Source organism: Watersipora subatra, chromosome 10 (assembly GCF_963576615.1).
Source record: "Watersipora subatra chromosome 10, tzWatSuba1.1, whole genome shotgun sequence".
NCBI lineage: Eukaryota > Metazoa > Bryozoa > Gymnolaemata > Cheilostomatida > Watersiporidae > Watersipora > Watersipora subatra.
This window is the reverse complement of record NC_088717.1, coordinates 1167017-1311195: the sequence shown is the minus strand read 5'-3', so window position 1 is coordinate 1311195 and position 144179 is coordinate 1167017. Positions and strand designations below refer to the sequence as shown.

The 144179-nt window shown below is 37.2% G+C and overlaps 5 protein-coding genes and 1 long non-coding RNA gene across 6 annotated transcripts; 2 read left to right on the top strand and 4 right to left on the bottom strand.

Moving 5' to 3' along the window:
- Positions 1-35360: 35360 nt before the first annotated feature.
- Positions 35361-52263, bottom strand: LOC137405838 (NF-X1-type zinc finger protein NFXL1-like). The gene is given in 17 exon segments (XM_068092256.1): positions 35361-35785; positions 36223-36420; positions 36584-36689; positions 36866-36996; positions 38439-38569; positions 41107-41212; positions 42015-42331; positions 43422-43611; positions 44020-44259; positions 44430-44530; positions 45924-46259; positions 46262-46293; positions 46458-46594; positions 47775-47884; positions 48231-48386; positions 48485-48592; positions 52214-52263. Coding segments are annotated over 16 exon segments (2598 nt in total). The 5' UTR covers positions 48579-48592; positions 52214-52263; the 3' UTR covers positions 35361-35572.
- A 12064-nt stretch (positions 52264-64327) lies between these two features.
- On the bottom strand, positions 64328-65475 carry LOC137406172 (uncharacterized). Its single transcript, XM_068092706.1, has 3 exons — positions 65344-65475; positions 64809-65028; positions 64328-64548 (listed from the first exon to the last, which is right to left on the bottom strand). Exons 1-3 carry the CDS (start codon positions 65431-65433, stop codon positions 64328-64330), a joined length of 531 nt encoding a protein of 176 aa, XP_067948807.1. The 5' UTR covers positions 65434-65475.
- Positions 65476-84913: 19438 nt separating this feature from the next.
- Positions 84914-89836, top strand: LOC137405572 (omega-amidase NIT2-like). Its single transcript, XM_068091867.1, has 6 exons — positions 84914-84976; positions 85208-85393; positions 85503-85680; positions 86105-86281; positions 87596-87764; positions 89322-89836. Exons 2-6 carry the CDS (start codon positions 85216-85218, stop codon positions 89475-89477), a joined length of 858 nt encoding a protein of 285 aa, XP_067947968.1. The 5' UTR covers positions 84914-84976; positions 85208-85215; the 3' UTR covers positions 89478-89836.
- A 68-nt stretch (positions 89837-89904) lies between these two features.
- Positions 89905-100142, bottom strand: LOC137405574 (large ribosomal subunit protein uL22m-like). Its single transcript, XM_068091868.1, has 8 exons — positions 100007-100142; positions 92963-93038; positions 92480-92609; positions 92032-92097; positions 91491-91568; positions 90819-90888; positions 90428-90503; positions 89905-90151 (listed from the first exon to the last, which is right to left on the bottom strand). Exons 1-8 carry the CDS (start codon positions 100056-100058, stop codon positions 90010-90012), a joined length of 690 nt encoding a protein of 229 aa, XP_067947969.1. The 5' UTR covers positions 100059-100142; the 3' UTR covers positions 89905-90009.
- Positions 100143-102808: 2666 nt separating this feature from the next.
- On the top strand, positions 102809-135082 carry LOC137406646 (probable phosphorylase b kinase regulatory subunit alpha). Its single transcript, XM_068093250.1, has 26 exons — positions 102809-102926; positions 103124-103282; positions 104494-104710; positions 106504-106586; positions 106978-107058; positions 108278-108418; positions 109025-109129; positions 111330-111506; positions 112493-112588; positions 112948-113134; positions 113287-113430; positions 114596-114702; positions 115639-115783; positions 116241-116396; positions 118606-118785; positions 121214-121379; positions 121544-121700; positions 122977-123162; positions 128410-128539; positions 129040-129138; positions 130898-130980; positions 132149-132316; positions 132482-132535; positions 132894-133112; positions 133219-133282; positions 134835-135082. Exons 1-26 carry the CDS (start codon positions 102849-102851, stop codon positions 134969-134971), a joined length of 3519 nt encoding a protein of 1172 aa, XP_067949351.1. The 5' UTR covers positions 102809-102848; the 3' UTR covers positions 134972-135082.
- A 258-nt stretch (positions 135083-135340) lies between these two features.
- On the bottom strand, positions 135341-136320 carry LOC137406565 (uncharacterized). Its single transcript, XR_010979904.1, has 2 exons — positions 136153-136320; positions 135341-135758 (listed from the first exon to the last, which is right to left on the bottom strand). It is a non-coding gene; the product is annotated as an uncharacterized lncRNA (long non-coding RNA).
- Between the last annotated feature and the right edge of the window lie 7859 nt (positions 136321-144179).

Below are 144179 nucleotides of genomic sequence, written 5' to 3'. Positions count from 1 at the left end.
ACCCCCAAGTGTTCATAGCTAGTCATCTAACATTTGCAGCCCCAATTTGCACCAGGGAATACAGGCCTGAGTGCGTAGGCTGCACGCATGCTTGCAAGTTGAAATGGAAAAAACGGCTGCTACCTCATATGCTTTTCAGTGTCTGAAATCAGAAAATGACAACTGTAACTTGATTGTTTTATCATCCAAGCGGCTCAGCACTGCTGAGTCATATGCTCAGCAATATATTAACTATTATATTGAGCCACCAAGAAGTTTATCCAGACTCTATTTGCAAAGATCTTCTAAGGTACTGGGTGCATCATCATTTTCTACCACCACCAACACCTCTCAAGATGATATCACTATCAGCTGCCATGAAAAATGTTACAGCCATTTCACTCACACACAAAAACATTACAATCAGCTCAAAGAAGAACTGAGGGGAGTCGAGTAATATTATCTCAAACAACAATCTGACACAGTTTAGTTTTGTTTAGTAAGTTTTGCTACACTAGAAGAGGATCAGGTGGTTGTTGTTCTAGTTAAGGCTTATGAATATATGAGATGCAATTTTTTTACGCAGAGTACACAAAAATTTAGTGTGTATGTGTAAAATGATAAGTTCCTAAAAATAAATAAAACAACTGTAACTTTCAAACTTCATATCATGAGAGAAAGGTTTTGTGCAGGAAAACTAAATTAAAAATAAATGAAACAACTGTAAAGCTTTTCAAACCACTGTAAATTTAAAATTTCATAACTTTCAGCGACGTGTAAAGTTGTTTAAAACCCAAAATAGTTTTTCCCATTAAAATAAGATTATGTAAATTCATTTTTAATTTAGTCGTCCTGCACAAAACCTTTGTGCACAAAACCTTTGTGCAGGACCTCTTCATGATATGAATTTTAAAAGTGACAGTTGTTTGAAAAAGTTTAAAAACTTCTACAGTTGTTTTTATTTTCTATCTTAATTTATTTCAATTACACAAAACAGAGTGGCAAATGTTGTTATTTGTTAAATAAAAATAAATTTTCTGTCCAAAGACTTTTTTATTGTAACCATTTAATTGTATTAATTTTTCATTGTAATCATAGCTAAACAGAGTATATATTTTGCCATTCCTTGCTAATGATTTCACATTTGCATTTAAACACATTTACAGTTTTATCTTTCATCCTAATTTATTTCAACAAAACACTTCTTTCATTATATGAAATTTAAAAATTGTAGCTCTTTGAAAAATCTTGAAAACTTTTACAGTTGTTTTGTTTTTCTTCTTCATTTATTTGGACTGCATAAAAATGTTTTCTCATAATATGAAGTTTACAAGTTGAAATGGTAAATGTTGTATACGATACGGTATGTTAAATAAAAATAAATTTTCTGTCCAAAAACTTTTTTTATTACCAGAGCAATGCCGGGTAGTACAGCTTGATAACTAAATCCTATAATCAAGTTACCAATATGTATGTATTGTTATTTATCAAATCTCAATAAAAAACCACCATTATTTGTTGAAGTTGTCTCCCTTGTGTCTGTAGAAACTACATTTAATAGCATAATGCATCTATTCACTTGTGTAATAGTTCAGTGACTAGGTATGAAATACATTGATATAATCACCTTGTATATAAAACAAAGTTAAATAGTTGTTTAAAAGCCTTTAGGCCACCTTAGACTGCCACGCACACAATACATGTGTAAAACTGTAAATGGCAAATGTCGCCGCCAATAAATTTGACGCTGGTTGAGTATTGGCAAGGTTGGCCATTCCGACAAAATGAATTTCTGAAGACACACATTACAGCTATCTTTTGGAACAGTCAAACCCTGATTTGCTTTTGATTTTCTAAAATAAAAAAAATTCAAAAATTCAGCATCACAGGCACTGGACTATATGTACATTGTACATATGTACAGGTGTACATATGTACAGGTGTACATATGCACAGGTGTACATATGTACAGGTGTACATATGTACATTACGTACACCTGTACATATGTACATTGTACATATGTACAATGTACATATGGTCATTCTGGGCGCAAATTAACAATAATAAATGATGAGTAAAACCGCAACTCTTCAAGTCTACCTTTAGCCACTGAAGAGCAAAACGCAATAATACTACATGGTAGCAGTGGGGTTGTTTGGTGATTCCCATATCCAGTGATCTCAGGTAAACCAGAGACAATATGAAGAAGATTTGTAAAGTGGGCGATACTCTTAAAATCCTACATGTATACTGTATCCGAGATAGTAATGTTATACATGATTAATATTTATTCAACTCTACGTCACAGACTGAGGTACAGTCATTTGAGGCATTTTATCATGAGTTGCATCAGAAGGTCAAGAAATGCCAATGTGGTTATGTAGAATCAGACTTCATTCGCGACAGGGTTGTTCTAGGCATTTACGAAGATTGTACTAGGAAAAAGTTGATAGCCTTCGGGAATAATCTTACACTGGAAGAAACCATAAAAATCTGCAGATCACCAAAATTGGATGAAAGATATCAGCTCACAAGCACTCATTTCTGACATGTCGACTAAACTAGTCGAAGCCGTCTCCTGGGCATCCCGACAACAAAAACTAGCCCATGTAGGTAAATCAAGTGGTGACAAGTCAGGCAAATGTGGCTACTGTGGAGGAATGACACATCCAAGGTCTCAATGCCTAGCCCAGTTAGATAGGTGCAAAGAATGCAACAAAGTTGGCCACTTGAGATAGGCTTGCAGATCAGCAATCTATTCCAAGCGAGTCAATTTGGCTGAAACAACGTCTGATGGCCCTGCAGATGAAACTCTGTTTTGCAAAGACCTCAAAGTTGATAGTACCCACAACCATCCAGGATGGTCAGCAACTATAAAAGTTGATAAGACACTAGTGAAATTCAAGCTTGATTCTGGCGCAGATGCTTCAGTTATGAAAATCACAGAGCTCATGGTTCAGATGGTCAATTTAGATCAGACCCGGTCTCGCCTTTGTGGTCTTGGAAATCACATCATTAACTGCTTAGGAACTTTTACAGCGTGCCTCAGATATGACACGAAATCTATCAACAAGACTGTGATAGCTAACTAGAACACCAATTTACTGAGTAGGGAGGCCTGCAAAAACCTTGGACTGTTAATGTGCAATGTTTACCAGGTTGAGACAGACATAGAGACAATATACAGCAATACCCTACAGTCTTTAACAGTCTGGGGTTTGCCAAGGACTACTTATAAAATAAAGTTCTTATAAAATAAGTCTCAAGAAAGATACCCGATATATGTGTATTTACACCGCCTGCTCTGTACAACTTCCTCTGATACCAAAGGTTAAAGATAAACTCCAGGAGATGGTAAAGATAGGTTATATCCCCGGTAAGCAAAGCCACTGAATGATGCAGTGGAATGGTGTCGATACCAAAACCAGATGGGTCTGTGAGTATATGTGTGGATCTGTCCCACCTAAATAAATCAGTTAGGTGAGAGATTTATCCAACTGCTTGTGTTGATGACAGTCAAGCTAAACTTGGACAGCGTGAGATTTTTTCTCGTCTTGTTGCCAATTCTGGGTATCATCAAATCAACCTCACAAAACACTTTCTTACACCATCTGGTAGGTATGCATTCAACAGACTGCCATTTGGAATTTCAGCCACATCAGAGGTTTTTCAGTGATTTATGAATGAACTAGCAAGTGATAAGGAGTAATAATTCACATGAATGATATTCTGATCCATGCTGCTACTGGGGAGATCCACGACGACCGTCTCAAGAGGGTTCTTGATCGTATTGCTCATTCAGGCATGACTCTCAATAGAAATAAAGTGTTTATTCAGGCAAACATCGGTCAAATCTTTTGGGCATACCATAGATATTGATGGCATACACCCTGACACTGAGAAGACCGAGGCCATTTTGAAATTCCTGAACCTCAGAACTAATCAGACATCAGACGCCTAAATGGTATGTTGAATCAGCTAATAAAGTTAATCTCCAACCTAGTGGAGCTCATTGTACCGATTTGTCAGTTACTTCGAGAGAACTGAGAGTTGGTCTGGGGCACGGCCCAGCAGGACGCATTCACAAGATTGAAAGTAATACTGGATTCTGACAAATTTTTTGTTAAATAACGTGCAGGTACATACCTCGATACAACACTGTAGAATGAGAGCGTCCATGAGGTCCTGTGGAGCTTATATGCCAATAGTCCCAGAAAGCTGATAAAGCCATGAATAAGCCGTAATAGCTTGAACCCTGTTCAGATAGCATCATTGACCTTGACTCCCAGTAGCGTTTCACCATCACCATAGATACTGCTACGCTACATAAAATCTCAAAACGCGATTACACACCATTCCCCCTCTCCTGAGAAAAGCCTCAGAAGATCTTAATTTCATATATATATACATTTATTTCCAATATCAAATCCAAATCAATCAAGTTACTAACATCTAAAAATGAAACTACAAAGGCCATCTATTTATACTTTACATGTTCACTTTGAATCCTTGAAGTCCATCAAATTTCCCTCTTTTCTAAAACCTCCATCACCTCCTTTGCTTCTCAACAACTCTTTCTCTGCAGCTAAGTCAATTGTCTCGGACTCCTCTTGACCAGTGCAGGCATCTGTCGTACTGACAGGCTTGCTGCTCTTAGACAAATCTGAGATCTCAAGAGACTCCTCCAGGAAGTTTTTAGCAGCGCTTCCAGTTTTCACCCTGGCTTTCTTCGCACTCAATGTCTCTTTCCTGAAATTGCCCTCTAGGCTTGGATTGCAAGAGTCGGGTCCAGCAGCCTTTTCTGCTCCAGCACGGGCGCCGGCGGCAACGCTGTCCACCGCGGGCTTAGCCTTTACAGATCTGACGAGCAAAAGGGCTCTCACTTTGGCCATTTTGGCTAAGATGCCTTGGAGGGTGACAGAGCTCTAGTACTCCTTACTCAACTCCACTTCCTTCTTCTCCAACTCTCCCATCTGCTCTTCAAATCTGCGCTGTAACCTCTCTCTCTCCTTAATCTATTATCTCTCTTTTTTTCAAATTTACTCTCATCCAAAAGATTGTCACCGTCTACTTCGTCGAAAAACCTACTAACATTACTCAATATAGACAGTTTTTGGACTTTTCCACTGCGCTGTAACCTCTCTCTCTCTCCTTAATCTATTACCTTTTTTTTTTCTTTTCAAATTTACTCTCATCCAAAAGATTGTCACCGTCTACTTCGTCCAAAAACCCACTAACATTACTCAATATAGACAGTTTTTGGACTTTTCCACTGCCCTTAACTACACTGGCATAACTAGCACTAGACCGAGATATGGATCCACTAGATTTATGCTCACCTACTTCTCCAGCCTTTCTTTTACTAGGTTTATAAAATTTATTGCCTCCATTAGGGCACTCTAAGTAATGGTGTCCAAAGTTCTTACATCACCTACATTAAATCTTCTGGTTGCAATTCCTAGCCCAGTGACCAATTTTGTTACATTTGTTACAAAAGTTTCCTGGACACTCTACAGCTATGTGGTTTCTTTTGGCATTACATACCATGCACCATTTATCTCTTTCATTGCCTCAAACCATCCTCTTATCTTTTCCGGCATCTTTGCTGTTCTCTTTACCACTGGCCTCTCTTCGCATCTCGCTCAGCCCTTTCTTAGGCTCTCCAGCTTTCTGTTTAGCCTTCGACTTCACCACAGTCCATCATCTTTTTCGTTCATGTTCATTGTTTTGGTTTGTCTATAACAGTACTAGCATTTTAATAATATACCATTTCTGGCACCACCTTCTTCTTACTCCATCTCCCAGACCTGGTGACAACTACAGTCTCTTCTACAGGCTCTAAATTTCTAGTTTCAGTAATATTGCCAGCATCATCATTAATACCTAAACTTAAGTTTGTTTCTAACTCAATACCGTCAACATCCTCCCCAGCATCATCTTTGTTACCCTTACTATCATCTGCAAAACCATTTCTAACTGCATCTTCAGGTAACGATAAGTAAAATTTTTCAAGACTGTTATTATCACAATCCTGTTTTAGAACAAATAAATGTTTTCTATTTCTCTTAACTTCACTATTTCCTATTCTAACCCAGTAACTGCAAGTGTTATGTTTTCTTATCACTATACCCTTTTTCCCAGGATCTCCTGGTGTCTTTACCCAAACTAGATTAGCAGGTCAGAGTTTTGGTAACTCGCTAAATCGGTATTTCTTGTCTCGCCTTTCCTTAATCTTAGATTTCCGAAGTAAATCATTCTTTTCAAATTCTTCATAATCTATATCGCTGTCATATGGTACACCTAAACTAAACCTAATTGGTCTACCAAACATGAGCTCACCAAGTGAGTATCTAGAGGACAATGGAGTTGTCCTATAAGCTAACAAAGCTTAAGATTTATCTGCACATTTTGTCCAAAGCCTCTTTACAGTTCTCACAGAAATTTTTGCTAACCCATTAGATTGGGGATATCTAGAGCTACTGGTAACTACTTGGAAGCCATACAACTCACCAAAATTTCTGAATTCATTACTGTCAAAACATGGTCCATTATCAGAACGAACCATTCTGAGTATACCAAAATTCGAAAATGTTCTTTTCATAGATGAAACAATTGCCTTAAATGTCTGAGAAGTGATTGGAATAGCCTCAATCCACCTTGATTAATAGTCCACAATTAACAAATACAATTTATGTTCAAATACAAATATTTCAGATCCAACTACTTCCCAAGGAACAGAGGATAATTCACTGACACACATTGGTTCGTGTTTAATGTCCCTCTGCATGATACAAACATTGCAGTTATCCACAGTCTCTAATATCATGACTAAGACCAGGCCACCAAAAGTGTCGCTGGGCTTTTCTCTGACACTCATTAACACCTTGATGACCTTCATGACATTTTTCTAAATAAGAATGCCGCAAAGATTCAGGTATGTAAATGCGGGATTCATAAAGCAACAAACCATTGAAAATGCTTAACCTATCTCTACTTCCATAAAATTTATTTATCTCTCCATTTAAGTTTGTACTTGACTCTGGCCATCCTTTTTCCACATATTCAACCACAGTTTTACTCACTTCATCATCGGCCATAGCTTGCAATATCTTCTCCTCATCACTATTTATGTATTTGGATGAAGATACTACAGCGTCTGCATACCTTTCTACTTCTGCGCAATTATCACAATCAACTGTGCAAACTTTAGGCTTATTTGGTCTGCTTAAATAATCTGCTAAAAAACATCCCTTTACCTGGAGTATGAAATATGACATAGTTGTGTCTCATAAGTCTCAACCTAAACTTCTGTATCCTAATCGGCAAATTAGCTATGTCCTTTTAACCCAAAATTGAAACCAATGGTTTACGGTCCATTTCAATTTCAAATTGTTTACCTACAAGGTAATAATTGAATTTCTTGCGCACCCAGGTTATTGCCAAAGCCTTTTTCTCAATGTTAGCGTACCTACCTTTAGCATCTCTCATAGTCCTAGAAGCATATTCTACAGGTTGCCAAAGATTGTCACAATTTAACTGCATCAAAACTGTACCAATAGTATTCTTACTAGCATCAGGGGAAACTCTATGCTTCCTAGTAATATCAAAAGCACACAGTATAGGCTCTTTAGTCAATAATTTCTTAATTTTCTCAAAGCCTTCTTGTTGTTTCACACCCCAATACCATTCACACCCGTTACGACACTTATCGGAGTGTAATACTCTGAAATAAGATTACTGAGTTTACTCAGATAATTAACCATTCTAGTGAACCTCCTCGCTTCTACTTTATTGCTGGGAGGTAAGATGTCTAAAATTGCTCGTATTTTGTTTGGGTCAGGTCTAACGCCAACACTGGATACTATATGACCCAGAAATTTTATTTCAGTTAAACCAAATTCACATTTCTCCTTTTTCAAAGTCATCCCAGCCCTTTTTATTCTTTCTAAAACTTTCCTTAGGCGTAACCAATGTTCACTGACCATTTCACCATATACTAATACATCATCCATTAAACATACCAACCCCTTAAATTCTTGAAAAACTTTTCATGGTCTTTTGAAAACACTCATGCGCTGAGGAAATTCTAAATGGCATCTTATTGAAACAAAATCTACCTCAAAGGGTAACAAAAGCTGTCAACAATCTGCTCTCAGAGTTTAAATCTACTTGCCAAAATCCAGAATTAGCATCCAACTTTAAAAATACGCTACCCTCAGAGAAATTACTTAGCATCTCAGAATTCTAGGTAAAGAATATATCTCCTTTTTTATGCTTTTGTTCAAATTTGTCAAGTCTACACACATCCTAATCTTACCACCAGGTTTTGGCGCAATAGTAAGTCCTGAACACCATTCAGTAGGTTGGTCAGCTGGTTCAATAATACCACTAGCTAACATGGGGTCTAATTATCTTTTAGCTTGATCTTTATGACCAGCCACAATTGGTCTGGGTGTAAATAAACACTTAGGTACCATATTATCCTTCAGGTTGATTTTAAAAGTACCAGGAAGCATGCCAAACTCTTAAAAACGTCAGGAAACTCCCTTGTAGGGTCAAAATCATCTTTGTACATGCTATTAACAACTGCAGACAAGTGTAGCTGAAGTAACTCATGCAATCCTAAAAGATTTTTTCTAGAACCTGTTAAAAAATACACAGTAGTGTCAACAGACCTAAAAGTACTTCTGATTTCAACTGTACAAACTCCAGCTACAAATAGAAAAGATCCATCTGCACTACATAAACTGTGTTCAGGTTTACTCAAATTCAGACCATTTATTTTACTAGCCTCTTTTGTTACAGTAGAGACTTCTGCTCCTGTATCAAATGTAAACTCAATATTTTCCCATTTACTTTTAAAACTTTTTTAATGTCACTACCATATAGTCAATCACTATTGCTTTTAGTAAACCTCACTCAATCACTATGTTTCCATGATGCGCAGTACATCAGAGTTGCGCTCTCTCCAAATAATGGAAACTGCGTCTTCACACTGAAATCACTGCGCACTGATCAGTGCAAAGCCAGTGCAAATTCGCAGCAAGGAAATAGCAATTGCGTAGTGGCTGCGCATAGCTCTCATGCTGTGGAGACAGACAGCTTTCGAGCGCCATAAACTAGTACAAAAGTTATCCTGCTTATTTTGTTTTTGCTATTCTTCCGATATTTTTTCACCTAAATTTAATTATGGTCTGCTCCTATGAGGATGATGAAGTGTTACTTTCCTGGACTTTGTTATCGATACCAACACTTTTCGAAAAATAGGTGGCAAGTCCTAAAGTAACATTTAAATAATCTATTACTTGGATGAATAGTTATTAAAAATATATTATTTGTAAAAATTGTGTTAAGGTTCGTAAAACATTGTGAATGTGTATTGTAAATAAAAGTATAATGATGACAAAAACATAAAAAGACCGTTTCTGACATTCGGTATCCATGATCGATTCCATGTATTCATCCAGTGATTCGATTTATACAATTTTTCTTCTCTGGCTAATTTGCCGAAAACCACTGCGCAGCATGTAAACGTACAATCCCCTTGACTTCGGAAGGGGCTGCATCGAAGTACTGCATATCATGGAAACATAGTGTATGTGGACTCTTTCTAAAACTCCTACTTTGTCTTCTAGACTTGTACCTATCTTCTGGTGGGCTTCTGCTACTACTACTACCACTGCTATATTTCCCACTACCACGTCTAGACTCATATTTCTCACTTAACTTGTTGTGAGGACAATCCTTAGAAATATGACCTGTCCTTGAACAAACATAACACCTAGCACTTGAGCAATCCCTAACATGATGTCCTTCCTGATTACAAGCAAAGCAAATAATACTTCTAGCAGGGGAATTATATCATCTAGGTGATGACCTTTTATAACTTTGCCTACCTCTCTACCCAGGTGAAAAGGTGTCAGACCTATCACTACCTGAACTATCTCTTCTAGACAGTCTAAAACTAGAATGCTTACCACAAGATTTCTCGCTCTTCCTAGAAACTCGGCACACAGACGCTACAGAACTACTGCCACTAGATTCACTGTCTACTTTTATACTGTCAACTTCTACCTTGATATCTCTCTTAGCATCGCTGGTAATAGATTCTGATTCCCTAGTTAAATATCTAGCTTTCAATCTATTAGATAATTGCTCCCAAGTTAAGTCAGTCTCCTGCATTAACTCTTTTCTGGCACTAGAATCACGTAAACCATTCACTGCTAAAGCTACACAAAAGCGCTGCCTCAAATCATCATTACCATCACCAAAATCCATATCTCTTCTCAACTTTTCCACTCTCACCAAGTACTCTCTCTCCTTTCTTCTCCAAAAGCCTGTGAAACCTTAACAAATCTCATTGTTCTCATACAAACACTCTCCTCTCTCTCTCATAATGACCTCTCAAAAGATTTAAAGCAGTCTGATAAGCATCAGCTGCCTGGCTCGCAATATCAAACCCTAAGCTTCTCAGTAACTCCATTCTATTGCTTCTAACGACACTCAATAAAGCTAACAACTTAGTCCTTCTCGCAAAGAGCTGGACTCCACCTTCATTATTACCCATACGCATTGAAGTAAGCTCACACCCAACCTCAAACTCACTAAGCTAAGACTTGAAAGAACTAGAAACGTTTTTACTATCTAGTCTCAACTTAGGAAAAGCACTAACATCTAGCTGTCTAGCAGCCATATTTGCACACAACTATTACAACAACCACTTTCAACACACCTAACAATTAACAACTCAAGGAACCACTATAGCACTGCTACAAATAATGCTACTCCACTACCAATACAACGTGGCAACACAAATCTATAAATAACAATCACCTACCTGAACAACGCTACGACACACAATAGCGTTATTAATTAATACTACCAACCCTCAATGATATAAAAGAACAACACAGTATAATAACACCCCTCAATTAATTAATCTAACAACACAGTATTCTGCCTACGACGTCAAGTTAAATAACGTGCAGGTACATACCTTGATATAACACTGTAGAATGAGAGCGTCCATGAGGTCCTGTAGAGCTTATATGTCAATAGTCCCGGAAAGCTAATAAAGCCGTGAATAAGCCGTAATAGCTTTAACTCCGTTCCAATAGCATTATTGACCTTGACTCCCAGTTGCATCTTACCATTGCCATAGATACTGTTACGCTACATAAGATCTCAAAGTCCGATTACAAACCAATTCTCGCTCAATGCAATCCAAAACTTCAGACAGTGCAGGCCACAGATGCGAGTAACAGCGGCTTAGGAGCTGCCTTGTTTCAGATTCAAACTAATGGTACACATTGACCATTCAGCTTTGTTTCAAGATTCTTAACAGAGGTTGAAGGGAGATATGCAGTCATCGAGAAAAATGCACTGACAGTAGCGTGGGGCTGTTAAAGATTCAATCAGTACTTACACAAGCTAATGTTCACTGTAGGGGTAGACCACAAGCCTCTAGTCATGCTGCTCAATTCAAAGAATTTTGCTGATATGCTGGCCCAAGTTCTTCGATTCTTTGGTTCTTCGTCTGATGAAGTACTCTCGCACAATTACTTATGTTCCAGAGTCAAAACACATGTAGCAGACTATCTAACAAAAACCGATGGAGCGCCGACTACTGTTAGCGAGATGCAATTCATTGATGAAAGTGAATACATAAATAAGGTGTTTATACCAAAGCAGTAATCTGTGAATCACATACCTGACGCTCAGAATGATGACCCAATTCTGCGAACGATCATAGAATTCTGTCAATGCGGCTGGCCAGCCTACAAAAGTGAACATTCATCACTTACACTTTATTTTGATCATCACATCCATTTGACTGTGGGTAAGGAAGTGTTGCTTTATGATGAGAGACTTGTGATACCTGGGGGTCTTCAGCTGGAAATGCTCAACCTTGTACGCAAGGGTCATCAGGGCATAGCGAGATGTAGAGCGAGAGCAAGGAGAGATATATGGTGGCCAGGGATGAGTAGTGAGATAAAAGCGGTAGTTCATCAATGCTACATCTGCCAACAAGTTCGCCCTACTCCAAAAGAGACACTAGCACCCAGTTCCTTCCCCGATCGCCCATAGCAGAGACACGGGATGGATCTGTTTAAATTAGACGGGAAGGTCTACCTTCTGATTGTAGACTACTACTGTCAATGGATTGAGGTTCATGAAACCACTAAGAACCAGACTTCAGCTAACACAGTAGCCATTTTAGACACAGTCTTTGCGACACATGGGTTCCCAGACTATATAGCATCAGACAATATTTGCAGTTTGCATCACAAGGTTTTGAGCGATATGCAAGAGACAATTTTACACTTATTACCTCATCACCCAGCTACCCACGACTAACGGGGAGGCATAACATGCAGTTGGCACCATGAAACACTTCATGGTTAAGACAGGGGATCTCTCCACAGCTCTGCTGAACTATTGATCAACCCCTTTAGAGAATGGGCCCTCTCCCTCACAGCTTCTGATGAGCCGACGTCTTAAAACTCGTATACTTATTCTTCCGTATCTCCTTATGTCTGCTTTTGCCAATCAACAAGAGATTTGCAGTCGTGAGAAAGACAAGCGCAAGTATGCAGAGAAACATTACAATAAACGCCATCGTGATAGAGACCTTCCGAAACTAAAACCAGGTCAACAAGTATACATTCGAGATCAGAAGACCACAGGAGTAGTCTTGTGACAGGCAGCTCCTCATTCCTAAACTATAACCAATGGAGCAGACAACACAATACACCAAAACAGATCAGCCCTTATTCCAATGACAGCTCCTCAGATGCTCAAATGATCACACCAGCTAAACTACAGTGTAGACCAGTGGATATACCGGAAAAGGGGCAAGACATTTAATCTCCAAACATTAAAGGTTGACTTGCAACAAAACTCACATTACAGTTATTTGGTATCATAAGATTCACCATGTCTTACTCTGTGGTGTTGTAAGTGCAAAATATATGGGAATGTGATTACAAGCTTTCAAAAGCTAAAAAACGAACAGTTAATTGCAGCCACATGAGAATGCCATAGTTTGGATTCTCTTTCCAAAACGGCTCAAATGGTACGCAGTTGTTACAAGATGGTTTCTGTTTACACTTTCATGCAACATCATTTGTCGAAATATTTTCACAAATATACTTCACGCATTCAATAAAACCATGTCTATTGTTCTTACGCGTCTGTTTTATCGTCATTGTAATGCTGTCACTTTTAGCACTGATATCTTATAACTTACCGTAAAAATTCGCTTAATTTTTTAGCCTTAGCTTGAAGGAGTACATATCAATGTCTGATAATCATGACGAGCCTGTTGATCACTTGTGATAATCGAAAAAGTGCTGCAGAGATTATTTGCGAAGTATTGGGTCACATGATCAGATTACGACATGACGATTGAATAATGCCGAAACAAAACTGTAAAGTAGCGAGCATCTATATTTGATACGGGGTCGTCGGTAAAACCCGAAGTGTTTGTCATAAACTAGTGCTACGATAAGTTTTACATTGAGCTTTTTATTGGCCTTTCAATTCACGTGAGAACATCGCGTGACAAGACGATAACCAAACTGTAACGACTACTTCAGAGAAATAAACAGATTCCAATCTACGGCGGCTTTTCGTTTTTAAGCTTTTAAGAGCTTGTAATCACATTTCTACGCATTTGGCACCTACAACACAACAGAGTAAGACATGGTGAATCTTTTGATACCAAATAACTGTACATACATAATAACTGTAATTTGACTTTTGTTGCAAGTCAACCTTTAACAGTAGACCGCGACGTGATCGCAAGTCACCACCATATCTTGGAAAAAACTACCAAACATCCCTCGGATAATCATGGCATATATGTCCTATGATGTACTTTTTGGACAGACAAGCAGATCAACTTTTTGTACTGATACAAATCCTACTGATAATCATTTTCATTCTATATTGTATTTCTGGTTTTTGCCTTACACAGCTTAAGTTGCATTTGTTATGCGTTTCAAATCCCAAAAGGGAGATGTAGTAGAACTAGGCTGGCTTTACTCTAAGTGTTGTCTTTCCTTGCTTATGTTGTGTTACATGGTTTTTGTCCTTGACATCGGTGGTCATTCTGGGCGCAAGTTAACAATAATAAATGACGAGTAAAACCGCAGCTCTTCGAGTCTACCTTTAGCCACTGAAGAGCCAAACGCATTAATACTCCACATGTATATAAAAACGTTTACATGTAGACCTGCTATGGTAGATGAACGACTATTTTTGGGCCAAAGGTTACGTTTTGTGAGCAAAACTCTTACGCGTTGAATTTGTGCTAAGTGGGACGCGCAAGGTTTTGCTCTTCTAAAAAATTGTTTAGACGCTAGTTGTCATATACGTACACTAGCTGCATTACCCGCCTACAGTAACAGATTCACGGGCAGCATAAGGTTTATTGAGAGTTGGCTTTCTTACTGTAAAACAACTCCAAATATGCAGTTACATCTCCCTCTCTCCATCTCTCCTTCTCTCCCTCTTTCCCCTCTCTCCGTCCTTCCCCTCTCTCTCTCTCTCTCCCTCTCTCTCTTTCTCCCCTCTCTCTCTTTCTCCCCTCTCTCTCTCTCCCCTCTCCCTCTCTCCCCTCTCTCTCCCTCCCTCTCCCCCCCCTCTCCCTCCCTCTCCCTCCCTCTTCCTTTCTCTCTCCTCCTCTCTCTCTCTCTTTCTCTCCCCCCCCCCCTCCTCCTCGCTCTCCCTCTCTCTCCCTCTCTCTCCCCCTTCTCTCCCTCCCTCTCTCTCTCTCCCTCTCTCCCCTCTCTCTCTCCCTCTCCCCCCCCCTCTCCCTCTCTCTCCCTTTCTCTCTCTCTCTCTCTCTACCCCCTCTCCTCCTCGCTCTCTCCCTCTCTCTCCCCTTCTCTCCCTCCCTCTCTCTCTCCCCCCTCTCCCTCTCTCTCCCCTTCTCTCCCTCCCTCTCTCTCTCTCTCCCCTTTCCCCCTCCCTCTCTCTCCCTCTCCCCCTCTCCCTCTCTCCCCCCTCTCCCTCTCTCTCCCTTTCTCTCTCCCCCCTCTCCTCCTCGCTCTCTCCCTCTCTCTCCCCTTCTCTCCCTCCCTCTCTCTCTCCCCCCTCTCCCTCTCTCCCCCCTCTCCCTCTCTCTCCCTTTCTCCCCCCTCTCCCTCTCTCTCTCTTTCTCTCCCTTAGTTCAACGCAACACTTGCGGATAGACAACATTTTCGGTTTTTCTGTCGGGCGTATGAAGAAACAGTTTTCGGCGTGTGCCTACTTTTGAGCAGGCGACGTATAGCTGGTCATGGCTGATGCAGGGTGACAGTAAGTCGATAGCAGCTGCTCTCTTTCTTTTCACAATAGCGTATGGCAACCCTCGAAGTACTCGTGAAAGTTCTGTAATAGTAAGTTACAGTAGGCCTACTCGTAGCTGGAAAAAAAATTAGTAACTCGGCTGCTGAAGGAAATGAACATGACCCACTATCATGAACAGCGGCAAATCCAACGTTATTAAGTAGTGGAGATGTGGCAATTCATATACAATACAACATCGTATAAGAAACACTTACCTTTTTGATGTGGAAATTTAGTAGGTGAGAAATGCGTTTTTCCATTGGCTCCAAGAAACAAACGTTTACGTGACCTTCTCGGTACACGTTGGCAGTAAATATTAATTGCGTGTAAATAACTACTCGTTAATTTATTTTATTTAATAAATAGTACATTTGTATAGCTGTATAGACACCTTTGTATAGGTCGCAGAACTCAGGAAGGCGCTTTTTAACACGGCAGAAAATTTGATGTTTAAAAAGCGTGCTAACCGGGGATTTCGGTTAATGCGCCCGAGCGGTGAAAGAAAAACAACAGAATGGCCACACCTTTATATAAGCCGCTTGGCTCAAATCGTCAGAGAAAAGTAGCGGCTAATAGTCCATATTACGAAATTACGATATTTAGTATTCATATTAGTTCGGTTGGCTTCGTTCGACCGAATGGAAAAAGAAAGACTGCTCTATAATTTATTTACCGTTACTACACATATTAATTCAGTTCGCGTACGACCGAAATTCGTACGACGATAAAAGGAAAGACCGCTCTATAAGGCGGACACTCAATCAAACAGACAGACAACGATTGCCGTTTATATAGTAGATAGCGAACAGCGTTTTTCTAGTGGTTGCAAGAAACAACCTTCACATGACCTTCCCGGCACACGTTGGCAGTAAATATTAATTAGATGTAATTTACTACTCATTAATTTATTTAAAGAGTAGTAAATTTTATTTAATTCACTACTAATATTTACTACTAATTTAATTTTACTACTTACTCATATTAATTAAGTTTGCTTCGTACGATCGAAACGAAAAAAAGACCGCCATATAATTTATTTATACTGCTCATATGTGGGAGTTATCGGTGACTCAATATATCGAGAAGACAACTCATACTATTATCATATCAGTATTTATCGTCCATCCCTACGATGAATAGCAGGTTACGTATTATAATAGAGGCGTGTACTAACCGGAGATTCTCGTTAATGCGCCCTAGCGATGAAAAAAACAGAATAGACACGCCCTTATATAAAAGTAGCGGCTAATAGTCCGAAAAGTACGGTACTCTATAAAGCGGACAGATAGACAGACAACGATTGCCTTTTATATAGTAGATTGTACGTGTATTCCTAATTGGTTAATTCGGCCGATTGCAAATTTTCTTCTAGTAGTTTATTGCCTCCACCCTTTGTCCTACTTTTAACACCTGCACGATTTGCTGCATACTTCAACTTGTCACGTTGACACGTTGAGCTTGTATACTAACGTGTCTTTGATCGCAATACACCTTTTAAATACAGTGAAACTCGGATAACTCAAACTTCAAGGGACCGAGCAAAAGTGTTCGAATTATCAGAGTGTTCAAGCTATCAGAGCACTGTCACAAGTCCATGTATTTACTTATTTATTAGTAGATACATATACAAACTATAATATAAATCAAAAGCACAAATGGCTTGTTTCAAATTAAATGCTTCTAATGTAAAGTTTAAAACGTTTTTATCAAAAAGTATAGAGATTTTTCTATCACTTGAGATTGGTTTGTTGTTTGAGGTGATGTTATTGCCAGGACGTTTTTCAGATTGACATTGGCAAAACTTGATCGTTGCTGAAATGCTCAAAGAAAAGACATTTTTTTCTTTTGAGCGTTTTACCCACGATCAATTTTGCCGATCTTTCTTGAAGTTTATGGAAAGATTACCTTACTTTACCTGGGATTCGTTAAGAGCAACACTCCGAGGCAGTTCAATTAAAAGTTCTACGAGGTTTTACGGTACATTGTATATCACTCACGCTTTTTGAATGGATACTTATTGAATGTACACACGTATTTTGTGTTTAGGTCAAACGATGAATAGTTTTTTTAGCTAAGACAACGTGTACGTTTGACTACAACAATTCTTAAGACGTTTTAAACATTCAACATGCCGACGTTAATTCAACACGGAATCAACGTCGGAAAACTATTCGTCACGCACTCAAGGATTTTCGCCACGCAAATACAAAACAAAAACAACATGCTGTTTTTGTTTTGTATGTGCGTGGCAAAAATCCTTGCACTCGTGACCCGGCTAGCCCGTTCTATTCATCGTATAGCAGTAAAAATCAAATTTCACCAAACCTTTAGAACAGTCGTTGACAAAAATATTTTGCCGATGGAGGTAATAACGACGCTTATGAATTACGAAAAGTTGAGGTTTACCTCTATGGCTTGGAATAAAGTGATTTTCTAAAGCGATAGCAACCGTTTCGGTAGCCATTGAGCAAAAAACAGTTCGTTATAACAGTGTTGAATTCGAGTTATATAGAGCCATTTATCATTGCGTGGGAACGGACCAAGCAAATCCAGTCGAGTTAACCATGTGTTCGCTATATCCGAGGGCGAGTTATCCATGTTTCACTGTATGTGGTTGCGTCAAATTTGAGTTAATTTGTAAAGAAAGTATTTTTTGTCTATCAGTTGATATGTTGTTTGTTGTGTTAGGCAATCTCATTGACAAGATATTTGAAAATTAAAATCAAAAAAATTTGAGTGCGGTAAAAACACTCAGGCCAAACAATGATATAGACATAAAAATGAGATGTAGACATATTTTAGATGATGTGTCACATGTCATTGTGATATAAACATAAACAGTATTAATTGGCATCTCTAGCCTGAGATTTACAATTAGTTTATAGATATATTTTTCCTTACGAAAGCTAGCATGAATTTATATTCTATTCTATACATATTATATTGAATTATTTGTGCGTATGAATTTATACTTTATTTAATATTTAAACTTTCAGACCGAATAGATAAACATCTATTTAATAAATAAATGCTATAAGGTATACAATTCACCACATTACAGTGATTTATAAAACAGCAGCAGACATGATATGATGAGCTGTCATTTGCAGGATTTTATATCTAGTGCATTTTCTAAAGAATTAGGAATACCAATTTTGATAAGACTAACACAGAACTGGAGTCCCTGAATGTGGGCGGAGATCATGTCAGGCGGTCTATACAAGCATGAGCTGGTCACACCGCCATCAAAGCTACCAGTTAGTCACAAGAGTCAGAGGTCATCACCTCAGGTCGGAGGTGAATGTGAAGAGTAGAACTCTTCCACAGACTACAACTCACCGGCAGAGGTGAAAGTCTCCACCAGAACTACAAGTCACACAGATTACGACTCACCAGCAGAGATAAAGGTCACCACCAGATCTACAAGTCGGCACCAGAGCGTCAAGTTACTCAACCAGTATGGCAAGATTATTTACCAACAGAGTAATCGATTGCACTAATCAGCATGGAGACAATATCAATACCGGTGAGTTTATTTTCTCTAGAGAAGAATTTAATAATAGCTAGAGTAATAGACTTATACCTGTAGTTAAACAGAGTAATTGCTCATCAGTACATAGATATTCACACACCATCTCTATGTCTATGAAAGTTGAACAGTTCATTTGAAACCGCCATAGTAACTTCCGTACTTAGTAGTAGGGTAAGTTGTCTACTCACCATAGAGGAGAGTAGAGCAAGTTGTCTACTTACTGTAGGGAAGAGTAGGGCAAGTTGTCTACTTACTGTAGGGAAGAGTAGGGTAAGCTGTCTACTTACTGTAGGGGAGAGTAAGGCAAGTTGTCTAGCTACTGTAGGAGAGAGTAAGGCAAGCCGTCTACTTACTGTAGGAGAGAGTAGGGCAAGTTGTTGTCTTCTTATTGTAGGGGAGAGTCGAGCAATCCAAACCACGTTTTGAATTTCATTGAGTTTTAGGAAGTCGAATTATACTATTTGCACCAAATTTGAACACAAACTGCCCAAACCTGTGCTCAATTCATATTATGCTAATTGGTGAGAACTGGTAGTTAGTATATGGTATATATAACGCTTTTATATGACCCTGCTATGACCCTGCTATGACCCTGCTATGACCCAGGGTCATATAACACTGTTATGTGACCCTGCTCTCAATTTAAACTAATGTACTTGTTTTTGCTGTAGAGAACCCTGATAAGTTAGACAATCAAGAACATCCTACAGAAGACGATTAACCAGCACAAACTAGCCATTCAGTAAAAGCTCTCCACATCTTAACTTCATAACCTTCATGAATTTATCTCCATATAATAATCTAACAGTGAATAATGGAATTCGTCGTTGAATTTTTATCTTCAAAATAAACAATCTCTCTATGCAATCAGTAGACTAGTGTATTTTATGGTTTTGTTTTAACTTACTGATTTATTCTAATGTTTAATTGTTTTTAACTCAGCAGTTATATAATATATAACACTCTTAGAGCATAACATCTCATTATGTTTACTGATGACAAAAACTATTTTGAAGAAGCTAGTGCATTTGTGTATCTATTTTTATTATAATTGTATTTAAATATTTAAACGGTTTCCTCTATAAAGTTACATAATAAAGGCTGCTGCTGTTTTTACAGATTACAAAGTGTTGAGTTATTTTCACTCTGACCCATCATTAAATAATAAATACCATCATTAATTATACATCTCTTCCTGTTACTTATTATTTATTACCTTTGCTGCATTCATACAATGGTAAGAGGATAAACTAGTTGTGTCTCAGGCTAGAGATGACAGTTAATACTGTTTATATCACAATACATAGAACTTTTCTAAAATGTGTCTATGTACTTACACTTAGAAATGTTGACAATGATAACATGACTCAACAGGTATTGAATACATGCATGTCTTTACGCATAGCAGCTTATATGTAGTTTTAAGAGTGCGAATAGGATATCCTTGGAAAATCTATGAGATATCCTATATGTATAGAAATATAACACGCAGCTATTCCTATCAATCAGCTGTCAGTGTCAAATGACTTCATCTAAATTGCCTTGGCTAGATTTTTTAAGGATATCCAGTAGATTTGCCAAGAATATCCTATTACTTTCTTAAAACTATATACAGTGGTGATACAAAATATGAAATCGCCTCAAATCTTTGTTTCGTAGCAATGAGTTGTGAGTTGTATTTGTTTTTTCTATAATCAATAATTTACATACAGTGATTATACCAAATTATGTATCATTTGAATTGTCACAGTGTTGGCTTTTTGAAAAAACTAGTTAATAACCACATCTTACTTTTTATAAAATATTATTAGAGGTTTACTGAGGGCTGTTAAAAATTTTTCGAACAGTTGTCATTTCTATCAAATAGTGTTTGAACAATATGAATTAAATACCATTTTTTATGTTTGGTAGTGCAGTTATTGTGAACAAAACTAAAGACAGATTTTTAGTGGCCTTGAAAAAAGCTGTTTTGGTCCATAAGATGATCAATACTTGGTTGACCGACATTTATTGTCAATCACTGCTCGGCAACGCCTGTTTGTTTGGAATCGGACGTTTTTGTTTCCGGTTTTTGTCGCGAGACTTTTTAAAGCTATATGACTCTGACAGTACAGAGCTGTATAACTTCACAGAGTTTTGCTGCTAACGGATGCGCATATCGAAGCTCGCACGGCTCCAAGCAAACAAGCCGCGCCCACTATTGTTTTATATAAGTTATAATGGAGATGCCGCAACACTAACCAACAAAAATTACTCCCATTGGCAGTCCCTTTGAAATTGATTATTGTATTATACACCATTTGAAAAAGGACAAAATTCTCTACAAGAAACGACCAATGATTTTTTTGTAATAAAGTAAAGTAAATGCAAAATAGTGAGATGTTGAGAGCGAGGTAAGAATATTCCATTAGAGATCAGTATGTCGATCGGGTTTGTTTGGAATCAAGCGTTTTTGTTTCCGGCTTTTGGTCACGGGACTCTGTGAAACTATACGCCTCTGGGTATAGTTCAATGGCAATTCTGGCTTTATGATTGGTCAGACACAAAAATAAACAAGACCATGTGAAAGAGCATGGTTGAATGCATTATAGACCACTGTTTATTAAAACAGTGACGGTGAGTCATATAATAGCGTGAAGCACGCTTAGCGGGCTATTGTGAACAATGCGATTACCGCACGATTGTACATTCTGACGGCCGGGGTCACAGATTGCGTATTCTGTTCCTCAAATTCTCAATTGTGCGGAGGTCTGGTGACTCAGCAGGCATACCTGCCAACTCTCACGCATTGGGCGTGAGACTCACGCAATCACCCCAAAGAAAAAATGAAAATGCGTGAGATTTTTGCCCCAATTTCCACAATTTTATATATACTATCTTTGATACATCAATTGCCCCAAAACCAAATCTCACGCATTGCCCCACACCTGGGTTGGCAGGCCTGTCAGCAGGCCAGGTCAGAGTGCTAACGTTATTGTCAGCAAACCACTTCCTGACTCTTCTGGCTGTGTGGCATTGAGCATTATCTTGCTGGAACATGCATTCTCTATCAAACAAACTTCTAGCAGATAGTATTATCACACTTTGTAGTACTCCACATCATTTCTCTGCATTCATCATACCATCAACAAAATGTAATCTACCAGGACCAGCAGCAGAGAAATTAACCCACACTATTACTCAGGTGGGATGCTGTATCGTAGGCAGAATATATTCTGATTTAAACTCTTCATTAACTTCTTACATAGCTGTTGCCAGAATGGTTTTGTGCTCTCATCATTGAATACTACTGCTCTCCATTCTTTGGGTGACCAACCAACATGATCTTGTGCCCATTGTAGACGAGCCTTTTTTGCCGAGATGATAGCAGAGGTTTTTCTACGAGCTTTACAGCCTCTTAAGCCATTATCTCTCAATGATTTGTGAATGGTTGATGGTGCTAACGATGTACCTGTTGACTATTTCATCTTTCTGGCCAGTTGAGGACTGGCTAGATGTTTATCAGCCAAGGAAATTCTTACTAGGCATCTGGTCACTCGATCTATTGCTTACTTTTTCCTTCCTATACCAGTCATATTTTCAACTTAACCAGTTTCCTTTCATCTGCTGATCGTTGTAATTACACCTTTCTTGGAGCAACCAAGCTCTCTTACAGTTTCCCTCTGCTGATGAAGGTGAATTATTACAGCACACTTTTCTTTTGTGAGATGTTGAGGCATAATGGTGAAGTTCCTAGAATGATTTTTACCCAGAGCAGAAAGGTTTTTTAATATTACATGGGTTACATTATGTAATGCACAATGTCTCACTCAATGCAAGTATTGTCGTAAATGTTTGTTATATTTAATTGATTAAAATTTTTAGGAATTTTACACATCATTCATTAGACAACTAGCTATGAGATAGAGTAACTAGTTATAGGACACCCTGACTAGTTGCACCTTCAACTGCTTTAGAAATGGAATTGTTTATGAATGCAAAAAAAAAATTAGATAATGTGACAGCTGATAAAATTTCCTTTCTAATGATATATAATTTTCTATTTCCAGACCAAACCCAGCGAATATGAGAGCCGTTATAGCGCATTATCCAATAAAACACTAAGGCGGTTCCATAATTTGTATCACCACTGTATAATCTGTGCATCAGTGGTTTGTGCAGAACTGATTAGTGAAATAAACTCACAAGGTGTTCAACTAAACACTACCTAAACATCTCCTTAGAGAGTACAAAATATAGCATGAGGTCCTGTGGCATGGTGGGCAGGCATGTTACTTGAGATATTCTTAGTTAAAGATATTACACTAAATAGCAATATGAAGGGGCTAAACTCAAACATGGGTAAACTTGTTAATCAGCCTGTCACCTGCTGTCATTAAGTCTCAGATAACATGACTGCAAGCTTAGTTAATATGAGGGAAACTGTTAGGAATATTATAATTTATTAAGAAATACTTATGGGAAAAAGAGATGCGACTTGCTGTTATTTTGCAGCTAGTAACAAGCCTATTGCAAGACTACAGAATATTCTAGAAGTTGCTTTGACCTTATGGATGGCACTGGTTATAGTTATATTTTTCAGGCATAAAAACACCAAACTTTGTTTTTCTGAGTAGTTTATATTCCAAGTAGGTCACAAGCAGCCTGTACATATCACCACCAGTTGTATCCATAGTGTAGCATATGTTGAAAGTCTTCATATCTATACTGTACGTAGCCTGTGTTTCCAAAGTATATAGCAGTGCTGGTATGAGCCACCCCCTTCCGAGTACAAACAGTGAAAAAATGTAGCTTTTTGTTTGACTGAAGTTAATAGACCCAGTTCAATTACTTGTCAGTCCATAATTAATGACTTTAATGATGACCTACTTTGGCTTGGCAGAATTCTTTAAAGACATCCAACTATGATATTCCAGATGTACAAGATGTTTATATCTTGATACATACAAATATTGGCAATGATGACACTCAATAAATGGTGAATGCAGCATGTGCTTATGTATTGCATGTACAGTACATGATATACATAAGCACATGCTGCATTCACCATTTATTGAGTGTCATCGTTGCCAATATTTGTATGTATCAAGATATAAACATCGTTTAAGCCGGAGATATCATAATTGGATGTCTTTAAAGAATTCTGCCAAGCCAAAGTAGGTCATCATCAAAGTCGTTATTTATGAACTGACAGGTGATTGAGCAACTGGGTCAATCAACTTCAGTCAAATAAAAAGCTACATTTTTTCACTGCTTGTACTCTGAAGGTGGGGGCTCATACCAGCACTGCTATATACTTTGGAAACACGGGCTACGTACAGTATAGATATGAACACTTTAGAAGTTTATAACATGAGAAAATTGAGAGAAGATATTTAAAAAAAAGTCGACGAAGCATACCAACAACCAGGGGCGGATCTAGGAAAAAATGTGTGTGGTGCAAAATTTGTGTGATGTATCTAGGGTGAGGGGGTGCTTGGGGCCACCCTCTCGCCTGGCCCTGCGCTAGCAGAACTTTTTGGAATTTAGGCATCTTAGAATGAAGGAGAGGTGTGTTTGAGCCCAAAAAGTGTAATCATTTGTTTGTAGCAAACAACAAGTTTAGAGGTAAAAATTGACATTAGATATGATTTATTAAATTGGTATTTTATAATGTTTATTATGCTGTGTATATCAGGATTACATGTAAATAGAAAATTAACAAACATTTGTGCAATAAATTCAATCACAAAACTTCAACAGCCATTTGGTTTGGCTTTGCAGAAATAAGCAATCATTTCTGCAAACTATCATGAAAAATGTTTTTCAGTATTAGCTACACAACGATGATCTTATAAAACAGACATAATAGGGCATACTTTTTGGAATTGATTTGTTGTTGAAAGAAATGATCCAAAGTTCATTTTTAGCCTTTCTTTTGAGACATTTTGCTTTTAAAATTGCTTGTAGTACTTCTTTTGAAAAGGTTGTGGCTCAACTGGGGATGTTTATTGGGACCATCATTTGCTTATAAGCTAAACAAATTCAGGTCAAATTTATTAAAACTTGATCATTATTACAAGCCCTACTAGGCTGTTTTTGTTTATTTCCTCCCAAAGCAAGTTCTCAGTGAAATGAAATGTAATTCACTCAATTCTTGATGGATTTTAAATTTTTTTTATTGTTTTGCCATATTTAGGGTGGTGCACTTGCACTATATGCACCACAATAGATCCGCCCCTGAACAATGGTCTGTATCAATAAGCCAACATGCCTAAACACATGCATGTATTCAATACGCCTTAAATATAATATTTTTTATATTACTAAGTATCGAGATATAGACATATTTTAGATGATGTGTGTGTGTGTGTGTGTGTGTGTGTGTGTGTGTGTGTGTGTGTGTGTGTGTGTGTGTGTGTGTGTGTGTGTGTGTGTGTGTGTGTGTGTGTGTGTGTGTGTGTGTGTGTGTGTGTGTGTGTGTGTGTGTGTGTGTGTGTGTGTGTGTGTGTGTGTGTGTGTGTGTGTGTGTGTTTTATTTCACCTTTAAAGATTACACAATTGAATTAATACTCGAGACAAAATATAATTAACCAATGCGTGAAAAAAATAACAATAAGTAAGAAATGATGATGGGGCCCATTGCGAAATGGCAAAGCCAGTGGTACGCGAGCCCGAGTCAGCAGCACAAAAACCAGACCGTAACACTCACTCTCCAGACTGGAGATGGTGCCTCAATTCCACCTTATATTTACCGAGACATTTTATTGATCTTATTGAATTAGGTAGTCGATTCCACAGCGCAGGTGTTGCAAAGTTTGAGGATCGTTGACCGGCTAAAGTTAGATGATTAGGTACGGGAAGAGAAAGTAATTGATGACGAGTATTATAAAATGGTAGTGCTGGATCACATTTTGAGTAAAATAATAATGTGTCACATGTCATTGTGATATAAACATAAACAGTATTAATTGTCATCTCTAGCCTGAGATATACAATTAGTTTATAAATGTGAAGATATCCTAGGTCAGGGGTGTCCAAACTTTTTGCAAAGGGGGCCAGATTTGCTGTGTTAATAATTTAGGAGACCAACCTTGGCGGATGTTCTCTATATATAACAGCAATGAATTTAAGTAAATTTCACTGAACCATTCTGTGTTTCACTAAAAGTCCTGCCAAACCAATGTAGGTCATATATATTTTGCTTTATATATTATTGATATAAATATTGATACAATAATATTTATAATGATATAAAATATATAGTGATATGACCTTTAACCTCAGGTAAAGATACACGCTAATAGTCATGTCATGGATACATCAGTCATGGATACAACTGGTGCTGATAAGTACAGGCGGCTTGTGACCTACTTAGAATATAAACTACTCAGAAAGACAAAGTTCAGTGTTTTCATGTATAGAGAATATAGCTATAACCAGTGCCATCCATAAGGCCAAAGCAACTTCTAGAATATTCTATAGTCTTGCAATAAGCTTACAACTACATGAGGCAGCTGGCTGCAACATGACACCTAATCGCAGCTCTTTTTCCCATAAGCATTTCTTGATAAATTATAATATCCCTAACAGTTTCCCTCATATTAACTAAGCTTGCAGTGATGTTATCTGAGACTTAAAAACAGCAGATGACAGGCTGATTAACAAGTTTACCCATGTTTGAGTTTAGCCCCTTCGTATTGCTATTTAGTGTAAGATCTTTAACTAAGAATATTTCAAGTAACATGCCTGCCCACCATGCCACAGGACCTCATGCTATATTTTGTACTCTCTAAGGATATGTTTAGGTAGTGTTTAGTTCAACACTTGCTAGGTTGATTGCTTGCCCTTCAGTACACTGGTTGCATTGTCCTCCTCTCTTCACCATTATATGCCAGTGATGATAGCCGTCCTGCTTTATGTCTTTGCATGGTGCCTTGTTGGTACGCTTACGTGAAACTGCTACACCTGGCTCATCATCTGCAGCACCTTCAGTAGCTTTGATGAGGCTGTTGGTGACAATTGACTGAAAATGACATGTGCCCATAACCTCTTTTGTTAGTATTGCCAGTAATTGGCAATCACGGCAGTAGAGTAGCCAAGCATTGACGATAGCAATTGTTACAAAATTCCAGAAGATGTACGTGTAGCACCTCCGTGATCTCATGAGAAATCTATGTCTTCCCAAAAGAAATCAAGCTAATCCACACCTCCTACTGTATATTATTATTTTAATTTTTGATGATTGCTGGCATTGGTACAGGCGCAAGTTCTTTCTTTTTTGTCCCAGTGTATTGCTTCAGTAAGTGGCTCGATTCTAGTCATGGTAGCAAGCATAAAAACAGCCCGGTTGTCGAAAAGCGTATTGTCACTATATTGTTGGCATAGATATTTGAGGCTCATTCGTGGTTTAGTTAAACAAAATGAACTTCAAAAATAAACTAGTTTGTGGCCATTTACTATTACTAGTAAAGCATTATTATTAAAATTCTAAAAAATTCTTGTTCACAACTCGATGACAATGAAATTCCACTGAGACCCATTGTGCTATTTATAACACACAAATACACTGAGTTGAATAATTGTGTTGTTCAAGTAATTGCCACCGATCTGTTGGTAATAATACAAAAATTCAATGTTCTATTTGTGTAATTCCATAATTGTTTAAATTCTTCTAATCTTTGTAACCTTCCAAAATTTGGCACATATCAAGCTATTTCACACCAAGCATGCTATACAGCAGGGATGTCAAACTCAATTGTACAAGGGGCCAAAATTTAAAGCACAATCTAGGTCGCGGCTTGAACAGGATAAACATTTATTGAACATACTAAAACTAAATGTTTTTGGAACATATATATGGATAAAACAGACAGAAATATCATTCTGAAACAAACTCCCAGTTAAATTGACTCGAGAAGAATGCAGCAAGGCAGCTGAAGTATTGCATTATGGGATCTATAGTTCTGTGCAGTATTATGTCATCAGCGCTTCATATTGATGGGCCAAGAATAACAATAATGTAAAATGCCAAGAGTTGATACTCTGAAAGAAACACCCACCTGGTTAGATCCAGACTTGGATATTGTACCCCCATCACCTTGTTGGTCAATTTGAAATACGCCCCTAAACACTGGGAGTTCCCAAGGGGCGCCCAGGCTCCATGCCTCGCTAAACATCCAATATGAATCATAAGCTATAAAAATAATTTCCTGCTGGTGAATTTAGCTTGTTTTTAACCTCAAAATCCCTATTGAACAGTGTGAAGAAAGCTATGAGAAACATGGGCCCTTTCACTGGCTTGGCTGTGGAACCCTCCCCCCTAAAGTAGCAAATTCACTGACAGTGCCCCATAGCCTGAAAACCACCCTAAAACGTGATTTTGGGTCGAGCCTAATGGGCCTTTTGGGGGAGTATCAACACTGGAGTGAAATGATCTTGAGGGCCAGACATGTTTACAAGGTGGACTAAATGTGAGTGAACCAGAGGGAACCAGTTTGAAGCCATGCCGGAATCAGGAAACCACAATTAAATAACAATCAACCAGTTTTCGGCTTTTGCGGTAAAGAAAAACGATTAGGCTTTGAAAGAAAACAAAAAATTTGCAGGTGCATATGAAAGCCATTTATGATTTCAACACGTTTGATTTGATAAATTTAATGCAAGAGGCGTGCAGGGCTAATTAGTCAGCGGATGACAGGCTGAATAGCAACTTCTGGAATATTCTATAGCCTTGCAATAGGCTTGCTACTACATGAGGCAGCTGGCTACAACATGACACCTAATCGCTTCTCTTTGTCTTATAAGTATTTCTTAATAAACTATAATATCCTTAACCATATCCTTTCCCTCATATTAACCAAGCTTGCAGTCATGTTATATGAGACTTAATAACATCAGATGACTGGCTGATTAAACACATGTTTGAGTTTAGCCCCTTCATATTGCTATTTAGTGTAAGATCTTTAACTAAGAATGTCTCAAGTAACATGCCTGCCCACCATGTCACAGGACCTCATGCTATATCTTGTAATCACTAAGAAGATGTTTAAATAATGTCTAATTCAGCTCTTTAGGACAGATTTTAGTTGGGCACCGCATCTATTCTGTAAATGAACTTGCAAAAAAATTTATTAAATTTCATCTGAAAGCATCGTTATTAATTGGTTCTATCATTTACGGTTGTTTTTGATGTTTGAGATGATCAAACTGCCAAGCTGTATCATAGACATCCATCCTATGCAAACACAAAATGAATAACATTAGTACAAGACTTATAAGTGCCAAGAGCCCTTGCTTTAATTCTTGCCTGATTCTACTAATATTCAATATTTCACCAGCGTTAGGTATTTCAAGAGTATTTAGTATTTAGCCAGATATTAAATACTCTACCAGAGATTGGATATTCCACCTCGACTTATATATTTTACCAGTGTTCGATATTTCGCCAGTCTGTGGTATTTCACCAGTGTTCGGTGTTTCATCAGTGTTTGATATTTCAGCAGTGTGCAGTATTTCACCAATGTTCAATATTTCCCCATTCTATATTGAATACTCCACCAGAAATTGGATATTCCATCTGACATATTTTGCCTGGGTTGGATATTGCACCAGAGGAAAAAACAAATAACAGATATGTCATTTGCAAGCAAACTGATGTAATTCGACTGAAAATGATTTTTACTAGAAATGGATTGGGCCTCTGATACGTCCATCCCAAACCAACTTTTGCGGATTTTGCAGAATACGGATTATACAGAATATAAATTCTATACTACATTTACAAATACTGTATTTTGATTCTGCTACATAAATCATATTCAAAACCATATACTTCTAAAACTAATACATTTCCATATTTTCAATAGCTGGTCCAATACCTTGCAACTATGGTACATCTCTCCTACAATATTTCCTGTCCATCTCCCCTTTATAGTAGCTGGCCAATAACTTGCAACTATGGTACATCTCTCCTACAATGTTTCCTGTCAATCTCCCCTTTATAGTAGCTGGCCCAATACCTTGCAACTATGGTACATCTCTCCTACAATATTTCCTGTCCATCTCCCCTTTATAGTAGCTGGTCCTATACCTTGCAACTATGGTACATCTCTCCTACAATGTTTCCTGTCCATCTCCCCTTTATAATAACTGGCCCAATACTATGCAACTATGGTACATCTCTCCTACAATGTTTCCTGTTCATCTCTCCTTTATAATAGCTGGTTCAATACCTTGCAACTATGGTACATCTCTCCTACAATGTTTCCTGTCCATCTCCCCTTTATAATAGCTGGTCCAATACTATGCAACTATGGTACATCTCTCCTACAATATTTCCTGTCCATCTCACCTTCATAATAGCTGGTCCAATACTATGCAACTATGGTACATCTCTCCTACAATGTTTCCTGTCAATCTCCCCTTTATAATAGCTGGTCCAATACCTTGCAACTATGGTACATCTCTCCTGCAATGTTTCCTGTCCATCTCCCCTTTATAATAGCTGGCCAATAACTTGCAACTATGGTACATCTCTCCTACAATATTTCCTGTCCATCTCCCCTTTATAGTAGCTGGCCAATAACTTGCAACTATGGTACATCTCTCGTACAATGTTTCCTGTCCATCTCCCCTTTATAGTAGCTGGCCAATAACTTGCAACTATGGTACATCTCTCCTACAATATTTCCTGTCCATCTCCCCTTTATAGTAGCTGGCCAATAACTTGCAACTATGGTACATCTCTCGTACAATGTTTCCTGTCCATCTCCCCTTCATAATAGCTGGTCCAATACTATGCAACTATGGTACATCTCTCCTGCAATGTTTCCTGTCCATCTCCCCTTTATAATAGCTGGTTCAATACTATGCAACTATGGTACATCTCTCCTACAATGTTTCCTGTCAATCTCCCCTTCATAATAGCTGGCCCAATACTATGCAACTATGGTACATCTCTCCTACAATGTTTCCTGTTCATCTCTCCTTTATAATAGCTGGTTCAATACCTTGCAACTATGATACATCTCTCCTACAATGTTTCCTGTCCATCTCCCCTTTATAATAACTGGCCCAATACTATGCAACTATGGTACATCTCTCCTACAATGTTTCCTGTCCATCTCCCCTTTATAATAACTGGCCCAATACTATGCAACTGTAGTACATCTCTCCTACAATGTTTCCTGTTCATCTCCCCTTTATAATAGCTGGTTCAATACCTTGCAACTATGGTACATCTCTCCTACAATGTTTCCTGTCCATCTCCCCTTTATAATAACTGGCCCAATACTATGCAACTATGGTACATCACTCCTACAATGTTTCCTGTCCATTTCTCCTTTATAATAGCTGGTCCAATACCTTGCAACTATGGTACATCTCTCCTACAATGTTTCCTGTCCATTTCTCCTTTATAATAACTGGCCCAATACTATGCAACTATGGTACATCTCTCCTACAATGTTTCCTGTTCATCTCTCCTTTATAATAGCTGGTTCAATACCTTGCAACTATGATACATCTCTCCTACAATGTTTCCTGTCCATCTCCCCTTTATAATAACTGGCCCAATACTATGCAACTATGGTACATCTCTCCTACAATGTTTCCTGTCCATCTCCCCTTTATAATAACTGGCCCAATACTATGCAACTGTAGTACATCTCTCCTACAATGTTTCCTGTTCATCTCCCCTTTATAATAGCTGGTTCAATACCTTGCAACTATGGTACATCTCTCCTACAATGTTTCCTGTCCATCTCCCCTTTATAATAACTGGCCCAATACTATGCAACTATGGTACATCTCTCCTACAATGTTTCCTGTCCATTTCTCCTTTGTAATAGCTGGTCCAATACCTTGCAACTATGGTACATCTCTCCTACAATGTTTCCTGTTCATTTCTCCTTTATAATAACTGGCCCAATACTATGCAACTGTAGTACATCTCTCCTACAATGTTTCCTGTTCATCTCCCCTTTATAATAGCTGGTTCAATACCTTGCAACTATGGTACATCTCTCCTACAATGTTTCCTGTCCATCTCCCCTTTATAATAACTGGCCCAATATTATGCAACTATGGTACATCTCTCCTACAATGTTTCCTGTCCATCTCTCCTTTATAATAGCTGGTCCAATACCTTGCAACTATGGTACATCTCTCCTACAATGTTTCCTGTCCATTTCTCCTTTATAATAACTGGCCCAATACTATGCAACTGTAGTACATCTCTCCTACAATGTTTCCTGTTCATCTCCCCTTTATAATAGCTGGTTCAATACCTTGCAACTATGGTACATCTCTCCTACAATGTTTCCTGTCCATCTCCCCTTTATAATAACTGGCCCAATATTATGCAACTATGGTACATCTCTCCTACAATGTTTCCTGTCCATTTCTCCTTTATAATAGCTGGTCCAATACCTTGCAACTATGGTACATCTCTCCTACAATGTTTCCTGTCCATTTCTCCTTTATAATAACTGGCCCAATACTATGCAACTATGGTACATCTCTCCTACAATGTTTCCTGTCCATTTCTCCTTTATAATAGCTGGTCCAATACTATGCAACTGTAGTACATCTCTCCTACAATGTTTCCTGTTCATCTCTCCTTTATAATAGCTGGTTCAATACCTTGCAACTATGATACATCTCTCCTACAATGTTTCCTGTCCATCTCCCCTTCATAATAGCTGGCCCAATACTATGCAACTATGGTACATCTCTCCTGCAATGTTTCCTGTCCATCTCCCCTTTATAATAGCTGGTTCAATACTATGCAACTATGGTACATCTCTCCTACAATGTTTCCTGTCAATCTCCCCTTCATAATAGCTGGTCCAATACCTTGCAACTATAGTACATCTCTCCTGCAATGTTTCCTGTCCATCTCCCCTTTATAATAGCTGGTTCAATACTATGCAACTATGGTACATCTCTCCTACAATGTTTCCTGTCCATCTCCCCTTCATAATAGCTGGCCCAATACTATGCAACTATGGTACATCTCTGCTACAATGTTTCCTGTCCATCTCCCCTTTATAATAGCTGGTTCAATACCTTGCAACTATGGTACATCTCTCCTACAATGTTTCCTGTCCATCTCTCCTTTATAATAGCTGGTTCAATACCTTGCAACTATGATACATCTCTCCTACAATGTTTCCTGTCAATCTCCCCTTCATAATAGCTGGCCCAATACTATGCAACTATGGTACATCTCTCCTACAATGTTTCCTGTTCATCTCCCCTTTATAATAGCTGGTTCAATACCTTGCAACTATGGTACATCTCTCCTACAATGTTTCCTGTCCATCTCTCCTTTATAATAGCTGGTTCAATACCTTGCAACTATGGTAAATCTCTCCTGCAATGTTTCCTGTCCATCTCTCCCTTATAATAGCTGGTTCAATACCTTGCAACTATGATACATCTCTCCTACAATGTTTCCTGTCAATCTCCCCTTCATAATAGCTGGCCCAATACTATGCAACTATGGTACATCTCTCCTACAATGTTTCCTGTTCATCTCCCCTTTATAATAGCTGGTTCAATACCTTGCAACTATGGTACATCTCTCCTACAATGTTTCCTGTCCATCTCTTCTTTATAATAGCTGGTTCAATACCTTGCAACTATGATACATCTCTCCTACAATGTTTCCTGTCCATCTCCCCTTCATAATAGCTGGCCCAATACCATGCAACTATGGTGCATCTCTCCTACAATGTTTCTTGTCCATCTCCTCTTTATAATAGCTGGTCCAAAACCTTGCAACTATGGTACATCTCTCCTACAATGTTTCCTGTTCATCTCCCCTTTATAATAGCTGGCCCAATACCTTGCAATTATGGTACAACTCTCCTACTATGTTTCCTGTCCATCTCCCCTTTATAATAGCTGGTCCAATACCTTGCAACTATGGTATATCTCTCCTACAATGTTTCCTGTCCATCTCCTCTTTATAATAGCTGGTCCAATACCTTGCAACTGTGGTACATCTCTCCTACAATGTTTCCTGTCCATCTCCCCTTTATAATAGCTGGTCCAATACTATGCAACTATGGTACATCTCTCCTACAATGTTTCCTGTTCATCTCCCCTTTATAATAGCTGGCCCAATACTATGCAACTATGGTACATCTCTCCTACAATGTTTCCTGTCCATCTCCCCTTCATAATAGCTGGCTCAATACTATGCAACTATGGTACATCTCTCCTACTATGTTTCCTGTCCATCTCCCCTTTATAATAGCTGGTCTAATACCTTGCAACTATGGTACATCTCTCCTACAATGTTTCCTGTCCATCTCCCCTTCATAATAGCTGGCCCAATACTATGCAACTATGGTACATCTCTGCTACAATGTTTCCTGTCCATCTCCCCTTTATAATAGCTGGTTCAATACCTTGCAACTATGGTACATCTCTCCTACAATGTTTCCTGTCCATCTCTCCTTTATAATAGCTGGTTCAATACCTTGCAACTATGATACATCTCTCCTACAATGTTTCCTGTCAATCTCCCCTTTATAATAGCTGATCCAATACCTTGCAACTATGGTACATCTCTCCTACAATGTTTCCTGTCTATCTCCCCTTTATAATAGCTGGCCCAATACTATGCAACTATGATACATCTCTCCTACAATGTTTCCTGTCAATCTCCCCTTTATAATAGCTGGCCCAATACCATGCAACTATGGTACATCACTCCTACAATGTTTCCTGTCAATCTCCCCTTTATAATAGCTGGCCCAATACCATGCAACTGTAGTACATCTCTCCTACAATGTTTCCTGTCCATCTCCCCTTTATAATAGCTGGTCTAATACCTTGCAACTAAGGTACATCACTCCTACAATGTTTCCTGTCAATCTCCCCTTTATAATAGCTGGTCTAATACCTTGCAACTATGGTACATCACTCCTACAATGTTTCCTGTCCATCTCCCCTTTATAATAGCTGGTCCAATACTATGCAATTATGGTACAACTCTCCTACTATGTTTCCTATCCATCTCCCCTTCATAATAAGCTGGTCCAATACCTTGCAACTATGGTATATCTCTCCTACAATGTTTCCTGTCCATCTCCCCTTTATAATAGCTGATCCAATACCTTGCAACTATGGTATATCTCTCCTGCAATGTTTCCTGTCCATTGTTGTGCTCTTTCTGCATTTGAAGTCTGAGATATTAGTCAGTACACAAATCATACTGTTAACACTTGTTGTTGTTTCACCCTAGTTAATCATGCACGATATGAGTGCCACTAATATAACATATCAATACACTCAAATCTTCCTTCATCTGCTGTTCATCATTTCATCATTAAATTTGGTAGAAGATGGACCTTCACTTACAGGTGACAGGTTGCTAGTAGCGGAACAGGCCTGCCACCTAATTTGATTGGAGAGCAGTGAGAGCTACAATAACACTTTACAGCTTGAGATAAACAAATTTTACTGCAGACAACAAAAAATTAATTTCATAAATAGTTTTCATAAACAAAATTTAGCAGAAGCAGCACTTGCTATAAAATTAAGAGATAAATTATGGCTGTAACTAGCAGCTTGAACAGTGGTGAAATAGAAATAAAATTAAATATATGGACAACCGGAATGCAGATTTGTGAGAAGTTGTTATCGTATTAGATCAGAGTATTGAATGATTGCATTCAAAACATGAATGTTTGACACGTTGTAACAAGTGCCCTTCATGTCGGTGCCACTTTAGGCTAATCTTCTGATGTGATTGCAGCATAGAAAACTGCGATGAAGGTGAGAACAACTCCTACTATCAACCCATACTTTGATATTGCCTTCCACGGTAACAAGCTCTGCGACTCTGATACGGATACCTCACGCTTCTTTCTCTTGCGCTGCCGCCTCCCAGGCAGCATAGCTCCTGGATCAACCTCCTCCTCTGGAGTCTCTCCTTGTGACACCTGCTATATCATGCCGTGTGTTACCAGTACAAAATGTCATATACATTTTTATCTCAATATAGCAAGTGGCATGCTAAATATTCAACCTTTTTGTTTATGGTACGACAATAATAAGGCATCTCAAGTAAAGAGGCCACCTGTGAACTAAACAGGCAACATTGTGAGTTAAACAGGCCCACCCTTCACCCCACCCTTTCCCTCCCCCTGAGAGTTAAACAGCCCTCCTGTGAACTAAACACACCCCTGCGAGTTGAACACATCCCTGCGAGTTAAAAACACCTCTACGAGTTAAACAAACCCCCGCCAGTAACTTCTGGTGACCAAGTGAGTGAGACAGGTAGAGCTATTGATAGTGTAATTAGACCCTTTGTATGGGTGTCAAGAAAGAAACAATTGGGAAAGTTCTTTTGAGATCAAAAGGTTAAACATATTCACTCCACCTGATTGGCTGTATCGTTGCATATTAGCTTTTCTTTGCACTTCTCATTGCAGGCCAGAGAATGACCTGCTGACAGATGGCAGACAACGGTCTGTTTTAATGTCTTACATGGACATCTTAGAACCACTTTCTTGTTGCATTTGAGTTGACAATCTCCTGGTGGATGACACAGTAAGGAGCATGGGTGTCCACATGGAAGCTAGACAACAAAATAGAAACTCTAACTACTAATCACCATAATATTTCATATATTTACATATTTATTTCATATAAGTTTACTGCCTTCTATTTAATAAGAACAAACTTTGCAAGAACTTGGCTGAGGACTACAAAATGAAAAGAATAGTGAGCCATAAACAGACCTCCTTGGGACACAATCCAGGACAACACAACTTCTCTTTTTTGTTGAAACTCATAGCAGTCCACTCAAAGCAAGGAAAAAAGAGTAAGGTAACTCCGCAATGGCATCTAAAATAACGATATTTCAATACCTGTGAATTACTGAATAATAAGGAATAAGATGGCACAAACTAAAGCCAAGTTTACAACAGTAGATACCAATAAAAATAAAAGCAAATGAGAAATACGAGGGTAATCAATACGTAATCAATAAATCAATATGTATGATCTATGAAATGTTTCACCTGCTTTTTATAGATTGTTTGCAAGGAGGACATTTGCCAGGGTGACACGGTTTGAGGCATGGATGAGAGCACCCGTCGATTCTTGCTTGACTGCACTCTTGTTCACACTGTTCACAGTCTACACCAGAAGTCTGTGGGAGGCCATGATGAAAAGCAGTTATGAACAAGTTTGAAAACTTTTAATGAAGGGATGAACTCCAAATAATTCACTGATCACCCAAATTGTTATAAAATGGAACTACTGCAGTGAGAGGATGTCGTCTGGTAGCTGAAACATTTACCAATGGCTCATTTGGATTTACATAAAACATAATCAGAGTGGTTGGTGAACCACAGTCGAAGTGATTTCTGCACATACTAAAGATGGTTTCTGAACATACTTAAAGGTTGACTTGCAACAAAATTCACATTACAGTTATTTGGTTTCATAAGATTCACCATGTTTTACTCTGCTGCGTTGTAGGTGCAAAATATGTGAAAATGTGATTACAAGCTCTTAAAAGCTGAAAACGAACAGTTAATCGCCGCCATCATGAAACTGCCGTAGATTAGAATCTCTTTCCAAAACGGCTCAAATGGGACGTAATTGAACACGATGGATTCTGTTTAAACCTTCATGCAACCTCATTCGTCGAAAAATTTTCACAAATATATTTCCCGCATTCAATAAAACCATGTCTATTGTCCTTACGCATCTATTGCATCATCATTGTAATGCTGTCACTTTCAGCACTGATATCTTATAACCTATGAAAATTCGTTCAAGTTTTTAATCTGAGCTGGAAGGAGTACATATCATTCTCTGATAAACATGACGAGCCTGTTGGTCACTTATGATAATCGAAAAATGCTGCAGGAATTATTCGCGCTATTTGGCAGGAAGTATGGGTCACATGATCAGATTACGACTAGACGATTAGACTAAGCCGAAACAAAACTGTAAAGGAGGAAACATCTATATTTGATAAGGGCTCTTCGGTAAAACCTGAAATGTTAGTAATAAACTAGTGCTACGAAAAGTTTTATATTGAGCCTTTTATTGGCCTTTCAATTCACGTGAGAACATCCCGGGTAAAAACAATAACCAAATGGATTGACTACGTCAGAGAAATAAACAGATTCCAATCTATGGCGGCTTTTCGTTTTTGAGCTTTTAAGAGCTTGTAATCACATTTTCACATATTTTGCACCTACAACACAACAGAGTAAGACATGGTGAATTTTTTGATACCAAATAACTGTAATGTGAATTTTGTTGCAAATCAACCTTTAAGATTTCTGAACATACTCAAGGTGATTTCTGAACATACTCAAGGTGATTTCTGAACATACTCAAGGTGATTTCTGAACATACTCAAGGTGATTTCTGAACATACTCAAGGCGATTTCTGAAATATGGTCAAAATAGCTGATGAAACGCACTCAAGGTGGTTGGTGAAACATGCTAGAAACACTTGATAAACCATACTGATAGTGGCTGTTGTATCAAACACATTCTGGTAAGTAGAAACTAGACAAAGTTGCGGTGATACATGCCAGGTAGATTTATGCGTAAGAAACAGAAAAACCTCACCTTTTCTGTAGACAAAAAGTGACACTCTTTTGTGCACTTGTGATTTGTGCACCTCAGTGTCTGGCCGCACTCCCTGTTACAACTGTAGACCTTGGCCTTACTGCAAGAAAGGGTCGTATTCTCATGACCTCCTAAAATACATGATCTATTCAGCTATTCACTATTCATAAGGTCCTTAACTGACTGCAAGATAAGACAACTTCTCTAATCATGTAGTAAGAGTAGTGGACTTACCACTGTCATCTCCAAGTCTTGTTAACTTTTTCACAACGAAAAATTTTTGCTTGCTCTCATGGAATTAATTTTTTTTTGAAAAAACTGTTCACTGACACTCAGTGTTTTTTTTTCTCAGTTTCAGTCGACTATTTTAAATTTCTTTAAAATCAACAGAAAGTTCTGCATCATGATCAATGCATTTGGAAGTACAGAAGCCATGTTTAATAATTTTTCTATTTTTCCAAAATAAAAAATCTGCCGTTTTTGCAGTTTGACCAAAAGGCAAGATTTCAATTCCTTATTCTAGAAATATAATTATTTTCCTTTCCTCCATCCTAAACTGGAAATGAGAAAATATAGAGACCGTGATTTTATGCAGTGAATTCTGAGTGAAAAAGAAACTACGGTGGTGTGCATAAACTTGGAATCACATTGTTTTGTTCACTCTATATCGAATGGATCTTCCATTTGCTTTCTATTTTCCCGCCAATTATGATGCCATGCCAGATATTATATAACAATCTGATCAGCAGAAGATGTGCTTTCAAACAATGCATTGATTGATTTAACACAATCATTTCTGAGTGATTTATATTAATCCTATTAAACAGATTAGCAATTTTATCTGGTCTTGTACGTAATCTGGTTATAACAGGTTAGCACAAACCTTCCCAGCTGAGAAAGTTTACTACTTGTCAAATTTCAAAGAAAGTGAAATATCCTAAATCCCATCATGATGGCATTTCAGTTATGCAATTTGCTGACTGTTGCATATTTAAAGCAGGACACTTGAAGTCTTATTCATTCTCAGTTTAACTTTGAACTCAGTTTGACTTGGAACTTTGCCATGCCTAAAGTGTTATCTACAGAGAGAAGAGCCATCATTCTGCACCTTCACAAACAGCAAAAGACCCAAAGACAGATAGCTGCGGAAGTTGGTTGTTCTCAGAAGGCAGTCTACACAGCAATCAAGACTTGGACCTCCAATGGCAGTCTTAAACCCACCTACTCTGCTGGACGACCCAAGAAGACGACTATCCGTGAAGATCGGTATCTGGTACGAAGATCCCTCGCTGACAGACATCTGAACAGTACTCAACTTTGTAAGGAAATCAAGGACAACAGAGATATTGAGATTCACCCTAGTACAGTGCGAAGAAGACTGCTTGCAAATGGTTTGAAAGGCTGCAAGGCAAGGCGCAAGCCCTTAGTTTCTGAGAAACAGCGAAAGCATCGTCTAGAGTGGGCTAAAGATAAACGGTTCTGGACAACAGCCCAATGGCAAAGGGTCTTGTTCAGTGATGAGTCAACATTTACCATCCAAAACCACTCTGGAAATTGTTATGTGAGGAGACGACCTGGAGAGGAGTACAGCCCGGCTTGTACGCTACCAACCATCAAGCACCCTATTGGAGTCATGGTATGGGGTTGCATGACAGCTTTTGGTGTGGGAAGACTCTCCATTTGTGAAGGCATGATGAATGGAGACAAATACATCAAGACCATGGAAGATGTCATGCTTCCAAGTGCTCGGAGCCTGTTCACCAGCAACGACCAACCCTGGTACTACCAGGATGACAATGCACCCTGCCACCGTGCCAAGAGAGTCAAGGAGTGGATGACCGGAAGTAATGTGAGGGTAATAGACTGGCCAGCACAAAGCCCTGACCTGAATCCCATTGAAAATCTTTGGCAGCGTATTGGTGTGATAGTCAGCAAAGATAAACCAAAGACAAAACAGGAGCTCATAGAGAAGATTATTCATGCTTGGCATCACATCATCACTCCTGAAGAGCTCAGAAAGTTGGTAAACAGCATGCCTCGACGGTGTCAGATGGTGATCAAGAACAAGGGCTGGCCAATAAAATACTAATGCTCAGCTCAAGACACCTTACCAGTCCTTCTGAAGACCAACAATAACCCAACAGCCCTTTTCAGGGCCACCAATTTGTATAAAAGAGTTTGTTTGTATCCTATTTTATCAATTTTCACTAACAACATTCATAGCCTGCAATAAGTCTGCCTTTCGGTAGATCCACCCCTAGCGATAAAAATCTGAGAATATTTTTGAATATTTGGCATCATCTTGTTCTTCAGAATTTTCCCTTTCAAATGATATATATATTGATGTGGTTGAGACACTCAACTCCAAAGAATTTCTTAGACAACAGCATATAAACATACATATTTGAAGATTTAACTGGTGATTCCAAATTTATGCACACCACCGTAACTGCTTCATTTTGTTTTGGCGAAATGATAAACAATAGTTTTAATTTATTGTGACAAAATTTCGGGTCGATCGGTCAACTCCGATTTCTGACGACTGTTTTTATAAAGGTACTAATGCAAGTGGTTATAACAGCTTACCATCAGAATGAACAACATATGAGAACCTTTTGAAGAACTTTTCTTATAGAATAAGTTAATTAAACCTTTGCAGGTGACTCACCCTTGCATGTGACTGTACAGGGATAACTGCAAGGTGGGCATGGCTGTCTCTCTACAACATTGTAAGCTGGTGCTTGCTGCTCCCAAGGGCCAGCCAATTTTTTTTTCTGCAATATGCATGCCGTGGTTGCAAAATTGTAAGAAACAGTTCCAGGCAAGTTTGAGCAAAAATAATATTCTCTTATATAATTGCCTCACACTCAGGGTTGCCGGGGGTGTATTCGTTTTAATGCTATTCATTAGGCAGGAAAAATACCATGGAGCTTCTAAAAGTTCACTTCCAATTATTGGTTTGGTGTATGAGGTTCAATGATGACTCCTCAAATCTCAATGAACTCTTATTTTAGTACGTCGACTAAGAAAGGTGAATGGCTAAAATGCTATTGCGAGGTCACATGACCCTCCATACCTTAAATATCAACTAGTCTGCCCTGAATTTAAAACCCAAATCAATAAATAAAAATTGTTTATGTAATTAACTGTTGAAACTATGGCTCTCGGCGATTGTTTAACAGACAAACAGACTGATGACATCATCAGATGGAATATCCTAATTGTGTTTCAGGCATTACCATCTCCCGAAAGGAATAAGTTTAATTTGGAAGAATGATGATGTCACACTGTTGAGGACAAATATATGTCAATAATAAATTGGTAATAATAAGTCTGTAAAAACCTAAAAATACACTAAGTTAGCGCAATAGCTGATTGAGATTTCAAAATCATACAAAAAGTATTGCTCTTACAGTAAGTCATAATGAATGGCTTAAATTTTGAAAATCCAAGAAAAGATAACTCTTAAAGCTTTACCCAATAAACGATTAGGACTAAAATACATGAAAGCGGATAGCTCCCGCAAGGTATCACAACAAGTCAGACATCCTGAGCTGATAGAAACTTGTCACCCACCTCCAATTGAATCTTTACATACACAGCATCGTGACACCGCTCAGTACACGTATGGCTGCAGCCTGCCAGTTCCTTGCCACAGATGAGCAGACAACTAGGACAGGTGCCAAAATGACAGCTGTGCTTCTGGATGGCTGGGTGGTCACAGACAGCCTTATTGAGGCATGGCCACCGACACCTAGGGGGCTGAGCTGTCTTCTGACGGATACACGGAAAGGCTATCTTTGTCCGCTCACAATTGCACTTTTTTTCAACCACAACAGTGCATGGATAGCATGGTCCATCATGGCATGTCGATGTACACTTGTGGTTACCACCTAACATGAAACAATATTACTATGACATCCAATAAGGTTTAGAAATTACAAGATAAGATTACAAATGAGAAAGGGATAAGAACTATACAGAGAGTCCAGCTTCTTAAGAGCAAATACTTGTTGGGATTTCTAGATGAACCTCTTGAGAAATCACAACAGAGGTTGTGATTCGTCCAATTGGACCAGTTTAAACCAACAGAAATCCATATACTAAATAAGCCATATGTTTTTCCTTTTATAAATTGGTAACAAACGGTGCTGTAATAGGCACAAGGAAAAATGCTCATATAATAATGATGATGTGCTAATAGGAATCCCCATAACCATCTCACCCATATTTATCTTTGTATGTTTATATGTGAAATTTTTACAGTACAGCAATTGATTTACAACTGTGAAGCATCTCGCAAGAATCACTCGGTGTGAATTCTTGCGAGTTGAAAAGACTATAGAGCAGCTACAAACATGAGCACTAATCTCTGTACAAGTAGTATAATCATCTGAGAGAACCATTAATTGTAAAGACCTGGCAGTTCTAGGTTTTTGTTTGTAAACTAGATGAAAACAAAATGATAATAATGTTACAAATGGGATAAGCTAAAAATAAATTGTCAGTTCTGTAAACAGCAGTAGTTGATGCGAGAAATATGTTTAGACATATCTAATGTCCCAAAATAGCATTCACAAATTATTTTTTATATTTGGCATTATGATTATGGCATAGCTGGGTTTTTATGATTGACATTCTGTAGTATTTTATTTAGTATTTATTTACACACATTGTTTTTGAGACTAACAAAAATTTCTGTCTTTTTGTTATTTTGTATTTTAGCATGATGTCAATGCCTACCTAATAGTTTGTTCTGAAATTTCATGTAATCTGTATGACTCAGCAAGTGTACCTATATTTTTTTTATTATACAAACAATAGAATGGACCTATATTTTTAACATTAGGTAAAATGACTTTGTGAGACAAAACCTGAAATATACTAATTAATTTAATATCTTATTATTATATTATAATTATTATATAAGAAGTGTAATAGTGTCAGAGGGCTAAGTAGTTAACATTAGTATGCAGTACGTACACTTGAGCTTCTTGCCACAAATCTGATCGCACTGAGAACAGGAAGTACCATCGCAACAGCGTCTCTTGCATTGATGTCGCTCACATGACTTCATCTTTTGACAGCGTGTGTCACAAGCAAATGGCTTGGCACACGGCAGCTCTTTCTGCTTGGCACCACACCGACAAGACTTCATTGCCACTTGTAGACACTAAACCGTATAATTCACGCAATATAGCTCACACACTGGATCTACAGATCTTGCACAGCTCCTTTTACCACCAAAAAAAGGGGTCACGCACAGGTTAATCAGGGGAGACTAACATTTTCACGACCACTCTAATAATTTAAATGGCATCTAAAATGTACAAACAGTGATTGCTAGCTATTATATAGTGTGCAGTTCTAGATTGCCAACATAAACTTTCAAACAAACAAAAACGATATTATATTATTTTAACTGTTCGAGATAAGAAGCAAGTGTTATTACGATTTCTCCCCAAAAATATACATGCATAGCCCAAATGTTAAATGCAAGCATGGATGCTCTCGAGTCAAATATCTCACCTGACTACAACTGTCAAATATCTCACCTGACTACAACTGCCAAATATCTCACCTGACTACAACTGTCAGTGTGACATTTCTCTGTGCAAAAGTGTTTCCCACAAGACAATGGCTTCCCGCATGTATCTCCACAGCACGGTACGTCTTCCGTACAAGGCAAGTTTGTTATAGAGCTTTTACCACAAGGACAGTGCCTATTCACTGCAGACCTTTCACAAGCTCCGCATTCTCCCGGTTTGTGACACTTTTTTTTGCAGTAGTGATTGCCACAGACTAACAACCTGCCACACACCTGTCAAATCGTGCCAATCGGAATTAGTACTGTACACGAACGCAGCACAACTACTTGTCATCTTGACAGGGTTGGAACAGATGCAATGTGAGCCTTTATAACCCTGACTACTGCTGCTAATACAGGTATTAAATACGCATACATAACAACTTGAAAAGTCTATGACCTACCGTATCACATGACCAAGAGGGTTGGGCACACGGCCTTTTCATTTTCTCTCTCTTGCAATTACAGCTCTGTAGGCTGGTCTCTGGACAAGGATTACACTCACCTGTCAAAAAAAACTGACCAGTAAATCAATTAAGAATGACAAACATCCTAAGCAGACAGCAATTTCACCAAGGAGCATTCCGGAAGGTTAAGTTACTTTGTTTTCAAATTAGCTGCCCTCAACACAATTGCTCAACTACCTGGCTATGAGTGCACAATATACACAGAGACCAAATAGAAATGGACTAGACTTCATCCAGTCATATATCCCCTTTGTGCATCCAACTTTAAGAGGATGATAACTTGCTGGAGAGCAATTCTCTACATAATGGGTTGTTCTATGGAAAAAGATAGTGTCAACCAGACGGGTTAGAGTTCTGACGGAGACTGGAGTAAAACTATTCTTAGACGCTTGTCTAGTAGACAGCCTGCTGACGAAGCAGTTAATCTCAATATGACACGTCAGAGATGCCATGGAGGATGGCAGGTGAGGTGTGATAATATGTGTACCGTAAGTCCTCATGCTCAAGCCATAGACCAAGGTCATAGACCGCGGCTAAGGCCATTCTTTTAAAACTTATATGGGGCTCAGGGCGGCTTCTCGATAAATGCGGTCTCTGCTCAGCTCCCGCGCTATAACCATAGAATCGCATTCATGATACACTTTTATGTATGGGGGTTTTGGCGACCTACTCGTTTACTTTCAAGGTCATGTTTATGGAATACTCTAGACTAAAGAAGAATTTATCGCTCTAAGCTGAGATGAATTCGGGACACACGAGTGAGAGACAAATGGTTGGGAGCGTGTTAATACCTGCTGAAATCGAAGCAGAAACTATGGACCAAACTAAGCGCACAACTCACCACATCAAACCAATTGCAGCAAGCCACAGGCGTTCAGTTATTTCACATCGTTAGCAGCAGCAAGACTTAACTCATTAACTTGATACAACCATGCCCACTAGTGCTAAACCTTCACGAAAAACCTACAGCCTATAAGCCCTCTAACAGCGCAATAAAAATCTAGCTGAGACATGGCAAGTAAATTCTTGATGCAGGGGTTCAGAAATTTTAATTCGAACATGGAAGTAAAAAAAATTCTTTTCACATGCACTGATGTAGCCTGTTTTCTTATTCAAGAGTACGGGGGTATAGCGAAATCCGTCTCAACACTCTCGCTCCCGAAGGAGTCAAGGACGAAAAAACCTTAGTCGTTAGCCGTGGTCTGTGGGCATATGCGGCTTGTTGGTAAGGGCGGCTAGATACCACAGACAGCTTGTTGGAGTTATTTTTTCCTTCATGAGTCATCTGTTTGTGAGCACAAGCCGAGCCGCTTGAGCATGAGGACTTACGATAAAGGGTTCTTCAAGTTGGTGGGCTGATTGGTACTAAAACAACAAGCTTGCGCTGAGCTAAGAGACTGCTTTAAGTCTTACGATGGTCAGGGGTCTCACCTGTGTGGCAGACGTCAGAACATCGATGGTGACCACAAGACAAGAGCTTCGGGCAGCGTTGGCCACATGACCAGCTCTTAGCACCACACCGACGTGAGATTGGAGCTTTCTCTCCACAGTGACAGGCGATCATAACAGATTTAGGGCAATGGGGACATGGCCCGGGATGACACAAAAGCAAGCAATGATGTCCACAGACGGGCTTGAGCGCTCTTTGACAGGTCTCTCCGCAAGAATGTGGAAGATTCCATGGATCATCAATCGGGTTTCTCGTTTTACCGCAGTAACACATGTAGGCTGAGGGAAGGTTGCTAGGGTCGTACTCCATTCGACACTTGGGACTAAATAGAGAACAAAAGTGAACATGGCGCTCGATAGAAAAACATCTTTAAAATAAACTGCTTAATGCTGGATGCTACAGCAGAGTCTTCTGAATTCAGACAAATAGAGTAACAGATTGTATGATGAAAGATGAATGGAGCACGAGTAAGAAGCAGTGCTTTAGTAGCGACAATAAGGAGAGAGAAAGCTTACCAATGCCAGGGTACCTTCTTGTTAGGAAAGTGTTGGTCACTGAGAACGTGCAACTTCTGCTGGTAAGCTCCCTCTCGTATCCATTGCTGAATACAGTCCATATGAAGACTGCAGTAACATGAACCACAATTCCAGATCTGCAAGAGGTGTAGAGTGACCAAGATGACACGCAAGACAAGTGTCTGTCTGAAAGATGTGTAGGCTGTCCTACTATGAGTGGGTAATGAGCAGTGTCAGTAGACTTCGTACTTTACCTTTCTATATGCACCAATGTTAAATACAAAAACAGAGTGAACTAACAAATAAAATAACTGGCATATGTGCTTTGTGGGTGAGAAGGGAGACTGCTAAAAAGACGGGAAGTGAGCATTACATAGGGTAAGAAACTAGCAAATAGTAAAAAAGTGCAGAAGTGATGGAGAGGAGAAGTGACTGCTAGCGGGGAATGACAAAAGGGAAGTACCATAGAGTATGTGGCGTAGAGTGAGGAAGTGACATAGAGTGAGGAAGTGACATAGAGTGATGAAGTGACAGAGTGATGAAGTGACATAGAGTGATGAAGTGACATAGAGTGAGGAAGTGACATAGAGTGAGGAAGTGACATAGAGTGAGGAAGTGACATAGAGTGAGGAAGTGACATAGAGTGAGGAAGTGACATAGAGTGAGGAATTGACATAGAGTGAGGAAGTGACATAGAGGGAGGAATTGACATAGAGTGGGGAAGTGACATAGAGTGATGAAGTGACATAGAGTGAAGAAGTGACATAGAGTGAGGAAGTGACATAGAGTGAGGAAGTGACATAGAGTGAGGAAGTGACATAGAGTGAGGAAGTGACATAGAGTGAGGAATTGACATAGAGTGAGGAGGTGACATAGAGTGAGGAAGTGACATAGAGTGAGGAAGTGACATAGAGTGAGGAAGTGACATAGAGTGAGGAAGTGACATATAGCGAGGGAGTGACATAGAGCGAGGGAGTGACATAGAGTGAGGAATTGACATAGAGTGAGGAGGTGACATAGAGTGAGGAAGTGACATAGAGTCAGGAAGTGACATAGAGTGAGGAAGTGACATAGAGTGAGGAAGTGACATAGAGTGAGGGAGTGACATAGAGTGATGAAGTGACATAGAGTGAGGAAGTGACATAGAGTGAGGAAGTGAAGGAAGTCAGAGCGAATAACAGGACAACTATATAAAGGAAAGCAGAAATACAGAATGAGAAAAGAAAGAACTAAGGGAAGAAGAGTGATGAGATATATGGATAGGCCTATTAGAGCGAGAGAAGCATGCATAGGGTAACTAAGGCTGAATACACTTACTGGGTCAGCCCTGTCAATGGTCTCAAGACATATTAGGCAAACATTCGTATCTTCATTGAGTACTGTGTCAACCACTGAATGTGTGTCGATAAGCCCAGACTCGTCACAATCTACGACCGACATAAAACTCCTTCAGCCAATTTCAAAGGTATATAAATTTACAGATTCCATATTCAATTGGCTGAGTGTCACTACAAAGAACTCCATAAATTTGTTTAAAAACAGATGATGTTATGACGATGACTTGAAAATCATTCCACTAATTAGTATTGTCAGCATTACAAAGCTGTTCTATGATTTGATATTTGCTAACTGTCTAATGCTTGTGAGAGGGTAGCTGATGCTGCAATGTAATTTCGAATGGAGTAAAGTAGTGCTAAACATAATGAACATTTACACAAAAAATTTGTTAAACTGTAAAATACGAGCCGCAGAGACCCTACTGAGTATTCTTACCATATTGAGCATAAGAGGCAGTCACTTTCTTTAACAATTCTTCACCGACATCATCATTTGTAGGTGAGGGGGTTGGAACAGTCTCTTCTCGTTGTCTACAAAGATGTCGTTCTACGCTGTCATAGTTTGGCTTTGAGGCCTCCTGAAAGCGTCTCTCTAAACAAGCATATAAAGTTATAAACGTTGACTCCATACGCAGCATTCAAAAGTGTTTCAGTAGTCTGTGTTGAACAAGAATTGTTGGACATACAAACCAGCAGAAAGAACTCCCGGTGATGCTGGCCGTTTGCTCTGGTGAGTGTTAGCCGAGTCACCACGGCCCCGACCATAGCTACGGATGTATGACATGGCACCCTCACTTCCTGTAACACCACCCTTACATACAGTTTCAGTGATGTTCATTTTGAAATGGAGTATAGTTGGCAATATTTTAGCTCGACTTTAAATATTGGTTCTATATGCTGAAGCAAGATTATTGTAACTTTTCAATTTTGAAACGAGACCTTTGAGTTGAACTAAGCCACATGTCAAAGAATCATAACTTTTACAGGTCATTTTGAGAACAATCTGTGCATAACTTGTTAAAAAGCAAAACGAACAACACAAAAGATAGAATTTGTTATAATACCGCTATAGAATATGCAGCATGATGGTCATTACTCAGATGAGAGATAGTAGTTTTATGAGTTGTGTCAATATTCCAAGTCTGTGCTTTACAGAATGTCAAAGAACAAAGCAATCATTAGTAACTCTAATATATGTAACTCTAATATATGTAACTCTAATATATGTAACTCTAATATATGTAACTCTAATATATGTAACTCTAATATATGTAACTCTAATATATGTAACTCTAATATATGTAACTCTAATATATGTAACTCTAATATATGTAACTCTAATATATGTAACTCTAATATATGTAACTCTAATATATGTAACTCTAATATACGTTGGGATGTTGAGTAGTTAGACATGCTTTCAACATGGTCTTGTTTGGTTGGCACAGACAATTCTGAAGAGAAAGACTCCAGTCATGACATTGTAAATTGATTAACAAAGATTGATCAAGAGACTGATTAATATAACATTGATTACACTTGGCATTTTTTTGCTTTGGTGTATTATTAAAAGTATGATAAACAATTTTTATTCAAAGTGCAATGCTTCTAGTAGTCTTCAACTTGTAACCAGTGATTTATAAAAAATGGCAACCGGCAGTGTTACAAACAGTTTAATGTATTTTATTATCAACTAATGACATTGAACTACTAATTGTTTAGTTAAAATCAGCATTTTTATGGTAATACAGTCAAACGTCAACGTATAAAAATCTTAACATACAAGTTTTTTCTCATATGGTGTAAATCTGTTAAGTTTAAACCTGTCAATGACGTAAAACAGTTAATCAAAATTAAATTAATTTCCCAATAATCGTAAATCATGCATTTTGCCTAAATGGATATCTGTATTGATATTCCTTATTGTAACAGCTACTAGGAGTGCGCCTCGGTAGAGTTCTACAGCTACTAGGGGAGCACCTCAGTAGAGTTCTACAGCTACTAGGGGTGCACCTCAGTAGAGTTCTACAGCTACTAGGGGTGCACCTCAGTAGAATACTACAGCTACTAGGAGTGCGCCTCGGTAGAGTTCTACAGCTACTAGGGGTGCACATCAGTAGAGTTCTACAGCTACTAGGAGTGCACCTCAGTAGAGTTCTACAGCTACTAGGGGTGCTCATCAGTAGAGTTCTACAGCTACTAGGAGTGCACCTCGGTAGAGTTCTACAGCTACTAGGGGTGCACCTCAGTAGAATTCTACAGCTACTAGGGGTGCACCTCAGTAGAGTTCTACAGCTACTAGGGGTGCACCTCAGTAGAATACTACAGCTACTAGGAGTGCACCTCAGTAGAGTTCTACAGCTATTAGGAGTGCGCCTCGGTAGAGTTCTACAGCTACTAGGAGTGCACCTCAGTAGAGTTCTACAGCTACTAAGGGTGCACATCAGTAGAGTTCTACAGCTACTAGGAGTGCACCTCAGTAGAGTTCTACAGCTACTAGGAGTGCACCTCAGTAGAATTCTACAGCTACTAGGGGTGCACATCAGTAGAATTCTACAGCTACTAGGAGTGCGCCTCGGTAGAGTTCTACAGCTACTAGGGGTGCACCTCAGTAGAATTCTACAGCTACTAGGGGTGCACCCCAGTAGAGTTCTACAGCTACTAGGGGTCCACCTCAGTAGAGCTCTACAGCTACTAGGGATGCACATTAGTAAAGCTCTACAGCTAATAGGAGTGCACCTCAGTAGAGTTCTACAGCTACTAGAGGTGCACCTCCGTAGAGCTCTACAGCTACTAGGGGTGCACATCAGTAGAGCTCTACAGCTAATAGGGGTGCACCTCAGTAGAATTCTACAGCTACTAGTGGTGCACCTCAGTAGAGTTCTACAGCTACTAGGGGTGCTCATCAGTAGAATTCTACAGCTACTAGGGGTGCACCTCAGTAGAGTTCTACAGCTAATAGGGGTCCACCTCAGTAGAGCTCTACAGCTACTAGGGGTGCACCTCAGTAGAGCTCTACAGCTAATAGGAGTGCACCTCAGTAGAGTTCTACAGCTACTAGAGGTGCACCTCTGTAGAGCTCTACAGCTACTAGGGGTGCACATCAGTAGAGCTCTACAGCTAATAGGGGTGCACCTCAGTAGAGTTCTACAGCTACTAGGGGTGCATCTCCGTAGAGCTCTACAGCTACTAGGGGCGCACATCAGTTCCACAATCTAATAAAGCTAAACATTTATTTGGGAACAATAAAGCTGATTTGAGTTATACTCTGTTTTACAATCAGATGCCAATGGGTACCTGATGAATTACATGGTTATCATAAATTAACAAAATATACTTTTAAATTATATGATTAGATGAAGTGCTATTTTGTTTATTGTGAGTTGTACACGCTGCCGAGAGCAGTCAATAAGAACGATTACGTAGATGTTCCTAATGGCACCATGACATGTAGCATTGATTTGTCTGTGGTAGTTGTGCAATTTGAGAGTTTGCAATGAATTTTTTGACAAAAGATAACTTTCCAATGGTTATGCTTGCAAAGTAAAAACTGTTACAATTTCTGCTATATTCAATCAGATATCTAAAGCTCTGCTAAGCCTGCAATCTGTCCAGTACCAATAGACTACCTAGCAGTTACCAATAGACTTACTAGCCAACTCCCTATTCTTGTTTAGTTGCTGGTGACTGTATAAACTACTTCTGTATGACCAATTTATTACCATATCAATTTGTGAATTATCAATATGTAAACAAAACGGTAGACTGAGAAATTTCTTTTAGCCCAAGTTTGTTTTCTAAAATCAATGATTCGGTGAAAGACATTATTGCTAGTTTTTTTACCTCTAGCGGACTCCTGATCGGTCAAAGTTGGTGAGTGCATGTTTTAAGGTTTACAACTCATATTCACAATTAAATGATTTTTTTGCTACAAAACACTGCCAGGTTATTATTCCGTGTTAAAAAAATTACAGCTTGAATCGGTATCCATCTCCTTCAAATAGGCTCTACCAACTGGCAAATCAGGCTATAGTGAATAAAGCACCATGTTCTTCCAAATAGTCCATAATGGGCTACTTTAAGTAGTTTTCAATGACAGCCCAGAGTAGAAAAAGTACGAATCTGTTGAATGCGATGCAATTCAAATCAAAAGGGGGTTTTATGATGGACATGAGCTGCAAAAAATGGCAATGATGATAACAAATAGAGTGAGCTGGGTATTGTGGATTAACTAAACTCAAGGCAGTCATTGTTGAATCGGCAGGTTACTATGGTCGGGCTATGGTCATTCCTTAGTACAGTCAACAAGTGCCTAAAAATTCTGCACTAGTGCTCTGATTTAAACAGCATATGCAAGCAGATTCACTCTAGTGCCATTGGCACGAGCACCAGAGGATTGTCAATACGATTGTGGCTCACCACTTGCTTCTTTACTTTACAAATCCCTGTATATTTATGTTACACGTTAAACCATAACTGCCACCATCCTGAGTAGAAGTTTTTCAAATAGCAAATCAACTATGCTGATCACTATGGGCACACTATTTTTCATATTTATTGCCTCAATAAAAAAATTCCAAACAGTTTTGAGATTAATTTGCATTTTGTCCCCAAAACGATGTCATTTAGAACACGTCGCTATTTAGCGGATATCGTTAATTTAGTGGCGTAACCTAGCTTACAATTGGCCAATTAACAACGCTAGCTTATAATAAAATCGCGGTTTTTTGAGCTTTATTTTCTCGGCATCCAGCCCATAAAACATCCGGTAACAATCTACAAGCAGTGTTGCATGTCCTATCTACCTTTTAGGAAAGACTGAGAGTATAATACAGGCTGGAAATAAAAAAAGAATAGGTTTTAAGACACCCGTTTCGATAAAATCATTTCACCGCATTCTCTTATCTGCCGTGTCATTGGTCAACCATTTTTTAAATAGTCCTGGAACACAATTATATCTCGGTAAAGTTTCCATCGAAGGCAGTACTGTGTCTTACGTGATCTGCTGCTTATGCAACCTACGGTAATACAACTGCGCCAAGCAGTGTCAAAGTTTAGCGTAAAAGCAAGTTCCGCTCAACTCGCTACAACCCGCGAACATATTCCATTCTCATCCCTACGCTGCGAGTACTCGGTTGAGAAAATAATAAATAACGCTTCTTCATTGAGAATACATCGTGCATCATCCTAATTGTTGATTACGAGTGGTATATAGTCGACTTTGAGTGATATATTGTTGACTTATAGTGGCGTTTTGTTGATTGAGTGGTGTATTGTTGACTTCGAGTGGTCTATTGTCAACTTACTGTGGTGCATTCTGTATTGTCGACTTGAGAGAGGTGTTTTGCTGACTTGGAGTAGTATATTGTTGATTTGAGAGTGGTATATTGTTAACTTGAGAGTGGTTTATTGTGGAATTTGAGTAGTATATTGCCGATTTAAGAGTAGTGTATTGTGGATTTGAGTAGTATATAGTTGAGTGGTATATTTTGTACTCATCCCGCTACCGGCCTGAGGTAAGCTAAGGTAAGATGAGCAGAAGATGCGCAGCTGCCAACTGTGAAGCTACAGACCATCTGAAGGCGTGGCCTGTGAGTTCTTCTCTTCAAATTCGATGGACTCACTTTGTCTCGACCAAAGTTAAGAACTTCAAATGGACTAGTAACAGTCGTCTGTGCTTTAGGCATTTCTCTACAGACTCATTCACCAACTATAATCAATATCTTACGATGCCTGGTGTCACGTGAGTATATTATTATGAATGATAAAATGTTATCAGAGATAAAAGTTGTTTTCTCTGTACTAAAGATCTTACACCACATCAGAACCAAGAGTTGCATATCTTTGTTCAAACGCATAAGTGTTTTTTTATTCCTCAGTGCATAATATTATCATAGTAATTCAACCAATTTAACTGTTCTGGTACTAGGTAGCTAGCAAACCCAAACTGATCGCAATGAGAAAAATCCAGCTGACTAAGCCAGAGCCAAATCTTTTCTGTAGAATTATCATGAATAAAAACCATATAAAAGATCCATGAGTTAATGGAGTCTAGCTGCATCAATAGCAATATTGTCAAGTCAGCAGCCTGCATTAATTAACATGGTCTACATTTCTGTGGTTGTTCACCATCTCATCATATATATATATAGACAGACTGCTTACAAAATTTAAATGAAATACAATCTTTTGAAAATATTTTAGGCTCACATTCAAGGATGATGCTGTACCAACCATTCAACTTGCATCTGGCACATCAGTACCATCACCAAGAAAGCAACAACCTAGATCGCCTACTAAAAGAGAGAGCAGATTAGAGAAAAGGAGAGCACTTGCTCCCGAGTAGGTCACCTCAACCTGAGTTCAGAAGTATAACAACTGTCTATCTCTGCTGTGTTAATGTTGTTACTTTTTACTGCATGATTATTTTATCCCTCATACCCATGTATGAACCATTCTGTCTATAAACCTTATGTCATGTCTGCATTTGCCCAACTTAGTCAAGACAGCTGCCTCCACTTTGTCAATTTAAGGCTGGTTCACACTATTTCGGCGTGTCACAAACCAACCGCATTTGCATTAGGAAATACTGCGTGACATATTTTTAAATTTTTGTGAAGAAACCTCTTTTTTCGCATGCGGGAATAAAAAATTAGTCCCGCAGCGACTATCATAAACGATTATGAATAGCTCACGCTATTCACGGCCTTGAATTACCATCGCTGAAATGGTTCACATTTGAAAGGCAGTCGTCGATCTTGGCGAAGCATCGGGGAAGTTTTACAGCTGCTAACTTTCCCGACCTGTCCGCGATGATCGTCGATGACATAAATTCACGGTTCACATAATCGACGACCAACGCCAAGATATGGCGATATAGTGTGAACCAGCCTTCAACTAGGGATTTGCATGTTTGCCAGGCTCAAGATAGGATCAGTAACATACAGCATGAATAACTTTGTTTGCAGATGCATGTGTTGAACTCTTTCTATCCATGCAAGCTGAACTCTTTCTATCACAGCAGTGAAGGTAAATTATTATAGTCTGAATCTATAATTATGACTGTTTAATGACTCACTATCACAATCATTACAAAAAATTCATATAGAAGCATCTCAGGGGAAGGGGGGAAATTACACTCATGTGACAAGGTGACATAATACAAAGTTCTCACAAAAGCTTATGCACTTGGTTCATCATTTTCAATCAGTTTTATACATGTCTTTGCATTAGTTTGCATTATAATTTTCAAGGATCCCACTACGACCACGTCTAACCACACGACCACCACCTCCAAAGAGAAAGAAGCAGCCAGACAATCAGTCGGCAGTCGCAGTAAGCACGATGACAGAATCTGTTTTAAGTGTCACCAAGAGCGTTTCAACTTTTGGATTGATCAAGTATCGCTCATCATCAACACAGTATAACAGGTGAGTTAGTAATATTGTAATAATTAAATGTTTGCATTTCATCTTTGGCTATCTTTTGGTTTCACTGACAACATATGTCCGCTGACCTCTCATAAAATGACCTCTCACCAAATGTTGTTTTCAAAAATTTCCAGTAAAGACATTGAAAAAATAGATAGAAGGGGGGCAGCTCAGCATCTCACTGATACCAACAGCTCAGAAAAAAAGTCTGATATTGATACAACGGAAGCAGCACAGCATTGTCATGGTAGCAGTTGCCTAGATGGAAAATCTGGCGGCAATACAACAGAGGTTTGTGGGGTTATCCAAAATAAAAATTTCCAAACAAAGCAAACAAACCAGCCATATACAATCCATATGGCGTTAGTTTGCTTCAACCACACGAAGTTTGTTGCTTTTGTTTTGATTTTTGATGTTATGATCATCAATATGTGATCAGGCTGCCAACCCATGGCCACTCATTGGTAATGCTTTGGTGCCTCATCAAACCCCCATGTGTAAACACTTTCATCTATTACTAGGTTGTAACAGCTAATATGGTAGAACATGTGGATGATGATGCTGTGGGTGATATAGAAGGTAGTGTTCTGAAGAATATAGATTATGGAGGAGACGATTTCCTTGAATACATGGATGAGTTAGAAGATGATCTGCCAGTAGATGATATGGAAGATTCTGATTGGGAGCCAGACAGTGACTACGAGGATGATGATGCAGAAAAGGAAAACTACCAAGTCTATAAACAGGCGTAAGTTCATAATGTATGTGTACTATTGTGCATTTGGTTCACCCTATCATTGGCATCTGTGCCTCGGTTTAGGCGGGATAATTTGAGTGTTTTTCAGCTATGCTACAGATGCATAACCATCAGTTATTACTTTTATAATTACAGACAGAGATCATGGTACAATGAACCAAAATACTTGGTAGATCACAAGCAACTTCTAGAGGCACTCAAGTACTGTAGGAAGTGTGCGTGCCTTACCAACGTGGAGTCTACATACAGAGATGGAGGATACGTCAAAATGACAGCCGTTTGTGATAGCTGCAGACACGTGAGAACATGGGAATCTAGCAGTCGCACCAGTGGACGTGCTGTCATAAACATTTTGATAAGTGCGATGATCTTGTTTACTGGATGCTTGCCAACCAAGTTTCTCCGTGCATTCTCGATGCTTAGTATCATGGCTCCCTCCATGCGATCTTTTTTCAGACACCAACAGCACTACCTTCATGGGGCAAGTCTTTAATCTACCATAATGTTTATGTATGACATTTAGCACTGTTTGGTGTTATTATTTTACCTTAGTCAACCAGAAATAGGTTGACAAAATGAAACGCAAGTATGTCCAATGTCATTCACATCATGGTACAATTGAGTCCTGAATGTATTCACCAATGTTCAAAACTCAAATGAATATTTACAGCAATTACTAGCTTGGTTTCTATCTAAACTCTATGCCTTTTATGTAATAATCCTGTATGTTTCATGTAATACTAGCTGTTTTTCTACACAGGTCATCAGGAATGTCTACAGCCATAACATGACAGCAGTACAACAGGCACTAGGTACAGAGCAGATAGATGTCAGCGGAGATGGAAGATTTGACACCCCAGGACATAGTGCCCTATACAGCACCTACACACTAATGGATGTAAAATCCTCTCTTATAGTGGCATCTCAGTTGGTGAAGGTGAGAACTGTCTCCAGTGAACATTATTATTTTTACTAGATTTGATAAATTGATTAGTCGCCTACTTAAATGTTTAGCAACATATTCAGTGTTTCAATACTTATTGTGTTTGTTTTATAAGAAGACAGCGCCCAATAGTCAATTCAAATTAAACATTCTTACATATACAGGTCACTGAGACAACATCATCACAGGCAATGGAGAAGGAGGGATTGATCAGATGCCGTCGAGAAGTGGAAGATGCTGGTGTTTGTATAGGCAGCCTAACAACTGACCAGCACATCATGATTGCTCCTTACATGAGGAAAGAATGGCCAGAGGTTACCCACTATTTCGATCTATGGCATATTGCAAAGAGTGAGTGTTTAATTTAAAAGTTTGACTCTACAAGCACAATATATGATATTTCTCTGAGATAGATAGAGTAGGTTCAGATTGCGCCAAACTGGTTATTTATAGCGTGTTAAGGCTGGTGGCAAAAGTGTTCTCCAACCTTTTGGAATTTTGTGGTTTATGCACTAAAGTTTGCTTATTGCCGCATGATGCCAGTTAATTGGATATAATAAAATAAGCACCATGCTTGATTTATTACAGTTGTTTCACTTTTATTAGATCTAAAGAAAAAGCTCTGTGAGTTTGCTAGCGTTGCAGCTAACAGAGTTGTTGGTCACTGGTCAGAGACAATAATACGCCACCTCTATCACGTTGTGGTAAACACAGAGCCCGGAAGTCAGCTTAGAATCGAATGGTGGAAATCAGTCACCAACCACATGTGCAACATTCATGTTCACAGGGATAACACTGAATTCCATCATTGTGTTCATGGTCCAGACACCTTATTGCCAGAACCAGATAGTGAAGGTTATCTTTGTGATCGTCGCTGGATTGATAGATGTAAGTAACATGGCTTTAATATTATGTATGTGTGACTGATGTTATACTAAATGAATATTAATTGATTACTTATTGCTATATATATATATATAGTTCATGTTACCATCATTGGCAAGGTATAGGTCAACTTAGGCCAAAAGTAGAATTGAAGCCTTGGCACTGCAATAATTAAATATTTTCTTGTTTTGTAGATAGCCTAACGGCAGTAAAACTAAGACCGATTCTTGAAAGAAAGGGCCTGATTGATGCCATATCCAAGGCTGGTAGACTAGCTACTTCCGAGTTAGAATCTTTCCATGCCGAGATCAACAGGAATGCCCCAAAGATGGAAGGCTTCAGCTATAGTGGAATGCTATCAAGGTTTGTACTAAAGTTGTGATTAATTCTCCAGTAAGTCGGTCAACAATGCAGTCAGTGGGCCTCGGAGACTGTTTATATACTATGATGAGTTTGCTGTCATCACTCGATAGACCGATAGAACAGACACACGAGTACACCAAATCTATAACCTCTAGCCAATGGTAATGTTTGACGCACAAACATTACTGTTTTGGCATGTCTCAGTCGATCCTTTTCGTGATTCACGGCTTTTGAAAATGGCGACTTATTAAAAAATGAGATCTTGTTTTGGTTATAGAGTACAACTAACTGTTATGTTACATAATGAAAACTGTAACAGAGATGTCAAGCTGAAGAGTGATGGAACGCCACTGGTTGTCGTTCAGAGGAGTAAGGCGACCAAGCAAGTACCAACTGCTGTTCATCGGAGACAAGATGCTACATATAGTAAGATTAGCAGACTTGCCACTGATAAAAAAATGTTCATACCAAACGGGGTATTTTTTTCCATGCTCTCGTAGGTTTCTCAAAGCTGCTTTAGTGATCACGACACGATTGCTTTCACAGTGGTTTTATGCAAACCCAGTCAATGTATCAACCATTTTGTAGTGCTCTTTCATAATTGTTGTTCTAATTTTGTAGATTACATTGATGACCTCTTCAAGGAGCTGGAAAAGCATCTCATTTCAGGATCAGAACCAGTGTATGTTGATGTGGAGCCGCCAACCCTAGCATCAACAGGTTTGTCATACAGCTTGAAAGAGATTGAAGCAAAACATCTACCGAGGATGGTTGCCACCAAGCCCCATTTTTACAGGAGAGTTGAAGGCGAGGTAGAAGAGATAGTCAGCAGTAGGGATGGTAGAGGAAGAGTGGGGGGTAGAAAAAATGCGGATAGAAATCGGCCCATAGTTTTCCTCTAAATACCCTGTGAACATTAAAACCATAACTGCCACGTGCAACTTTTATCGTATTCACCAGGTAAATCCGACATGCTGATTCGGATTTTTTACTCAAAATAACGATTGGTCCACCAACTTTCAGAGTATTGAAGGCCTTTTTACAGCGTTTTAATATCGGTCTCGAAAACAACACGATCGGCTCAACAAGCTCCGCTCATAAACACGTGACGTAACCTAGCTTTTTAGGAATGGAATTTAGGAATGTTTAGACCGATCTAGAATAATAGGGATAGGTGCTTTAAAATCCATTATTATCTAAATTCAGTCTTAAAAATAATTTGTCTTTTCTGAAAGGTAATTAAGCTATTTAACATTGCATATTTAAAAATGAGTTCAAAAACCGTGATAACATCGCTAGCTTGTGATAAAATCGCGCTTTTTGAGCTCATTTTTCTCGGCGCTCAGCCCATTTAAACATCATGTAACAAGCTACGAGTTGTAACAAGCTTTATTTTTATTTTGAGTACAAAATTGGAATCAGCGTGTCTGATTTTCTTAGAAAATATGATAAAAGTTGTACGTGACAGTTATGGTTTAAGGCCGAAACTTAGGGTGACAGATGACAATTTTTGTCAAATTTTCTATACAGATTTATGAAGCACTGTAAGTAGTAGAATGCTCTTTCAACAGTTATGCATTTTATTGACAAAAACTAAGACAAAACTCTACAAAAAGCTTTTTATTGACACCCTGTAATAATACAAACCCCAAAAAAACCGCAAAAAATGTGACCCTTATGACCTCTTTATTTGCATAATAAATGGCTCCTTATCGTTTTGCAAAGCTCTCAAACACTCTCTACTTTTATATTTTGATCTACATTGACGATATGGTGAAGTCATATTCAGCCATTGCGTTTGGGAAAAAGAAAAGAAGACGAGTCTTTCCATCTAGAAAGATTGATGACGAGGTTAGCATTTTCGTTTTGCTATTTTTTATTAGTAATTTCTCCGATTAAATTTTTAGTTAGTATGACTAGTTTTAATTAGTTACTAAAAAAATTTTCAGCTACTATCTTTCATCTTTTCTACTATCCATTTCATTAGGCTAACCAAACAATTCAAATAGTATCCATTATAAAATATTGGTTATGTATCGACGATACCGAGTAGATGTTATGCTATTCGATACGAAACATTAACATTGAAGGTTTCCTATTAGGCCTTTCTATCAGTGGTAAAGTTAGCTGTGTTGCTTCAGTATGCTGTATACATCGCAGAATATGAACCCAAGATAAATATGAAGTCTCAGCAAAAAATAATTATCTGCAACTAATAACTTCTAAGCATAAATTAGTTTTTATTTGTAGAAATTTGATGCAACCACACCACCGCCGAGTACATCTCTTCTCTCATCAGCACCATCTACATCTTATGCTCCAGTTTGTGCTGATCCAGATTCTGCCGCTGCCACTCCAGTTTTTGCGTCCAAGCACAAGCTGGAGACTTTCAGGAAGTATCTTGCTAGCTCGCCTGTTTCTGCTGGTGCTGACACTACTTCTGGTGATACCGCCGCAAGCAGTGTCAGGGCAAGCAGCTTTAGGGTAGTGAGCGTGAAATTTTTATATAGCTTAGTTTCTCATATGTGTTCCGTCTGTCGTAGTACTAATGTAGGGTTAGTTGAGACTGATAGGGTATATGGTATGTCTAGTTTATTTGAAGTAGTTTGTAACGATTGTAAGACCGTAGTTATGTCGCGGCACACATCCCCGAGTGTGGTAAATGGTAAGGCTTATGATATAAACGATAGATTTGTTTATTCTTGTAAGAGTAACAGGGTAGGTTATGAACAGGCGTGCAGCTTTATTTCGGATTTAAATTTACCACTGCCTATTACGAGTGCCTCATACTTCGCTATGTTAGGTAAGTTAGCTACTGCATGTTCTACAGCTTTAGAGGCTTGTTTTAGAATCATTAGGAATATTGTAAAGGCAGAGTATCTAAAGCTTGATAGACGTAGTACTGATGTAGATACTGTAGATATAGCTGTGAGTTACGACGGTGCATGGCAGAAGCGTGGACACACTTCACGCAATGGTGTATTTGTTGCTATAGAGGTTCTTACTGGGTATGTTGTAGACTTTGAAGTGATGTCAAACTACTGCCAGGTATGTGAGAAAGGACCGAAGAAGGATGACAGCGATTACGACGAGTTCTGGAAGAAATGCCAAGATGCTTGCGAGAAGATCCATGACTGCTCGAGCGGTGCTATGGAGAGAGAAGCAGCAAAGATTATCTGGCAGAGATCTACAACAGGGCCTTTACGTTATACTGTTTCTCTTGGTGATGGTGATAGTGCAGCGTATGATGCGGTGTGTAGTCTGAATGTGTATGGTAATGTCAGCGTCAAGGAGGCGTGCATAAATCATGTTGCTAAACGTTTGTCAACTCATATGAAATAACTCAAGTTTCATATAGTAAATCGGCGACGCCTATTTCCGGGAAAGGCAAGCTTACAGAAACCTTGATGACCTCTTTGCAGTCTTGTTATCGCAAAGCCATCAGTCGGAATCCAGGTAACATTGATAGAATAAAAAGAGAAATTTTGGCCGCGCCGTATCACATCACGTCTGATGCCTCGCACCCGCAGCATGATTATTGCCCTCGTGATAGCTGGTGTTGATATAAGAATCCCAGCAAGTCATCTTCAAAACCTGACTGACCAAATGCGATGTTGAGTGTGATACGAGAGATTGTCAGACGAGAGATTGTTGGAGCGGTGTGCGAAGGTTCGTACGCAGAATGCGAATGAGTGTTTGAATGGGGAAATCTGGCGACGTTGCCCGAAGACCCAGTGGCATGGTGAGCATGCGGTGACAGTGAGCGCGACGATGGCCCTGATGTTCTTCACTAGTGGTAGGACTGAAGTATTTTGGTTTGCTTGTAGGTGAGAAGTCATTGCTGCATGCAAAAGTTAAAGATGAGCACAGATTGAAGAGAAAGAATCGGAAATCGGTAAGGTTTACTTTCTTTCGCAGTTGCTTGGTTTCATACTCTTGAAAAGGTGGAGTAGAAATCGAACAACTGCCGAAGTAAGTCAACAGCACGTCGCACGACTACTGAGCAACAGAGAAGCGGCATAAATTTTTTTTTCAAAGTCGTTTTTCTTAAATGTGCTTTTTCAGTGACTCCATATGCTACGTGAGACTATATAAAGAAGAAAGTATGTAATATTGTCATGAGATTTTACTTGTATATTCAGAATTTTGTGTAGAATCAGGTGATAGTAACAGATTTTGGCTAAAATCTGCACCTTCTTTGTTATTGTGTAAATTATAGGTCAGTCTTGTAAGATCGATCGGCATAAATTTATTTGTTCAAAAATGAAATTTTGTATTCATTATCAAAATTCTGTTTCTATGGCTGCTAGAACCACATTCTGAGCTTCAATTTGACACCAAGAACAAGCATTTTGGTGTAGCAGCTTATTTACTAAATCGTCAAATGTGAGGCAAGCATTACAGGTTTCAGCTCGTTTCTTGTTTGGAAAGCGGTGCAAGGCCAGATTTGGGCATTTCTCAGGATTGCTTGAACATTCATAGGCACAGCACCCACGGCGACTTGGACTTTTTATTGGCCTAAACATTAACAATACATACATGTAGTAGAATGAATATAATTACATTACTTCGAATGAGACAAAAAAAGGCATTTGATCAACCATGCCAAGCTAGATTACAACCCTACCAGCTTTGAGAGACAAGTATGTAATATATGTTGTTGTAATCAGTCTAGACAATCTTTCTTTTGATAGTCCCATTCATTCACTTCACTTTCAATTCCGAATAATCATAAAAAGGTATGTTCGTTGTTATGAGACCATGATAGGACAAGTAAGTTGAGTTGGTAAGGTAGTTAGTTTGTTTCCAGTAGCAACATGCAACGTGAACCAATGATATAGTACACGCGCAAAGGTTAAGTTGATTTAAGTATTTAAAATTTTTATTGTGGGTTCACATACCTGAGGTGTTGTAGTCTTTTCTGATGACATTTTACCGAGAATTTAGTCTTATTGTAACGTTTATGACTTATAAACTAGTAGCACAAGCATGCTTTCACTACTAAACTCATTGCTCAGCGGAAGGCTCTGTTGCCGTGATGCACATCACTGCGACTTGACATCGTGAGAACAACAGCCAATTATAGGCCTCACTTTTGCTCCATTGTAATGATAGCTATTCGCCAATCTAGGATTTACTATATCTATATCTAAACTCTCTTTGCTTATAGCAATCAGCAAGACAGTTGATAGATCAGCAAGATAGTTATTAAAGGTTGATTTGCAATAAAATTCTCATAACAGTTATTTGGTATCAAAAGATTCACCGTGTCTTACTCTGTTGTGTTGTAGGTGCCAAATATGTGGAAATGTGATAAAAAGCTCTTAAAAGCTCAAAAACGAAAAGCCGCCGTAGATTGGAATCTCTTTATTTCGATGACGTAGCCATGAAATTTGGTTATTGTCTTGTTACATGATGTTCTCACGTGAATTGAAAGGCCAATAAAAAACTCAATATAAAGCTTATCGTAGTACTAGTTTATGACAAACACTTCGGGTTTTACCGAAGACCCCTTATCAAATATAGATGCTTACTACTTTACGGTTTTGTTTCGGCATTATTCAATCGTCAAGTCGTAATCTGATCATGTGACCCAATACTTCGCAAATAATTTTTGCAGCACTTTGAATATCACAGGTGACCAACGGACTCGTCATGATTATCGGACAATGATATGTACTCCTTCGAGCTAAGGTTAAAAAGTTCAATGATTTTTTATGGTAAGTTATAATATATCAGTGCTAAAAGTGACAGCATTACAATGACGATAAAACAGACTCGTAAGAACAATAGACAGTTTTATTGAATGCGTGAAGTATATCTGTGAAAATATTTCAACGAATAAGGTTGCAAGAAAGTCTAAACAGAAACCATCGCTCAGAACTACATCACATTTGAACCGCTTTGGAAAGGGAATCCAAACTACAGCGATCTGGTGTGGCTACGATTTTCTGTTGGTTTTTGAGCTTTTAAAGAGCTTGTAATCACCTTTCCACATATTTTGCACCTACAACAGAGTAAGACATGGTGAATCTTTTGATATCAAATAATTGTAATGTGAATTTTGTTGCAAGTCAACCTTTAATAACTATCTTGCTGATCTATCAACTGTCTTGCTGATTGCTATAGGCAAAGAGAGTATGTTGCCAATCGGCCTAAATTTCTTCGTCGTCTGTACTAGGAAACAGTGCTCTGACATAAGCATATATGCAGGCAGGTAGTGGCTTTCTTTCACCTCGTTTCAAACTTGGGTATGCCCAAAATATTAACGACCTGTAAGCGCACAGTCTTTTTTGTTCATTAATTAGTCTGGTAATCTGTTCTTGGGTTAGGTTTGGGCCCACTTGAAGCAATTCAGCATCTGGTCTTTGTGGTACTGTAATGATAGGAACAAAGGTTAAAAACATAGTCCACGCATGCTAGGTTGAGATTATGGGTGATTTTCAACCCATCATGCTGGCTGTAGGTAAACTTTTGCAATAAAATATCTACAATATTCTTGTAAGAGGTAGCATTATAGAGCTGCATAATAATTTGCTTGAAAGATTAAAAACATTATAGGATGAGGAAGGGATTTGCTAAACAGCAGACATGTCATGCGACAAATCTCATTATGCAGTGCAAATCAAAACACACCATGGTATGTACAGTAGTTGTGCCACATGTTTCTTAAGGGGGCATACATCATAAGTTCGCCAATGTTGGGGCATGATGTAATGCAGGAAATCTCTGGCCCTCCACTTCTTTGCGTGTCCCATATAGGATGATTCCTGCAGCAGATGTTCATGTCTTCTTTAGGCCAAGCCTGGCATCTCCCACAGCCACACCATTCCTCAACAGGTCTTGGTACATAAACCTGGTAAGGAAGCGAATGTTTTAGTGACAAGAGGTTGAATACAAAGCGGCTTATCTTTACATACATGTACAACCGAGTCTCAAAGTGAAAAATTTGGGGAAGCTAAGTCAAGAATATTAAACTCAATAAATTTATTGAGAACACAACATGATGATGAACAAGCCGATATATTCATTTGTATGTATGTATATAATCCAACGAAATCTAATAAAATGAATGATATAACTGCTTTGTACTTTATAACAAATATCGCATTTTTTCATCAATTATTTTCGATAAATTAAAAATAAATGAAATAAAAATAATATTACTCACGTTCACAACCTCGTTATCTTCCATCCTAACAAGAGGTTCAGCCACAAAACCATGCATACCTTCATCCATGGGTACTTGGGTTCCTGCCATTGAGAGCGTTATCTGTATAAAGCGATTTCCGAGCGTCTCGATAAAAATTTATGAAAAATTATGTAAACCTGACCTTGACCTTTGGAGATTTGACATCTGTAACGTCGATTTTCATTGGTAAGCTCGCAGAGCTATTTGTTTCTCAGTCGACTAAACATCTCCGACTTGCGTCCATAAAAAGCTAGGTTACGTCACATGTTTATGGGCGGGGCTTGAAGTGTCGTTTTCGACCCCGATATTGAATCGCTGTAAAAAGCCTTCAAAAACAAAAATGACTTTGAAAACTAGTGGACCAATTTTTATTTTGATTACAAAATCGGAATCAGCATGTCTGATTTACATATGAAAAAAACAAAAACACTGATCGTGGCAGTTATGGTTTAATGTCTTAACGGTGCAATATTACATGACGCATTGAAATAAACAGGAAAGTCGTGTCGGCCGCGGTTCATTCAGTAACCTTAGTCAGTTTAGTACGCATGAGAACAATGAAGATGATTAGCAAGTCAACTTGCCGAACTAATTTCGCCGATACTTAAGTCTGATCAGATGTCTAAAGCTTGACTTGGATTCTCGTTATTTGATATGACCGTCATACCGTTAGTTATTTGGCCGAAACATTTAAAATACATTCGCTTCTAAAGGCAGCCAATTTCTTCCACATGCGCGACTGCAGTTGCAATAGCCTTGGATCAACGTGCTTCGTTAAATCATCGACAATTTCATCAAGGTTAAAACCGGATGACGTGATGCTAAGGCGAGTCAATAGCCTGCAAAGCCGGGGACAGCCCTATGTTCCGCAGGCCCTATGTTCCGCAAGGCCCTATGTTCCGCAAATCGCTACGGCTCAATCAGTAAATTTATTGCTGTCTAGACGTTGCGGACGTAAAAGTGACTGATGATTCGTCTCAGCACATTAGCTCTGCCGATGTTTCTCACGCAAGAATACAATAAACAAGTTTATGTAGGAATGCGTACTGTATAAGTAATAAGTTGTCCAAGCGATTGTATTATAATTAAATTAAAAAAAACTAAAGCCTGTTTTCTGATTATTTGATTTTGTAAATATAATCAAAAAACGTGTATTACTCGCTGATTGTTAATGAAATCATCAGAGCATATCTTCCTCACTGAATAATAACATCTATAAAATCATGGAGGCCTATGCTCCTCATTTAATATTGCGCAGTATACTCGCAAGGGCTGATGTTCATCACATAATATTTTGCAATGCACTCAGCAAGGTATATGTTTCTCACTCAAAAAGATTACAAATATAATTCTATATTTGTAATTATTTTAGTCAATATAATGTGATTAAATTTATAATTACAATATATTCTGTATTGTCTTGTATATAAACTCTGCATATAAGTCTTGCCGTGAAGCAATTTCTGTTTGCTGCCAGTATGATTTTACTTTGCTACTTATAATTACCCTCTCTACATAACCGTTTCGTTATTTACATCTGACAATCTCACCTACAGATGGGGAGTTTCCTTCTCATGAAATAAAATTGAAGATATTTATTTTTGCCTGCAAATAGAAGCGCAAATAATATTATATTTGATATTAATATCATTTCAATGAAGATTAACTAACTACAAATATAATCATGAGGACCTATATTTCTCACTCGATAATAATATAAATATAATGATTGAAGCCTAAGTTTCTCACACAATAATAGTATAAAAATCATCATGAGGACCATGTTTCTCACTCAATTATTTTATAAAAATAACCATGATGGCCTATATTTCCATTTCATATTGCGCAATATAGTCAAAGGGCCTCACTCGATATTGTACAATACACTCGCTTCGGCCTATGTTCCTCACTTGATATTGCGCAATATACACAAAGGGCCTATATTCCTCACATCATAATGAGCATATTTTACTTGCTTGGGCCTATGTTCCTCACTTGAGATTGCGCAATATAATTAAAGGGCCTATGTTCCTCACATCATAATGAGCATATTTTACTTGCTTGGGCCTATGTTCCTCACTTGAGATTGCGCAATATATTCAAAGGGCCTATATTCCTCACATCATAACGAGCATATTTTACTTGCTTGGGCCTATGTTCCTCACTTGAGATTGCGCAATATAATTAAAGGGCCTATGTTCCTCACATCATAATGAGCATATTTTACTTGCTTGGGTCTATGTTCCTCACTTGAGATTGCGCAATATATTCAAAGGGCCTATATTCCTCGCATCATAACGAGCATATTTTACTTGCTTGGGTCTATGTTCCTCACTTGAGATTGCGCAATATACACAAAAGGCCTATATTCCTCACATCATAATGAGCATATTTTACTTGCTTGGGTCGATGTTCCTCACTTGAGATTGCGCAATATATTCAAAGGGCCTATATTCCTCACATCATAACGAGCATATTTTACTTGCTTGGGCCTATGTTCCTCACTCAATATTGCGCAATATACACAAAGGGCCTATATTCCTCACATCATAACGAGCATATTTTACTTGCTTGGGCCTATGTTCCTCACTTGAGATTGCGCAATATACACAAAGGGCCTATATTCCTCACATCATAACGAGCATATTTTACTTGCTTGGGCCTATGTTCCTCACTTGAGATTGCGCAATATACACAAAGGGCCTATATTCCTCACATCATAACGAGCACATTTTACTTGCTTGGGCCTATGTTCTTCACTTGAGATTGCGCAATATAAACAAAGGGCCTATATTCCTCACATCATAACGAGCATATTTTACTTGCTTGGGCCTATGTTCCTCACTCAATATTGCGCAATATACACAAAGGGCCTATGTTCCTCACATCATAATGAGCATATTTTACTTGCTTGAGTCTATGTTCCTCACTCAATATTGCGCAATATACACAAAGGGCCTATATTCCTCACATCATAATGAGCATATTTTACTTGCTTGGGCCTATGTTCCTCACTTAAGATTGCACAATATACTCAAAGGGCCTATATTCCTTACTTAATAGGTATTTCAAAAAAGCAGCAACAGAACCAAGTACATGTAGTTATATCTAGCAACTAAATGATGACATTGTCCAGTAATTTATTTATTGGAAACTGGTAAAATATCCTCATGTGACATTAGTGCCATAAATTGCAACAAGTGCTTGTTAAAAAAGTTTCTATATCTCCTCTTTCTACTTTACATGTTTTACTCTTCACTTGCCTAATTTAAATAAAAGAAATGAGCTAATCGATGTAATAATATATTATGTAACTATAATAATAAAATGTGTTTTAAACATCTACCATAAACAAAACAGCCAAGTAACCAACGGATTATTTGGATATTATATAGCCGATATATTTAGGATTTTATCTTGTTCTAGCAATTTCATCTGAGAGCCCCAACAGGTATGAACTATTTTTTAATAAATAATTTTACATACAAAAAGTGTTCTCTGACAATCAACTGAATCGATAAATACAATATACAATAGATTTTTATGAAGTGACTGCGGGTAATTTTAAATTATTTCATTCACAGCATATTTTATCGCTCGCCAATAGCTAGTTATTGTTCGCTTTCTGTCTCTTGAGTTTTTGGATTCGTTCTTCTAACTTCTGCCACTTTTTGCGCCTGCGAACTATCAGTTTCCCTGAAATGAAAATTATTGCATATAAATAAAAATGCATTTGAAAAGCGTTTAGGGTATATATATATATATATATATATATATATATATATATATATATATATGTATATACATATATATATGGTTTGCCAAAGAAGGTAGATTATAATGATCGTTCATATATTTTTTCGTAAAAAGACAAACCTTTTTCAGCAGCTGCGGCTCGTTGTTTATACAACACTTCTTCATCTTTTAGACATGAAATGAGAAGCCATATCGAAGGGTGCTTCCTTCCAACGACGTCATTGAAATGGCTGTTCCAGGCTAGGCATAAAAGACAAACACTGCTGAATAAACTCATAGTATGATTAAGCTATGCGAATGATCTTTTTTAATCCAAAATTTCGGATAAAAATTGCATACAGCTTTTATTTTTTTTGTGGAAGCTTATTTCTGATTTACAGCAGATTGCTGTATGCTCACGAGCCTTTTAGGATCTTAGCCTAAATACTGGGGACTGCACATTCGCACTGTCGTCTACGTAATGTTTGATATGCACATATGCAGTAAAATACTTAAAGTTTGTAGTGAAGGCAGCGGCTTTTTGAACGCTTCTCTTTTTTATTGAATTACTTTGAGGAAGACAAAATTATAAATTGAGTGTCAATAAACTTTGCTGGTTTTCAATATGTTAAAACAGCAAAATAATATGAATCAGAATCAAAGGATATTGGCACATGATGTATCATTATAGAATATAGTCTTAAGAATAAAAATCTGCCTGCATACTGCTGGCGAGAATTGTTTTGCTGACAGATATTTTTGTTAACAAGATTCAACATATTCCACAAATGTAGACAATATGCAATAACTGGGGAAGCCGAATTTCCAAGCATCACTAATTTTGTGTAAAGGACGATGTCTGAGTTTTTTGATATTGTAATTTGTTTCAGCTTTTTATATTCACCTTCCACATAGTTGTTAGTCCGTGTGCTTATGTCTCGAAAATATACGTTCCATACACTGATTGGAATGACTCCGTGTATAAAGGTATCATGGAAATAGGCTAGTAATATCTCCATGGCTGGGAAATGTTTCGCCGCCTCCCTTACAGCTACTGAGCTCTTTAAGCTACTACAATAAGAAATGAGAAAACATTAATTAAGGATTCAGATGTCATCGAGGAAGCATGGTGGAAATCATACTATGAGATGTTTGGTTGGATTTATAGGTGGCGAACTCAAACGTTTGCTGCATTTGCTCTCTTGCAAAATATGTACTTTGTAAAACTGTTTCCTGGCAATTGGTAGCTCATATTTTTTGGTTGCTTTGAATTTACACTGAAGTTATATTATACTTATAAGTTATATTATTTTTGAAGAAGCCAGATGAAAGGTTTCATCCAATATATTTGTTAGTAATAAAGTGATGGTTAATCCTATCAATGCCATATTTCAGAAAACAGGCCTATTTGCTTTTAAACCAATTTTTAATGCACACATCTGCTGATCAGCATTTGTTCATGTTGAAAATGGTACTATAACCCTTTCTCTGTGACCTTACATCATTATTGTCTCCTACTTGTATGTTTAGGTAATTTATATCTTAATAAGCCAGTTCATTGCATAATTAGTCATCGCACCTGTAACAGTTGTTGCCTGGACTTTGTCTAATAAAGGTGTTTAACTTGAGAAAACTATCCAAGGATATATACATTTCACAACCCAGTTTCAACTGTTCAAATGATTATCATGTTAAGGCAGACCACGTTTTTACTATAGGAATTTCAAATGAAATAAATAAACATATATAACAATAAAAATCTTCATTAAACAGTCATGCTAATTTAATACAACTCACTCAAATGCCCCGATCACGTGATGTGGTGGAAGGAAACCCATACTTGATAGCTTTTGTACAATATCTTGTACATTACAATCTTTCTGGTATGCGGATTTCAGACCAAGCGCTGCCACCTTTCGAGAAACACTCTGGGTGAAGTGGAAATAGCACCCACATATTGCTACATTGGGCCATGCTGATTTTACCGCTTCGTGGAGACTAATCTCGAAATCACAAACAACCTCCAGAGCATTCATTTCTTCAGTGCCCTTGACAACCTTGAGCATCTACAAATTTATAAAGTCATTCAAATTCAGGCAGCAATTTGGAATAATTACAAAAAACTTTTAACATGGTATAATTATTAATAATTAGCGACCATACATTGTAGGGCACATTTAGCTTAGATTTTATGATAGGCAATATTGTGTAATAAGTATAAGATGGTTAGCAATTATTCAACACTGCTGAAGCTTTTGCTAGGAGTTATTCATCAGAGCCGCTTGAGCGCGATAAGTGTAAGAAGCTTTCTAAAGGATTGAACCCTCTGTGCTTATCCATTGACTAATAAGCTGATGCGGTCTAAAAATAATTGGCCAACGGGCTTTCATTTCCATTAGGAGTACATGTACATAATTTAGTGATTTGTAATACAGTGTCTCTAGTAATATTTACTAGAAAATAATAATATTATTACTAAAGACACTTTTTAAATCAAACACTCGGGCTGTTATCATCAGCATAAGCTAATCTGAAGCAACAAGTTATTGTTTTTAATAAGATTCAATTTCAATATAATAAATAAAACCACTAAATTATTTGCTTTTTTTAATTGTTTAATGTGTTTTAATCAGGATAGTCATTTAATTTTCACGTGACTGTATAGAACTGTGGTTCCGGTGACGGTTAGTGGGACATAGTAGTTGGACTATATTGTACTAGGCGGATAGTCCAGTACACGTAATGAAGAGTCAAACATCGATCAATCAGGCTTACGGTCTTCAGAAGCCTCATGAAAATTTAAAAAGATCTCGTTGATTCAGTACATAATGCAGCGTTTTATAACCATGCAGGCAGTAATACCTCAAATATATTTAAGAAATCAATGATGAACTCTGTAGATTAAAACATATAGGGCGTGTGCCTACAACGTAAATAATCGCTTCCAGGAACCTTTACATAATAGAGATTTTACGTTATAAGAATAGTAAACTACATGTATATTGCCTAATCCATTCCAATATCTTCCCAAACTCACCCCTTAGTCATACAAAAAACAACATTTTAATTTGTCAGCAGTATTATTGGTTTGCAGCGACAATGCTCATTTACAACGATTTGCTTATTTTTTCTAAACAGCAAAGCCTATTCAACAAAGTGAAACTAATAGCAAATGTTTCAGACATCTAAAAGTAAGCAAAGCAAAAAAATATATTTTTACTATAAAACTAGCAGTACTACCTGTTCGTAGTCTATCTGTATGCAGGGGTCAAAGTTAGTATAAAATATACCTTTCGGTGGTACTAAAACTCGTGACATTCAGATTGGTAGATTGACACTGTAACACCTGCACCAATCGATCCCCCTCAAGTATTTCTGAATAATTGCGCAGCTACCTTATCCTCAGTTTTGTCGACACATCTGACGATTTATCTCGACAATTTAGAATGTCACAGAAGCTATACATATGTAATAGTAATGCATTCGGTTTGTTCGTTTGCAAGTGTGGCGAGATGTGCTGCCATTCGAAGATAATCTGAGAACTCACCCGACTTGACTCTCTACGTTATATTTTTTTATGGTGTGCGAAGCAAAAACTTCACATAAATTCCAAATAGCGTAAAGATTTAAGTTATAGAAGTGTTTACTATACTGAATGATTTTTATTTATTAAAACTCGATATCATCAGATTCACCATGAAGCTCATTTTGTAACATTGGCCCTCTTATATACACTAGTATGTAACTATATACACTAGTATGTAACGATATACACTAGTATGTAACTATGTACACTAGTATGTAACTATGTACACTAGTATGTAACTATATACACTAGTATGTAACTATGTACACTAGTATGTAACGATATACACTAGTATGTAACTATGTACACTAGTATGTAACTATGTACACTAGTATGTAACTATATACACTAGTATGTAACGATATACACTAGTATGTAACTATGTACACTAGTATGTAACTATGTACACTAGTATGTAATGATATACACTAGTATGTAACTATGTACACTAGTATGTAACTATGTACACTAGTATGTAACTATATACACTAGTATGTAACGATATACACTAGTATGTAACTATGTACACTAGTATGTAACTATGTACACTAGTATGTAATGATATACACTAGTATGTAACTATGTACACTAGTATGTAACTATGTACACTAGTATGTAACTATGTATACTAGACAATGTAGAAGTTGGTAATCAAGATTGCTTATCTCCAAGAGACTGTTATTCAAAGAATACTACCTCCTTATACAGTGTTGTACTTTTTGAAGCCAACAAACAGAATATTGTAGGCACCACTGTATCGGCAACAATGGCATGGATAGAAACAATCTGCCGATATGGAAATGGTGCGGCTTTAAAAGTTCCATCAATGTAGATGGTCTGCGAACTCCTGGCAATGTCAAGGCTTTCTTGTGTGGCGAAAATCAATATTCCAGTTTTGTTGTTCTATAAATGAAAAGTAATTAGATTGAAACTAACAGCTATACAAAATGCCATTTGACAATTAACAGTTAAAACTTTGCATTTGAGATGAGTAATTTCAATAGTAATAGAACACGCCTTCATTAACTCACTAAAAATTACAACTATACTATTTTTGTCTGGTGGATAGTTGACTCACTTACCATTGTTAAAATATTTTATTATAACAATGCCTTGGGTTAGATACCACGTTTTTGAAAGTAACTGCAAGGACATAAAGAATTATATTTTTAGAATTATACTTACTTGGTAAAACATAAATGGCCGGTTATCATGGGTACATTGCCACTCTAGTGGTATCTGGACTTCGTCCAGCAGTTTTGGGATTTTAGGGAGGTTGCTTGACCTGTTAAAAGCAAACTTAAATAAAAACTGTAAAAAATGATGAGCAATCACAATATTGCATAATGTAGAATAGGCAGACTTCAGAATAGGCTGAACACTATGAAAATTAATAACAAGTAATGAGTCAGGATTGAAAAGTTCACCATTGTTAATTCAAAGGTATAATACCCTGATTTCAACCCTCATTACAAACTTGCGAGCTAGGTGTGTTTTTAATGTTATTCTTAGATTATGGTAGCTTTGTTAAATGCACATTGCCATCTGAGAAAAGAATAATATATATTTTATTCCATCAATTGTATTAAGCTTCACTAACTAAACTAAATTCTTCTGAATTCAGCGATTTGTTTATTTAACATGGAGTAGCCCAACAATTTCTCGACACTGCAAAAAATGGTGATCGCCCATACAGTTCAATATTGTTATTATTATTAAGTGTTAACTAGTTATTAGTTATCCACGTTACTAAACTAACGTGTCAGTAGCAGCCTCAACCCACCTTGCTCTCTTCAGCACACTAGAAACAGTGCCATACTCAGGGAATTTGGCATGCTGTACAGCCTCTTTTGCGTATGTCCTTTTCAGCGTATCAATTGGGTTCAATAAAACCAACTTCTCTAGAATCTGTCTTTGCTTATCATGCCTTATTTTGCCTTCATTGGGAAGATGGCTATGGTCTTCTGTGGCATACACCTTAACAAAATCACCTTCACGGGAGACAGAGTATCGCTGAGTCATTATCCATGCCCCACACTGAAGCCAGCATCTCCAACGAGTAGAGCTCACGAGGTTGCGGTTACGCTGGTATCGATAGCCATCGTATATTAACACATAACCACCTCTGTTTCCGCGAATGGCTTGTCCCTAGAAACCATATCAAATTGCTGTACTGACCAATACTGAACTAGTGTTTCCCTCACTTTTCGCTGTAAAGGAGGACTGAATATAAGGATCAATAAGTACATGTATGGGCTAAAATTTTAACACAAGAATACATGAAATTATTTTTGAAATTGGAGTACAGTAAATTTTTACCCTAAATTTGGAGTAAATTAAATTAAAAAAACGTGAATTGAGAATGCAATAAAAAGCTCAATATAAAACTTAATGTAGCACTAGTTTATGACAAACACTTTGGGTTTTACCGAAGACCCCGTATCAAATATAGATGCTCTGCTACTTTACAGTTTTGTTTCGGCTTGGACTAATCGTCAAGTCGCAATCTGATCATGTGACCCAATACTTCGAAAATAATTTTTGAAGCACTTTTCGATTATCACAGGTAACCAACAGGCTCATCATGATTATCAGACAATGATATGTACTCATTCGAGCTAAGGTTGAAAAGTTTAGCGATTTTTTACGGTAAGTTATAAGATATCACTGCTAAAAGTGACAGCATTACAATGACGATAAAACAGACACGTAAGAACATTAGACATGGTTTTATTGAATGCGTGAAGTGTATTTGTGAAAATATTTGCTGAAAAATCCTGCTACAGATGCATTATTATGAATGTTTAAAAGGTCTCAAATAACGAAAATTGAAAATTTGTTCTACTCACTTTCTCCAAATGTTGTGTAAACATTTGGGTACCGACTACCAATTCTACCGGTCTACGGTAATTCTGTCAAGTCACTTTATGTAGAACGCGGTCTTTGTATCAGCTCAGTTCTGCAGCTACCCATATAAACGATATACAGCCTCCCATAAGCCCCGCCCACATTATGTCGCCTATTACCTATTGCCTACGTACTAGTTTCTTACTAGTATTCTTACCGAATACTAAATAAGTGAAATAAGCAAGCCACCTCTTTGAAAATAATATAGACAGGGATAGAGTTTTAAGGATGAGAAGTCTGCTGCAAACTGAATTTGAACTCACATTCTCCAGTTCTGCGGACACCCATATACCATATCCGATTCACTACAATATTCTGCAAATCATGTTTTGCATTATCTTCAACAATATTATTTTATTATATAATTTTTACAAGCAAAAATATTTTCATCTCGGTATAAAGCTTTTATTAAAAATATTCATCAAGTCGTGGCCACTCACATAGTATTAGCTGATACAATAAGACAAATTCATCTACTGCAACAAACTCAAACAAAACATCATCCAACACGCATTCAAGTCTCGCTTTCTCCTTTATGGCAGTTTCCACACTGACAAAGCTTCTTCGGCTGGTGGGACGACATAAACATTCTGTAATCAGTAAAACAAGTAAATGTAAACAAAGTAGATGCAATAAATATGTCATTCATAGATATGTCATTCTAAAGCGTATCTATTGACAGCTTCCAAATTGGGAGATAAATAGATTGCGAGTGTAATTTTAAAAACGAATAAACATTTAATAAAAGCACAAGTACGCCACGCCAACGATTCGAAGCTTTGGTTCTGGAAATTAAAGATTTGCAATGATCAATCGATTTTACCCACTTCCTACGAGTGAAAATAATTTGTAATCATGACTCTAATTTACCAAAGAAAATTCGAAAAAATATTATAGCTAGGTAAAACGGCAGATAAGCTATGAAACGATGATTGGAGATAGCAAAGAATTATCATTTTATTAATTAGTATATGTCTTTATGACTATAAAAAATAGTTGACGCCTGTCAGCTGCTGACGCCTGTCAGCTTTGGCCATAGGCTGTCTACTCTAATCTTTTACTAAAAGTTGCTCAGATAACTCTGAGTAGCGGTCGCTCGAACTTGAAGCCATTTTAAAACTATGTATAACTTAGTAATTGTTGAAACGCGTTGAATCAGTAACGATGAGAATGAATTCTCTAACGATGAGAATCTTCGAGATCACAGACAACGCGTTTTACGAGTGATAACATTTATTACGGCCTATATAAAAATTTCGCACGCATGATTGGCTAACGAATCGACCTCATATTTATTGCTCGTGGTTTCGTTTCAGATACCTTGCTTGTGACGTCACGAAATAGGCATCCCCTGGAACGTGAGCTTTTTAAAAGAGGGCCTCATTCAAACGCATATATCTCTGGACAGGGTTGGTCTACAAAGACAGAAATGGCATCAAATTGTAGCTGATGTTTTAGCCTTTTATGGGTCCTAATTTCATTTTTGACGCAACTACATCTTTAAGTATTAAGCATAAATTGTGTCATAGAGCAATTATTGCTCTATGACACAATTTATACTCACTCAGCAATACAAATTAATCATTATGTCACACAAAGTCTGCCAAAGAAAGTAGATTACAATGATAGTTCCCATATTCAGCAGCTGCTGCGGCTTGTTGTTTATACAATACTTCTTCGTCCTCTAAACATGAAATGAGAAGCTATATCGAAGGGTGCTTTTTCCAACCATGCATTGAAATGACTGTTCCGGGCTAGGCATTAAGGAAAAACACTTTGCTGAATAAGCTTATAATATGATTAAGCTATACGAATTATCTTTTTCAACCCAAAATTTTGGATGAAAATCGCATACAGTTTTTATTTTAACTTTGTGGAAGCTTGTTTCTGATTTACAGCAGATTGCAGTTAGCTCACTAGCCTTTTAGGATCTTAGCCTAAATACTGACGACTGCGCATTCGCACTGTTGTCTACATAAAATTTTATATGCACATATGCAGTAAAATATTAAAAAAAAAAATTTTTAAATATGAAAATCAATTCTTATCCATATAGCTCGTGTTCATACTATCCATAGTTACTAATTAACAAAATCTTGATGGCACGAGCAATGTGGATAAATAAAAAACAATTGTTCATGGTTGTTGAAGACGAAAGGCTTTCCAGCAAAAGCCGTTATTATTGAAACCTTTTCATAAATAGCAAATAGCAAATAAGCCAATTAGCAAATTTAATGGCGACGAAGCATGCATTTGTCTACGGATTCACAAACACTCATATTAATGATAGTTCAGCATATAAGTGTTAAAGCTATTTCACAGAAGTACCAGTATCAAATATCAGCGAAGATACCATATATATTTCTACTGAACATGCTTAGTACATCACTTTCAATCATAATATGGCAGGCGCTAATGTTATGCTGAACTACTACTGATCGGTTTTAAGTTTAACAAGTAATATATTCGGAAAACATTAGGCAAAATATTCCAACTGTAAATTCTAAATAGACTATAGATATGCACTGTTGGTTTTTTTACTACCTCCTGAGCAGCTCACACCCAATTGAGAACAGGCAATGCTTAACTTTTGTTTTAGCATGTGATCCATTCACAAACAATATCATAAGTGAGTCAACCAAAACCTCGTATAAAACATGCCGATGAACTCTATTTATCATATCGAATAAAAAAACTTTTGAAAGCTATATTTCTTTTCGGATAGCAACAATCGATACAGTTATAGTGCTTCTAAAATATTCTGGAATAGCGGGATGAACTTATACATGAGTAATACTTATAATAATACAATTTTTGCCTTAAAAATGCCTATCCACTTGTATGAATTGCCATTTATACTAATGTAAGCGTTCATTTCATATATTTTTGTAAGATTCTATTAACCAAATACTCTATGTAGAGCTAATCTTCTAGGCATAGAACTGCATTGATTACTATAGCATTAAACAACTTCTACTGTAGTTTGCTTATTAATCAGTAAAATACTTTCCACTCTTGATTTGATCGTTAGTCCTATCACCACCATTTTTTGATAACCAGGTGTATTAACTTTTAAATAACTTTTTAATGCGCACAATTGCTGATCAGCTTTTGTTCAAATGTTTATCATGTCAAATAATATTCAAATGAAATTAATAAAATTGTATAACAACAAAAATCTACCTTACAATAATCATATTAATTTAATACAACTTACTCAATGTGATGTGGCGAAAAAGATCCTATACTTGAGAGTGTTTGTACTATCTCTAGTACATTACAATCTTTATTGTATGCCAATTTCAAACCAAAAGCTGCAACCTTTCAAGAAATACTTTGGGTGGTGTGGAAATAGCACCCACATACTTCTACATTGGGTCCTGCTGCTTTTATTGCTTCGTGCAGACTGATCTCAAAGTCGCAAACAACCTCAAAGGCACTGAATTCTTCAGTGCCGTTGACTACCTTGAGCATCTACAAATGTATACAGTAAAGCCTTAATGCTTTATTATTTTTACTTGCCTTTTTATTTTAATTTGCAAAAAGAGAATGTTTTGAAAAACTCGACCTCATGTAATGTCATTACTTTGTGTGTTGAGACAAACACTTACTAAAAATTTCATGGTATGTTAAAGATATTGTACATAGCGGTGATGATAAACCTTATCAAAGTAAAAACATTATTTTAAGAACTTAAACTTCTGACTTAAATTATTAAGTCAGACAATCAAACGGAGCAAATGTTTACGACTACATGTATATAAATGTGGCTGCAATAAGACACTTTTCTGACATACCCTCCAATAGCCTTAATTTTTATGAACACAAATAATAATGTCACAACATAACTTATGCTCAACTGCTGCTGGGCACAAGAAAAACTAAAAAAGTGAATAACAATTCTCAGGTTGATAAGCTGGCAGTTGTCAGTCCTGAATTAGTGCCCATATTCCCCCATAAGCCTGATTTATTCTGCTGGCTACGTGTTCAGTGGGATGATCAGTATAGGTGCTTTTATAAAAACACCATAGGCATAAGAAAACGGCTATCTACAGCCATCTCCTTTCTCGGTGGTCCCTGATGATCAGACTCAGAGTTACAGAGCCTGAGTGAGTATGAGTTGGCTGAAACATACGACATATTTATTGTTGCTGCGAGCATAACCTTCTGATGTGAAATATGATCTTTCAGCTTTATGAACACCACCCAGGGAGCCTGCATAAGCAAAGTTGAATTAGAGTAGAATGACAAACAGGACTCCCTGAATAACCTACATTTATAATAGGCCTAACATCACATAAGCATAGGCCCCAAACATACTTGCTGGTAGTTGTAAGATAAACTGCACCTCTTTGGTCAGTTGCAAATTTTTCCAAAGCTGCTTAAAATGCGCTGTTGCTGGCTTGGTAGCAAGTAAACACAAATACATTATACATCGCTAAATTCAAAATCTCATCACTACTTGGAATACCTCATCACGCTATGGTTAGAATGCAATAAGATTGAATTTCCTGAACTTTCCCAAACCCAAGTTCCCAAAAGTTATTGATTAACTTGAGCATCATAAGGTTTCACCACAGGTTTTTGTATTCTAAAAGGAAAGAGTATAAATGTATTACTCCAAAATTCGAGTCTTGAGGTAATTTATAAAGGCATGTTTTGTATAATGCCAGAAAAAAGGTTTTTTTTTTGTATACAGTATACATAACTGAATTGTCAGTTTCAGCATGGCTCACCCCAGTGAGCAACAGCGAGTTGTTTTACGCGAGAACAAGCAAGAAAAATCCGACTGGGCAGAGCCAAACATAGGGTCACACACATAGGCAATTTTTTTTACTTTTTTGTGATCATAATTTTCTGTCAATTAGTGAGTAAACATGTTCAGACATACAGAAACAAGAAAGTTTTTATAATGAAATAATCTCTCATGATGATATGGGGTATGCAAGTAGATTTTTCTGGTATGGTGTGTGACGGGCGGCACAATAGGTCATCTTTCTTAAAATTTTGCTATTCATTCTGAAATAAATTTTGCTTTTCTTTTATAATCAATACAAAAGTAGATTTTAGCTTAGGTGTTTTTTCCTAACAAATGCAACTTTTTTTTACCATTCGCGTGAGCAAAGAATAGCTTGTTCCGCGTGTCACAATTTTAGTGCATTTAGTTGCAGCCTGTTCTTCCTAAGCTATCTGAGGTAAAAATCTTTTATCTATAAAACGAAATTTGGCGAGAATTGGCGAGTTTGACCAGCCAAACTTGCTAATTAGCTGAAAATATAGCTATAGTTTCGGTTTTATGGGCACATGGAAGTATTTGTGACACGCCGAACAATTTTAATAATATGACGATGTCTGCCTTTGTTTGAGATTTCATTTTGATACCTTGCATGGGAAAACATCGCTGGATATTCCAAGGCAAAAAAGCCAGTTTCCTTGAGAGAAATAAAAAATTAGAATTAATTTACGATGTTTCGAACTCAAAACATGGAGTTGGTCAATATTACCCTACTGATACAAACACTTGGCGTGATGCCCGTCAAATTGTGAGGTAATCTTTGAACTGAATGTGTGTTTTTAATGTATGATTACAAAAATCACATCGCATGGCGAAGGTGTAATAGATGGTATTGAGGAAAAGCATCAAACAACAGGTGCTAATGGCAGTGTATCGGAAAAAAGTATGTCGTAAACTCAGCAGTCATTTGCGAAAGCTGCAACAACAATAACTTCCAAATCAGCGAAACCAATAAAGATATTCTCTATCTCAAAAGATAAGATTACTGAAACTGCGCAAATGTGCAAAGAACCCTGGTCCATGGTGCCTTTAATTCATGGCATTTGATCGTGCCATCACATTGCAATTAAAAAATAGTTATGTTGCTCTGATTGATTGATCCCACCTGGCAGCCAATTCCACACACACAGAGCAGCGAACCTAATCAAGAAGTTACCACAAGAGATACTTCACAAACATTAATGGAGTTTTCACCACAAATGCTGGTCGCATTGGCCTATGACTCTGAAGTCAACACGGGAGAAATTCTCATTGCAAAGGCCAATGAAAGTAGCTGAACTATAAAGTACATGCACAGTGCACGCAAGAAGTTCATGCAGCCAAACCCCAACGACAAAAGAACCACCCAGATGAACTTTCCTCTTAAAGTATCTCCAGTTATTGCACCAGGGGTAACTATCAGGTCACTGTGGTACTTTTTACTAAAAAATGAGAAAATGATAACGGCAGAATATGACGATTTTAAGAAAAAATTGTTTACTGCATAAAAGTTTCACAATCTTTGAATCGTATGTGTCTTATAATTCACGGTTAAATAAAATAAGTATAATATATACTAATTTTAAATTATTAGTTGGTTGACCACATGTATATGGGTAGATGTTGTGACTCCAAATCATGACAATTTGTTGTCTAAATACTACAAAACGTAGAGAAATTCTGGATTTTTCGTAGTGTTATTTTTGTCCCACGCGTCACAGTTCCGCGCGTCACAGGTGGTAGTCTTCTTTCAAACCTCACAGAATCATTAAACTTGGTCCTAAAAAACAAAACAGTACATATTTTTAGTAGAAGGGTAGTAGAGATATGAGCTTGCTGAACAATAATGTCATGTGTCAAAAACTTCAGAAGATTTTTGCAATTGATCACAAATCAGTTTTTGATGTCAAATTATGGTTATCACACCAGGTTTGATATTTAATAATTTTTCAATCCATTACATGACAAGGATGAAACCTCATTCAGTGATAGTTGGTGCCAAGTGCTGCCTAAAGCAGCATAAATGATAGCAAAAGTTCACATCTAGGCTGTAAAGTATGCGAGGGAGCATTCCAATGTGCTGCGCCTCACAATCATGCCAAAAATGGCCGTGTCTGACTTTATGAGATCTTAAGAGCTTTATATGATCTAGCAAGACTAGCATGCAATATCAAGGAAAAACTTCGGCCATATGACTATTCATGCTATAACAGAATGAAGAACACAGATCCTACTGATTGTATTTATATCAGGATTGAGTGACTAACATAGCCTCTTTGAGCATGTTCCGCATTACCAATTGAGGATTATAAGCCCAAGCAATCGAGTGAGAAACCTAGGCCCAAGGGAGTATATTGCCCAATATGAAGTGAGGAATATAGGCCCTTTGAGTATATTGCGCAATCTTGAGTGAGGAACATAGACCCAAGTGAGTATAACATGCTCATTATGACGTGAGGAGTATAGGCCCTTTGATTATATTGCGCAGTCTTGAGTGAGGAACATAGGCCCAAGCAAGTAAAATATGCTCGTTATGATGTGAGGAATATAGGCCCTTTGTGTATATTGCGCAATCTCAAGTGAGGAACATAGACCCAAGCAAGTAAAATATGCTCATTATGATGTGAGGAACATAGGCCCTTTGTGTATATTGCGCAATCTCAAGTGAGGAACATAGACCCAAGCAAATGAAATATGCTCATTATGAAGTGAGGAATATAGGCCCTTTAATTATATTGCCCAATTTCGAGTGAGGAACATAGACCCAAGGGATTATAATATGCTCATTATGAAGTGAGGAGTATAGGCCCTTTGAGTATATTGCGCAATCTTGAGTGAGGAGCATAGGCCCAAGCAAGTGTAGTATGCTCGTTATGGAGTTAGGAATTTAGGCCCTAGTGAATACCTATATCGTAATATAGCGAGTGAGGAACATAGGCTCAAGCGAGTACGTTGTACAATATCGAGTGAGGAACATAAGCCCTCAAGATTATAATTATATTATAATTGAGTGAGGGACATAGGCCCTCATTATTATATTTATAATAAAATAGAGTGAGAAACAGAGACCTTCATGATTATATTTATATTATAATAGAATGAGGGACATATTATATTTATAATATAAATAACTATATATAGTTATGAGTGAGTAACTATATACGTAACTAGTAATAATATAACTAATTTAGGTAATAAAATATTAAAAATATAATATTGTTATAGTTATAATAAAATAGAGTGAGGAACATAGTCTTTCATTATTGTATTTATATTATAATTGAATGAGGAACATAGGCCTTCATTATTATATTTATAACATGATAGAGTGAGGAACAGAGACCCTCATGATTACATTTATAATATAATAAAATGAAAAACATATTATTTTATAATATACATAACTATATACAGCTGATAATATAAATAATTTAACTAATAAAATATATATAATACAACATTGTTACATTTATAATAAAATAGAGTGACGAACAAAAACTCTCATGATTATGTTTATATTATAATAAAATGAGAAACATATTATGTTTATAATATACGTAACTATACATAGCTAATAATAGAAAAAATTTAACTAATAAAATATTTATAATATAACATAATTATATTTATAATAAAGTATAGTGAGGAACATAGGCCTTTCACGGTTTTTATTTTTATGCTAATAGAATGAAGGACACAGGCCATCAGGGTTATCTTTATAACAGAGTGTAGACCATAGGCCATCACGATTATATTTATAATATATTAGGGTGATGAACATAGGCCCTCATGATTATATTTATAATATAATAGAGTTAAGAATATAGGCCCTTATTACTATATTTATAATATAATCGAATGAGGAACTTTGGCCCTAATGATTTTATTTATAATATAGTTGAGTGAGGAGTATAAACCTCATGATTATATTTATACAGTATTATAATTGAGTGAGGAACATAGCCTCATGATTATGTTTATTTACTATATCATTTAGTGTAGAGCATCGGTTTTCTTGGCATACAATATCATATGGTGGAACATTACGCCTAGAAGAAAAATTGTATAATATTACAGAGTACGTAACATAGGCTTACATGATTATGTTAATATTGTTATGGAGTGAGATATATAGAGTTTATGGCTTTTATAATTAGAAATGTAGGCTTACATGAACGCTTGTCTATAATTAAATAAAAAAATGAAGTAGCCTTTGAATTTATCTATATTACTTTAAAATAAAAATGACTGAAAAAGATGGTTTTTTTGCGTATTCTAATTTGATAATTCGTGTATTATCACTACTAATTTTTAGTGAACGTTCATTCGTCAGATCTTTTTATTTTCTCTCAAGTTCAGCAGAGCGGTTTGTATTTTCCCAACGGCGTGATTTCACAACGACGGTTTTAATTTAAACAGCAATAATTGCATTTGCTTTAGAAGTTGTCTGTCCTTTTCAGAAATTTTATCCGATTTTGCGGAAAAGTGCGGAACATAGGGCCTTGCGGAACATAGGGCGTGCGGAACATAGACCTGTCACCGCAAAGCCTGCTTCACCCAAGCGACATCACAATCAACGAAATCACCAAAGGTCTCTTTTCATGGTTCAGGTAATAACTTGTTCAAATCTTTTTTGGTCGAAAAAGCGAACTATTCACCGTTATTCTTTTGCATATAATTAAATTGGCACATAAAAATCTAAAAATGGAAATTGACTACTAGTGCAAATCTTGTCACACATGAAAAGTGTCTGGTTTGCTGATTGGCTTGTTGTCTTACAATTACAGCTACTCGCCTCAGGAAATTCTTGTGAGAGCAAATTTTGTGTGTGCTTGTTTTAGGCTTAATTATGGCTACTAAGATACCAACCGCACTCATTCAGATGTCAGTCGCTGCATGCAAGGAGACTAACCTTAGAAATGCTAGGGATCTGATATGCAAAGCAGCTGCTAAAATAAAAGCTTCAGCATTGGGTCAAGAAAAAACACCACTAATAGTTCTCCCTGAGTGCTTCAATTCACCCTATGGTAAGCCTTATAAAGCTGCTTTTCTATAGCATTGCAGCTACACTTTTTATCACCGCGGAGACAGAGACCGGCATATAGGTGACTAAGTTAATCTTGTTTTTGAATTCAGGAACACAGTACTTTGAGGAGTATGCAGAAGAAATTCCTGGAAAAACAACAGAGATGCTGTCAAGTGTGGCCAAGGATGAGGGTGTGTATCTAATAGGAGGCAGCATGCCCGAGAAAAGATCCGAAAAACTGTACAACACAGCAACAGCATATAATCCAAGAGGCGAAATGATAATGAAGTGAGAAGTTTACCTAATACAGTAATATGAAAGTAGTCTACATTGGTGAATCCATGTTTGTGAGTCTGGTAGGGTGATTTATAGCAATTTCATCTCTATGTAATTGGCTGTATTAAAATTCTGGCAGATTAAGGTTCGTGCAGAAAAATATGGCAAATTTGAATTGGTTTTGCATGGTTTATTTAGGATTTCACAAAAATAGTTTCTAGCGTTCTGCTATTTGCAGTGAGCCTTCAACTTCTATGTGCAATTTGCATGATTTGTTTGCCACTCTTGTCTCAGAAACTATCTTTATGCTCTTTTTACACACTTGAAGTTTTTACTCCTACTAATTAATAACATGTTTTCACATTTCACATTAATTAATATATTATTAAAGACAGCTGCTCCTTATCTAGATGTTCCTTGTTTTCTAATTCTACAGATACAGCAAGATTCATTTATTTGACATCGATATTCCGGGTAAAATAAGGTTCAAGGAATCGGAGGTTCTTACAGCTGGAGATGAACTGGGTATGTTCGAGATGTCAAACGGAGTTAAAATCGGTATGGGGATTTGCTACGATATGAGGTTTCCAGAACTTTCTATCCTGCTTGCCAAGTAAGCCAATTAATCCCTGCCTCTCATAAGTGGTAAATTTTGACTAGTGATTAGTATACATTCTTGCAGACCAGAACTTTAGTTCTTGATTAGCCATTAGAAATATGGCAAGCGTTGTATTCTCATGAATGCATGATGAAGGGTTTCCTGCAGATTGGAGAACACAGCTACTAGTCAAAGTACCTCCAAGTCGGTCTTGGTTCACAATGTTTCTTATTAACCACAGTGGATTAGTGGGTCTACTAACAATAGTTTGTTGGTCTGCTGACAATAGTTGGTTGGTCTACTCACAATAGTTGGTTGGTCTACTCACAATAGTTGGTTGGTCTACTGACAATAGTTGGTTGGTCTACTCAAAATAGTTGGTTGGTCTACTCACAATAGTTGGTTGGTCTACTCACAATAGTTGGTTGGTCTACTCACAATAGTTGGTTGGCCTACTCACAATAGTTGGTTGGTCTACTAACAATAGTTGGTTGGTCTACTAACAATAGTTGGTTGATCTACTGACAATAGTTTGTTGGTCTACTGACAATAGTTTGTTGGTCTACTGACAATAGTTGGTTGGTCTGCAAACAATAGTTGGTTGGTCTACTCACAATAGTTGGTTGGTCTACTCACAATAGTTGGTTGATCTACTCACAATAGTTGGTTGTTCTACTGACATCAGTTGGTTGGTCTGCTGACAATAGTTGGTTGGTCTACTCACAATTATAGTGGGTTGGTCTACTGTCAATAGGTGGTTGGTCTACTGACAATAGGTGGTTGATCTACTCACAATAGTTGGTTGTTCTACTGACATCAGTTGGTTGGTCTGCTGACAATAGTTGGTTGGTCTACTCACAATTATAGTGGGTTGGTCTACTGTCAATAGGTGGTTGGTCTACTGACAATAGGTGGTTGGTGTACTGACAACAGTTGTTCAGACAGTCTATGATGATTAGGGGATATGGTAAATGAGAAGGTCTCAAGCAAACCTTTCGTGTATACAGCAGGTCAATGAAATCAAGATGAATATGAAGTTGCCTATTTGGGCTATGCACTATGTAAGTTAGTCGAGCAACACTTCCTAAACTGCACACACCTATACTACATGTACATATCCTTCTCATCTAAGCAGCCAAGCAGCAGTAGGTCAGCAATAACGTTGAAATAATATGCTGACTTGGTCATATTGCTGCTAGTAGTTATGTACGTGTTCAACTCACTTTTATTCTACACTCTAGTCAGAGTATGACTTTGTGACAGGACTAAAAGACAAGAGCTAACACATTTCTTACTTGCATAATAGTTTTAGCTTACAATCTTCTACAGGGCCAGCTGTGACTTTTTGGTGTTTCCTGGAGCCTTTAACATGACGACGGGTCCTCTGCACTGGGAACTGCTGCAGAAGGGCAGAGCTATCGACAATCAATTATACGTAGCAGCCTGTTCGCCTGCCAGAGATGAAACTGCTACGTATATAGCCTGGGGTCACTCATCTGTAAGTTACTAACTTGTTCACTCCTTCAGTATGTATATTGGGAACGGGCTTATCTTAAGTAGCTGACGCTCAGCAACTAGATATATTTTATCTATAATATATATATATTATTTTCATATATGTAAATTAGTTGAGAATTACATAGAGTAATTATCTTGGTTAGCTACTGTCAGTTTTCTGCTTGGGCAATCATCAGGCTGCAGATCTCAACTCAATATATATACATGTATATCTATAACTGTCAAAGTTTGTGTCTGTCGTCTGTCTGTCTGTCGTTCAATCAAGCTATAGCGTTTAGTATATAACCAAATCTATATCTAATATATCCATATCAAATCATATCAAATATATAACAAATCCATATCGCAGATGATTTGATCTCAGAACCTTCTGCTCATCAGGTGATAAGCTCATCCATTAATCAAAGGTTGACTTGCAACAAATTTCTCATTACAGTTATTTGGTATCAAAAGATTCACCATGTCTTACTCTGTTGTGTTGTAAGTGCAAAATATGTGGAAATGTGATTACAAGCTCTTAGAAGCTCAAAAACGAAAAGCCGCCGTAGATTGGAATTTCTTTATTTCGATGACGTAGCCACGAAATTTGGTTATTGTCTTGTCACGTGATGTTCTCACGTGAATTGAAAGGCCAATAAAAAGCTCAATATAAACTTATCGTAGCACTAGTTTATGACAAACACTTCGGGTTTTACCGAAGATCCCGTATCTAATATAGATGCTCGCTACTTTACAGTTTTGTTTCGGCCTGGTCTAATCGGCAAGTTGTAATCTGATCATGTGACCCAATACTTCGCAAATAGTTTTTGCAGCACTTTTCGATTATCACAGGTGACCAACAGGCTCGTCATGATTATCAGACAATGATATGTACTCCTTCGAAGTAAGGTTAAAAAGTTAAATGAATTTTTGCGGTAAGTTATAAGAAATAACTGCTAAAAGTGACAGCATTACAATGACGATAAAAAAGACGCGTAAGAACAATAGACATGGTTTTATTGAATGCGTGAAGTATATTTGTGAAAATATTTCGATGAATAAGGTTGCATGAAAGTGTAAACAGAAACCATCTCTCACAAATGCGTCACATTTGAGCCGTTTTGGAAAAAGAATCCAAACTACGGGGGTCTCGCGTGGCTGCGAGTAACTGTTCGTTTTTGAGCTTTTAAGAGCTTGTAATCACATTTCCACATATTTGGCACCTACAACACAACAGAGTAAAACATGGTGAATCTTTTGATACCAAATAACTGTAATGTAAATTTTATTATAAGTAAGTTTTATTATAAGTCAACCTTTAAGCTACTCGAGATGCGGTTGATTCATTGGACGATATGTCATTGTCTGAATTAAAATATGCATAGCGACTCTGTGTTACGCGCAAAATCAACAAAAGTTACTCTACCGGCTCTTACTAGTAAGTTTAGCAGTATGGATAGTAGCTTACTCAAATTGGCCATATTCCTTTTGCAGAGGAACTGTTTATATAACCGTAGAGTAGCGACAGTATATGAATTGCAGACTATTTCATCAATAGGTGGTTGATCCTTGGGGTGAAGTGATAGCCAAGGCAGCGGCAGCAGAGGAAATTATATATGCTGAGATAGACTTGGAAAAGAAACAGGCCGTTAGACAACAAATACCGGTGCAGACACAAAAACGTGATGATGTCTATAAAGTTACTGGTGCGTAGCCATTGGCTGACTCTACACTGACTCAACTTAGCTTTCTCACTACACACGCAACTGCAGTTCTCATTTCAGAGAAATCAAATGATTTATACTGTTGATATTTACAGGAAACACAGATTTGCTTTGCTTTTTTATACAGTTTTGATACATTTATACCTGTTCAATCACTTTATTGAATGGAAATAAAGACACTTCATTTGCTATGTGTTTGTTCATGGACTAGAAACTGTGGTCATTGATTCCTCAATATGGCACCTGCGTGTGGTCTTAGCCATTTCAGGTACATGGCTGAGTATTTGTGTACCCATACTTTTCAAATGTCATATGACGCCAGGAGATTAATAAAACTTTTTGCAGTGGAGTTGATTGTATTCCGCAACCTTGTTAAATGTGCAAGTAAATAAGTACAATAACATATGACGCAGCTGGTACAAAGCTGAGTGGATTGTATTATATAACAACATGAATAAGTACAACATCATGAGAGCTGGCTGGTAACAAAACACTCAGAGAGACAGCATAATAGGGCAGAACTCATAAAGAATGATAAATCTTCCTGTTACGCATGTCTGAGATGTAGTTAGCTTTGTGCTCATGTCCAGTAAGTTTAGGGGCGTAGTAATGTTCAGGAGGTAGTCCTTCCCTCAACTTGATGAATACATGGATGAATTTATAGCTAAAAACATGATAAGTACAATAAACTGACCATTCTTACAATTGCCGATGGTTACAATTGAGCGAAATTACAGACCAGAATGAATGACACTGAAGCCATGAAGATAAACTCTAGTGAATGATATGCAATAGGGTATAGCTAAGTGTAAACCGTGGTCAGTGATGGCTAAAGATGAAATGCAGGGTAATGTGAGCTACCACTCTTAAAATCTTGTAGTCTGAGAACTATGCTACAGAGCTATTTGCTTATAATACTATGAAGAAAACAGGTTCTTACTGGACTATGCCTTTATGCGTCTTCGCATGCTTACGGATTCCAGCTAGATGTCCTGCCTTGGCCGGAAAAGCTTCGGCTACAAAATGTGAGCAAAGATTAAGATAAATGAAAATAATAATAGATATATTTCATATATATCGTTCAAATAGAAGTTCAAAAAAATATCTCCAGAGCCCTTTCCAAATGAAAGGTAGTACATGTAAGTTACAACTAAAGCAACTTGGTTTAACCACTAACAAACTAGGAATAGAAAATGCAAGCAAATCACTTGACAATAGAACACGCAAGCCAGGGCACATTTACCACAGGCAGCAGCTAACAAGAAGAGTGATGACTCTGCAGTGCGAATCCAAAAGGCTGGCTTACTCTCATTCATGGAGAAAAGACTCACCTATCCATAGATTGGATCTGTACTCAACGTTGTGTTTCTCCACAGCCAGGTCCTGTGCCTCTTCGATTATCTATCATAAGAACAAAACAGTCAACCTGTATGAAAGATACTCTACACTACAGGTAGAACCGTGGCTGCACTTTAGATAGAGCCTTGGCTATGCTACAGGTAGAAGCTTGGCTACGTTACAGGCAAAACCTTAGCTACGCTACAGGTAGAACATTGGCTACGTTACAGGCAAAACCTTTGCTACTCTACAGGTAGAACCTTGGCTACGTTACAGGCAAAACCTCAGCTACGCTACAGGTAGAACATTGGCTACATTACAGGTAAAACCATAGCTACACTACAGGTAGAACCTTGGCTACACTGCAAGTAGATCCTTGGCTATAGTACAGGTAGAACCTTGGCTATTCTTCAGGTAAAACCGTGGCTAATCTACAGATAGAACCTTGTCTACGTTTCAGGTACAACCTTGGCTACGCTTAAAGTAAAACTTTAGCTACGCTACAGGTAGAACCTTGGTTATGCTACAGGTAGAACCTTGGCTATGTTACAGGTAAAACCTTGGCTACACTACAGATATTCTCTTTCGCAATCTAGAGAAATTACCCCAAAAATAGCCACGATTCTACACTCTACTAGTCTAAAACGGAGTATAGCAAACACTACCTCTTTGAGTATTTGTGCTCCCTCCCTCTGCTTGAATGGTAACTGTTTCTTTGCCTCATCTACACTCATTCCACGAACCTGGAGATGATGATGGCATTGAAAATGGAGCATAGAATAAACTATGAAGTTTTACATGTATCTTAACCACATATATTAAAACAATTTTTTTTATAAAAATGACCACCAATCAAGGTTTTTACATATAATGCGGTGCCTCAAATAACCGCATATCAACGAATTAGAATTAAATCATATCAGTTTATGTGAAGACAGTATGTGCAGGTGAGATAATGCTAATCCGCAATGATATAAAACTTCAACAGAAAGGGATAAAAGCCTGACGATTTCTATAATCTATAATAATTAATATTAATCAATTATATAGATTATAATAATTAACATTAATTAATTATTATATAATAAATATCTAATAACTATAATCTAAATCATTCGATTTTATGATTTTCTAGCTTGACAAACCTAGGACGTGGGTTAAAGGTAATCATATAAAGGATGATAACATGATGGAAACTCCACTCACCATGCGACAAAGATAGAGCATCTTTTGTTGCTGATATCTTATGTGACATCTCTGATGGTAGACCTCCTACAATACCAAAAACGTACAGTTCATCCATGCATATATCCAAAGTGTACCAAAGTCTACCGAAAGAGAACAGTTCATCCATGCATATATCCAAAGTGTACCAAAGTCTACCGAAAGAGAACAGTTCATCCATGCATATATCCCAAGTATACCAAAGTCTACCAAAAGCGAACAGTTCATCCATGCGTATATCCAAAGTGTACCGAAGTCTACCAAAAGCGAACAGTTCATCCATGCATATATCCAAAGTCTACCAAAAGCGAACAGTTCATCCATGCGTATATCCAAAGTCTACCAAAACGAACAGTTCATCCATGCGTATATCCAAAGTGTACCGAAGCTATTCTAAACAAAAATCACTCTGATTACAATAAGTGCTTACAGCTGGCCTTTCAGGTTCACCATCTTTGGTTGGTGGAAAAACAACTTGGTTATACTTGAGCCAGTTCTCAGGTGGTTCGGTCTTAATTTGACAAGGACGAGATGTGTGAAGCAGCTTAAACTGTGTGAACCTAAACATGGAAATATTTAATCAAAATGTTCATGAAATGAGATTTTTCCAAAAAAATAGGTAAAGAGACAAGAGATCCGGAAAAAATATTGTAAAGCACTTTTTCAAGTACAGCTACAACAAAATAATCATGTTTTAAGTTGATCCAACATACAGAGATAGGACGCAACAGAGTTGAATGACGCAGAGGAACATACGGAAGAGGAATAAGACCAGTGACAATGAATATTATATATTATGCTGATTCTCATACATAGAAGTGAATCCTGTAGGTCAGAAAATAAATATCTGTTTACTTTGAGTTGACCCAAACATTGGCTCAGAATCACAACCAGACGATCAAGATGTACTTACGGTGTGTGTGCTTCATTCCTCTGCTGGCCTGAATAGCTAGTTGGACAGAAAATCACTGTGCATGAACTTGTAGCTCCTGTTAAATATACAGCCTACATAGTATACATAGCCAATATCTAGGCATTCACCTGCTAAATAATATACACCCTACATATATTGATACAGCGAGAAAACAAAATATTACAAAGAAGGGTATAATGTACAAATATTAATGCAAATTGTTGAGAAAATACTTTTTATTTAGTATTGGTAAACGTGAATAACAGTACGGTACTATCTATAACAACATCTCTATTAACTTATCTCCGGAGTGTTGATAGGGATATAAAGCTGCTTTATGGGAAAGTGGAAAGAAAGGAATCTTTTCAAACTACTAAATTAAGTTGGAGGCTGTGAAAGTATAAGGTTGTTTCTAGATTGTCAGATTCATATTGCTCCTGAGTCTATTCGGTTCGATCAACAATCGCGAAAGCACGCGCTGAAACTGAGTAGGTTACGTACAAATTATCAAATACCAAAATTCAGTTTGATACAAATCAACTATAAAGATAGATTTTTGGACCAAGCTAAAAAGATCATCACATTTTGGACTGTTCATGAGTTTAACAAAACAAAATTGGTTATTAATTACTAACAAGAGCAATATCGATACTCATTACTAAAGAAAAAAATTTTTGCTCGTCAAAAAGCTACCTCGAGTATTTTTCAAAAATTCACCATGAACTTTGACATCTCACAACTAAAAACCTAGTTTTTTCCAAGCAGTGCTTTCCTGCCCTTGACTGTTAGGCCTACAGATTTAGGCTCTATAACAATTATTAACACAAAGAGAAGTTCTCTGTTGCTATTTTTGGTAAAATTGCCAGCAGTAAAAAAATGATGCTTGGGATGAAAAATTTTTGGGAGAAAGTAACATTTTTGAAATATCTCACTAAAATTGCAATTTGAATTAAAATTACAGTACCATATATGCAAAAACCATTTTAGTCCAATATACAATTGAAATGTTTAAAAATCCAGTCTCCTACCACTTCAATGGTTAAACTCATAGCACAAAAAGGTTAAGGGAAAAATGACCGGGTTCATTGAGAGTGATTGTTCTTAATGCATGCGATGATGCGTTCTTGAGTTATTAATCGGATAAAGCGTGGTGCATTTATATGAAAAACTAAAAATCTAAGATTGGCAACTGGGCCTATTTTTCCCTTTAAAGAAGCCATAGGTAACGCATAAAGCTCTGGTAATCTGCTCTTAGAACACTGCCCTTACTTCTCCAAAAGAAGACACAAGTAGTCCATTAGTTTCTATCAGCAGTTCTATTTTTGTACCTCCACTTCAGCAAGATCAGTATCGCCATGCGAAAACATATGCTGGGAGTTGGCTTTCATAAGTGATCAGGTAACACATACGAGCCCTCTGGACACCGCCCCCGCCCCCTTCCTCCAACCCCAATTAACTGGGAATGTACAGTTAGTCGGGAGTCATTTTTGTACCTCACCTACTTCAGCAAGATCAGTATCGCCATGCGAACACATGTGCTGAGAGTTGGCTTTCAGAAGTGATCAGGTAGCACATACTAGCCCTCTGGACACCGCCCCCTCTTCCAACCCCAATTAACTAGACATGTACAGTTAGTTGGGAGTCATTTCATAACCTAAAGTACTTCTTTACAAACAACACTTGCAGCTCCTTTGGAAGATTAATTGAATACATTTCTTTGCCATGCGAGAGCAGCCAACATAAAGCAGGCCATGAGTGAAACATTGTGCATATTATATTATAGTACAAATTATTCTGCAATGCCTGAAGGTAGTCAACTAGCGTAGATATCTTGGTATCTAATTAAATGCTAAACTGAATGTTACAAGTTTGGGTACCATACATAACTAATTTTTATAAAACACTTTAACTACTGTCTATATTATTTTTTCAGCGAAATGAGTTCAAGCAAAATTACAAGTCGATCAGTTTTTTAAGTCTATAGATTTTGATGTTGGCCGTGGCAATGTAATGATCACTGAAACTTTAAAAGATGACATCAATGGCACAAAGAACAGAGGTGTCAACAGTACAGATCAGATGTAAAACATTGCTAATGACATGGTGTTGGCTTAAGTGCAATCTGTGGCAGATTGTTTTCCAAACAAATAAGGCAATTGATCCATTGTGGAATTGTTTGTACCATTCCTCCAGTTTCACCTGCAGTATTCTCCAGTTGATCTCGTAGAGATTCATATCATCACGTGGCATTATAGGATGATCCTGGCGTCTGTTTTAGCTTCTGCATAAGCTTGTTCAGTTTCTCTCAGGCAAATATGTGGTCGGTTGTAACAGAATATCTTGAAGTTATGTTTCACCCTTTTTACAGCCCGTTTCTTTAAGCTTTTATCAATGTAAATTCAAAATGCCCCATCTCTAGAGAAGGTTCTGTTCTTTTTGAACATCTTACTTTTCTGTATCATTACTTTTATTTGTTATAATGCAGCTAATTGGTACAGTTTTGTATGTGTTGCTATTATGAGGCACTATAATAGAGCCCATGGTAAGGGAATAAAGGTTGGTTAGTTTGCCTTGATCTTGTGTGAGTTGAAAACAAATTTATATATATGTTTGCTTGTTTACAGGCTGTTTTCAAAGTCCGTCATACTTTTACCGGCTCAAACCTTTCAATGCATAGCGTTCTTATTCTGAATTCAGAATCATCTCCTTCCTTTTGCCTTAAATATCTTATCTCTTCCCTTAAGAACTACTCTTCGATTTAAATTTTGTGACTCATATCTTGCATAAGATTCTCTCATTTTTTACATTCCCTGAGTTTATTCATCTCACAAACTTCTACTTACAGCATTCACCGTCTAATACGACTTTCATAGGTCTTAGTCTGCTGTCATATGACTTATCCTTTTTCCAAGTCATACGACAGCAACAGGTTTATTTAGGATTTTACAGCATTTTTTTGCATAAACTCACTTACACGTTTATTGAGTGTCTTGCCTTCCATTTTTGCCACATCATAAAATATAGAGTTGTTCTTCCTGGTATCTGCTTTATTGAATTCAATGTGGTACTTGACAATATTCTCTGTTTGTTTGCTAGCTGCAGCAGCTGTTTCATCTGTTCTACATTCTGCTTGACTTTGCCTTCTTCAAGTTGTCTGATCTCTTCAACATTTTGTTTTGGGCATCCATACAGGTTATCTAGGTTTTCATGATGTATTCTTCAATACTTTCAAGTTTGTCAATGGCACTATGCTGTGATGTAGTTACCCTGGGCATGGCTCTCGTGGAGATTGGGAGAGAGAGCCTGGGACACATAGCGAAAAAAAGGTAAGATAACTTCGGCAAAACGAGCGACATATGTTACATATGACACTCAGACTGATACTAATGAAAGCGTGTCGATAGATTCCGATCTCACGATGTATTAGATGTGGCGCGTTTAAAAGCCTATCGTCACGGTAACGTGACTTGATCTAGTGAAAGGCCCTATGTTTTTGATAGACTGGGTAGTTATGCAATACCCCGTTTGATAACAAAACGATAAGAATCGTAGGTTACTATTCTCTTGCGTTTTCACGTTTGCGGTTTCATTTCATTTACTGATAAAAAATGGAGCGATTCAAAAATCATCTATCAAAGTTAGGAATAGGCACGCTGAGACCAAAACAGTCTCAAGCTTTACAACATATTATCGTAGGTTTTGACTAATTTATAGTTCTTCCTACTAGCTTCGGAAAGAGTATTTGCTTTCAGATGGCACCGTTTTGCAGTGGTAGGTCCGAGTTGTTCATAATAACTGTCGCGAGTAATCACAATACTCGCGAGTAAAATAAAACTGAGATTACTTTTTACTAGATAAACTTTTCTTTACTAGCAGCGTGCGATTCATTTTTGTTGTTCTATTGCTATTCGTTTGTATTGTTATTGTGAAAATATTTTATTCAATTGATTTAATTTTTGATTACAATTAAATCAAAACTTAATTAATTAAACATATGAAATAATATAACTCCCGTGATTGATTTATTATGCAACCAACATTTCATACTTACTAACCAGCGTTTGTTTGCTGCCAATTCAGATTAAAAATAATACATAATACTCGAGAAGATCATAAAAAAGACCGTCACATGATACTCCTTCGGAAATAACGATTGTGATATTAGTGACTGCAGAAGTCGACTTTTAGAGTTGTCTTCCCCGCGTGTTGCTATGTGTCCCAGGCTCTCTCCAAATCCCCCACAAGAGCCATGCCCAGGCTATGATGTAGTAGTCTCATCCTTTTTGTTACCCTTCTGTCTTTACCATACACTTCACAAAACTACATGAATTCATGTTTCTCCAACCTTTCAATAGCATCAGGGTCTCATGTTTGTAGATGCTGGCACATACCGTGATACCAAAATGAACACCTCTCACATCTTATCCAGTAGTTTTGAAATGTCTTTTTTTTACCATTCACTATAATGGTACGCAACTTCTCTTAACATGTCCAGCAGTCCTCATCTGCTTCGATTTCACCATTGGAAATCTTCTGTTCTCACCTATGTAAGTGCAGCTTTTATAACCCTGATGTGTCACTTTTTATTAAGTAGGATTTATGGTACACTTCACACAATATTTGGGCACAGAGGTAAGGCTAACTCATCTCGCAAACCTAGAATTTTGACCTCTCCAGTTTTTATTATGCTTACTCTTCTTCTTTAGTACTAGAGCTTGTGGCAAGGAGTACGTGTCAATGTTTTTAAGTTCTTATCCAGCACTGTTTACAATGTTGCTGCTATATTGGCAACTAGTTTGTTATGTGAAGCTTGGATTTCAATTTTTTTTAATTTTTAATAGTCTTTGGTAAAAAGCTGTTATAAAAAGTTAGATCTTTGCACGTATTGTAAGTAGGTCACCTCTAGTTTTAGCTCTTGTGTGTTGGAGTGTCTTCAGTTTTACTGTTGATCTGTTCATCATATGAACTGATAAGAGGTGAATGACTTTCCTCCTTTCCTATAAGTCTATACAAAAGGTTATTTTTAATGTTGTAGCGCTTTGATGCTCGAGTTTCCAGATTTAGAGCTTCACACAAGGTTGATTATGCTTCCTCTTCCATTAGAAATTAATCGAAGAGCTGTATTTTGCACCAATTCTATGTTGTACACTTGATACTGTTGGCATGGGTCTTACACTGCTGCACTATACTCTGAATGCGGTCTACACAGACTTATGTAGGCCAGTAGTTTAGCCTACTACAGAGCATTGTCAAAGTATGTTTGATCATACCAAGTTGGCGCTTTAATATTTTATTTTCAATGAGAATTATAAATTTTAAGTCGGATTGTAAAATGATACTAAGGTATTTGGTCTTTTGCACAACTCCTAGAGTGATATGCAATAGCGTATAATTCGCCTGGGGTTATGTATGCTTTGGACTGAAAGCGAGAACAGAATATTTTTCTATATTGAAAGACAAGCACCAGGTTGAAGCCCAGGACTCCAAGGCATTAATGTTTTCTTGAAAAACCTGTTTGTCGGTGTGATTATTTACCACTTGGTAAATGACAGTATTATCTACAAATAGACTGATACCACAGTTAACATGAGTAGATAAATCATTGATGTAAACTGAAAATAAAGTTTGGCCAAGAACAGAGCCAGATGTGAAATGCCAGATGCGACTGGGAGTTCTCGAGATCTTTGACTTTTAAGGGCTACTTTTTGTTCCCAATTACATAGAAAGTTGTGAATCCACATCAGTATTTGGTTGCTGATGCTTTGTGAATAAATTTTGCATCAGCAGTTTGTGTGGCACTTTGTCAAATGCTTTCGCAAAATCTAGTACTACAGCATGGGTAGTATCGTCCTTGTTTGCATTCTTTGCAAAAAAACTACCAGAGAAACATTAGAGACAAATCCAATGAGTCACATACAGATCTGCCACTCCTGTCAAACATGACCTAGACACCAGAAGTAAGTCACAACCTCCACCCTACATGCCGACATCACATGCACCAGCTGAAGACTTACGCAAACAAGATATGTTCACGCACCTGACATAAAGCACTGAGCCTTAACACTTAACCTACACCCACAGGTTAGCCATCCCACATGCCAGACATCTATAAAAGAAAACAGCTCCAATGACTCAGTATCTTTATCTGCCGGTTGATCTACAATCCCTCTCTTCTTCTCAAGGACCTGGTGAGGCTTCCTTTGCTTCTGGAGCCTTCCTTTCTCTTCCTTTTGCCTCTGGAGTCTCTATCCTTTCTCTACCTCTGGAGCCTCCCTCTCTCTTCCCTCTAAAGCCTCTACCATTTCCCTACCTACGGAGCCTCCTTCGCCATCATCAGCTGATCCTGTTCTACTTTCTTATATCAACTACTGAGACTCTATATATAAGGCCTGCCATGACTCTCATCTGACTATCCAAACTCACAGCCGCATGAACCGAGCAAGCAAATATGGACGACCGTTTGAGTAAGGGTGTAACTTTTATTAGCTATTTTAACCTCTTGTCATTAATATTATTGTTTAGAATTTTGTTAGTTGTGTATTTTAATTGTTGCACTTATAGAATAAAGAATTAAATTTTACTAGTAAATATCAGTATTGCTTACAACAGCTTAACACCTTCACTTGTACCTGAACCAGTAATAATCAAATTTGTTCCCACAAGCTAAGCAAAAGTACACAAACTAAACATAGTCAAAATAGAATAATATAACAAGCAATTTCAACACTGATGTTGTGTGTGAATTCGGATTAGTTATGCATAACATAATTTCTCCCAGACCACTCATAACAGTGTTTACGCCTATCTTCCATGTATCTAGTTGGGTAGAAAGGATTCAAAACTGATTGATATAATTTGTTTTCCTATATTTTCCCCTAATTTTTGGTAACCTTATTAAACCAGATGGGTTATTTGGGGTCCTTGCTTTTGATCGCCTTTTTGGGTATTGCTTTTGGATTGCTTTGTATGATTGAACTTACAACGATTATACGTGAGCAGGTAAAGTACAGAACTGTATAGTTAAGTAAAATTAATTTGACTTACTGAAAACATTTTCTTTCATAAAATTAGCGCAACATTGCACAGTTCGAATCATTTTTTGCAAAAAGAAAATGTTTCACGTTAAATCGACGTCCATCAATCAAAGTTAATAAAACGCTGAACTTGACCGGTTCGTCCCTTGCCGTAACCGAATGTCATGGTTTACAATTATGTACAATAAACGCCGTGCCCATCGTGTCACAGTAGCGCTTAGGGCTATTCATCAAGCCAATAAGCTGTGCGCAGTGTTCCTGTCCTTTCGGTCGTTATTTATTTTATAAAAGAAGATTAATTGAATCGCTAAATTGCTACTTCTCTACTATTTCATTTGTTAAAAACACCAACGAAGTGTCTTAATTGGCTGATAGAGCTAACCTTGTTTTATCATCAACGAGAAAGCGTAGCAATCTGGACGGAGAGGCACGATTGTCATATTCTAAAACCTGGTGGTTTTGCACGAAAAGGTCCACTTTTTGCAAACTAAAGCGGTTTTATTACCATCACGTGTAACTTTTTCATGGGGAATTAGAGGAAAATCGTGTTATACGCAGTTAATCTGAATCCACGCATGCATCACTGTTGAATTTGCTTGTCATTTTGTTCTATTTTGACTATGTTTAGTTTGTGCACTCGCTCAGGCTGTGTGGACTAAGTTGATTATTTCTGGTTTAGGTATTACTGGAGGTGTTAAGCTATTATTAGCAGTTCTGATATTTACCAGTAAAAGATATTTCTTTATACTACAAGTCCAACAATTGAAATACACAGTTAACAATTTCTGAAACAGTAATAGGCCTACTAATGACAAAAGATTAAAATAGCCACTGAAAATTGCACCCTCACATGAACAGACGTTCATGTTTGTTTTATTGTGAGAGTGTAGGATGCGCATTCTCATTTGATAGTTTCTGGTGCAGTATGTTTATCTTGGAGTTTGAGCTTCTCCTTAGTGTTTGACACACCTCTTCTCCTTTTAGGAGAAAGCGCCCTGTAGGGTTTTATGTCATTTTAACGATTTTACTTTTTTTATTTGAGGTTAGATTTATTGCACACGCTGCAGATTTCACGTGGGAAGGCACAGGGACTTGTATGCTATTAATTTTACTTTCTCTATTGTGTGGCAGAGTTTATTTTGCCATTCCATTTTGTCTTTTGTTGCAGCGCACTCTGTCTACATGGGGTGTGCTGAATTTGAGGTCTGACTGTGAGATTTCTCTAAAATATTTATCTGTGTGTGCAAGTGCCATGCCGCTTTCTGTGTGAAAAAATGCAATGTTTTCATACTTTTAGCATCCCATGTGTTTGCCCAGATAATTAGCCAGTCTAAATTAGCCCGAGAACCTCTCATCATCTAGATACTTCACAGTCTGGTACATTAGTATACCATAGACTTAGATCAGACTTAGCCTGGTGCTGAGCCTTGGGAAGCCCCCGATGTTAGTGGCGGAGAGCTAGACTGCAGCCAGAGCTAGAGTTACCAGCTAGTATTACTGTTTCAGATTTGTTTTCTGAAAGATTATGAATGTAGCCAAGTTAGCAGCCGTCGTCGTTCGAGATCTTTGATAGTTTATTCATGAAAAGTGCCTTCATCTTTAAATTATATGGCCGTGATACTCGGGTTCTCAATTCATAACAAAGCAGCCATTGTCAGCGCATATCCATGGATGGGCTTGCTGAATACCCTACACAGTGGCAAAGGTTCTCTAGCTTCATTTTATACATTGATTCACTGTGTGGAGCAGAGGCTAGTCAGGCTGGAGGTTTTCTCATTTTTATATGTTTTTTATTTTTTATAAAGCAAAAGTCAGACATCAATCATAGAGCGTTTAAAATGGTTTCCTTTATACATTGATGAGGAAATATCAAATAATCAGCATTATGTCATTAAGACTAGCGAGTGGAACTATTACATTCTAGGAATCTATAACAACTAGGTAATTAGTTTTGCACATAAAATATTAGCTAGTATGTTATGTTGTTATATTATCAATGAAATCCTAAATTAATAAAAAAAAATTTTTAATTATTATAAAATTTAATATTTGATAAAAAAAAGCCCACTAATTTCTCCATTAGAACCCAGTAAAAATCCATATTGTTATTTTAATCACCAACCCCTTTGCCCAAAAAAGCAAGGATCCCAGCAACATGTTTATTCATGAGGGTTTTGGCTTCTGTCACATTTTGCTAAAGTTTTCGCTGCTGCCTTATATCATGGAATTGCATCATGTCAATCAAATGTGAGATTTTTCTACATCCAAACATTTATTTTCAAACGGTGAGAGTGACATGAAGTTTTTAAAAAGATTACTCCTACAAACGATTTCATCCGTAGCAACATTGCCCATTAGTCATTGGTAATTCCATTAGACTATATAATGAGCTGTAACGTTGGCAGTTCTACCAAATGCAGTCATTAGTATAAACTATAAACACAATCATTCAGCTAAAAGCAGAATAATGTATAAAATTTAATTTTGTTGATTGAATCAGAAATAGCTTTGATCAGCTAGCTTTAAGTGTCTGATTTGCAGATTATGAGTTTATGAGATAGCACACCCTCGGCTCATTTTAAAAACAGACAACCAGTTGATCTTCTTTTACTAGTTCTTGTACTAGTCCTTTGAAGTCATGATATTTGTTTTTACTTCTGCTTTTGGCTCTCTAAGTTTTCTTGTTTTTGTTTGACATCTGCTTGACCCTTGACAGACATCAGATAGTGCTATTAATTTTGTAAAAACCTGTTGACTCATTTAATTGATACAGTTTTATTATTGTTGCAGTTTTGCCCAAAATTGTTTTCTCTTGTAGGTTTTGCGAAGCCAGGGAACTAATTTAGAGCAATATGAGAAGCAGAAGCAATTCTGGCGTGCGTCTAGATTTGTTGCATCGTCTCACTTATCAGACAATCTTGAAATATCAGGTAGTAGCAATGGCTTACCCGTCTTCTCTTTACATGCTGTTCGCCTGTTTGCTAATGATCATTGTCTCAATAAAGAATTCTTCTGTTTAGATTTTACTGGGTATCTTCTGGTACGTCTCATCTTGTCTCATCAATTTTTTATTGAAGAAGAGAAATACTTGTCGTTTCAAAGTTCTAAATTTTTTCATTTTTTTCAGAATCCCATAACTGGATTGATTGCTTCCTCAGATGAGAACAATGATGCATGGGTGAGGGACAATGTCTATTCTATCTGCTCAGTATGGGCGCTCAGTCTGGCGTACCGCAAGACAGCTGATGTCGATGAAGATAGAGTCAATGCTTATGAACTGGAAAAGGTTCTTATGTTATGTTTATTGTCAAGCAACCAGGCAGTAGTAAAGTCACACTTTTACTTTCAGAGTTGATTCCTTTTCAGATTTTTTTCGGTCTTTTAGAACCATTATATCCTGGAGTGAATGCTTCCCAAGAATACTCTGTAACTTGTTTTATTTGATCTACAGTACAAAAACTTTTCAACAGTCACTGCAGGATGTTACGCATAGGGCCGAAACAAATGTTCAAATCGTCGTTGCCTAATGGCAGGGTTATGTTTATAAATACACCGACGTTGAGCAACTTCGCCGTTAAATGAACCTCCTCCCTTTGTGTCGAATATCTATTTAATGCTAAAAATTTCAAGTCAGCGGTTAAACATTGATTTTAAGTTGCAGAAGACCTTAACAAGATCAACATCACAAACTGCTGCATAATGGCATTCAATAGCTTTGTTCACTTTTAGTTAATATATTCAAAGCTAACATTTGACTGGTTCAGCACTGTTATGTCGTGATTTGGTTGATCTAGCTCGGTCATCCCATGTATTTGCTTTGTCAAGCGCTGTTATCTCACCATATGATTGGTCATGCACTGTCATTTCATGCATTTGATTGGTCAAATACTACTATCTCATCATGTAATTGGTCATGCGCTGTTGTTTTACCCTATGATTGGTCATGCACTGTTATCTCACCATATGATTGGTCATGCACTGTCATTCCATGCATTTGATTGGTCAAGTACTACTATCTCATCATACGGTTGTGCAAGCACTGTTATCTCACCATATGATTGGTCATGCACGGTCATTTCACCATATAATTGGTCATGCCTTGTTATCTCACACTCAAATGTTATTCTCATATTTTAAGGGGTTTAAACAGCTTAGGAATTATTTTGAAGTGTCTATTTAACTTGAGTGTCATCATGTCAGTAGTTTTAAGATTTTAAGACTTATTGCCATCTGAATGGGTTGCAGATTTTCTGAACACTGATGTCATCAAGTAAAAATGCGATATAAATCCATAAAAGTGGTCACTCAGCAAACTGTTGAGAAGGCCAATGCGAGAATAAGAATTTTCAAAGGACACTTAGCATTCATTTCCTGCTCTGAATGTAGTCTCACTCTGTCCAATTTCATGTTAAGATTATTCTGTACATTTATAACTTGGAACAAGAAAATTAAGTTTTAGTTTACTAATTTATCACCAGATGGAATGTGATATTCTAGTCAGTGGTGAAGCTGATGCGAGGCCTGCTGGTCTGTATGATGAGGCAAGTCGACAAAGTTGAGCAGTTCAAGTCGACCCCATCACCCAAGTGCTCCTTGCATGCCAAGTATTCAAGTCTTGACCATCGTACTGTTGTGTCTGATAGCGGCTGGGGACACCTTCAGATAGACGCTACTAGCATTTACCTTCTCATGCTAGCTCAAATAACAGCGAGTGGTGAGTTTAGGTAACAGCGCGCTCACTTGCAGTCGTGTTGTTGCTAGAAGGAAGATTCATGCTGCGTATGTCTAATACATCTATATAAATTTCAGTGTTTGTTTGTTGGTCTGTCATCCGTATATCCAGTTACAGCAATCAAAGCATGCTAACGAAAAACCGCATCACACTGGAGTTAAACTCGGAACTCTGGTTTTGTAGACAGGCACGCTGACCATCACACCACACCACCACTCTGCCGTACTGCGGACTGATTGTGTATATACTTATTTCCCCTGCCAATCTTTCATGTTGATGGGTTAAAAAACACACACTTCACGCTTCAGCTAGCGTGTTTGAACTACTAAAGGGAAAATACGTGCCCAGACTTCCCCAAAATGCTATAAACATGTATTGCATAAACTTAAGTAAACTTATAACACACACGGAAATAGAAAAACACATTCATTTAAAAGTTAGATGATAAATTTTGATGACACATAAATGTTTTGTGCACAAATTCTTTTATTACCCATGCAACACCACGTATTCAGTAGTATCTATACATAAATCTAAATGCTTGTTTGTTGGTCTGTCGTCCGTATGTCCAGTTATAGCGATAAAGTCATAGGAACGGGAAAAACCGCTTCACATTGTAATTGAACTCGGAGACTTTGGTTTTGCAGACAGATGCACTAACCATTGCACCATGCCACTACCATATCATACTATGAAATAGTTGTTTATTCTATCTTGCTTGAAGATCATGATGGTGTGAGAGATCATGATGCGTAACGATTATGTGTACAATTATTCTAAGCTGTGGCAAGCTGGCTGTGTGACCTAGTGGTAGTGAGCTTGGCTTCACATCCGCATACACCAATATTCTCAGTTTGATTCCTAGGTTGATTTCGGTGAGGTGCAATTTTTTAATGTCCAGACAGAAGCACGGACACGGCTCTTATTATAGTAAAGATTTAGACTAACTTAAGTTACACAAATTCATTGGTTAAAGTAACTTAGCCAATGGCAACTAGATTACCTGCCACTGTTTATAAGATGTTTTAAATCTTGAATGAATGTGTAGCATAAGAAGTAAGAAATGTTTTTCGACAATCTGTTTTAGCTCTACCTCGAGCTTTTTAATATTTGAATTATGTATTGGCCTGTCACACACAGAATTAAACAAACGCCTTCATTTCAAAGTTAGAATGGTAAACATTACATATGTTGATTAAAAACAAATTGTCTGTGCAAAAACTTTATTATTACCCATGCAATGTAGGGCATTCACCTGATTACAGTGAAAGCTCAGAAATGTAAATATATTTTTACACGCTGACTGACAACATAGTTTGATATATTTATCTAAATAGTGTGATTAGTTGTTTATTGTTATACGTATCAACAACAACTGAGCTACAATTTGCGCAACGGATAAAAAATAGCAATGAACGATAAGAATAGCAAGAAAGGTTACAAATCAAAAACAAAGTGCTCAACATCACTGTGTGATATCAACAATTTCAAATTGCGCAAAAAAAACAAATATGACTATATTATAACATACATATATAACAATAATTTCTTTTAATCTAGAATTTTCATTCTGGATGTCTGTTGCTAGTTAATACCACAGCAGTGGCTCTATTAAATCAACAATGTGTAACATCACTCGCATACATGCAAGATGTATATACGGCTGCAGGGTTTAGTAAGCAGTATTCTTTATTTTTCTGAGTTTCTGGTTGCCTCACTAAGTCAGACACGCTAACCATGTCATGATTATTTATGTCGCTAGGGTTTACTTGTAGGCGTGGGAATCATCTATACAATGGATGAGGTTGCTTTCATACAAAATCTCGTCTTTTACATAGAATCCGCATATCGTATTCCCGTAAGTTTCTCTAGCTTTGTATATTGTCAGCTTGTACATTAAGTAACACATTGTCTGATAACCGGTTTCCTTACCTAATGTGGCCACTGTAAACTTACATAAAATACACAAATTAATCCTTGTAATTCTAGTTTACAGTTTATTTAGGAATGGCTTTTTTAATTTAAATGCGTGCAGCCAAAATGTGTTTTTATATGAGCAATTGTTTTCTAGAAAGCATAACTCCCTAATAAATGATGGGTGCTCAATTATACTGTAGCTGTGAGGTTTTCAGTAGTAACTAGCTGGAAAACAGCAAATTCATGACAGCTTCAAATAGACTGTCTTTCTCTATTCCCATATCGTTATAGTTGAAATTGAGTTGCAAATATTGACTTTTATGTTATTCTAGGACTATGGTATTTGGGAGAGGGGGGACAAAACCAACCATGGGCTGCCAGAGCTGAATGCTAGCTCCATTGGAATGGCAAAGGTTAGTTACAGCTCCAGTGTTTTAATTTCTGATCTTGAGAGACATACTAGTCATAGACATTGACATCTTAATGTCGGCTAGAAGCTTGCTAAGAAAGACCTTAACCAAAGTTGTTTGAATTGTGTTTCGGAGTTACGACTAAGTCTGATTTATTACATCATAAGTATGCTTTGCTTTTCTTGCAGGTCTTTGTTCCTTAAAAACATATGCTTCTAAGTTTATGTATATCATGCACTCAACCGTTGAGCAGCATAAAATATACCTTAGTTTGTCTTTCTGAGCAAATGTTTTCCTGTATTTGTTCCGTTCAATTCATCTACAAATGTATCCTTTTCTATTTGTGTTCCTTCAGTTTTTACTGCTGAAATTTAGAATGAGCATTTCACATATCAAGGTCATATCAAGGTCAAAATCCATCGAGACAGCCTGGTGTGATTTCAAGCAACAAGGACATAGTTGATACAACTCTGTGTGATTAGCATAAATTCTAGACATTTGAACATTTGCGCTTGTGATGATCTGTTTGTAACCATGGCTACAGAGTTTAATGCATATCAATAGCATGTAAATGTAAACTAGCATGCAGTAACAAGTGCTGGCTTAATGAAATAAACATTCTCTAACTCTTTCGTTACCAAATTAATTTTTTTACCAGAACATTATTAAATATTCGGTAAAACCTAATATTTGGCAATAGCGCATATAAGTTGCCATAATTTTTGAACAGCAAGGTCAATTAAAAAGATTTTAGTACCAAAATAATTATCATAAAATTTTACATCAGCTGATGGAATGAAAAAACTTGCAAGTGTGTTACAAAATGAGCTCGAAGACATTTTAAGCCCCTTCCGTTCCTTACATGAGCATGTTATGAGTCAGACGAGCTATTGCTATTACAATAGCTGCTACAATAGCTACAAACTGTCAAACTGAAATAATCACCTAAACTGAGACTATCCCTTAATAGATATTCAGCCGAAATCAATTGATTCGTGATTTGTGGAACCTCCAAAACACGAAACATCTGTCTGGCAGGGCTGGTCATTGCGAAGAAAAATTGATAAAAGAAATTAAAATTTTGCAATGCTCAGCGTTGGCTGTGAACATCTTTATCAATTTGCACTCGAATCAAAATGGATTTTGTCCATTTTTATGCCGCTGCGAGTGTGCAGAAGCCACCTTCTTTTTTGAATATATTCTGTGCTTTTATCACCGACAGGCTGCCATGGAGGCTTTATCTGGACTTGATTTATTCGGTGCTAACAGTGGTCCTCAGTCTACCATACAAGTACAGGCAGATAAGATAGCCCAGTGCGATGCGACACTCCAGTCAATGCTTCCTAGGGAATCATATTCCAAGGTTTTCTTACTAATATTCGTATTGTCTTACAATATTCTCTGCTAGCACTCCTTTTGTTTACCAATATACGGCTTTAGCCAATTATGTTATGCATAACTGTGTCCAAAACCCTTTGAACATTTGAAGTTGTTTATTTTTGTGTTCTCCATGTTTTTATTACTGCTAATTGGTTATCAGCTGAAGGGGAGGCTAATTTGTATCTTTCTATTAAAAGTAGTTTGAATATTGATATGTGAGAGGCACATCCATGACATTCGCATCATTTTCAACTTTCAGATCAGATACATGTAGTTTTTATCAAGGGTAGACCTTGATACCTTCAAGATATCACTTGAAGCTTCAATTCTCTTTGAATGATACCTTGTGTAAACTAGAATTGTTTTTATTAACTTCACTTTCAGGTTAGTTGTGCGAGGTTTACTAGGTGTGAATAGGTTCTTCTCACTTGTCTTTTTCCTTTCACTCGTTTTCTCCCTCAAATTTCACTCATCGCTTTAACTGATTCTTTAGTTTTCCAGTTCTCATGCTTCTTCTTTCAGTTTTTGTTGATGCGTAAGTCAAAGATGTTCTCTTCACAGCAACCCAACTACTCCTCATTTTTGACAGGAAATAGACAGTGCTCTCCTTTCCATTATTGGCTTTCCAGCGTTTGCGGTGGATGACCAGGAGTTAGTCAACTTGACGAGGGAAACGATACTTAGGAAATGTCTGGTGAGAGTGACAGGAAATTCCTTAGTATTTTTCACTGCCTTTGTTAGTTATGTTGACATCAGATGTATAAAACAAAAACACACAAATTAATTTTTTCTATATATTCATGTTATAAGCGCTGACGACCTGCAGCACATTTTCTTTGGCAGACCACATACACCGTGCTGCCTCGTGTTTGCTCGTAAAATGGACGGGCTTTATTGTAGTAGACCACATTGTCACTCCGTGCTGCCTCCACAGCATGGTCAGAGCTCTGTAAAAGACTATGGCGAAAATATGATGTTTATGACTAAGGATGTGCCCTTAGTTTCTAGAGGACTGTTTAATTTGTATTTTGAGGTTTAATGGGGGCTGTCAAGGGAGCACAGGCCATTTTTAAACCATTGCTGCTGCGGATTTTTTTCATAGCAGTAGCTGTAGTCGCTAATTAATACTGCTTTTAATTTTTCTCCGCATATATTTTAACATTTGAATCGTTGAATGGATAGCGGTGTACAGCTGTTGATTCGTACACATGCTCAATATACCACTTTTATAGATGTACAATCATTCATAGATGTGTGCTCGACTCTTCAATTGTCCTATCGATATAAACAAACAAATTTAGTAATGGTATTCTCAGCATTCATTGAACAGATATCTTATATGGCTATGTAGCAGCTTCAAATGCTTGTAATCACGTCAGCCACCATGTTGATGATTACTACTGCACGATAAAACAATATAATTTGATGTGACAATATATTTCAGTGGATGATTTTATATGTGGTCAGTTTTCAAGTTGATATGAATATCGAAGCCAATATTTTAGCGAAGTATCGGCTTATTTTATTTTGCAAAACTGGAGTTGTCTATTCTCTTTGTTGTAAAGAGGGGACAACTCCAGTTTTTCAACTGATACCTTATATGTTAACACCTAATACTATATATTGAAAGAAGACAACTCCAATGTTCGATACTTTTTGATATTCAATATATTTAAAAACCAAATAATCAAATGTACATGCAAAGATATCGTGCAGCACTATTTATGATGCATAGACATGCAAATGGCTGCTTACTTAGTGTATTGTTATTTCAGATTTCTCCTTTCACCCAATCAGTGTGAAAGGTACATCAGTTTTTCTAAACAACCCTAAAGGTGCATGGTTAAAATTGACTAAAATATGCAGAAAAACTCTAAAAGCACCCACAATTTCTCATTACATTAAAAAGTTCCGTAATGTATCTACTTTGTTTGGCCAATAAAATCAGGTTCTAGGCTACCTTGGCTGAAAACAACAAACCTGAACATTACTTATTAAATTTATTCCCTGTCATAACTAATTACTAACTGTTAATAGTAAATCATTATAACTAACTATTAACTGTTAATGGTAAATTTTTATAACTAATTAATAACAGTTAACAGTAAATCATTATAACTATTTACCAACAATTAACAGTAAATCATTATAACTAATTACTAGCAGTTAACAGTAAATCATTATAATTAGTTACTAACAATTAACAGTAAATCATTATAATTAATTACTAACAGTTAACAGTAAATTATTATAGCTAATTATTAACTGTAAGCAGTAAATAATTTGCTATCTAATGTTAACTGTCAAATAATGGCCACTAGCATTTACAACTAACTCTCAGTGATAAAATATGACTCAGTTAACGTTAAGAAATACATACACTGCGCGATAGCAGTCTCATCTTGCACCATCACAAAAACCACCATAAGTTTTTTAATTTGTGAGAGGTATTTGATTAGAGTTTGACCTTCACACACTTATTCCCTATGTGAAGGGAAACTAGAAGTTGTCTTATTTTCAACAAGATTTTTGACCCAAAAGGTTATAGATCGACAGTTATGATCAAGAAGGGCAGTCATAGAGGTGGAGGTCATAGAGGTGTAAACTTATATAATTAAATCTAATGATGTCCATAAGTGAGTGCTGCTGCCTCTGAAAGTTTTCTCTCAGCTGCGTCTTTATGGCCTGTGGATTTCAAATTTCCATCAAGGTGTACCAGCTGTCTCTCTGGCATTGCTCCACAATGGACTACAAACCTGAAGGCTTTAATTGTGCTCAGTTTCCCTCAGTGCTCCTCCTGGATTAAGCAATTTGTTTATGACAAGACAATTTCATCACCACCGTAATCATGTAATATACTGTATACATATTTGACCGCAACTTTTTTATTGCAGGGAGAATACGGCTGCTGTCGGTTTTTGCGGGATGGCTACCGAACATCGATAGAGGACCCCCACAGACTACACTATGAGCCATGGGAGCTGCAGAGGTTCGGAGGAATAGAATGCCAGTGGCCAGTGTTTCTAGCTTATCTCTCAATTAATGAGAGCTTTGACAACAATAAGGACAAAGTAAGAGATTTCATGCTAGTTGCTGACTTACATGTCTTGATATTTGGGTGTAACTGAACTGGCTTACCAGTTTTACCTCCACAATTCTGTTTTTCTCCCACTCGAGGAAAGCTATCCCTGGTTGATGCACTGATGTTTGACACTGGTTCATGCATCTCTTTTCCCCGCAAATCCCTTGCAGCGGCATCGTAATGTCTGACATAAATGCGGAGCTGCTCTTATTGATCTTTAGCAGAAAATCTTTGATATATATTGAACATATTGAACTGTTGTACTTATTTGACTCTTTTGGCACTTTTCATGTTGTCACAGCTTAAATTATCATTTTGTAGCTTGGCAAGTGAGCTTGCGTAACCTTTATTAAAACTTTACAAGAAAAGGTAAAAAAGATTACACTGCTGCCTAATCAATTGTGAGTGTTCTCCCAATCTCGTAGTTTCCATTTTGGGATTTATGGCCTAAACTATTACCTACGGGCAGTAAACCCAGCGATGTCTGGGATTTTTTTCATTTGTAATGAGATAGCCCAGAGGATAACCAGCTTAAGAGGCAGGTTCTCAGGAACCAAATGGAGTTTTTGTTTCTGATAACCAGATGGTTCTCAAGAACCAGAAATTAAATATTACGTTGACCTGGCAGAAGGCATGGTGTGTATGCTTGTGAGGTTTGGATGAAATCAACCAAACATCAGCTGTAACATTTATCTGGACTAACAGACAGACCCACAATGGCAAAGTGAAAATTAATAATATTGATTCAGTCCATCACACTTCAACTTTCAAATTAGTTGTATGATTTGTGTTTGTATGAGAAAATCAACTTAATTGAGCTGCAAATCTGCTCTTAAGATTGTGCATAGGTTTATAATTCTAGTGATTTGTTTGCAGCCCCAGATGCCTCCGTCAGCTACCAGATACTTGCCTTAGGGGCTTTATATCAACCAAGTTGAGTGGAGCATTTTTATAGGCTTTATTAATGTATTCTAGGCATCAGACTACCTCTTAAAACTTAGCAAGGTGTTGACACAGTCCGCAAGTGGCAGCAAGGTCATGCCAGAGATGTATGCAGTACCTTCTGACAAGGTTGGTCTCATTGTATAGAGTGGTTGATTCACAATTCTGGTTCTAAGAAGTTTATTCCGCTAGTATTTGTGCCACCAAAAAGTGTATAGATCAATTATGGAATTTGCTTAACATAATTTTCTAATTTGAATCTGTTCTTCTGACACACAGCTGTAGATTATACGCTGCTCCCACAGTGAAGTGAGTGTTTAGACTTTATATAGAACATGAAAACGATATAGGACAATTAGGAGGCTGTTTTTTACTCTTGGCAATGTTCAATTTAGGTAATGCTGGGAGAAAGCTAATATGTTAATGGTAACTTTACTTGTCTAGCATACATGCTTCAACATAATCAGCTATATGTTTGTATATAACAGGTCAAGGACGAATGGAACGAGCCTGGCAGTCAAACTCGAGTTCCCGTTGGGCAAATTCCTCACCAGTGGGGACAGTCTCTCTATATACTCAGTCGTCTTCTCTCCGAAGGATTTATTTCTCCGAGTGAACTTGACCCGCTGAATAGGAGGCTAGCAGTGCTTCCTAAACCAGATCTAGTCGTGCAAAGTTAGTTTACTAAAATTCTAAGGCTACTACTAATCCTAGATTCACTGATTATACCTTCAGCCTGATCTCTTATTGATAGGATGTTTGGTACAGTTTCACTATATAATGCCTGCTAGAGCTCTGTACAGTATCGTATTTTAATACTTTTCAAGTGGTGATAGTAGCTGAAACAGATCGAATACAGAAGTGTTTGACTCAGATAAACTTGGAGTGTGACACTATAGACGGTCTTCAAGCGGATGGAAAGTTCCTCCTACACAATGCGAAAGTCCTTGAAGAAACACTCGGTCACCTCGGTAACACCTACTTCCTTTACATAGTTTACAGGCTTTTTTGGTCGCTAAAGGGCTCACTGTATGCCTCGTCTCAATTTGGATTTCATTTGATTTGTTAGGAACACATTCTAAATACTTCCTGTTCTAATTTTCATTCTATATGTTCTCTCTGCCTAATCTCATCCTGCTCACCGTTACATCCTTTGTCCAGGTTTACCAATTTATCCTGTAACCTGTTTGTCGGTACATTATACCTTTATACTCATTTCTGTAGCCTGTGTGATGGGTTGGCTTATTCTACTGCAGGGATGCAGCAAGTTTTACTGGCTATTGGAACACAGGCAACAGTTATAAGTGTTATTAGCATAAACTACACACTGTAGCTTTAAGCAATGAATTTATTTCATTTTAAATCAGATAGTCCGCAGGTGGGGGTTTATGTGGCTGGTTTTCAGGAGTTAGATAAAGCTTTGAAACCAAATATTTTAGCGACCTGGTGGAAGTGTGTGTGAAGTCTTAATGAAATTGGCTGAAAGTTGTGTAAACATTTAGCGTGTACGTGTACTAACAGACACACACAATGATGAAGTTAGATTTATTAATAGAGATGGCATTTTGCAAGATAATCAAAGATAAATCTTCGATTCTTTCAGAAAATGTTGGATGGAGCTGCTGTATTCCATTTTGGCCGTCATGGTCTGTAATAGAAGCAATTTGATTCTTTCTCTTGCAGTCAGTCAAGGCAGCTAAAACTGTCTATAGTTGTGGCTTACGTACATTCGCTATTTATTTATTCCTAGAGAGCTGCAGGCAAATGTTTAAGGGATTTCTGGCCGGATCAGAGTCGCTCTTTTGACAGAAAAGGATTGGTATCCTGCAGGCAAAAATAGGTCGAGGTATGCTAGCGTTTCCATCCTGTTGCAGTGGCTGGCCGATGGATAGATTTGTTAATCTTACTCTCTATATGCTACCACGGCGCTTCACTAGAATAATGCAGTGCTTGTTGCGCTATGGCAGCATCTAGAGAATGAGGATAAACAAACCTCTATCCATCGACCAGCCACTGCAACACGGTGAAAATGTGAGCGTGTCTCTACCTATTCTTGACTATTTTTGATTATGTAGAGCTGTTGCGACAGTTAATATGGAGGGGAGCGGTTAACGAGGTGTGTTTCACTGCCTGTAGGTCAGTGCCATAAACTTGGGCTGTCTGGCAGGCACACTGGAGTCGGGCTGCTGTCCACCAGCTCTCTTTATAGATGCAACGGCAGGATCTGTTGTTTCCTTGCACAGGTTGGTCTGAACACATACAGTTATACAGTAGTGACTCCGCCTATGTACTTGTTGCATAGAGGAGCACGAGAACACATACAGTTATACAGTAGTAACTCAGCCTATGCATCTGTTGTATAGAGGAGCACAAGAACACATACAGTTATACAGTAGTAACTCAGCCTATGTACCTGTTGTATAGAAGAGCACGGGAACACATACAGTTATACAGTAGTAACTCAGCCTATGCACCTGTTGTATAGAGGAGCACGGGAACACATACAGTTATACAGTAGTAACTCAGCCTATGCACCTGTTGTATAGAGGAGCACGGGAACGCATACAGTTATACAGTAGTAACTCAGCCTATGTACCTGTTGTATAGAGGAGCACGGGAACACATACAGTTATACAGTAGTAACTCAGCCTATGTACCTGTTGTATAGAGGAGCACGGGAACACATACAGTTATACAGTAGTAACTCAGCCTATGTACCTGTTGTGTAGAGGAACACATACAGTTATACAGTAGTAACTCAGCCTATGTACCTGTTGTATAGAGGAGCACAGGAACACATACAGTTATACAGTAGTAACTCAGCCTATGTACCTGTTGTATAGAGGAGCACGGGAACACATACAGTTATACAGTAGTAACTCAGCCTATGTACCTGTTGTATAGAGGAGCACGGGAACACATACAGTTATACAGTAGTAACTCAGCCTATGCACCTGTTGTATAGAGGAGCACGGGAACACATACAGTTATACAGTAGTAACTCAGCCTATGTACCTGTTGTATATAGGAGCACAGGCCAAGTATAGAAATAGCAAGAAAAGTGCTAAAAAAACTTTCTATGCGATGTTGGAGTTATCAGTTCATGTATCATTGTGTATGTGTATGTGTAGTTACATGACGATTCAAGAACCATTAGTCGGGCCAGCTATTCATTTTAGCTCTATGACAGCAAAACTTTCTACCTTGCTATGGACCAGGATTTTGTTTTGTACAACATTCGCACTGACCTTCAGTATCTCAAGGCCAATTGGCAGATGTTGGGACGTCCAACAGTAATTCTACCGATATATAATTGGATGGCAGGTACTCAGGCTATTGCTCTAGAAGCCTTTTTCAAGTCAAGTTTTGCTATTTCTCCTTAAGTTACCGACTAAATTTATCAGCAAAGTACTTAGGATTTTAGTGAAAAAGAAATGTAATGGTAATGCTTAGAACCTATGACTGGCAATCTGAGTTAGGAAATTCCAATTGCTGGTCCATCGGTGATTTTAAACCAATTCTTTCCACTCTCAATTAAATTCTATTAAAACAATAAAATTTGAAGCTAGTTAAACCGTGAGACTAATTTGAGTGAATCTACAAAATGATAATAAACTAAAATCTCTGGCTGTTAAGCGTTTTATATTATAAAGCCTTAACATTAATCAGGGAAAGCATATCAACTTGTGTCTATGTTTTCTGAGTTATCATTACTTATCAAAGATCACACAACTCCCATCCCAGCAATTAAATTCTTTATAATGGGAGTTATTTTTTGTAGATTTCTCAGGTGATGTTCCATATGAGTTCCAAAGCGCATTCACCAAAATCCAATCGGGGCTGTATGGGGGAGTGAGGGTGCAACTGGGTCATCTTGGCAGCTTTGTCAGCACCTCTTGCATTACACCATTAGACTGGCTAGGAGACTCATCTACCGGTAAATTCACCCTTCACATTGTTTTTCAATGCCTGAGGAACTATGATGCATCGCAGGAAGTTCCAGCGTATAATATATGAAACATTTCTCGATAAAACTACATGATGATACTACACGGTACAAGATTATGCAATATGATATATCACCATAGCACTTGACATAGTTTTATGGTGTAGTATTTAGCAGTTTTTTATTGGAATAATATTACCGTGTTATTAGTGGCTATTGTATATCACTATTCCCTGTTCTGTTTCTAATACAGTTTGTTTTGTTGTGAGTGGCTGATGCAAAAAGGGCTCATCTTAGAAGGCTTTTAATTCCTTAAAATCTGATAGCAAGTTTCTGATCATCTCTAAATGATCAGCCAAGACGAGCTTCAGCAGTCCAGGTTACACACACCACAACTTACTGAATGATAAGACAATTCTCAATAGCTCTATCAAGATATTGGTTATTATTGAAAACAAGCATAATAGACTTCAGCTTCAATTGTTTAAAGGTTGACATGCAACAAAATTCACATTACCGTTATTTGATATGAGAAGATTCACCATGTCTCACTCTGTTGTGTTGTAGGTGCAAATTATGTGGAAAGGTGATTACAAGCTCTTAAAAGCTCAAAAACGAACTGAAAATCGCAGCTACACGAGACCGCCGTAGTTTGGATTCCCTTTCCAAAACGGCTCAAATGTGATGTAGTTGTGAGAGATGGTTTCTGTTTACACTCTCTTGCAACCTTATTCGTCGAAATATATTCACAAATATACTTCACGCATTCAATAAAACTATGTCTATTGTTCTTACGCGTCTGTTTTATCGTCATTGTAATGCTGTCACTTTTAGCACTGATATCTTATACCTTACCATAAAAAATCGTTAAACTTTTTAACCTTACCTCGAAGGAGTACATATCATTGTCTGATAATCATGACGAGCATGTTGGTCACCTGTGATAATCGAAAAGTGCTGCAAAAATTATTTGCGAGGTATTGGGTCACATGATCAGATTACGACTTGACGATTGAACAGTGCCAAAACAAAAACTGTAAAGTAGCGAGCATCTATATTTGATACGAGGTCTTTGGTGAAACCCGAAGTATTTGTCATAAACTAGTACTACGATAAGTTTTATATTGAGCTTTGTATTGGCCTTTCAATTCACGTGAGAACATACGTGACAAGACGATAACCAAATTTCGTGGCTACGTCATCGAAATAAAGAGATTCCAATTTACGGCGGCTTTTCGTTTTTGAGCTTTTAAGAGCTTGTAATCACATTTCCACATATTTGGCACTTACAACACAACAGAATAAGACATAGTGAATCTTTTGATACCAAATAACTGTAATGTGAATTTTGTTGCAAGTCAACCTTTAAGTAATATTTTACTTGGTAACCGGGTGAGCCTCCCCTCCTCTCATCAGCTATGTAAAAGTGAGAGAGGCTCTCTTTCTACTGAGTATTGCAATTTAGTGATATTTAGTAGTAGGAATAGTATTAGTAGTAGTAATAGTAGTGGTAGTAGTAGTAATAGTGATAATAGTAGTAGTAATAGTAGTAATAATAGTTGTAGTAGTAATAATAGTAGTAATAGTAGTAGTAGTAAGAATAGTAGTAGTAATAGTAGTAGTAATAATAGTAGTAGTAGTAGTAATAGTAGTAGTAATAGTAGTAGTAATATTAGTAGTAATAGTAGTTATAGTAGTAGTAGTAATAGTAGTAGTTATAGTAGTAGTAATAGTAGTAGTAATAGTAGTAGTAATAGTGGTAGTAATAGTAGTAGTAATAGTAGTAGTAGTTATAGTAATAGTATTAGTAATAGTAGCAGTGGTAGACCCGCTGCTATAATTATAATGGTATGATTATTAATGCACGTATTTCGCAGTGTAAAAAGTATTTCAAGAGGCCATTACTCTGAAGGATATCAAATTCTTTGCATCGCATTTGTTTATATGAAATGCCTAGACTTAGCCAAGGCCATAATCCTATGAATAATATTCTAGCTTTTGAACTTGTTTCTAAAACATGCAGTTGCTTGTGAGAAGAATTTTGAGACTACAGTTTGTGAATCTCCTTTACCAACTTTATAATTATTTGAGTCTTTGAGTGTGTTATTTTCACACCACGTTAGAGTTGTCTTCTTAGTTATCCAGTAGAGATATCATTCTTTGATCTGCATTGTTGACTAGATTTCCTATGAACTTTCAGATAAACGTGTCGAGAATCTTCTCACAAAGTCAACTTCGCCATCCTTCAGGTCAAGGTTGCCAAGTGGGAGTGGTCGAAAAGAGCGGCCAGTACTGGGAGATACAGCGTGTACAGCACATGTTAAAGGCATAATCAAAAGAGGCCTTTCTGTGCCTTCCATACAGGTGGAGCAAACACCAGGTATCTGCAGCAGAGTTTCAAGCTTTGGGTGCAGGCGTCAAGCACTTTGACAGTGTCTTAGACTTATGATTATAGTTCTAACTACTCGTGATAAGCTTGTACTTATGATATTGCTATGATGATGATGAAGTCGAGCTCACCAGGCATTGCATTCAAGAATACCAGCCCTCACTGATTAGAGTATAAATCATATAGTATTTAAAGAGGAAGGTTGCAGCAGTTACCAGCCTGTCAATCAATTGCCTGGTGTCTGGTTATTAATCTATCCATGCGTTCAAAAGGCGTAATCCATGTCTCATCTATAATGTTGGAAAAGGCAATGAACAGCTAGGAGTTGGAGGAAGTCTGCCAGTCTATATAAATGCATATAGCACAGACAATTTAAACTGTGATCATAAACCTTTACTCACATAACTCTTTCACGGCAAATTTTTTTATCGCTTTTACGGAATTAATTTCTGCTGAAAATTTTCTGCTGTAGTATTTCAGACAAGCGTTTACAGCAAAATACTAAGTTGATTTAGTGTTTTGCTGTTAAATCTGGAGTTTCTGTCATAGAACTTAAATTTTAGGTTTTTTAGATTTGCAAAAGATTCTGCACAACAATAAAGGCATGTTTATTATTTTTGTTTAGTGTACTGAATTGGGCTGTGAAGGAAACACCGCTATTGTTTTCAAAGTTTGACCCAAATGCAGACCTTATTTTCTAATATAAAAATATAGTTATCTCAAATATTTCAGGCCCAATATTGAAAAAATTTCTATAGTTGATATAGGTTTACATTGTTTTCATCTGTCCCAAACTGAAAATAGAAAAATTCACAAATACGATATTGTGCTGTGAATTCTGGGTAAAACGAAGACTACCTAATTCTTTTTGGCAAAATGATTGCCCAATATCCTAAATTTATTGTGGCAAATGAATGATTGGCGATGAATGTTTTTGTGTAGGTACTAAGGTGAGCCGTTTATGAAGGCTTTCTGCAGCAAAATAGGATATACACGAACTGTTATAAAGGCTTTCTGCAGCAAAAGAGTTAGTTGTGCTTATTGCTATGTATACAAAAATATCTACTTGATTAGCTGAAACACGATGCAGTTGAAAGAATATTTTCAGCGCTTAGGTTTATAGTTTTTGTAGCACCGTGTCTAAGTTAAAAATTACTAGCCAATAAAACTATTTCTGCTGCTAATGTAATAGCGGGTGCTCTGTTATCTGCCCCAAACTCTACAAGTATTAATTGCAAAAGTCTTGAGTCTATTTACTTCCTCTGTTTCTAATAAGCTTGTTCAGTATTACAGAAATATATATAATGATGATAACAGTATTATGGTGCGTTTACACTGGCCGATTTTGTCGTGCACAGACAAATTTGATGAGTCGGTGTCGGTAGGTGTGAACAGAAAGATCGGTGTCGGCACCGATCTGAAAGTCGTAGTCGGTGAAACCCAGCAGTGCCCGGTTGCACCGACAAATCGGACGCTCATCAGCCAATCAGAAGCTAGGAGCCTCTGATTAAATGAGCCTGCGCTTTAATGACAGTGCTAAGTTTATGAAACGAAAGGGCTAGGTTTAATGAGAGGCTAAGAGACTGTCATTAAACTTTCCCTCGTGCTCTTTCTGATAGTGAACTTTTATTTAAATTAATTAAAAGTGAATAGCCAGTTGTACGACTACTACTATTGATATGACAACATAAACGACGGCAATTGATAGCATAACGAGTAACAAGACTATAATAAAAAGGACAACACATATAATAAAATATTTACAGACATATAAAATATATACAAACATATAATTACATATAATACAGACTGTCAGAGCTGCCGCAGCCGATCCTGCCATCAACAAAATCTCATCGTCATCGGAAGACTCCATTCAGCATTCAGTAGTTGCTTATGGCGGTAGTAGTAGAAGCAGTAGTAGTAGTGTAGTACTAGTATATAATTTTTCACATCAAGCGCGTTTATTTTTATGTGTACTCGTCTCCGCGTGGTCGGGTGAAGGTCAGAAGGGCGAAGCGCTGTGATTGGCTGTTGGTACCGACAAAAATAGTTCGATCGTTGCAATGTAAAGGGGGAGTTGGTGTCGGCCACCCATACGTGAAATGTCTGAGGTACCTGTCTGAGTCGGGGTATTGGCACCTAATCGGAGTCGGTGTTGGCCAGTATAAACACACCATTAGTTTTTAAATGTTCTTTCACAAAGACTTGTACACCGGCAGCTATAAACTGGGTAGATGTCAGCACTCTAACATACCATTGCCTAGAAGGAAGCCCGAGAGAGCAAATCTAAATATTACCTCATTAAGCGGAATATGTTTTTGTTTTGTATCTATAGGCAAATGATAAAAATTCGGAGTTGTCTCATTTTCACTCTTGATCATGAAGTTTCCATCAAAAACTTAAGAATCGTGCTTTTTAGTTCTACTGAAAGCCAATGTCAAAACTCATCTTCCTACAAGTCTACCAGGAAGTGGTAGAGGTTTCGACTTTTCACGGCAAGACTCAACAGACCTCGTTTCTATCTTGTTGGAGTCGGATGACTTGTCTGAGCAGGCCGATATTATCCACTACTTTTACATCACCAAGTGAGAGGCGATGTCATGTATTTGGTAGATAACGTGTTCAGTTTAGGTGCATTTAAAATTTGGCGCCAAGTTATTGGATAAGTATTTCAAGTATTTGGCAAAGTTTCAGTTGGAATTTATGCATTGATTTGCTGGAATGTACTTGACCTAGCCTTGTTTTCTAGAGGCCCTAACTATAATTTGAGGCTTGAAGATGAAGCGGTGTTCACAGTTCAAGATTTGCTGGAGCACCTTTACCATGAGGCCGGCCGCCTTAAAATCTGGTGGCTCATCAGGTACACTGCGGCTATGCTGAGGAAAAGGGTGCATTCACTTGCAGCTGTGAGTTAACATTTTGACCTTATTTCTTAGTTTCATTTCTCCTCTTTATTCTTTGGTACTCAGGCTAAACTATATATATCGGCTTAGGCACACCTTTTATAGCTGGTATTTATTTTCAAGCTGCCTTTTATAGCTGGTATAACACTATGGTGCCACTGGTTGAACTAACTGGAGCCCTCTAGTCATGTTGAACTCACGGCTCTTAGCGCTGCCTTTTGGCTACAATTTCGTAGACTTGGGCAGGTAGCCAAAAGGTCAACTTTAGCTCATTGCATAGGAAGACATGGTTACATCCGGGTCTCAAGTTTATGACAGGTTACTTCTCTCTTCAGGACATGGTGAAGCAGAGTGCATGATACGTCAGCAGCTAATGTTATTGTAGAAAATCCTTTTTCTACGACCGCTGAGCATTTTGGGTTGTCTTCTTAGTCTGGGTAGTCATTTAGTTGGTTATGTTGCTGACTGTTTATCAGACTCCTGCTACTTGCAGCTTATTATTACTGACTGCCTTTTTCTCACCAAAGTGTTTGAAGAAGTTTCTTCAAGATAGCCTGATATTCGTCCTGAAAACACATTTTATCACGAATATAATTATGGGTGGGCTATAATTTCACCTAATTTCATGGATACCCTTTTTCAAAGAATTTAAGTTTATTGTGTACCACTGTTTATTAATATGGATTATATTATATCGCTATTAGAATAGTACGAAGGTCAGCATTGCTCAATGTTTGTTGAATGTTTGGTTCATCTTTTATCTAATATCAAAATATTACAAAATCATGCAAATCTGCTTATGTTTAGCTGCACTAAAAATAGGAAAACAGCCGACCCCTTTAGTTCTTTACTATGTATCAAGTATTGTGTGCCAAGCAGTTAAGTCTGTCAGTTTTGTTCTGTTCTATTTGGAGTTTTCACTTCATTTTGTCAGTTAAACATTGTGGAGGTCACTACTCTCAGCCTATTCACTGAGACTGTAAAACACAAAGTTACCATTGACCAAGCATGCTAGTACAGTCACCACAAGCCATTCCTCATTTCTTTAATTTACAAACTAATGAAAATGTTTTACTCTGTTTTACATGATTTCTGTTTTTTTACATGATTGCTTTGTCAGATCCACTAGGAAAGTCCATTTTGTGTAAAAATGAAACTTATGGAAAAATGTGTATAAAAGTCTTAATTTGTGTAGAAAGATATGTGAGGGCATCCATTTAGCTCAGCAGTTTTAGAGATGAACCGAGGAAACCAATCTTTTATATGATCTGTTTGACAGTCGCTGTCAGATCTTCTGGTGAGGCAGAAACAGGTAACATTTGGTTTGCCTACTGACAAGGAGCGTGTCATAACGCAGCCAATGTCTCCCGAGGAGTTATCTCTCGTTATTGAATCTGTTTGCGCAACTCCAAGTGCAAATGCTATGGAATTTCAAGCTATATCTCCTCACTGCGTGCTTCACAAGGTAGGTGCCAGGATTAAATGTCTTCTAGCTCATTTCCTCTGTTCATGTCTGATTAGCTAATAACCATGTCAACCTTGCCAGCCTTTCCAATAAGAACCCCTTTTTGCAAAAAGTTGGTTTTCACGCAGCTGTCCAATCTTGCTCACCTTTAGCCAGTGCGAGAAGCTTTGAAAATTTTTATATTTTTCAATTTTATTGAACCAAAGTACAAATATTTTTTTTTTTTGAAGTATGTCATGTAGGGCTTCGATCACATTCTTTGTTCACAAAAGTTTTTGATGGAAAAATAGGCCACTCGATTAAAGATGTGAGATAGCTTCGTTATATCATATTAGAACTCTGACAGTTCAGTTGATTCAGTTCAGCTGTGGGAGATTATCAGTTGTGTCGATAACACACAGAAAATAAGCATATGCAGAATCATTGTAAAACACGGAAGGTGTGTCGGTCTACCAAGCCGTTAGTCGCTAGTTTGAATCCCATGCAATGCAATCTTTTTTCACAACATTTAAACGTGCCTTCTGTTAGACAGACACGGGTCTTATTATAGTAACCAGAAATTCCCCTCTCATGCAGCCCACGGACCAAAGTAATAATGGAAAAAAGAAAGAGTACTGCTGGTTGTTGAAAAAGTAGTTACAAAAGGTCAGAATTCTACAAAAGTAGAATTCTTTAGTTAGATGTTGTAGGTTTTGCCTACAACATCTACTAAAGAATTCTCTGAATCAGATGAGTTGTTGTTATTATTTTGAGTAGCGTGTTGTTGAACATTAGCATTTGATGTTGATGGTTGCTGTGAGGACCTTCTATTTCTCCTCCTCCGTAATAATTGGGAGACACATGGATGGCCACTGCGACGACGGGGTGTTCTGGGAGGTTGTATGTCCATGGTAGTTGTTAAGTTGTTTTGAAATGAAATTCAAAAGGTCAATTATGCAAAACAAAAGGTTGTATAAAAATCAGACCTAATCTACTACTATCTCAAACCTATGTTTTACAACAGTAAAATAAATATTAATTCAAGCTGTAGGCCGAACCTACTGTACGTAATTTAACTAACAACAGCAATAATGAAATATGTTTATTATATCTCTGAAATGCAATATTAAAAGTAAAATGGCAAGCTGCCGTGTAATATACACAGGTTGAAAGTTGTGTTGGAAAGTTGAAAGTTGGTTGTGTTGAATGTAGAATGGTTTTGACAGCGATATGTAACAGAAAGCAAGCATTAGCATTAACGCGTTTGGAAGTTTTCTGCAAACTGGAGTAAAATAAAGAAATATTCTTGTCACAAAAGGGCATTGTAGTTCAGCCCTAGCTTGTAGATAAGATGCAAAGAAATCTGGCTAATGTTCTAGAAAATTTAATGAAACCTTCGGTAATTGGACAAAAAACATAGGCTGATAAACTGTGTACCACATTTTCGTACCTGTAAATCGGTCTACGCCTCAAACGGTCTACGTTAATTAAAGAAACCTTCGGCAATTAGACAATGCATTCATTATATACTTCGATGTTGTAAATTCTACTGATTATTCTTATAATTAAATATTATCATAATTTTTTTATAAAATCAAATAATTAATTCGGATAATAAAATCGGCAAAAAAGAAACGATCACTTTTCAGTACTTCTAAGTTAATTACAGAAACCTTCTGCAATTGAACAATTCCATAGACTGGTGAAATGTGCACATTTGTCTCGTGAAATTTGGACGACTTAATGGTTATACTATCTGTTGCATGGCTTTATTGGCGTTTCGTTGGCCGGTCTTAATTTTGATTAAAAAAGACTTCAAGTTTCTATTTCGATTTTAGGCCGAATTAATCTGTCTATTTATGTATCATCCGATCAGATGGGTTAGTTTTAGGATATTGCAGTAACCTTTCAAAGACTTGGTAACATACTTGAATAGGTTTATATGTATTTTGTATCATTATTATACTTGAGCGACTCTACACAAAAATGGTAAAATTTGTTGAAAAGATTTCGGTACAAGGGTTTGGTAATGCCATTACCGGATAATTTTTCGGGAGTTCTGTGCACATGTGCATTTATCATAAATCCCCCAAACAATCGCTTTGCTCATGTTTGGTCATGGGAAAATTACTAGCATTCTGACAGTCTCGAGTGCCTTGAGAGATCATCATGTCAGCCAATAAAGCGCAGATAGTAAGAATGTCATAACTATTTTAATACGCTTGAAGGTGGCTGATTTGCCCAGGTTTCAGAGTGTTGGGCTGCTATGCTCAATGTCATGAGTTTGAATCCCTTGCGATGGAATATTTTTCCTCTAACTGTGGCTGTGGACAGATGGACGAACGCATATCTTATTGTAGTAAAGATTATATTACTTATTTATCTTATATTATATACTATATTATTATACTTTATTATTATTACTATTATTATACTTTATTATATAGATATTACTATATTATATTATATCATTACATTCAGAAACAGTTGAAAATAGATGTACGTAATGGCAAGCTCAAAATTAATTGCAACATTTTAATAAATAGATTTTCTCACTAAACACGGAACTGTACTATTATGCTTATTCAGCTTCATGTATAGCTTTGAATATATATTTACTGAATGCTTAATTTATAAGCAATCAGTCTGTTTTCTGTAACTATGTAGTGAAGACATACACTCATTAAACTGTCTATCCATTAAGACTTTATCTTATCAATCAGCATATTATAGTAACAGAATAGTTTGTCAGGGACATTGGAATTCTTTGCTGTCTGCAGAAGACTGTCTGTTTGCAGTCTAGGAAGCTTTTCTATTGTCAGATGACATTATGTCACCAGCTTACACCGCAAAGGGCTGGAGAAAAATCTATTATCTTTTATCTAACAGTGACTAGGGCTCTGGAAAAATTCTAGCAGCTCTCAAGGTATTGCTACAGCATTAATGTTGACCAGGAGCTTATGGATTGTTACAAACTCAAACAGTGTGAGAGACAACTTGGCATTCGCCTGATTTTTTATTGGAATTTTTTGAAGAAGCGATATTTTATAGAAGGTACCATTGTGTCGACAGAAGGCATAATAGTTACACATCATCTTTCAGAATCACGTTATTAAAATCGTAGAATTGTTTTATAATTGTTTGATCTGCTAATAACAAAGACTTTCTGCTGGACTCTGGAATAAGCATTCTTATCAAGTAAATTGGATTAGTTGGCATAAGGATGTCTTAAGTGTCACTATACGCTGCCTCAAGTCTCACTATACACTGCCTCAAGTGTCATTATACACTGCCTCAAGTGTCACTATACACTACCTCAAGTGTCACTATACACTACCTCAATTGTCACTATACACTGCCTCAAGTGTCACTATACACTGCCTCAAGTGTCACTATACACTGTCTCAAGTGTCACTATATGCTGCCTCACAATAATAAGCTTTTATCCATTACGGTCTTATCAGCAGTTTGCGCTTTTATTTTACATAAACTTAGTAGAATTAAAAACTCGTTAAATTCATTTTTAATTGAAAATAAAATTAAAAACCACTCAGATAGAGGTGTACTACTTTCAAATTTTGAGTTTTTATTAATTGTGATCTCACGACCAAACACGAGCAAAGCGACTGTTTGGGAGCTCTATGATTAATGCATATGTGCACACAACTCCCCAAAAATTATCCGTTTATTAAAATTATCCTGAAATCGCCATTACAACTTGACTAGCGTTTTTAATCAAAATTACGACCGGCAAATGAAACGCCGATAATGCCGTGTGACAGAGAGTAGAATCATTAAGTCGTGTGCATTTCACGAGAAAAACGTGCACATTTCACTAGTTTATGACATTGTCCAATTGCCGAAGGTTTCTGTAATTAACGTAGAAGTACTGAAAAGTAATCGTTTCTTTTTTGCCGATTCTACCGGACTCTAACATTTTGGACACTTATAATGAGTACTTTGGTATTCCAACTGATGTCTAAAGCAGTGAAAGTAATGGAAATGACGATGATATTTTTCTAACGATTCTTATAAGATTATTACAATATTTAATTGTAAGAATAATTATTCGATTTTATGAGATTATTATAATATTTAGTGATAAGAATAATCATTCGAATTTACAAGATCGAAGTATATAGGAACAATGCAATATGTTACTGTTATTATTTTTCTAAAGATTTTGTTGATGATACTGCTGCTGTGCCCATATCGCGGTACCCAATATCGCGGTACTGCCAAGCCGTTTGTAATATCTGCAAAATTATGTAAAAGGCCTACATTTTCTTATAGATATACATCTATTTCTATGAAAACCAGCTAAAATCTGTTTAGATTCTTAAATTCAGCATAATTTTTTAGATATAAATACAGAAATCTAGATAAATATCACAACTTCTTGCTATTGGTTGCTATGACCAATGATATACAGCTCCCCAGCCTGTGTATATTACACAGCAGCTTGCCATTTTACTTCTAATATTGCATTTCTCCTATTGCAGGAGAGAGATATAAACATATAATCTTTTCCTTTCATTATCGCTGTTTGTTGTACATAATAACACCCAGTACATTACAGCTACCATTGCAGTTATCCTATTGCACTGCAATGCCATTTGACTGCTAATACTGCATTTCTCAACCAGCAGTACCCTTTCTTTTTTCCAATATCACTTTGGTCGTGGGCTGTATGACAGGGGAATTTCTCTTGAGTAAGTTTATGTTTTGAAAGCTGATAAAAATAATTTTTAACATTATGGTGTAGCGAAGAGTTAACAACATAATTTACTAAGCAAATTTTCAGAAATGTTTTGGAAAATGTCAGGTTAGATGGGGTTCAAGCTTGGGACAGTAACTGACTCATTAAAACCCTGTTTGTAGTCATCTATTGCTAACAAAAAGAAACTGCTGACTTACCTTGTCCACTTTCAGCGTAAGCAGTAAATAAAGCAGTTATCATTCCATGTCATTGTCTTGTTCATTCATGCTATCTTTACATTAATTAGCAGCAAAGCAAGCAACGTGTTTATACTTACAAACTCAAATTAGCATAGTTTTCTATTGCATTTTCTTTTCTATTACATGAGCATCACAATCCTACATTGTCAATCCTATCGCTTGCCTTCTTGATAGTTTTGGGTACAATTCTTACAGCAGCTGTTCATTTTTTCATGCTTGCTAGTTTACTTAGAGAGTCGTCTTCTGACAGTAACTGTTCACCCACTTTTACATGCTTGCTTGTTTACTTGAGGATTCGTCTTCTTACAGGAGCTACTAATTTACCTCTCCATGTTCGCTAGAACTGAGCCAATGCTATTTCATGAGATGCTCCGCATTAGGATCGGTTTGATCATCGTTGTCATGACAACGGAACTTGCCCGCTCACTTCAGTGCTCGGGTAACCAATATCTGTTGTTAACCTTTTCTAAGCTTGTATGTCATCTACAGATGTATCCTTTTCTATTTTGGTTACTCTAAGTTTTGGCTGCTAAAATTCTATAACTTTAATCTGTAAGTTTTTTCAAATTACCAGACACACTCTTGAGTGATTGACTTTGACCAAAACTGACCGGAACTGACAGAATGTCATCTATAGATTACCTCAAAGCATAAACTTAGTCATCGTTAAAAGTTTATTTTTTGTCTTGCTGAAAGGCTGAGTGAAAGTAGTTCAAAAGTGCAAAGAAATACACCGTGTATAAGCAACAATAGACATGTGTGGACAATAACAGACAGGTGTCAGCAGGTGTGTACAGGTTTTGTGTTAAATTTTCCTTTAATCTCTGTTACAGCGCTTCTTCAATTGCTTGTAGTTTTTTTTTGTCTGCAATTTTGAGTTTATTATGAATCTATATATGATTAGCCTGAGTTTTCAACTTAGTAAAGATATTTTGGCAGGAGAGGAGGCTACTTCTCATCTCCTCAACCTCAGCCCATTTGAAATGAAGAATTTTCTCCTCCACATTCTTAGTGGGAAAGAGTTTCTGGTGAAGGAAGGTGAGAGTATATCTGAGTTTTGCAGCAAAATATCTTCAATCCTTGTATTCTCCTTGCAGACATCTTATAATCGTCTTGCTTTCATATTCATACTAGCAGTAGATCTAACACTGCTCACGACCTCTTGCATTTTCAATGCAAATTGCTACAGTATTTTCACGCAGGCATTCATTGAAGGTGATTGTCCTTAATGCATGCAAAGGTGCATTTTGAGTTTCCAATCAGATAGATCGAGGCATATTTATATGGAAAACGAAAGTTCTTAGATTGCCAATTGATCCAGGCTTTGCTTGGAGTGTGCTTTGATTTTTCACATTAAATAACCCGCAGGTAATGCATGGAGCTCTGGCTGTCTGGTCGGCTAACTCTTCCTTTACTTGAGAATTGTTTAACATCATAAAACAGTATTATACACATGCTAAAGGTGGTCAGGTTAGCTCAGTTACTAGAGTATTGTTATTGTAAGTTAGATGTTCCGAGTTCAAGACCTGTACATAGAAATATTTTATGAAGTACTTTAGCTGCTGCCTCTCATATTTGTTTAGTGAGACAATATCAGTGAGATTACAAGATGTTCAGAGTTTTATATGTATATGTAGGTATGTATATGTACATATGTAGGTATGTATATACACTGTAGATATAGATAGTTGCTCTACTTATACACATTCTATATTTTACTATTTTGGTAGACATAGTGTACTCGCATTTTATTATCTTTGCAACCGCCATTGACTTGCATCTGCTATATTATTGTAAACATTTGCTATTTCAAGGTAGAGTTGGTGATGTTGCAGCTTCTCTGTATTTTTGGCAGCTTGCTAGCTAAAGGAACCCGGAGTGAATATACAGTATCAGAGAGTTACTGTACCAAGGTGTTCATTCACACAGCACACATTGGTATAACGAGCTCTATAGAGTATTAGTATGGAGTTCTATAGTGTTGGTACAGAGTTCTACAGGGTGTTGGTTCAGAGTTCTACAGAGTGTTGGTACAGAGCTCTACTGAGTGTTGGTACAGAGTTCTACAGAGTGTTGGTACAGTGTTCTATAGAGTGTTGGTACAAGAGTTCTACAGAGTATTGGTACAGTGTTCTATAGAGTGTTGGTACATAGTTCTACAGAGTGTTGGTACAGAGTTCTGCAGGGTGTTGGTACAGAGTTCTACATAGTGTTGGTACGGAGTTCTACAGAGTGTTGGTACAGAGTTTTACAGGGTGTTGGTACAGAGTTCTACAGAGCATTGGTACAGAGTTCTACGGAGTGTTGGTACAGAGTTCTACAGTGTTCGTAGAGAGTTCTACAGGAGGTCGGTACAGAGTGTTCGTACAGAGTTCTACAGGGTGTTGGTACAGAGCTCTACAGAGTGTTGGTACAGAGCTCTACAGAGTGCTTGTACATAGCTCTACAGGGTGTTGGTACAGAGTTCTACGGAGTGTGGGTACAGAGTTCTACAGTGTTCGTAGAGAGTTCTACAGGAGGTCGGTACAGAGTGTTCGTACAGAGTTCTACAGGGTGTTGGTACATAGCTCTACAGAGTGTTGGTACATAGCTCTACAGAGTGTTGGTACAGAGTTCCACAGAGTGTTTGTACAGAGTTCCACAGAGTGTTGGTACAGAGTTCTACAGAGTGCTTGTACATAGCTCCACAGAGTGTTGGTACAGAGTTCAAAAGAGGTTTAACCAGTAGGGGTGCTAATGCAAGACCTTTCCAGTTTGTCATCAATTTTTTTATCTTTGAATAATATATTGTTCTTAGTTGAGGATTTACCACTGGGCAACCAATCGGATGACAGAACCAGTGAGAACCAGGAACACAAGCGTAAGAGTGTGCGACACATTGTGAGTAACATCCTTATCCTATGGTTCAGAGGCTAAGACTTCCAATAACTAGTCAGCTAAAACATTTTCAATTACAGTAGGCGCTCGTGCAACGTAAATAATCCATTCCAGGAATGTTTACGTTAAAAGGAATTTAAACTATAATGTTAGTAAAATACATGTAACTTGCCTCCGTTCCAAGATCTTTATAACTCACCACTTTGCCCATGCAAAAATGAAAAACTTGACTTAACTCTTCTAATTGGCGGGTTGTACCGTAACTGCAGTATTATTGGTTTGCATCGATAACTTTTCTCCTTTTTCTGATCAACTTCACTGGTTTTATAGACCATGAATGGCAGTAATTTTTACAAAAAATTGATCTGGAGCGCATATCTTTGACGTTCATTTACAACGATTTGCTTATTTTTTTCTAAACAGCATAGTCTATTTTGCAAAGTAAAACTAATAACAAATATTTTATATGTCTACAATAAAGCAAAACAACGAAATATTTTTACAATAAAAAAAACTACCTGTTCGTCTTCTGTCTGTACCCGGGGTCAAGGTTAGGATAAAAGACTACTTTCGACGATAATCAAATTCTTCACATTGATATTGGTAGACCAACATTGTAAAACCTGCACCAATCGATCGTATTTGTATTTGTGGAAAATTGCGCAGCAACTACTCTCTGTTTTGTCGACACATCTGACAATCTATTACGACGAACTAAAATGTCAGGAAAGTTGTATATATAATAAATATAGCTTTATACGCATGTCGTTTTTTTCTCGTAAATGCGGCGAGATTGAGTGACATTCAAAGCGAATTTGAGAACTAGCTCGACTTGACGCTTTATGTTATATGAAATTTTTATGTAGTACAAAGCAAAAACTTCACATCAATTCTTTACGTTATCTGAAATTTACGTTATAGGAGGTATACGTTATAGGAGCGTCTACTGTACTAGTTAGTGAACTTCTTTTTTGTATAACAAATCTTAAATATGTCTTGTAAAAAGTTCCTTCTGGTCATACGGAGTTATTCCTTATCACAATAACCTCTTCAAGTCTACCCAGGCATTGCTTAGCCTATTATTGAGTTTGTGGAGTTGTCTCCTTCTCGTTTATTACAGTTTTTGTGAGAATTATTGTTGCCGTCAACTGTTAGCCTGCGTTCTGTTCAGATCTCTAGTCCATCTATGGCGAAGGCTGACATCTGCCGGGAGATATTTGACACAGACGATATGTGTGAGGAGAGTCATGGCCAGTGGGCACGACGGCGGAGGATAGATGGTGCCCTCAACCGTGCCCCTATTGGTTTCTACAGCAAGATCTGGCACGTTCTTGAACAGGTCAGCTAGGTTTTTTCTGTTAATATCTTGGGGCCTATGCTCTGTTTTTTCTACATATAGTTCATAACCATACAATTATGGTATCAAGGTATACTTTTGCATACAAGTCTTTGTATAGCTACAAGTATGTCAGTATCAGGTGTATCAATATTATTCTTGTTTTAGTGCAAAGGTCTCTCTATTGAAGGTCAAGTTCTTTCACAGAACCTTATAGAAGAGGTGGGAGTATGGTCTGAGATATTACATAGTAGACATACATGTAATGTATGCAGTACAGATACACAGAGAGTATATGTGGTTCACACATTAACAACTAGAGGCAGATTTGCTCACTTTTAGAAGCAATTTTATTTCTTTTTTTAATTGTATCTAAACTAAATTATTTGCCTGCTTTGTCTTGTTTCTATATGATCTTAATTAACATGTTCTACATAATATATGATGTGCCTTATTTACTGAATAATTCAATTTCTACATGTAAAGGTCTACTTAATGATATAAAGTATATAGGAGTGATCGTTAGATAGCAGGAGGAGCTATATGAAATGTAGTGTAGAAGCTCTAGAGTGTTCTGTAGATGACGGAAGGAGAGCTCAAGTTTGCTCTTAAAGTTGAAGCAGTGTTGAATCATATCTCTGAACCAGAGTACAGACAGCTGATGATGGAGGCTCTTATAACCCTCACCATATTCTCACAACTCAATCCATCCAAGTCACAGAACAAAGTTTTTATCGACCGCATCATTCCAGTCAATGAAATCATCACAAAAGCCTACCAGATATTCTTGGAGGACCAGGTGAGAGTTGAGGTGGAGAGGATTGCTAGCGTGACTGATCATTTATCAAACAGTTTTATGAGGAAACCATTTAGAGAGTGGTAACAGACATATTGTTGTGTTCTAGGGAATGGAATCATTCTGTGCAGCTGGAGGAAAAGGGAACAATTGTCACTGCTATAAACTGCGAGGTAAGTTTGATGGCAGTTAGTGAACCTTTTATAAGCTCCGCCCACCTTACATGAGCCTTGACCAATCTCTGTGTTGTCCCAAAGCACCAGTGACTCTGTTTCACTTATCAGCTTTCTTACCCACCAATCTTGTGCATGAAGTATTTACCTCAAGTTTTGGTACATAAGCCACTTACCTCAAGTTCTTGCAAATGATACTTCAAATTTTTGTAAATGATACCTCCAATTTTCATACATTAGACGCTTACCTCAAGTACCTGTATATGAGCTTCTTACCTAAGTTTTTGTATAAGAGTGTTTACCATAAGACCTCTAATTGAACGCCCCCTTTATTTTAACGCCACTTTTATTAGACCACTGCTATGGGGGAAGGGTTGGAAAATAGAGCGCCATAGCTGTCTTTACATTGTAACTAGATCCATCTTCCATGTATGGGTGTTCATGCTTAGTCTACAAGGTTTGTTTATTCGTCAAGATTTTGAAGGTGGACTTGCATCCAGGTTTTACTGATGTCCAGGTTTTACTGATGTCCAGGTTTTACTGATGTCCAGGTTTTACTGATGTCCAGGTTTTACTGATGTCCAGGTTTTACTGATGTCCAGGTTTTACTGATGTCCAGGTTTTACTGATGTCCAGGTTTTACTGATGTCCAGGTTTTACTGATGTCCAGGTTTTACTGATGTCCAGGTTTTACTGATGTCCAGGTTTTACTGATGTCCAGGTTTTACTGATGTCCAGGTTTTACTGATGTCCAGGTTTTACTGATGTCCAGGTTTTACTGATGTCCAGGTTTTACTGATGTCCAGGTTTTACTGATGTCCAGGTTTTACTGATGTCCAGGTTTTACTGATGTCCAGGTTTTACTGATGTCCAGGTTTTACTGATGTCCAGGTTTTACTGATGTCCAGGTTTTACTGATGTCCAGGTTTTACTGATGTCCAGGTTTTACTGATGTCCAGGTTTTACTGATGTCCAGGTTTTACTGATGTCCAGGTTTTACTGATGTCCAGGTTTTACTGATGTCCAGGTTTTACTGATGTCCAGGTTTTACTGATGTCCAGGTTTTACTGATGTCCAGGTTTTACTGATGTCCAGGTTTTACTGATGTCCAGGTTTTACTGATGTCCAGGTTTTACTGATGTCCAGGTTTTACTGATGTCCAGGTTTTACTGATGTCCAGGTTTTACTGATGTCCAGGTTTTACTGATGTCCAGGTTTTACTGATGTCCAGGTTTTACTGATGTCCAGGTTTTACTGATGTCCAGGTTTTACCTGAGCCCCTCTATAGTATCCATCAATTACAGTCTCTTGTAGGGAAATAGTTATGAATATCAAACTCACCTTCCTTCCATTAAAATCAATAGTGTTGATCTATCTAGTCTCTTATCACATTAAAGTTGTTTTTCCTACAGTAAAGTCATAGAGTTGTGTAAATAGCTTACCATAAAATTCAAATTTTAAACAGAATTTTACAGCTTTGGACTTCAGTACCTGACACTAGTGCCAGAACTCTTTTAGTCTGTAGTAACGCGCTTTGTTGTTGTTCATGCAGGGTTGTGCGAGGCATTTTATGACATGGCTCCTAGTGGGAGTTATGGTACCATCAGCTATATGTGCCGAGCAGTGCCACTTATCATCGACATACCAAGTGATGAAACGGGAAACTATGTCTCTTGCTCTATGCAATGATGTCCTTTATTTATCATCTTATTGTTGTCTTTTCTCCTTTTGGTATGTACTTGGATAAGTAGAACATAGGTGGTTGTATTATTTACAATATTTTCGATGTAATAAAAAGAATTTTGGTTGTAGCATTCTTGTTTTCAATATCAGTCTCATGAAAAAGTTCTGAAAATTCCTAGGCATGCACTTTCCACTGACTGTCATTTGTGTAGCAAATATGGCTACAAAATTAACTAGTAACTGTATATGTTCTACAGCAACAGGAATGTGGAGTTTCTGGTTGTCGAGGGCTCTCATGCCTGAGATACTAATTGAATTCATACAACTCAGTAGTACAATAGAGTCACCATGCATTGAAGTCATCCAACACACACCTCAGATTATTCATTCGTTTATTTAAATTTAATATATAGTTTCATTTGTTGGCAATACATTAAGCAAAACGAAACAAAGTTACATATTTTAAAAATATTTACATGCATGTATGAGAAGACAAACCTAACTTCTAGTCGCTGAATGACCACATAAGGTCAAGGTTGACTGGTGCACATACATGCATCTTAACTTCTATAGAACTTCTTACAAAAAATATTCAGCATTTATAAATGAATCAGAGGTTTGATTATGTTCCTAGTGAAAGATATTTGGATATGGAAACAGATATTGATACTGTTAGTAGTATGGAAGATGAGCTGCCTTGTGGAGTGGCAGCACTTGGTTCTTCACTAAATATGTCAATCCTGTCGTTAAATAGGTCGTTACAGTTTGCTGTGCGACAGCACCGAATACATTCCTGCCAAACAAGAAAATGGTCTCAAATGGGAAAAACCAGCCGTTTCTGTGGCAGAATTTCGTGAATAGAATGGTTTCAGTTTAAACTGGTCTTGTACAAAATTGCATGCAGAAACAAATTGTGCAACAGGTCAATTACAACTGCGCCAGCTGATTTAAATAATTTTGTATGAAATGAGAGACAACAAAAAGGTTCTATCAGCCAAACTGAATGTAGATGGAAATCTATATGGCTAAATTTGTAACTCTTCAAGCCAAATTCTTGAGCATAGTAAGACTTGGATTGCTTGTTTTAATACCAGCTGAAGACCGCTAGTTAAGTACTTCTGATTCTTGTTCAACTTGGTTCCGATAATGAAAAAAAGGGCAACTACAAAAAAATTGAAATAACTTACCTCAGTTGTTCCTCTGATACCTGAGCAGACCCCCTGCTCATTAGCTGCAGTGCAGGAGTTCACTCCAAAAAAGCTAGAGTCCTCTAATGGTAGATCAGCCAGGCAGCCATACCAAGTGCTGTCGGAAGGCAGAGGAAAGCTATGTGTAATGCCAATACTATACCAGCAAATGACTTCCGTCGCAAGAATCAATCAGGAAACAGAGTATTTATATTATAGGGTACATAAAGGCAATCAGTTGTGATATAACAGTGTGTGCATTTAGAACTTGGCATGAATTAACATACCATTGTATTGTTTTTAGATTAAATATTAAATGTTCATGAAGTAAAACTTTTCACACCGAATTTTATCGGTTAGCCATTCTTTATTTATAAAGAAAAGAGTGGCGTGTTAGTCACCTAGCAAAAAGACTAGCTCTATACGTGTTGCTAGGAGACTAGCTCTATACGTGTTGCTAGGAGACTAGCTTTATACGTGTTGCTAGGAGACTAACTCTATTCGTGTTGCTAGGAGACTAGCTCTATGCGTGTTGCTAGGAGACTAGCTTTATACGTGTTGCTAGGAGACTAGCTCTATACGTGTTGCTAGGAGACTAGCTTTATACGTGTTGCTAGGAGACTAACTCTATACGTTTTGTTAGGATATGTCAGCTAATTCTGGATGCACTGCTAATAATCAACAAGTATCTAAATCATATGAATTTGCTATCAAACCGACTCAATCCTCTAGTTTTTTAACTGTCTTCTAGTTATTTCATTCTATTTAATGTTATAATATATTATAGTTTTTCTAAAATTATTGCTAAATACACTTGTAAAATTTGATCAATAATTTGAGTATATCAGACTTTTTAATGCTCATTTTGTTCTTATCAAGTTCTATATATATATATATATATATATATATATATATATATATATATATATATATATATATATATATATATATATATATATATATATATATATATATATAGACAAAGTGGATGCTGCACAGTTCGTTACAGAGTGCTCAATGATAAATCAGAGATAAATTATAAAATATATATAAGTGGAACTTCACTCTATAAGTTAAACATTTTATAATACACTGGGCAGAAATCACATCACGTCAACACCGCCCGGCGGCCATCGCGATTTCTGCCCAGTGCTTTATAAAATGTTTAACTTATAAAGTGAAGTTCCATTTATACATATTTTATATGTATATCGTATGTATATCGTATGTATATCGTATGTATATCGTATGTATATCGTATGTATATCGTATGTATATCGTATATATATCGTATATATATCGTATATATATATATATATATACAATGTATATATATACATATATATATACATATATATATACATATATATATATATATATATACATATATATATCATATATATTTTCCATCTCACCATATCGACAACAGCAAAGGATATTTCTCTTACAGAAACCTATACTAAGACTTCTGTACTACTAATCACATTTCCAGCTCACCACACTTCCACCGATCACATCACAAAATCTTCAAACATCCATCTTATGCTAAACATGCTCGTTTCCGCATTTGTGTTACAGGTTTCAAAATTCTTAATAAACTATGCCCAGAATACTTGTATTTCTTCGTCCACATCATTATCCATAAAAATCCTTTTCTATTCCGTGATATCAACATACTGCATCCACCATCTTATGTTTCAATTTATAAACTTTCTGTTACTACAACCTACATGTACAACCTCGAAACAGTGAGCTCACTGTTTCGACTCTTTTGCAAGACTATTAGACTACCAAAATTCTAAACACTTTTGTTCCACTCAGTCAGCAATTCCTGATTTCTGTCTTTTCATTTTTGTTTTGGCATGTAATAAAAAACGTCATTTTGCTGCTGGTTACTAACGCCAATAAACAGTAGTACTTACACGCATAGGGGTTTAGTTTCAACTACTAACCATTTACACTTGTTAATGTAAATATAGAAATAGTCACTCACCTAACTTGACCGGCATCAGTTAGAAGATATGCCCAGCATGTTTCACAATATATGAGAGTATTTTCATTAAATCGGCAAGGAATTGTATCTAAAATAGATGTGAGCTGACAGACTTAAACTTATAATTAATAAAAACAATGTAAAGTTGTTATTGCAAACAAAGTCTTAGCAAATTAAATTGAAACTAAATGTTCAATTAAGCGAATTCTATTCGTTCTCTTACTGGAAGGGATGATAACTGTGGAACTGCAGAAGTCTTCATTAGAACAGCACTTTACTGTTGACAACTCTGCTGAATATTCCCTCTCTCCATCTGACAGCTGAATACTGTATGACTGGTCAGAGCAGGTGCTCTCTATTTCTATCCTCCCAGTTAGGCAGCCTTCAAAGTCTACAAAAGAAACTTTTTTAATCTAATGTTTTTATATTCAACATCATTGCAAAAATATTTATATATAATGTGTAGAAACTGTTTTCTTGCTGCCGGTGCACAGCCTACATTGTATATTATTTTATTTATATACAATTATTTTATTAATTTTTACATTGTTATTTTATTTATTTTACACAATGTTATTTTACTTATTTAATACAATGATATTTTATTTATTTCATAGATTGTTATTTTATTTATTTTATACAATGTTATTTTATTTATTTTATACAATGTTATTTTATAGCTTATAAGAATGTCCCCCCTAAGGCAGGCCTGACATGGCTTTGTAAAAATTTTGATATTTGATATGTGTACCTACTAGGAAAGAAGTCATCATATTATGTCCATGACATGTTTAGTGTATTTCAAGGCTTGTAGAACTGAGGTTATATATGCAGATATAATTCTTTTGTTGTTTGATTAAATAGGAGAGAACAATGAGCAGCAACTCTGACTAACATATATTTTTCAAGCTGTAAGTTTGAATATCAGCATTATATCTGATATATATTATATATATAGATATTATATATACATATTATATTATATATATTATATCTGATATTTATCTGGAAAGATGATTAAAACGGGTTCATCTCTCAGTATATTCAATATAATACAAGTTACAGTGTACAAACTACAGCGATAGGAACTCAAAGTCAACCTTATCATAGATACGTCGTTATCGTGCCTAAAAGTATTGGAATAGAGCAAGTAGCGATTGAATGCGCATCAATAGTGAGTTTTTAAATTAAGTAAAAAGTTAGTTTTGGCTACCCGAAAGGTAATATTATAGAGAGAATGTTTCGTAATGTTTATTAATATTATAGAGAGAATGTTTCGTAATGTTTATTAATATTATAGAGAGAATGTTTCGTAATGTTTATTAATATTATAGAGAGAATGTTTCGTAATGTTTATTAATATTATAGAGAGAATGTTTCGTAATGTTTATTAATATTATAGAGAGAATGTTTCGTAATGTTTATTAATATTATAGAGAGAATGTTTCGTAATGTTTATTAATATTATAGAGAGAATGTTTCGTAATGTTTATTAATATTATAGAGAGAATGTTTCGTAATGTTTATTAATATTATAGAGAGAATGTTTCGTAATGTTTATTAATATTATAGAGAGAATGTTTCGTAATGTTTATTAATATTATAGAGAGAATGTTTCGTAATGTTTATTAATATTATAGAGAGAATGTTTCGTAATGTTTATTAATATTATAGAGAGAATGTTTCGTAATGTTTATTAATATTATAGAGAGAATGTTTCGTAATGTTTATTAATATTATAGAGAGAATGTTTCGTAATGTTTATATAACAGGTTAAAACAACTTGCAATTTAAAAAAATTCTTAACGATGTTCCAAATAAAAATAATCTATCCAATTTAATTTTTCATAAGCATGATACAGTAAGGTTTCAGGCTACGCACTGATTAGTGAAATAGCCGTCCCTATATAGGTTATAATGCTAAAACCTTTCATTCAGTGGATTGCTTAAAACAATGTACATTTAGTGCGACAGACAAGCACACAGGCTTGCTATTGTTTTTGACATGTGTAAATGACTCAGTTATGCTGTTCTATTCACTGCTCGGCTAACTGGATTATCAGACCTTATGTATGGATACTTGAATGAATACTCCAGCTCAGTGCAACGCACAAATCAAACGCTAGCTCCTTTTTATAAATTCAGTCGTTTGACCGGCTAGTGTTTTTAACTACACAACTGGAACTTCAGGAAAAATGTTTATTCAGCTTTGAAGTTTTGAAATAACAAGAAACTAAATCTTCTCATTTGTATCAGTTGTGAATTGTTGAGAATCGTACTGCAAGGAATAGTTTGTAGGTACTTAAGTGGTTTCTAGATTCACCTCGTGTAACTGTACGCCTTACAATTTCTGAAAAAATAATGTAGTTTCTTTCTTTGATTGAGTACACAATGGTATACAATGGTACACAATAGCACACGATGGTACATGATGGTGTACGATGGCACATGTTGGTATACAATGGTACACAATGGCACACGGTTGTGCATTATGGTGTACGATGGCACATGTCGGTGTGCAATGGTACACAATAGCACACGATGGCACATGATGGTCTACGGTGGCACATGTCGGTATGCAATGGTACACAATCGCACACGGCGGTGCATTATGGTGTACGATGGCACATGTCGGTATACAATGGTACACAATAACACACGATGGTACATGATGGTGTACGATGGCACATGTCGATATGCAATGGTACACAATGGCACACGGTGGTGCATTATGGTGTACGATGGCACATGTTGGTATACAATGGTACACAATGGCACGCGGTGGTGTATTATGGTGTACGATGGCACATGTTGGTATACAATGGTACACAATAGCCAAGTGAGGTGGGGTATAAAGGCAGTAACGAAGAGCATTGTACAGCAATGCTTAAAGGTTGACTTGCAACAAAATTCACATTACAGTTATTTAGTATCAAAAAATTCACTATGTCTTACTTTGCTGTGTTGTAAGTGCAAAATATGTGGAAATGTGATTACAAGCTTTTAAAAGCTAAAAAACGAACAGTTGATCCCAGCCACACGAGACCGCAGTAGTTTGTAATCTCTTTCCAAAATGGCTCAAATGGGACCTAGTTGTACAAAATGGCTTCTGTTTACATTTTCACGCAACCTCATTCGTCAAAAGATTTTCACAAATATATTTCACGCATTCAATAAAACCATGTCTATTGTTCTTACGCATATATTTTATTGTCATTGTAATGATGTCACTTTCAGCACTGATATCCTATAACCTACCGTAAAAATTCGTTTAAATTTTCAACCTAAGCTTGAAGGAGTACACATCATTGTCTGATAAACATGACGAGCCTGTTGGTCACCTGTGATAATCGAAAAATGCTACAGAAATTATTCGTGAAGTATGGGTCACATGATCAGATTACGACTAGACGATTAGACCAAGCCGAAACAAAACTGTAAAGTAGCGAGCATCTATATTTGATACGGGGCTTCGGTAAAACCCGAAGTGTTTGTCATAAACTAGTACTACGAGAAGTTTAATATTGAGCCTTTTATTGGCTTTTCAATTCATGTGAGAACATCACATGACAAAATAATAACCAAATGTAATGACTACGTCAGAGAAACAAACTGATTGCAATCTACAGCGGCTTTTTATTTTTGAGCTTTTAAGAGCTTCTAATCACATTTCCACATATTTTGCACCTACAATACAGCAGAGTAAGACACGGTGAATCTTTTGATACCAAATAACTGTAGTGTGAATTTTGTTGCAAGTCAACCTGTAAGGAAAAGTCATAGCCCGAAATCTCAATGAATTTTTAATTGTTTTCAGGCTATGATAACTGAAAGCTTACTTCATGACAAACACCTTCAGTGAATGCTAAAACTTTTTGGCAGATTCATTCCTGGGTTTAGATAGAGTAGTAACCATGTCTGTCGCATGGAGCAGAAATCAGCATAAAGAGGATAACTCCTGAATTTATAAATAGGCACGGGACTAAACAAATGCTCATTCCATGATAGAGATATTTTTAAATTTTACCACATCAACTTTTTAGAGTATTTCTAGAAAATCTGACACTTCCTTATACTGGGTAGTGAAAGATTGGGTTGTATTCTAATGACTTCCTGTCAAAGACTACTAAAAGAATATGAGTTTTTATACTCAAACGTACATTTACATGCATAAATGGCATTTACATAGTTAACATGGGAGGTCTTCTAACCCGCTGTATAAGTTACCAGAGCTGACTACTTGGGTGGGCTAATGGTCGCTGTATACTTACTGGTGGTCGGTGCAGTAGAAGGTCTACTAGATATGGTGTTTATTGTAGAGGTAGAGGTAGAGTAAGATATGCTATAGTCTTCCGTTGTGTGTCTTTCAAGCATCTCTGTGTCTGTAGTGTGGGAGTCGTCTGTGGTGTCATAGCGAGGTGACACAGATGAGCTAGTAGGTGCAGTCGTTGATGTCCATCCATCTGAACAGCAACGGCACATTTATTAAATAATTAAACTCTTTATATTATCGATAAAACATTATTGTTTTAGAGAGCTGTTTTTTGTATCACTGTTTTTAGTTCGTATCAAATCACACTGATTTGCCTCTAGAAGTGTTCTTGCTTTTTCAAACTTGAAACCTTAAGCAAAAATTGCTAACTTCCTTGAACTAAATTAGCATGTATAATTTGTAGCCTTTCAGCAACTTTTTTATTACTGCCTTGAATATCATAAACAAGGAAGCTACCGATTACATTTGCTATTGATGAACACAGCTACAGAGCTAGTGTTTCGTTTTTTTAAATGCTGTCAAACTGGGCCTTAAATGCGTTGCTCTGCATGCCTTTTCATCAAATCTTTCATGTAGCTAGTTATAAACTTTTGAAAAGTTTTTAGACTAGGCCACACAGTGTTTATGTGAACGCATCATGACAGTCTTATTATAACATAGCCTCACGTCTGGCTTTCCTACCTCCTCCCTTATTAGATTAATGTCAACATCAAATGTTTCTTTTCCCTTCTGAATACTGGGCATTTTCACAACTTAAGAAGATACTTAATTTGCTTACCAGAACATAGCCTCACATCCAAAACAGGCTGATAGCAGCTGAGAAAGCTCCAGATCATGTTATCCGTATCGAGAAAACTTCCAGCTTCCAACTTGACATTCACCTCCTAGTGATTCAATACATACAATGCATATACAATATATACATTATGTGTTCCCAGATTATTTCATTTAAATTTTTGCTGTACATATTAATATACAGACTCACCAGACAGCTAGTGGTAGAGCTGCAGGTCATGACCTCGCTGTCATCAAGTAACTCTCTAACACAAGATTGGCTTTGGGACACGTCTGCTAGTCTACTGTTCGTAAGGCAATGAAGAGAGCTCGTGCTGTCGAGATTGTCTGACCCATGACAGCGAAGACCATCAGTGCTTCTCACTTTAGACATGCAAATATGAGTAACATGCAATTACATTCGACACACAAATATTATTGATATGCGGATACAGGTGACACGTGGATAGAGGCGACATGCAAGTATAAGTGACATGCGGATGCAAGTGGCATGTGAATATTAGTGACATACAAATCAAGTTGACATATGGATAGAAATGAAAGGCAGGTATAGGTGACGAGCCGATGCAAGTATGGATGACATGCGAATGCAGGTGACATAAATATAAGTGACATATGGATACAGGTGATGAAAAAGAAATTCTGAGGGGCATGGTGAAATACTGTGGGCACTGAAAATGAAAAGACTTTGTAGTGAACATTTTTTGGAAAAGCAGTTGTTCAAGAAGGAAATAATTTAGATGCGTAAAGATGTGGGAAAGAATAACTCTATAAAAATGTAAAACATATTTTTTCTTCTTAAAATTCTTTTTTTTGAAAAACGCCAAGCTTGGATTACAGAAAATAGCAAAAAATACTGTAAGGTGCTTGGACCCAAAGGAAGTTAGTAACCTGTGTTAATTCAAACCTGATTGGACAATGTTCAGAGAGATTTCAATTTAATTCTGCCAGTCTAAGGTAACTACT

What these genes read in the sequence shown, in the direction of transcription:
- LOC137406646 (XM_068093250.1), top strand. Translation starts at nt 102,849, where the DNA reads ATGAGAAGCAGAAGCAATTCTGGCGTGCGTCTAGATTTGTTGCATCGT. An exon ending in ATGCTTATGAACTGGAAAAG is followed by an intron (nt 103,283 to 104,493) that starts GTTCTTATGTTA and finishes GTGATATTCTAG; the next exon opens with TCAGTGGTGAAGCTGATGCG. An exon ending in AGATATTCTTGGAGGACCAG is followed by an intron (nt 133,113 to 133,218) that starts GTGAGAGTTGAG and finishes GTTGTGTTCTAG; the next exon opens with GGAATGGAATCATTCTGTGC.
- LOC137405574 (XM_068091868.1), bottom strand. Translation starts at nt 100,058, where the DNA reads ATGATTCGAACTGTGCAATGTTGCGCTAATTTTATGAAAGAAAATGTT. An exon ending in TATGAAAGAAAATGTTTTCA is followed by an intron (nt 93,039 to 100,006) that starts GTAAGTCAAATT and finishes TATATTTAACAG; the next exon opens with GAGCTACAAGTTCATGCACA. An exon ending in ACGCATAAAGGCATAGTCCA is followed by an intron (nt 90,152 to 90,427) that starts GTAAGAACCTGT and finishes TCATGTTTTTAG; the next exon opens with CTATAAATTCATCCATGTAT.
- LOC137405572 (XM_068091867.1), top strand. Translation starts at nt 85,216, where the DNA reads ATGGCTACTAAGATACCAACCGCACTCATTCAGATGTCAGTCGCTGCA. An exon ending in GTGCTTCAATTCACCCTATG is followed by an intron (nt 85,394 to 85,502) that starts GTAAGCCTTATA and finishes TTTTGAATTCAG; the next exon opens with GAACACAGTACTTTGAGGAG. An exon ending in AGAGGCGAAATGATAATGAA is followed by an intron (nt 85,681 to 86,104) that starts GTGAGAAGTTTA and finishes CTAATTCTACAG; the next exon opens with ATACAGCAAGATTCATTTAT.
- LOC137406172 (XM_068092706.1), bottom strand. Translation starts at nt 65,433, where the DNA reads ATGGCAGGAACCCAAGTACCCATGGATGAAGGTATGCATGGTTTTGTG. An exon ending in AAGATAACGAGGTTGTGAAC is followed by an intron (nt 65,029 to 65,343) that starts GTGAGTAATATT and finishes CTTCCTTACCAG; the next exon opens with GTTTATGTACCAAGACCTGT. An exon ending in CAACTACTGTACATACCATG is followed by an intron (nt 64,549 to 64,808) that starts GTGTGTTTTGAT and finishes CTATCATTACAG; the next exon opens with TACCACAAAGACCAGATGCT.